Source organism: Pseudophryne corroboree, chromosome 6 (genome assembly GCF_028390025.1).
Source record: "Pseudophryne corroboree isolate aPseCor3 chromosome 6, aPseCor3.hap2, whole genome shotgun sequence".
NCBI lineage: Eukaryota > Metazoa > Chordata > Amphibia > Anura > Myobatrachidae > Pseudophryne > Pseudophryne corroboree.
This window is the reverse complement of record NC_086449.1, coordinates 65,501,165-65,645,343: the sequence shown is the minus strand read 5'-3', so window position 1 is coordinate 65,645,343 and position 144,179 is coordinate 65,501,165. Positions and strand designations below refer to the sequence as shown.

The 144,179-nt window shown below is 41.9% G+C and overlaps 2 protein-coding genes and 3 pseudogenes across 2 annotated transcripts; 2 read left to right on the top strand and 3 right to left on the bottom strand.

The window, feature by feature from the left end:
- Positions 1-2,337: 2,337 nt before the first annotated feature.
- Positions 2,338-2,456, top strand: LOC134937117 (5S ribosomal RNA; annotated as a pseudogene).
- Positions 2,457-11,899: 9,443 nt separating this feature from the next.
- On the bottom strand, positions 11,900-12,301 carry LOC134934282 (gastrula zinc finger protein XlCGF71.1-like). The gene has a single exon (XM_063929749.1). It carries the CDS (start codon positions 12,299-12,301, stop codon positions 11,900-11,902), a length of 402 nt encoding a protein of 133 aa, XP_063785819.1.
- A 36,082-nt stretch (positions 12,302-48,383) lies between these two features.
- On the top strand, positions 48,384-49,313 carry LOC134934281 (zinc finger protein 300-like). The gene is made up of 2 exons (XM_063929748.1): positions 48,384-48,781; positions 48,833-49,313. The coding sequence occupies exons 1-2, from the start codon at positions 48,384-48,386 to the stop codon at positions 49,311-49,313; spliced, it is 879 nt and encodes a 292-aa protein (XP_063785818.1).
- Positions 49,314-59,754: 10,441 nt separating this feature from the next.
- Positions 59,755-132,237, bottom strand: LOC134934280 (zinc finger protein 567-like; annotated as a pseudogene).
- Positions 101,534-101,652, bottom strand: LOC134937103 (5S ribosomal RNA; annotated as a pseudogene).
- Positions 132,238-144,179: the final 11,942 nt, after the last annotated feature.

The window sequence follows — 144,179 nt, the reverse complement described above, 5'->3', positions numbered from 1 at the left end:
TTTCTTTCCTTTTTTGGGGGGCTGCCATTTGTGCCTCTTGGCTTGTGCCATGGCTTTTCTGCCACATTCCTCTGCATAATGCTGGTCTCTGGATTTTGTATATTCTCATCTTCCTCTGTAGTTGGCACAGGAGGAACATTGTTACCATGTCATGCATCTGCAGCAACCTGGAAACCAGCAGTTATTATTTCAAATCCTTTTGCTACTTGGTCCATTCTGCAATGGATGTGGAATCTCAGGCCCTTCATACCTCATAGCATGTCTAGATGACATTGTAGTTTTTAGCTCTGACTGGAAGTTGCACCTGCCAATGGTGGAGGCAGTGTTACAGTCTCTATGGGCACATGGATTCACTGCTAACCTGGAGAAGTGTTCCATTGGAATGGTAAAGGTAAAGTATCTGGGGTATATTGTAGCCTGAGGAAGTTCAAATCTCAGCCCAGCAAAGTGGAAGCAATCCTCACATGGCCTAAGCCAAAATGTCACAACTCAGAACGTTCCTGGGTTTGGTGGGCTATTATCATAGGCTCATAGGCGATTTTGCCACCAGATCAGCAGCCTTAACTGAATGTCTGTGGAAACAGTTTCCAGACAAGAAAGTGTGGACAAGGCCAGCAGAAACTGCTTGGCAGGATTTAAAGCAAGCATTATGTGTAGAGCCTGTACTACAAGCCCCTGATTTAAGAAAAAAATGTGTGCTGCAGACTGATGCCTCTTGAACAGGGTTAGGGGCAGTCCTTTCCCAAGAGGTAGCAGGGAAGAGAACCCTATTCTCTACCTTAGCCAGAAACTGCTGCCCAGAGAACACAAGTACTTAACTGCAAAGCAGTGGTACTTGGCAATACAATGGACAGTGCAGTAACTTAGATACTATTTGTTGTGAAGAGAATTCCTGCTTATCACTGACCATGCACTCTTACGATGGATGCACAGAAACAAGGAGGTGAATGCTTGTGGTATTCACTGGTTTCTGATCTTACAACAATTCAAATTTGAGGTGCAGCATCATCCATGGAATGAGCACCTTTATGCTGTCTAGAAAGTTTATGAGTCCTGAGCCTCCTAGCAACCCTGTGGTGAAGCTAGGGGAGGCGGAGGACAGTGAAGAAGGGGATCAGTGGAAGCTAGTGGAGTGGTGTGTTCACAGACATATGGCACAAATAGGTATGGGCGAGGCAGAGAACTCACCAGGGGAATTCATAGCTTAACCAGAGTGGTTGACACTAAATGGGAGCAGTGTGTCAGGGACAGCACAATTCCACATGAGGTTAATGTGCAACTGCAGGATTGGAACAGCAGCAATAGGTTTGATGGAATCCGGTCCGGGTTTAAGCTGAGTCTCTTGTAAACCACAGCTGGGCTAATCATTTGATCTTGTCTGATGTCTTTAAAAATGTGTTTTCTTTAATAGGTCATTTCTTCTGATGCCAGCAAGTGGCCAGGCGATACATGGGAGTCTGGGGTTATGTTAGGAGCCATTTGAAATATGTACTGTTTGTGATTACCTGAACTTGGAATGTTACACTGCTGTTGAAAGAACTGCCTGTAAACCTGACCTGCAAAACCTGCATGTAAAGCTGTATCCTACCCAAGGTAGAAATAAAGTGTATTGGATTATACTTATTCTATGTGATTCCTGTCACATATGTCACCCGAAAAGGGACACAAGTGGTGGACAGTATCCACAGCAAACCCTAAACAGATCCACACATAGCGGCAGTGAGACACATTGCACAATTCTACCTGATGCACAGCAAATTGGTGAGTGTGAATCTTTAAGCAACAGTGGATACATGTATATGTGTGGTTTTTTTTTGCAAGCTGTGCTCATTGTAAAGCAGTTATTAATTCCTGTGTATGTATGGGCCAGGAACACAGGGAATGATTTGCAGTGTTAAGAGTAACCTGCTGCAATAGTGTGTAGGAAACTGGCTTACCCTGGCCATTTAAATAAGTCTACTAAATTTATATATGAGAAGCAGGGATATGCCTAAGTATTGATTTTCTGCTACAGCACTCTGAGGTGTCCACGCACAAAAAGAATGTACATTTGACTATATTTTGTCTTATAGTTTTGATTTGCTCTCGTTATCTTCCCCCCTAATACCAACCATTAGCCATATCCAATTAGGTCTAATCCTTTCTTATTTCTTTCTGTGCTTCCTATTCCTCTGTGGACTCTCATCCACGATCCAAGGTGTACAGCGCCATAGTGTGGCTCTTGTTTTACCTTGCCTAACGTGGAAAGCAGATCCACACATTTTATGGTCTTATCTTTCTTTAAATCTCCCAATTCTATCATTCGTATATAGGTGTACTCTCATTGGTAGATAGCCTCTCTACTATCATACCACGCTGCTAATGCCCTATCTCGTCCGATCTTGGAAGCCAAACATCGTCGGGCTGGGTCAGTACCTTGAGAGGAGACTCCCTGGGAATACCCGGTGTTGTAGAGTAGGAACTATTCCCCTTCTTTTGAAGGGTGGACACCAATAGCAGTATCACCACTAATTGCTTTTTTCCTCTTCTTATCTTTTTCTTTACATCTCTATAAGCATCAGGTGACGAAAAAGTAAACAATTCTAATATGTACTATACGGAGTAACGGGTGACTAGCAAAGTGCACAGTATTGACCCAATTTAAGTGGTCCTTCTAAGACTCAACACTGACCTCCTCTCTGGGTCCCATTAATACAGAACATCTGTTCTGGTCAGGAGAAACAGGTGTCAGACTATCAGGTGTCTGCAGCCTTTCTAATATCTCTCTTGTGATTTACAGACCAAAATATTTTAATATTTTCTCACACTCTCATCATTTTACACTCCTTTTCTTTTGGATCGCAGATGGGTAATTATTTTAATCTTGATTAATAAATATATGTTTTGATTAGCTTCATTATTGAAGAATTCTTCTTCTTTTCATAAGAGTGCGCCCACACAAGAGCTTTCTTTCCTCTTTCCTCGTCAGTACATGTACTTTCTAGCTCTTGGCGCACCACCAACAGGGACTATAATTGAAGGGTCTTATTTTCCTTTCTAGCAATTGTAATTGTCCATTTTTGTTTTTTTACTATCTGTTGTTTACCAACCACACACCAGTGCCCAGTCGCTCTTCCTTGTTGATTGCTGTAATGTTGCCAGACTTTGCTAGCTAAGATTCTGTTCATGTTGCCAGACCTTGCTGGCTAAGTTATGTTTTGGTGTGCTGGTGTTTAAATCTCACCACACCTGTTGTTGTTATGTTCCTTCTCTCAAGTATGTAATTCTCTTTTGGGCACTGGTTTACCTATAACTGAGCTGTAGGAGGAGGCATAGAGGGGAGGAACCAGCACACCCAGTGGAAGAAATTTAAAGTGCACTTGCTCCATTGGACCCTTCTATACCCCATCATACTAATTCTGTACCCAATATCCCTTATGGACTACGCTAGATATATAAATGTCTTATTTATTATTTGTACAGGGAGTAAGAAACAGTTTATATGATATTTTGCTTTGCACAATATATGCGGTCATCCCATCATGTTTATGTATACCATTGATGAGCAGCAAGTGCACTTTTTAGCCATACGTTTCTCTGGATATGGGGATTATTAATACGACCTTATATAATAAGCCTACGAATAGGAATACAGTATTACACGCTCAAAGTTTCCATACTAATTCATAAAAATTTAGTTTACCATGCTCCCAGTTTATATGAGCTAGAAGAATTTGTAAGGAGGTTTCTGAGGCTGAGGCACATATTGATTTGATGCAAAAAAAAATCTTATAATATTTAGTGTATACATAATTATTTGCCCCTGTGGTCAAGTAGACTAGTGTTGTGTTGTCTACATTACTATGGTGTCAATGGTAAATGGGATTGGGCAATGGCGTTGCCGCTCTGTTTGTGGTTTGTCTCACTGTGTATGTCTATGTAATGGTAAGTTTTGTTTGTACACTTTTCTTTTTCTGATAAAACATTAAAATGTCCAAAAGCTCATCTTAGGAGTGGATCCAGACAAATGTATGTCAAAGTAATACTCAAATGAAAATAAATGAAAGGATAGATCAAAGGCGATAACACAATCTTTACAATAAAATATACGTCACATGTTCTGTTGTCCCATGGGGTAATTGCTGTGCCAAAAGTTTCTTATTGTTCAGACGTCAAGCATGAAAAAGAGGAGATAATACAATATATGTGTAGTATTGCTTTAAGACACTGGAAATAAACAGCCTGTGAGTGTCCAGAAAAAGAGGCCTAATGTGCCAGAGCCCAATTTGATAGTAGGTAGGGATAGTATCTCGCCACCACTCCGCAGATAATTTTGGACGTACCAAAACTCACATCAAGAAGAGTAAGGACAGATATGTAAAGGTATCTTTCAATACTATATCCACTGTGTCATAAGGCAAGGAAGGAGTTTTGAACAATAAACGTACCCCACTCACTTTTGGAGGGGGATTGTTCCCACGTATAAAGGTATCTTTCAAATCAGTATGCAGCCAAATTTGTCTAATACCACAAATAGAAGGTTCCTCCAACCTCCACCACGATGTGCACCAGAAAAATATTGGGTATGTCTAGATAGTATCCAGTATTACTTGTCCTAGACTGTTTCTCGCTTAAGTAGATTTTGTTCCAGGTGACCCAAAAAGTGAAGAAGAGAAAAGCTCCAGAGATAGAGAAATCCCGTCCCAGCGGAGAAACAACAAAGATTCAGCAGCCTTTCTGTATGTCAAAGTAAATTCACCCTGGGTTCTGAAATTATGTTTTTTCTATGTCATAAATAGAACATTGATAATGCTAGAACCAATGATAAAGAACGCTTGATATTTAAAAAAAATATATATTTTAATAGACAATACTAAAAAAACATGAAAATGTATTGACCTCTAATAATAGATGGTAATTGGCTGATATTATAGAACTCGCATGTGTGCACAATGCTAAAACCAGAAAATTCAAATAATAAATGTCAGTACATTTAGACAAAAAGCCAGTTTTTCAGATAGTTCAGCCCTGATATTAGAAATGAAAGTTTCTCACTGACAGCAACATATCAGGGAAAGTGTCCAGATTCCTCTCATAGAGCTCAAAAGCTCAATTATCCACCGTTAGAATGTAACAAAAATTGATAGGCGTGCTAGCAGCCTCAGTGAAAACTTAGCAGCTTTTTCTGTATGCTGACGAACCTGATTAGGTATCCATAGCAGGACATTCAGAAAAGGGTGGAATTACCGCTGCAAGCAATCACAGCACTTGGTCCACAAAACTGATGTCTAGCTTGGAGCATCCACTGCGGGAATGGTGGGCATGGCTGTACTTCAGCTTTGGTGGCCAGGACTAATGTCAAAGTGGATGATTCACCAGAGCTGGCAGTTACAGCATGAGATCCACATGGCTGACAGTCACGGCAAGGCAACCACCGCAATGAGTGGTTATCATGGCTATAATTCGCTTGATTAGCTGGAGCACATGGTGCACACAATGGAGCTTCCTCTATGTGTTTCTCCGCTATAATTATTAGAAGCTCCATTGTGTGCACCATATGCTCCAGCTAATCAAGCAGAATTATAGCCGTGATAACCTCTCATTGCGGTGGTCAACCATATGGATCTAATACCATCTATTATTAGAGGTCAATACATTTTCATATTGTCAGTGTGCAGTATATATAGTTGGAGGACAGTGCAGAATTTTGCTGACCACCAGTATATAATATATAGCAGTATGGTACAGTAAGCCACTGCTCTACCTACCTCTGTGTCGTCAAGTATACTATCAATCCATACCTGTGGTGCATTTTAGTTGTGTGCAGTATACATAGTAGGAGGACAATGCAGAATTTTGCTGACCACCAGTATATAATATATAGCAGTACGGTACAGTAGGCCATTGCTATTGATATATTACTGGCATATAATTCCACACATTAAAAAATGGAGAACAAAAATGTGGAGGGTAAAATAGGGAAAGATCAAGATCCACTTCCACCTTGTGCTGAAGCTGCTGCCAGTAGTCATGGCCGAGACGATAAAATGCCATCAACGTCATCTGCCAAGGCTGATGCCCGATGTCATAGCAAAGAACATGTAAAATACAAAAAACAAAAGTTCAGTAAAATTACCCAAAATTCTAAATTAAAAGCGTCTGATGAGAAGCGTAAACTTGCCAATATGCCATTTACAACACGGAGTGGCAAGGAACGGCTGAGGCCCTGGCCTCTGTTCATGGCTAGTGGTTCAGATTCACATGAGGATGGAAGCACTCATCCACTTGCTAGAAAACTGCAGTGCCACTCCTAAATGGGCCAGGTGTTTGTGTCGGCCACTTGGGTAACTTAGCTTAGCCATCCAGCAACCTTGGTGTACCTCTTTTTTTCTTTTCATCATGTACTGTTTGGGGACTATTTTTTTAAAATCTGCCACCCTGTCTGACACTGCAGTGCCACTCCTAGATGGGCCAGGTGTTTGTGTCAGCCACTTGGTTCGCTTAGCTTAGCCACACAGCTACCTCATTGCACCTCTTTTTTTCTTTGTATCATGTGCTGTTTGGGGACTATTTTTTAAATCTGCCATTTTGTCTGACACTGCAGTGCCACTCCTAGATGGGCCAGGTGTTTGTGTCGGACACTTGGGTCGCTTAGCTTAGCCATCCAGCGACCTTGGTGCACCTCTTTTTTTCTTTGCATCATGTGCTGTTTGCGGACTATTTTTTAAATCAGCCATCCTGTCTGATTGTGTCGGGCCACTTGGGTCGCTTAGCTTAGTCACACAGCTACCTCATTGCACCTCTTTTTTTCTTTGTATCATGTGCTGTTTGGGGACTATTTTTTAAATCAGCCATCCTGTCTGATTGTGTCGGGCCACTTGGGTCGCTTAGCTTAGTCACACAGCTACCTCATTGCACCTCTTTTTTTCTTTGTATCATGTGCTGTTTGGGGACTATTTTTTAAATCTGCCATCCTGTCTGACACTGCAGTGCCACTCCTAGATGGGCCAGGTGTTTGTGTCGGCCACTTGGGTCACTTAGCTTAGCCATCCAGCGACCTTGATGCACCTCTTTTTTTTCTTTGCATCATGTACTGTTTGGGGACTATTTTTTAAATCGGCCATCCTGTCTGACACTGCAGTGCCACTCCTAGATGGGCCAGGTGTTTGTGTCGGCCACTTGGGTCACTTAGCTTAGCCATCCAGCGACCTTGGTGCACCTCTTTTTTTCTTTGCATCATGTGCTGTTTGGGGACTATTTTTTAAATCGGCCATCCTGTCTGATTGTGTCGGCCACTTGGGTCGCTTAGCTTAGTCACACAGCTACCTCATTGCACCTCTTTTTTTCTTTGTATCATGTGCTGTTTGGGGACTATTTTTTAAATCTGCCATCCTGTCTGACACTGCAGTGCCACTCCTAGATGGGCCAGGTGTTTGTGTCGGCCACTTGGGTCACTTAGCTTAGCCATCCAGCGACCTTGGTGCACCTCTTTTTTTTCTTTGCATCATGTGCTGTTTGGGGACTATTTTTAAAATCGGACATCCTGTCTGACACTGCAGTGCCACTCCTAGATGGGCCAGGTATTTGTGTCGGCCACTTGGGTCGCTTAGCTTAGTCACACAGCTACCTCATTGCACCTCTTTTTTTCTTTGTATCATGTGCTGTTTGGGGACTATTTTTTAAATCTGCCATCCTGTCTGACACTGCAGTGCCACTCCTAGATGGGCCAGGTGTTTGTGTCGGACACTTGTGTTGCTTAGCATAGCCATCCAGCTACCTTGGTGCACCTCTTTTTTTTCTTTGCATTATGTGCTGTTTGGGGACTAGTTTTTAAAACTGCCATCCTGTCTGCCACTGCAGTGCCACTCCTAGAAGGGCCACGTGTTTGTGCCACACATTTGTGTTGCTTAGCTTAGTCATCCAATGACCTCAGTGCATCCTTTAAATCTAAAATCAATGTTGTGAGGTGTTCAGAATAAACTGGAAATGAGTGGAAATTAATGTTATTGAGGTTAATAATACTGTAGGATTAAAATTACCCCCAAATTCTGGTATTTTTGTTATTTTTACTTGTTTTTCGGAAAATCATCCAGATCCAAAACCAAAACCTGAAAGGGTGATTTTGGCAAAACCAATCCAGATCCAAAACACGATCAGGGATCCAGATCCAAAACCAAAACACAATACATGAAAAGTGCCCGCCGCACATCTCTACTAAATAATGGACACATATGGCATGAGTAAAAGAGATATCCTGCCATACTGGTCCGACAGGAGAACGGGAGGTCGAGCCGCTAAAAAGAGTGGCGCCCGGTTCATGGTCAGTACCGCTGGGACATCTGTTGAAGCGGTAAGCAATCCAGCTCCGGATAATAGTCACAGTGAGAGAGTGACAGACGGAGCTCATGCACTTAATTCCAGTATGATATCTTTACCAAACCGGTTTATCCAATAGTAAGAACATTACTACTATATAGAATAAAGGAAAACACTCATTTTGGAACTGTCTCTAAAGTGCTATATATTTCTATAACAAAAAGTCTACACACCAAAGTGTCAGCTGTTATTAATCACACCAGACTGACGGAACATTGGTACTAACAAAGAACATATACTGAATATTGCATCATTTACTAGTGCACTAGTACTGTGGGACTATTATATATATATTTTATGCCGAGTGTGGATTCTTTGTTGAATTGAATATAATAATAGTTTTTATTAATGTAAATTTTTTAACTGATTGTGATTTAATTTACAATATGAATAAATTTGTTCAAATGCACATGTAGTCTGCTTGCGCTCTCTTTTTTTCCTTTAATCTACTTTTAGTTTGAAGAAAGGTTCTATAAATTTAGGTTTAGTGTTTTGATGTAGCTAAGGACAAAGTGTGTAGTGCAAAAATCAGGACTACTTGCCACAATTTGACAATATAAATGTGAAATATTAACTGTCAAAGCCACAGGTTCCCAAACACGGTCCTCAAGTGGACACTTACTGCTAGTCTATGCCTACTTTTTCCCATTCACTTCCTGGCTCTGTGACAGCAGACATACTCTGCTATTTTGGCTACTGATAAAGATATCTGGGAACTTGCACAGACCTCTGTATGCTCTGGCAGCAGGGTGCAAAGAACATGGACCACTGTAGACCTTAGCAAGCTGCTGCCACATACCATTGGCTGTTTTTCCAGGCAATATTTAGCACCTTTGACCTCTGACCATGGGTGCATAATATACCATCTTCTGATAACTTTCCAGGGTATGTGACTTCTGACCTCTGAGTGCATATTTTCTGTGCAGTATTTTTTTGTGGGTTTCCTGAAAGGTGGCACTTGCAGGTTGGGACTGGCCTGTCTTTGCAGCAGGTATCAATATGAAGTAACATTGCTCTTTTACAACAACATTGTTTATTTAGTAACATATTTTCAACTGACCATCTGTACAATCTTTGTAATTATTGTGTTCTGCAAAGTGTAACAGAATTAACTTGGGTGAAGCTGCCCTGCATGATCACTGTGTGCAATTGTCTGTTATCTGTAAATGCATTAAAAATCTACAAAGTCTCATTTATACACATTGAGGAAGTTATACAAATTGGTGCTGTGGTAAAGGGTAGGAAAAACTGTCATGTTGGAGAGAAGTTAAATGGCATTGACCAGGCTTACCCATTTACACTGCACTGTGACCTGGGTCCTTCCCAGGACCAACCCTGCGAGCTAACCAGGTTGGATTCCCGAGTCACATGACCCGTGTTAACCCTTTCTTACCGAGCCACTCCCGTGTTATCACAGCAATAACACAAGTTTTTAATGCCAGTGGAATAGGGGTATTATAGTGCATATCCAGCTTAACTGGCTAAGAATTATTGGGTATACAATGCAAATTATTGCACTACTTGCCCCAGCTCCCTTCATTTATTTGTATAACTTTTTCATACCTATTTGTCAGTTTCCTTACTACATTTTACCGTATTTTCTTATAGTTTACTGATATCATTTAACATGGATGAATTTCCTTTTATGAAAATGAGAAAATATTTTTTAAACCAATGCACTACACCAAGATAACTGCTATTCTCTCTCCTGTGTGTTGTATACCAGTGTATTAGGTGTCAGTAGTACCACCCCTTATACCATGATAGTGACAAATTATATTCACAAATAAATAATCATCTCAGGCAATTTAGGGAGTTTCATTATACACATTGTTTATTACATTGCACTGGTACATATGATCAGCTACAGATGTTTCTCCTCCCCGGTCTGTAACAAGACTGGTTTATATAAAACACTTCTCACATTCAAAAAGAGAAACATTTCCTTACATGTAACCATATTGCAGTGATACAAGGTGACTTACTTATGAAACACAGGCTACATTCAGGCCCCCAGAGTTACTACTCATGTGATTAATACACGTTATATTTCTAGTAAAACACTTGCTGCATTCAGTGGCTGATTCAGATGTATAAGGAATTACACAGCCGCAGGGAAGTAGATGTGCAATTCTGTACAAATACTATTGAAACACAGCAGGAGGCATCTGTAAGAGATAGACACCTCCTGCATGCATCTGCAAGATCCCAGTGCTGTATCTGAGGTGATGGTTCAATATAGAAAAATGTAAAGTTATGCACCTTGGGACTGAGAACAATCGGGCAGCCTATAAATTAAATGGGGAAATTGCAGGGGAGACAGTAGTGGAAAGAGATTTGGGGTGCTCATTGATAATAGACTTAGTAGCAGATCCCAATGTCAAAGTGCAGCAACAAAAGCAAATAAGGTATTAGGATGCATAAAACAGGGAATGGAGACAAGGGATGTGAGTATAATCCTGCCACTGTACAAATCATTGGTACGGCCACACCATGAATATTGTGTACAGTTCTGGGAACCACACTATAAAAAAGATATCTTGGAACTACAAAGGCTTCAGAGGCAAGCCACCAAACTGATCAAGGGGTTAGAGGCACTGGACTATGAGGAAAGGCTTACTAGGTTAGATATGTTTATACTCGAAAAGAGGCCTCTAAGAGGAGACGTTATTAATATTTACAAGTATATAAAGGGACAATACCAGGATCTATCAGGTGATTTGTTTATAGAAAAGGCTCTACACAGTACACGTGGGCACTCTCTGAGGTTGGAGGAGAGAAAGTTTCAAACCAAACGTAGAAAATGGTTCTTCACAGTAATGGCAGTAAACATTTTGAAATCTCTGCCAGAGAAGGTAGTAATGGCGGATTCAGTTAATATGTTTAAAAATTGATTAGATAAATTTCTAGATGAACGAAATATCCAAGGATATAGCATTTAAAGGAAGAGAATGTTAGAAAAAGCATGAATTATAGCTGTTATTTAGATCTATAAATATAACTTAATCTGGGTCATTATAGTTAACAAGTCATATACTGAGTAATGTAAGAATTATAATACAGGTTGAACTCAAGGGACATTTTGTCTTTTTTTCAACCTTATCTACTATGTCATTATGTTACTATGACAATTGCAATCACTGGTCAAGACTCACAATGTTTGCAGACTATGGTCAGTCTGCATAATCTGAAGCTTCCTCAGACTGGCCGTAGGATACGGAAACCCAAGTCCATAAAGTCTGCATCCAAAGAAGCCGACCCTAAACCACCACCATTGTAAAAACATTGCCAGTTGCTGCCCCCTTAAATTCCACAGCATGTCATTCTGCTGTGGTGCCAAGGGGCTGTGAGCTATATCACAAGACCCAGTCTGCACATACACAGAACATGTCTTGTGCCTGTGCAGACCCCTAAACATCAGATTTGTCTATAAACCATATGGTTTATGTACAAAGCTAAATTATGTCCTTAGAGCATTTATATGTTTCCTAATCTGATGTCTAACAAGACTTGACTTACACTGAAAACATTTGCTGCATTCAGATCATTTAAATGTATTCTCTCTTGTGTGAATCATCTGATGTTTCACAAGATGTGACTTGCAGAGAAAACATTTGCTGCATTCTGAACATGTAAATGGTTTCTCTCCTGTGTGAATCCTTTGATGTATAAGAAGAGATGACTTTCGGGGAAAACATTTGTTGCATTCAGAACATGTAAATGGTTTCTCTCCTGTGTGACTCATCTGATGTTTCACAAGATGTGACTTGCAGAGAAAACATTGGCTGCATTCTGAACATGTAAATGGTTTCTCTCCTGTGTGAATCCTCTGATGTATAAGAAGAGATGACTTTCGGGAAAAACATTTGTTGCATTCAGAACATGTAAATGGTTTCTCTCCTGATGTTTCACAAGATGTGACTTGCAGAGAAAACATTTGCTGCATTCTGAACATGTAAATGGTTTCTCTCCTGTGTGAATCCTTTGATGTATAAGAAGAGATGACTTTCGGGGAAAACATTTGTTGCATTCAGAACATGTAAATGGTTTCTCTCCTGTGTGACTCCTATGATGTATAACAAGAGATGACTTTTGGGAAAAACATTTGTTGCATTCAGAACATGTAAATGGTCTCTTTCCTGTGTGACTCATCTGATGTTCCACAAGATGTGACTTGCAGAGAAAACATTGGCTGCATTCAGAACATGTAAATGGTTTTTCTCCTGTGTGAATCCTCTGATGTATAACAAGAGATGACTTTTGGGAAAAACATTTGCTGCACTCAGAACATGTAAATGGTTTCTCTCCTGTGTGAATCCTCTGATGTATAACAAGAGGTGACTTTTGGGAAAAGCATTTGCTGCACTCAGAACATGTAAATGGTTTCTCTCCTGTGTGAATCCTCTGATGTATAACAAGAGATGACTTTAGGGAAAAACACTTGCTGCACTCAGAACATGTAAATGGTTTCTCTTCTGTATGACTACTCTGATGTGTGAGAAGATGTGATTTATATGTAAAGCTTCTGTCACACTCAGAGCACAGATGTGGTTTCTCTCCTGTGAGACTCATCATGTATTAGATGATAAACAAATTAGCTGCAGAAGTTTTTTGCTTATCAGAAAATTAAAATGTTTTTTGTAAATTCTCCAAAGGTATAAGAAGAAATTATATCTGTATTTGCCTTGATTAGCGATCAATGTCCCTTTCCACAATGTATTGTAATATTCTCAATAGAAATTGTGCACATTTGTCCTGTAACAAAAAAAGATTATATTAAAAAGAATAAAGGTTACAGGGGTAATTCTACTTTTACAGTAATAGATTTTTTTTTTAATTTGGACCATGATATATATTTATATAGACTAACAAACATAGGATCTGATTCAGCTTCAGTTGCAGATATGCTAAATTAGCAATAATGCAACTGCTTGTGATCACATGCTGGGGGCTGCCTAGAACAGGGCAAGAACACCCAGTGTGCAAATGGCCACCAGCGATGTGATCGCATATCAGAAATGATCCATACTGAATAGGGCCCATGATCCAGTCATTTACTAATGTTTTTTTTTTTTTTACCAAATTGCTCAAATGTCCTAATTTCCAGACAGATGAGGCACAGAGTAATGTGGAGGAGTTTATGGTGGAGCTGTCACATAGATTCTTCCTTATAGATACCAGATATAAAGAAGTATATGTATCTTTAAAGGAGCTGCCACATAGATCCCTTTATATACCTGATGCAGAGTAATTTATAAGACACTATGAAGGCGTGGCACCTAAATACCACTTTATATTTACTAACCTGATGCACAGAGTAATATGTAATGTACTACACATGCAGACAACAAGCCAGACACAGAACAGCAGAAACAAAACCCAGCTTATGTCTGAAAGAGGATGACTCGGGAATTTCCCTTGTCTATATTGTAGTGTAAGAGGGTTAAAAATCCCAGGTTTGACAAGACAAAATCTTGGGTCATGTCATAAAGGTGCAAAAATTAATAGTTAATACAAAATATAAAATATAAAGATAACAGTAATATATCCTTTTACATATAATTCAATGATTAAACTATTTCACCATATTTACGTTTAAACATTTTAATTTTAGAAAACAAGACAATACTGTATCTACAAATGTATTTCATGTATCAGTATTTATTTTTTATAATATATTTAACTTACTCTGGACATTCTTCCTCTGTGTCTCTCTTACAGATCCATCCTCCCAGCTCTCCAACCAGTAACTCATCCAGCAGCTCCTCCATCAGCTATCAGTGGCCTGATACAGCCTATTTATAGTCACTCCTCCCCATCTCTCCTCATTTGTTCCCAGGATGACCAGAAGGAATTCTTACACTGAGAGGTGACATGTAAATTAGGTTCTCATAACATTAGTATATAGTCATTCAGCACATCAGCTTCTCGTGCCCAGCTCCCTGTCTTGTAAATGAGGTGTAAATATTCCTATGGTTACTGACTACAATGGTAAATGTTAATTACACCCTGGCAGGGTAACGCCTTGCATTCTAATTAGATCACAGCAGCCTCTGGCCTCCTGTTGTGTCACCAAAGGAACCTTTTGTTTAGGAGTCACCTATTGTCCAGGCAGAGTATCAGCAGAAAGAGCTGTTCTACATATCAGCAGGAATGTAACAATTATTCAGTACAAAACTCTTTCATAAAGAAGCAAACAATTATATTTGTACAGACTAATGTTTGTACAGCTATGATATAATTTTGTGTCTCATGATCTTAAAGACATTCTGATATAAATGATGATGAAAAGATAGAGGATATGGGAACCTCAAGGTACATCCTGCAACTGTATACACTGGATCCAACCCAGTAACTGTTATGTTAACAAATAGGGTGTGGATATGTCACATGGTGCTCCTTTGTATATATATATAGCAAAGACGATCTAGGTGGCACTCAGAATATACTGCACGGCACAAGCAGGTTAGATAGTGATGTTTCGAAGTTTAATCACCTCTTCTTCAGATTACAAACAAGAAGCATAAAACACATACCTTTATAGTATCTCCCCACAACGTGCACTGAGCTCAGTCACAGGTCCGGCCGGAAACGCCCACTGATGACGTCACCGTACTGAGCCGCAACACCTGAGCACTCAATATACCCACACCCACAATAAAACAGGAATGAATAACAAAAACTTTAAAAAATATACAGATAAAGACATCAGTATATAGTATAAGTGACACTGGCATAGCATAAACTTATACAACAATTGTGAACATAAAAATGGCACACTGAATAAATCCTCTATATCAATCTCTTCATAAATAGACTGAAAAACGGAGAAGTGAAAATAAATTCTTCATAATAGCAAATCTACTACTATTAAATTGAGGCACACTACCCATACCCCCATTACTTATAAAAAGCAACAAAGTCCTAGCGTCTCGTTGAGGCCTTTTCGGGTCAAAGTTTGAAGTTCAAAAATTCAAAGGGATTCTTTCCTAAGTAATCAAGCAGACCTGTTACCTCCTTGAAGTTTCTCTGGTTCATGATCTATAGTCGTATACTTAAGCGTAGCTACGTTATGATGCACCTGAGCAAAATGCCGGGCAACAGGTTAATCGCTATTCCCGGACAATAGTGCAATCCTAATGGCTAATTTATGGTTGGCCATACGTTCCCTCAAAGTGCGGTCAGTTTTGCCAACATAGCAAAGCACGCATGGACACGTGATAAGGTAAATAATGAATCTAGTGGTATAAGTAACCCGATGATCAATCGAGTATTTACGTCCACTATGAGGGTGAGAAAAACATGAGCCTGTGGTCAGAGAATGACATGTGTTGCAGCCCTTTCTTAGTGACATAAAATTTTATTCGCTATTAGCCGAATGTTGTCCGGTAATATCAGTTCTCATAACCCAGTCCCTAATGTTTTTTCATCTAGTGTATGTTGGCATAATGGACACAGTACTCAGATTTAAATCCTTATCCGTGCCTACAATAGGCCACAGTGTTTTGGCTGTTTTAGAAATGGACAGGCTGTATGTATTAAAATGATTTACCAAAGGCAACCGATCACTCTCACGTTTCTTACGTTTACATGTTAGCAATATGTCTCTATCCATATTTAAAGCTCTAGATTTAGCCAACAACAATGTCTCCATAGGGTATCCCCTTTGACTGAATCTGATCATCATTTCATCTATATGCCTGCATGCTACTGTCTTATCACTGCAACTACATTCTGCCCGTACAAACTGAGAATACGGAAGTCTGTACTTAAGTGGTTTAGGATGAAAGTTTTCTGCATGTAGTAATGTGTTCCGATCTGTGGGTTTATGGTACAATTCAGTATGTAATGCTCTATCACCAACAGAAACAGATACATTAAGATAGTTAACACATTCCTTACTCGTGCTACAAGTAAACTTAATGGGATGATCAGACTTATTGTGGTTATCAATGAAAGAAACAAATTCATCCTCAGTTTTAAGCCAGATGATAAAGAGATCATCTATATACCATTTGTAAACTAGAATCGATTCAGCCACACAACTATCAAAAAAGATCTCTTTTTCAGCACAAAACATGTATGCATTAGCATACGATGGGGCCACAGGGGACCCCATCGCACACCCAGCTGTCTGCATGTAAAACCTGCCATCAAATATAAAATAGTTGTTTGTCAAAATCAATTTGAGTAAATTCACCACAAAATTGACATCTGGTCCAGAGTATGCGCTATTATCGGTCAATAGCTCATGAACGGCTGCCAAACCCATATTATTAGGCATGACAGTATAAAGGCTGGAAATATCCACACTGCACAAAACACTATTCGGAGGGACATTCCCCAACAACCTAATGCAATTAATAAACAAAGTAGTATCAAGTAAATATTGTTCATTATTAACGATGCAAGGTTGCAATAATGTGTCAATGTAAGTCGCTGCCTTTTGAAATGAAACATCACGGGCAGCGATGATAGGCCGACCCGGAGGGTTAACTAAACTCTTGCTGATTTTAGGTAGGGAATAAAGAACAGGTACCACCAGATGATCAGTAATGAGAGCCTTCATTAACACACTAGAAATTATGTTGTTATCCACTGCCAGCTGCAATTTCTCAATAAGTAGTTGAGAAAATGTCCTAGTAGGTTCACCTGGTAATAATCTATATACCTTACTATCACTGAGCTGTCTCTGCAATTCACTTCTATACACATGTAAATCCTGTATCACAATGCCCCTGCCTTTGTCGGCGGGGCGTATTGTGATATCAGAATAGCTAGCAAGATCTTTAAGAGCCTGAAACTCCGATTTATTCAAGTTATTATTATTAAGTTATTATTATCAAGTTGTTTCTCAAGCATTTCAAATAGGACAGTAATCTGTCACGGTTGCAGCAGGCAGTGACTGTCTATATGAAAATAAATAAATACATGTTATAAGCAATTACTATAGCCAAAATTCTATTCGGTATACTTCTCATTAGTCTCCTATGTATGCTTGATGCGATTAATAAATTGAAATGGTCTTCGTATTGTTTCCTTCCATGATCATAAATACCTCCTCATAAAACTCACCTCACCATTGATAAAATGAAGAATCATGTATCCACATGTATATACTCTTTATAGATCATATAGAATAAATATCATCAGAGAAAAGTAATTGTGAGAAACATATCCAGTTATGATGGATTGATCTCGCCCAATATTTTTGCCACAAGGATGAATACCACGTCTAATATTTAATTAAAAGGGAAATATTGACACTTGTATTTAAATAATATACCCCAACAAATTTGTATTTTTTGAATTTGACTAAATAAAAGCTAAGTTTTAATTGAAAATAAATATACCATTTTACATATATACACAATAGAGTGCTCTAAACAAAGGAATTTTCTCTCTCCCAGAGTGCTGTGGGTCACCACACACATCGGATAGTCATGTTGCAGGAACTGCTCTGCTGCTTCCTGCACTGCCGCAGTATAGAGAAGAGATGAGGGGCTGAGTGGGAGGTACCAGGGCCGACCCTACCATTAAAGTGGATATGCGGCTGATAAGGTGCCACAGTAAGAAGGGCATTGGGCATCCTGGACCATGCCCCCAGTCTACCCAAAACCCCATGTGCATCCATGAAAGTGTTCCTTTTCCAGCAGCAGCTCTCTCTAGATGCTGGGTGGGCCGCCATGGCTGTGTGGTTATTGTCGACCGCAGAAAGCCGGGTCTTCAGTGTTACTATAACTGTGTCTGGTGCTAGTAGGTCAGGTCACCCCTCCTCCCCAGTCACCCACTATCTCCAATACTGCTGTCTCCCCAGTCTCCTACTATTTCCCTGTCGCAGATGATCTCCCTGTACTCTTGGCCATGCCCCTTCCTCGTGAGGACAAACTGTCACTTTAAAGAGTTTTTAATCATTAAGGAGTGCAAATATATATATTTGCTTACCAAAAACATAAAGCTTGGGCCGGCCCTTAAGGGGACAGAGGGAGGACAGGATATAGAGAGGGAGGGATGGTTTCTTAGAGGAACACGGATTAGTTGTGTCTGGTCTCGAGTGAGAGGCCAGCCATTGGAAAGCAGTGCGATGACTGATATAAATTCCAGAATAGCCAATAGAAGGGCCCCTTGCAGCAACTAATCCAGGGCATAAATTAAAGAGTAGTGCACATGCTTGGCCTTTTGATGCATGTGCAACTCAGGAGGATACTCGGCTTCCACAATACAGGGCTGTGAAATTAGATGCAAAATGTAAGTTTAATAACAGATCTATCTAGCAATCTATATTTGACACACACATAACTATTCTCTGGAACTCACTATTATTCTGGGTATGTGTGTATATAATATGTATTTTGTACTTTTTTCATTCCCTTTCCTCCCATCTCATCCTGTTTCTGAGGGATTCACAAAAAAACTATTTTCATTTTCTTGGTAGGAGAAACCTTCTACTGCTAATTTGTTCTCATCTAATTAACAGAATGAGTATCACGGGCGAGAAACCACATCTCTGCTCTGAGTGTGACAAAAGCTTTACACGTAAATTACATCTTCTCACACATCAGAGGAGTCAGACAGGAGAGAAACCATTTACATGTTCAGAATGCAAATCATGAAAATGACTACAAGGAAGACAAAAAAACCCTGGTAGGAAGCACTCTTATCTGAGGTATTGAAACAGATTAATATATATTGATGAAGAAATAATGAAAACATAATAATAATCTTAAAATTACAGTTTTATTAGGTATGCCTTAAAAATGATCTATACAACATCCATATGAATTAACTAATAAATGTGTGATCTTCTTGCAAAAATATGTAAAAAGAATATGGTCTTATCAAGATGACCTCAGTCAAAACAATTGATTATGTATGAGTCCGTCTGTATGATAATTCCCTTCTCATAAGTGTAAGAAAAATGTATCAAAAATTTGATAATGGGACCATCATCTTAATCATTTATGTGCCCATGTGTAAATTCTCAGGGCAGTAATTTTGAATCATTGGTCACTTGAGGGATTGTTTAGAGTTGGGTCACTAATGTATCAGTGTGTGGCCCAGTTAACGAGGAGAGATGTCTGTATAGCTGTTTCTTTCGAGATATAACAGACAAGGGCGTGCCATCAATAGGACAAAAAAAATGGTGCCACCTGTGTAAAGAGATAAGGAATTAAAGTTTGTGTTGATTCACATACATATATAATGGGAGAGTACAAGGTACCCGTATCATAAACAAATTACCCCGTATGATCTATCCCAATTATTTTAGGTTAATCACCCACAAAAGTAGTAGTGTGGCAGCTGGGAACGGAGGAAGTGTCTGTTTGCCGCTGGCCAGAGCGGCCGCAGGAGGACGGGACACCGCGCGATTGATAGACGGCGGGGATTGTCCCCGAGTATAGACGTCTAATGTGGAACCCTGGGGTGGCATTTCCCCCTTCTCACCGCGTCCTGTCCCGGGAGTGGTAATTATATAGACACAGTGGTGGCCAGTGAATATATTTACAACCTTATACGTGACATTTGAATACCTTGTCTCCATCTTAAAGGATCAGGATAATTACTATGAGGATACAAATTGGCTAATATTCATACAGTACCACTTTCAGAGGTGTTATTTCAAAAACAGCTACATGTCCTATGATAATGTATCATCTCTCTTCTTTGATACATATAACATTTTCTGGCAAGTATCAATAGTAGCTACAATACTGGCAGTAGCAGCAATATTACATCTGAGAAAACAGCTCATTCTGATATGCTAATGAGCCTTTTGGGAGTTACCCATTGTTACAAATTAACAAGTGGTATCAGTGGCTACCAATACTGGCAGTAGCAGCAATACTGCATTAGAGAGAACAGCTGATTCTCACATGTCAAATGATTTTTGTCAGTTATTATGAAGATTTCTACTCATGTGTTGGGGTATATATAGGAAGACAATAGGGTAAAGGGAGAATAAGTAGTAATATCATCATGCAATTTGGCTCACACTGATAATAACTAACAGTGATTATAATCAACCTTTCAGGAGTGTACCGCATTAGAGGCAAATGTGCAGGTTCAAAATCTCTGCACTACCTGTTACAAGGCACCAGGGAATACCTGCCTGAGTCTCCTTGCTTGATACCTCCTCTTTCTCTTTTTTCTGGCCAATTTGGATGCACCTACCCTCTCTCATTCCTCGTCCTATACCTGCTGGCAAGACGGGAGAACAGCAGAAGGGAGGTCTGTCTATATCTTGGCCACTTTCCTATACCGCTATGTGTTCAAAATACATTATTTTTCGGTAAATGCAATAGTGACTGCTGGTAATAAATCACTTTTGATATTGACACAAATTGAGGTACTGGTATCTTATACCTCTGACAGTAAATGATATCAACATATATAACTACTTGGTAATTGTCAAAAAGAACTAAAGCTCATTATGCTGTACACCTCCGTCATGCATTTGAAATCATCTGACAGCCCTTAAAGAGAAATTGAGGGATTGGTGCCTCACACCTCCGTTTGGACATGGTTGTAAATAATAACCTTTTTTTTACTTCAGCAACTGAAATTATAGATTGTTGCTGAACTAACTGTTTGATAGCCATCGATAAAAACTGAGGTCGTTGTGCCTCATACCTCTATCAGGACTCTTGCTCAAACTAATGGGATATATGTGAAAAAAGAACGGTAAAGAGATTTGGAGTGATACGGCCTGGGTTCTTCACAGAAAAGATTTGCTTTTGAGATATAGGAATACTCAGTTGTGGATAATCAAGGTACATTACTTTTTGAGTACTACTATATAATTGTTGACACAAAGCAATTTATCAATTAGACAATTGCCTTGAGTGCTTTTACCCCAACACTTTCTCCCTTAAACCCAGCTAGCGGAACGCTTGACAAACTGCTGGAGATGGAGGCACATGTACCTCATACCTCTGCATATCGACCTTTGTGATCCATATCTGAGGTAAATTGATTTCCCCTTTTGTGGGTGATTAACCTAAAATAATTGGGATAGATCATACGGGGTAATTTGTTTATGATACGGGTACCTTGTACTCTCCCATTATATATGTATGTGAATCAACACAAACTTTAATTCCTTATCTCTTTACACAGGTGGCACCATTTTTTTTGTCCTATTGATGGCACGCCCTTGTCTGTTATATCTCGAAAGAAACAGCTATACAGACATCTCTCCTCGTTAACTGGGCCACACACTGATACATTAGTGACCCAACTCTAAACAATCCCTCAAGTGACCAATGATTCAAAATTACTGCCCTGAGAATTTACACATGGGCACATAAATGATTAAGATGATGGTCCCATTATCAAATTTTTGATACATTTTTCTTACACTTATGAGAAGGGAATTATCATACAGACGGACTCATACATAATCAATTGTTTTGACTGAGGTCATCTTGATAAGACCATATTCTTTTTACATATTTTTGCAAGAAGATCACACATTTATTAGTTAATTCATATGGATGTTGTATAGATAATTTTTAAGGCATACCTAATAAAACTGTAATTTTAAGATTATTATTATTTTTTCATTATTTCTTCATCAATATATATTAATCTGTTTCGTTACCTCAGATAAGAGTTCTTCCTACCAGGGTTTTTTTGTCTTCCTTGTAGTCATTTTCATGATTTGTGTCTTTATACCCTTGGGAGCACCACTGACCATCACAATTTATTGTTACCATTATACCATTGGGTAATAGGTATACAATTGATCAACAAAAGGGAAAAACATCCCAAAAGTGTCAGTTTCTCTGAGGTAATTACAATTTGTTCAATTATTTATCCTGTGCAGCCTCTCCCAGCCCCTTTTCCCCCTTTTTTTATGTTCAGAATGCAGCAAGTACTTTACCCAAAACTCACTACTTGTTATACATCAGAGGAGTCACACAGGAGAGAAACCATTTCAATGCTCAGAATGCAGCAAAGGTTTTACCAGCAGGCAACAACTTTTTAGACATCAAAGGATTCATACAGGAGAGAGATCCTTTAAATGTTCAGAATGTGGCAAGTGTTTTGTCAACAAGCAACAACTTGTTATACATCAAAGGATTCATACAGGAGAGAACCCATTTAAATGTTCAGAATGTGGTGTTTTGTCAACAAGCAACATCTTGTTATATATCAGAGGAGTCACACAGGAGAGAAACCATTTCAATGCTCTGAATGCAGCAAGTGCTTTACCCACAGGAATAAACTTGTTATACATCAAAGGATTCACACAGGGGAGAAACCATTTAAATGTTCTGAATGCAGTAAGTGTTTTACCCACAAGGACCAACTTGTGATACATCAAAGGGTTCACACAGGAGAGAAACTATTTCAATGCTTTGAATGCAGAAAATGTTTTACCCACTGGAACCAACTTGTTAGACATCAGGCGGGAGAGAAACCATATCAATTATCTGAATACAGCAAGTGTTTTATTTGTAAGATTTGTAAGATAACACTTAGTAATGACATAAGGAGTTCCACTGATATACTGGACGTGGCCTGTGTTAAGTAAGTTGCCATGTATTACTTCAATAAAACTTCAAATTAGGATTTTTTTTTTCTGAATTTGACTTTTTTATATAAACCAATTTTGTTAAAGACTGGAGAATAGAAACATCTATAGTTGAATCTCTGTTCCAGTGTAATGTAATATACAATGTGTATGGTAAAACTCCCTAAAAATGACCTGAGTAGTATTAGCACACTTTTCTGTCAAACAAAAAGTGACAGATGCCACACCTCAAAATCTTAACATAAATGCCCAGTTTCCACCTACAACCCACCTCCAAATACACCCCGAAATGCCCACAAAACCTCCCATAACACCCCCTGACACTCCCTGATTTACACCCATTTTTTATATAATTTTATCAAAATATCATCATTTGATATCATTTGATATAAAAAAAAATATTAGTCTTAGGGCGATCACAAAAGTGTCTTACAAGACGTGTTTTGTCAGATAAGAATCATAGGGTTCAAAAAAGCCACAGTATGTAACGCAGCACAGCTAATCAAAACAATTGCTAAAAAAAGGTATTTCACAGTGTTAAACCCAGGCACTTATTGTGGCTTTGATAAATATTATAAGTCTAATAAAGGAGTGTTTAAAAGATCGGAAACTAAGAAATGGCTTCAAGATAAAGATGCCTATAGGTTGCATAAGATGGACTTCAGAATTTTTAAAACACAAAACTTTTCTCATAGAAAAAGGGTTGCACAATCTAACCATAATTTCAAAATAATTACATTATTCATGCTGGACATGCTCAGACATGTATATATCTCTATTATTTAAAAAAAAATATTGTTGTTATTTTTTGCAAACATATGTAGAAACATAGCGTATTTGTGTTTATGTAGTAGATTTTTTTAAATATTTTAATTTTTGTTACATCAATAATGCAAGTTGATTTAATGTTTATAATATATTAAACAAGCTTCCTTGTTATTCATCACCAGAAGCAAATACAAAGAAAATCCACTGATTCTGTGATTTTTACCAATTTAAATAAAAGTTATATTTTATTTTAACTCAGTGCTTAAAATACCTTATTTTTCACCAAGTCACGGGGGGGGGGGGGGCCTTACAAAAGACTCTAATAAGACATGAGCTGTGCCAGATAAGACTTTACTTACAATTCTATTACAGGACATCTCTAATCTACAAAATGCTAACAATTGTTTATTATCACATTCATGTCTTACCTTAAAATGTAAGTATACATTGTACTTATTGTAATCTCTTTTCATTTTCTGAACATGCTTTTCAAAATGGTCTTTCACAAATTTCTGCAAGTGCTGCTCACTAATTGTATACTGCAACTCTAGTAGTAGTATAAGAACTTGTTCACTGCTGGTTAATAAAGTGAATTTTTGTAATTAAAAACTATATTTGCATTTTTGTTACACCAATAATACAAGTGTGTTAAATGTTTATGATATAGTAAAGAAGCCTCCTTGTTACCCATCACAAGAAGCAAATCAAATAAGTTATTTACACATATATTATATTACATTGTTCTTATGTCAGCACAGCTATTATATATTTGGTGCCACAGTAACTAAACAGGAAGGGAGAACAGTGTTATTGTGAGGCTGGACATGACAGGGCAGAAAGCAGCCAGTGGTGATACAGTATGTATCAGAGATGGGTCAATCTGCTGAAAAGCTCTTAGAAGTATGAATTTCAGTAGACTGTATTTGGATTCATGTTTTTCTGTAAAATGTATGGTGTGATTGAGTGTAGCTGGTGTTAGAAAGTGTTCAGTGAATGTAAATAAACATATTAATGTGTCCACAGCAAGAAATACAGTTTCTAAAATGTTGTTGCTTTGATGTAGCATATATATAATCATCTCCTATATATTAGCCCTGTGACTCTGTGTCTGCATTTCTAACGCTGGGCGGAGTCACAGGCACAGATCTGGGTGGCTGGAGGCAGGCCAGGAACAGTCCCCTCCCTCGGTCTCCCATCCCCGCCTAGTCCCCTCCCCATCTACGCCCACTATCCTCTCTCCCCCCTCCCCTGGTGACACTGCAGCAAGTGACTGCTCAGCTGCCGCACGCACAGTCCAGACTCCGGAGGAGAATGCAGTGGACGAACTCTGACTGAGGCACCCACAACATCCGCCCCCCAACCGCCCCTCCCCCACCCGCGGCACTCCCGCCTTTCCCCCACCCATAGCTGCCACATCTGCTGCACCCCCCCGCCCCTCCCCCACCCGCTGCACTCCCGCCCCTCCCCCACCCATAGCAGCCACATCTGCTGCACCCCCCTGCCCCTCCCCCACCCATAGCAACCACATCTGCTGCACCCCCCCTCCCCTCCCCCACCAGCGGCACTACTGCCCCCTCCCCCACCCATAGCAGCCACATCTGCTTCACCCCCCACCCGCGGCACTCCCGCCCCTCCCCCACCCATAGCAGCCACATCTTCTGCTGCACCCCCGCCCCTCCCCCACCCGCGGCACTCCCGCCCCTCCCCCACCCATAGCAGCCACATCTGCAGCACCCCCCTGCCCCTTGCTCACCTGCAGCACTACTGCCCCCTCCCCCACCCATAGCAGCCACATCTGCTCCAACCCCCGCCCCTCCCCCACCTCGGCACTCCCGCCCCTCCCCCACCCATAGCAGCCACATCTGCAGCACCGCCATGCCCCTCCCCCACCCACGGCACTCCCTCCCCTCCCCCACCTAATGCAGCCACATCTGCAGCACCCCCCCGCCCCTCCCCCCACCCGCAGCACTACCGCCCCCTCCCCCACCCATAGCAGCCACATCTGCAGCACCCCCCGCCCCTCCCCCCTCCCGTAGCACTACCGTCCCCTCCCCCACCCATAGCAGCCACATCTGCAGCACCCCCCCACCCCTCCCCCCACCCGCAGCACTACCGCCCCCTCCCCTACCCATAGCAGCCACATCTGCAGCACCCCCCCGCCCCTCCCCCCCTCCCGCAGCACTACCGTCCCCTCCCCCACCCATAGCAGCCACATCTGCAGCACCCCCGCCCCTCCCCCACCGGCGGCACTACTGCCCCCTCCCCCACCCATAGCACCCACACCAGCAGCACCCCCTCCCCTGCCCGCAGCACATACAGACCCAACCACACCCCCGCAGCCGCACCTCCCCCACCCCCATACCCACCTCTCCCTCCATCCCACTCGCACCTCTCTCACCCATGGCACCCACAGCATCCGACCTCCTCCCGCGCGCTGCACTCCTGCCCTCTCCCTCACTCGCAGCACCCCTGCACCCCCCTCACCCCCATACCTACCTCTCCACCCCACTACACCCCTGCACCCTCCGCCCCACCCGTGGCACCTACCTCATCCATCCCCCACCCACAGCACATGCCGCTCCCCCATCCGTAGCACCCGCAACCCGCGGCACCCCCTACTCCTCCCCAATACCCACTACTCCCCCACGCTACACCCACATGCCATAAACCCCCCACCCACCTCCCCCACTCACAGCACCCACAGTATCCACCACATCCGCCCCCCACCCGTGGCATCCACCACATACGCCTCGCACCCCTACCCCAACCGTAGCACCCACACCCGCATGCACCCCCCACCCTTCCCACACACCCACGGCACTCCTGCCCCCACCCGCAGCACCCCAGACCCCTCCTCCACCCACGGCACCCATAACATCCGTCCCCCGCACATGCCTCCACCACCTGCAGCACTCCCTTCCCCACCCGTAGCTCCCACACTCGCAGCACCCACCACCTCTCCCCCACCCGCGGCACAACCGCTGCACATGCCCCCCCTCCTACCCACAGCATCCACCACATCCCCCTCCCACCCGCAGCACTACCAGGTCCTCTCCCACCGTAGCACCCACACCCGCATCACCCCCCACCCCCTCCCGTGCCCACAGACCCCCACCACACTACACCCCCGCAACCACCACTCCCCCAACCGCAGCACCTCAGGCCTCCTCCCCCACCCACATCATCTATAGACACCTTCCCCCATTGGTGGACCTACCACACCTTCCCCACCCGCAGCACCTCTGGACCACCTCCCATAGCACCTCCGAACCCCATCCACGGCTCCCCTGCAGCCACCCCTCCACCCGCAGCACTTCTAGAACCTATCACGCAACCTCACTCCCACCGCAACCCCACCACCCCAAACACCCCCCCCACTACATCGCCCATCTACTCCACCTCCAGACCCCGTCCTTCATCCACAGCCCCCCGCACCCACCAACAGCATCTACACTCCCCTTCCGCGCCCCCTACACACCTACCCCTCCCCCACCCACAGCACCTCTGCATCCTTTCCACCATCCGTGCCACTGCACCCACCCGCAACACCTCTGGACCCCCTCCCGCACACCCACCGCTCCACCACACGTAGCACCTCGGACACAATCCGCAGCCGCTACAAGTGATTCCCTGAATCGGGGTGATCAGCGGCACGGATAGGCACCTCCAGCTCAATCAACCCACCCTCTTTCCAAACCCCCCCCCCACACACACACACACACACTAAACTTCTGTGAGTATAGTTGCTACCAATGGACATTGGATTAATAAAAAAAAGTAATACTGTGGCCATTATGTGTCTAAGCGACACTGCTACCTGTTGCTATTGTGTATAAGTGGCACAGCTACCTGTGGCCACTGTGTGTATACGCGGCTCTGGTACCAGTGGCCATTGTGCGTATAAGTGACACTGCTACCTGTGGCCATTGTGTGTATAAGCGCCACTTCTACCTGTGGCCATTGTGTGTATAAGTGGTGCTGTTACCTGTGGCCATTGTATGTATAAGTGACACTGCTACCAGTGGCCATTGTGTGTATAAGCGGTGCTGCTAAAAGTGGCCATTGTGTGTATAAGTCATGCTGCTACCTGTGGCCACTGTGTGTATAAGTGCTATTGTTACCTATGGGAATTGTGTGTAGAAGTGGCACTGCTATTGGGGTCCATTGTGTGTATAAGCAACACTGCTACCTGTAGTCATTGTGTGTATAAACTGCTTTGCTACCTGTGGGCACGTTGTGTATCAATGTCTCTGCTACCTGTGGGCACTGTGTGTATCAGCGGCTCTGCTACCTGTGGGCACTGTGTGTATCAGCGGCTCTGCTACCTGTGGGTATTGTGTGTATAAGCTGTGCTGCTACCTGTGGGTATTGTGTGTATAAGCGGCTCTGCTACCTGTGGGTATTGTGTGTATAAGCGGCTCTGCTACCTGTGGGTATTGTGTGTATAAGGTGCCCTGCTACCTCTGGCCACTGTGTGGATACGTGGCTCTGTTACCTGTAGCCAGTGTGTGTATAAGCAGCTCAGCTACCTGTGTCCATTGTGTGTATACGGGTCTCTGATACCTGTGGCCACTGTGTGTTTAAGCTGCGCTGCATACACTAGCAGTATATACTACACTATGTTATTCATTGTGCCCTGCGACCACTCTTTATGCCCTCGCAAAGGGCTATGCCCCCTTGACAATCCCACGCCCTTCCCCCTTGCAATATTTACTGTATGCCCTCTATACTGCCCTGCCTTTCTGGATCTGTTATCTACCGGCCTGCATATGTTCAAAGGCGTGCAGGGATTAACGGGGCGTAGCCCCTAACGACGGTGTGAAGATCGCCCGTAGGGCGCGATGAATCACCTAGTTTATAAGATATTATTCTGTTAATGTACATGTGATAGAAAAAAAATATAAAGTAAAAAATGAGGGTCCATTCAGAAATAGTAAAATGTAGAAATATAAGTAGGTTTGGTGCTTCCATTTTTTTAGATGTTGGATTGCCAGAAATAGGCAAACTTTCCTCAGTTTTCTGTTCATTATACAGTCAGTAACATGTTTATATTTTTTGTGTGCAGTCTACTTTATAAATACAGTACAATAGTCTTGTATTAGAAAATAGCAGAACAGTGAAAAAGTTGCAGCCAAGCTGTAAAAACAAAGATGCTAAGTTTTTAAATGCTGCAAAAAGAGGTAGATGTAAGTGAATCAGCCCTGGCACACCTACTGATTATATGTATTCATGACAAAATATACAGTAAGAGGGGGAAAACCACATACCATAGCCAGTCACAGTCCAAACACTCTCACGGGCAGAGTAATAATTATGGAGAAGTGATACTATAATACGGGATGTGTTCAGCATCTCCTTACACTAAATACTGTTTACTATCTGCACATCAATAAATCCACTTGAAGGAACAATTCATATTTTCCAGTTTTTTTTAAGGATACATAAAAAAATGCAAACGCACATGCAACATGACAGCACTGTGTGACCAAGTATACAGACACCTACTCACATGTACTAAAGCCATTTAATACATAATATAATAAGCCACCTTACAGCATGTTACCCCTTTTTGTGTAGGATTCCTACAGGATGTAAAGATGGTAATAAGCACTTCAAAGCCACAATGCCCCAATCACATTAGACACAGCTGGAAAATCCTACAGTCAGCAAAAATTACAGATATTGCTGATCCAGGGGAGCTGGTCCCGGTAGTACACTTGATGTGTATGTCCTGTCTAATGAGTCTGTGGCACACTATACATATAGTCCTTTATATACAGTACAAAATACAGCTTCAAATAGTTACTTAACAACCCTGCTAATTGTCTAAAATCTCTGTGAAATTTTCAGAAAACCAGAAGTAACATGGCCGCCAACAAGTATTCCAGTCAGCGTTCCAAGTGCTCCGAACAGAAAGTAATGTTGTTCCCATTCTCACACTGCATTCTAAATACTTAGGGGGTAATTCAGACCTGATCGCTCAATAGCGTTTTTTGCAGTGCTGGGTTTCGGTCAGAACTTTGCATGCATAGGCACTGTAATTTGCAGGCGTGTTACATGGGTACAAAGCGGATCATTGCTGTGTGATGGGTTTTATGAAGAATCCATTCGCACAGCCAATCGCAAGCAGATTGACAGGAAGAGGGCGTTTCTGGGTGGCAACTGAACATTTTCAGGGAGTGTTTGGAAAAATGCAGGCGTGTCCATACATTTGCAGGGAGGGTTCCTGATGTCAATTCCGGCCCTGAACAGTCTGAAGTGATAACAGCGGATGAGTAAGTCCTGGACAACTCAGAGACTGCACAAAGTTTTTTTTTTGTACCGCTCGGCTGCACATGTGTTTGCACACTTGCACAGCAAAAATACACTCCCCTATGGGCGGCGACTATCTACTCGCAGCAGCGCAGAAAACCCTAGTTAGCGATCAGGTCTGAATTAGGCCCTTAAACAGGAAGTATATGCGGCCAATCATGCGTTCCTCACTATTCCTAGTACAGGAGGATGCAGGGTACAGTATGTTAAAATGAACATAATACAGAAATACAGTGTTTTTTTTCTCCAAGTCATAGGGAAATCACAAACGTCTCTTACAAGACAAGTTGTTTTATATAAGAGCTTGGTTACACCACCACACCTTTGTGCAAAATTAACCCTTAGATGGTGCAAATTAGAGGAAGAATGATAAAGTCCCCATTTACATAATCCCAATATGGTACATTACTACTCTACGCCAATATTGTTTACAAGCCAGCATACAACTGCTATGGAATGGATCATGTTGTGCAGTAACTAACATTTGCAATTTAGAGGAATAATTATGTATTTTTTATCCAGAGAGGCACTGGCCACTGATACACAGAAGAATGGCACATTAGGTTTAAATGAAATATTTGTGTTCTACACAGGGCTGTGGTATCGGCAGCTCCCACACACCACTGTGGTTTAGCCTTATGGGATCAACCATTTGAATTTGCTTCCAGTATTAGCATTGGAAGCCCTAAAAAATTAACAATTGTCGCAGTAAGGAGTTTACCTATAAATCTGGCATTGGAAATGTACAGCGGATGAAATGTAGTACATAGGGGTTGTATTCTAATCCTACTTTTTCAGATTTCAGATGGCATTAGTGGTTTATCTGTATGGGCATAAAACAAGTTCTTCTTGTTGTACAAGGCAGTGGGACTGTATAATGATAGAATTCCCCAACCTGGTATGGTTGCTGGGAAAGAGGAAGAGATTAGCAGGGACAAGCTTTCAATAGATATCACTTGCCTCCTTAATACACATAGGGCAAGATGTGTGAAAGTGCGCTGTGGTTCCCGCTGACCTTCAGCGCACCTTAAGGCAGCATTTATCGCTGCATCCATATGTATGACTGGCGTGTTAATGCCGTATGCCCTGGCCAACGCGCGCCCCCGCCACTTACCCCTTCCCTGCAGTACTGGACGGGAGACGAAGAGCAGAGGCAATGTATGATTGCCTCTGCTGTCACTTTTTGTCTCTTGTAGCCGCCGGGCGTAACGCCTCCCCCAGGCAGGCGATGAGTGCAATATGTGCACTCACTGAGTTTTTTTTTCCAACAAGCTTTACTGTTCGTGGCCAGTAATCTGCTGGTCCACAAACATCATCATGTATGCGCCGGGGGCCTCCTGCGGCACAGAGAGGAAGCAGGATAGAGGTGTGCATGCGCACAGAATGCGGTGCTGAACCCGGCAGAGCTGATGTGGCAGGTGCGCTACCGCGGGACAGGTAGGATAGTGCACTCACACATCGGCAGGGGCCTTAATCATACATTGTGGTGGCTGCGGGCATATCACCACAATAATGTGGTGATACACCCCTGGACACATAATGCCCGTTAGGACGTTTTTTCATACATCACCCCCATTGCCTCATGAAAATGTTATAGTGGATGCTGAAAGTTCCATTATAACTTTCTAAGGTGTGTAAATGTTTTCCCTTTCTTTTGTTTCAGGCGTTCAGTTATACAGGTGGTTTACATTTATCTCATCTTTGCTCCAGATTTTATTTCCAAATGCTTTTAATGAAATGGTGTGATCTGTCAGCCTTGTCAGTATGTCATTAAGTTATTATACAATGTTCCTTTCTGAGAATATAGTTAAACATATAAAGACAAATAGATCCCTTTTACCACTATTATAATACACAAGTCAAGTTAACCTATAAACTCCTGTGAATTATACAGAATCTGCATGTTATCCATTGTAATTGTTGAAGTCTGGTAGATATAACGGCCACCATCATACATAGTTATGGATGTTAGAAGTCACTTTGGATCTCCTTCCTGCCTTCTCATTGACTTTTATACTGTGCTCAGAGAAAATAACTCAGTACTCTGATAACCTAAGGTTGCAAGTTGGTGCAAGATTTACAGCTGGTTCCACTCTAAAAGAATTAAAATGACTCCAAGAAAAAAAGGGGTTTATTCTGTGTCCAACTGAGTGCCATCAGAAACAGCATTGCTGTAACTATTCCTGTGATTTCCAATAGTGGTTACATAGACCTTAATCTGTGTTACCCCATGTATAGTCACATATGCATGCTTTATATTATTTATAGCACATTAATTGCCAGTTATTGATTTATGATTATGTGTATATGTACATCTACTGTCATTTATATATGATAAATCCATGTTCTCCACTTGGAAATAGTAACCATTTCTTACAATTGTTATCAAAGGATATAGAATGTAGAGAGCCTATTAAATCTTCACTTAATATTTGCATTTAGTAATAATACTGGACTATGAAAGTGATGGTAAAACGTTTAGAAAAATAGATTACTTACATTTAAAAAGAAATCATTTGCGAATTAATCATCTCATTCATGAACGTATTGTGTTTAATTTTTGCATAATGTTATTTTACAGATTTTTCCAGTAAAAATTAATGTTAGATTGTAAACGTGTGCTGTCCAATAGGCACACAGACATTTATCCTCAGCGTTTATCTTCCCTGAGGGTCTCAACAGAGGGTTGTATGACTTTCTTTCATTATACTGTGTGTATTTAGAACTTATATTGACAGTGCTTGTATAGACTGTTATTATATTAATGTGTGTTAATGTCAGGTTCTACTTAATCACAGTCCCAGCATGGGCAAAGTTGATGACTATTTCCCTTTTTTAAATGGAACTGAAGAGCCCGGTGCATACAGACACTTCTGGAGCTTAAATCAGGAGGAATGGCTGTAGCTGTTTATGGTAGAGAGAGAAGAAAGCCCACTACCACACTACCACCTAGAAAATCATTTTACTATAGGACCTCTCCCTACACCAGAGCATTGAGGGCAACATGTAGCAGTATTCCCTGATGATGGCTCCTCTTGTAGGCTTAGGTGAAACCCATGGGGACTGTCAATGGAAGGAACAACCAAATCGCAGCCTGTGCTTATTATTCCTGCTCACTTATCACCTTTTTCCCTCCGATGCCATATAAAGTTGGTCAATTAACTAGATTTGATGGAATTATGGTAATAACTCCATTCAAAATGTAAATCTGAATGAAAAAAGTTTCTGTTTACATTGCAAGTACCAGATACACACCATCAGTCCCTCTAATGGTTTTGAAGGGGCTGCCCAGGGGATATAGTTATGTAACTGGTGGTCAGGAGACCGCCAGTCACAATATCTCCTTCTACATCCTGCCCCCTCACAATCCAAGACACCACACATAGTCCACGACACCTATAGAGTGGAAATAGAACCTGCCCACAGCGTGACGAGAGCACCAAGCCCGCAAGGGTCATGTTGCACTCTACCCCCGCCAGCTTTCAGCTGCTGGAATACCAGCATTGGTATGCTTACCGGCCATCTCTTGACTGCAGGTCACACATACCACACCTCTTCCCAGACCCAGATTGGTATATGAAAACATTATTTACAGAATATGGTACTACCAATGACATTAAAGGTAAACATCTTACTACATACGTTGTTAATTGCTTCATTAAAACAGTGATATTAAATATAATTTTATTGTAATGCAAACGTCCCCAGCAAGGCAGAAACTGTGATGTTTATTTCACATTGGTGGTCATTCCGAGTCATTCGCTCGGTAAATTTCATTGCAGCGATTTTCCGCTTAGTGCGCATGCGCAATGTCCGCACTGCGACTGCGCCAAGTAATTTTGCTATGAAGCTAGTATTTTTACTCACGGCTTTTTCATCGCTCAGGCGATTGTAGTGTGATTGACAGGAAATGGGTGGTACTGAGTGGAAACTGGCCGTTTTATGGGCGTGTGGGAAAAACGCTACCGTTTCCGGAAAAAAAGCAGGAGTGGCTGGAGAAACGGGGGAGTGTCTGGGCGAACGCTGGGTGTGTTTGTGACGTCAAACCAGGAATGACAAGCACTGAACTGATCGCAGATGCTGAGTAAGTCTGAAGCTACTCTGAAACTGCTAAGAAGTTTGTAATTGCAATATTGCGAATACATCGTTCGCAATTTTAAGATGCTAAGATTCACTCCCAGTAGGCGGCGGCTTAGCGTGAGCAACTCTGCTAAAATCGCCTTGCGAGCGAACAACTCGGAATGACCCCCATAGTGCTACATAGTGCTCAGTGCACCGCTGTAACCAAACCATGGTAGCACAATAGGTGAGAAAGCAGCTGTAAGCCTGACACACTTAGTCTACAAGTACACAAACCTGGTAACAGAAAATGTTCACACAGAAACTCCTACCAGACATTTATACTATTACCTGTGAACCACACGGCTTCCAGCTTCCATTAGAATGATCATGAAACTGTGACAGGAGACTCTGTATTACAGAACTGGCAGAGCCCTGGAAATGATGGCTGCATCACTATTTCATTGCTCTATAGTCAGTTTTGTCTGATTCCTATTCACTAGTGAAGTGGTCCCCAAACCCAGTCCTCAAGACACCCTACAGGACAGGTTTTAGGGATTTCCATATGTGGATTTCTTTTATTTATTTATTTAGTCATATATTGTGCCTGAGGAGGAGGGAAGCTATATGTTTCTGCATGCAACGGCATAGTTTAACATGTGGAATAGGATGGCCTCCCAGCTCTTGTAGAACTACAAGGCACAGCAAGCATCACAGCTCCTTCTCTTCTCACAATTGACACTTGATAATTTACATCCCTAGTCCCATGTGGCCCCTAATCTGACCCTGTCATTAGATGTCATAGAAAGTGACCACAATCCACATTCAAGTAATCAAATAGTTGCAGTGTCAGGATCTATCATTGTACCAATCTCTGCTCTTCTATTGTGATTATTCTCACCTGTGATGTGCACTATGTCAGGTTCTGTCATTAAATGTGAACTATTATTAATATTTCTACATTGAAGGATCCATATGAGATGAACACGTCACTGATGTTTATAGTCTAATGTAATCCACATGAATAGAGTATTCATAATAAGCAATGCAGACCACACATGTGGGAAATGTTATTGATATATGTATGTAATGTAGAATCTCAATAAAAACTCAAAAAATATAAGAATTTGTATAAAACATCATCCACGGAACTGAGTCACCCAAATATAGATTCTCTAAGTATATCACATTTTTATGTTCCTTTAGCTAGAATATTCAGCAGAGCAACAAAGAACTGTGAGATACTATAACCAGAGTTTCCTATTTTTAAATGAAAATACTCCAACCCCACCACCAGTTTTATAACTAGGGTAGGGCAACTAGGGCACATGTACTGGGACCGAAGATTCAGACTAGGGTTGGCATTCGGGCACTGTAGCATTTACCCACCTGAGGAACCATTAAATCACCCACATGTTGCTCCCCTGCTGGTGGATTCTGCCCTCATACACTGATCACTGCTCCCAAGAGGCTACAGGGTCCAGATTGATGGTGTGCTGCAAGGTGGGTGGGTAGGTAGATGGGACATCATATGTGTGGGCAGGGATCCTCCATAGGAGTATACAGCCCTCAGTGTCTACTGCTTGTTTCAGTATCTGTCAGACCAATATATTTACAGCATTAGTGCATCAGATGGATGGGTGGAAGAGGGTGCCTGGGTGTGGCTGATGGCTGGTAATGTAATGGTCATGGCTAAGCATGGCAACCAGATATATCAGCCACATAGCAGAATGCACTGTGACATTATTATGTGATATATTGAGCTGGGGGCGCTACAGTTTTCCCCTTGTTTATTAAGTCCTTATATCGGCTATTTACAAAGTTATATAAACTGATAAATTAATCTAATAATTTGCTTTTGCATTTTTTTTGTATGAGGTTATTATCACATTTTTTATATTAAGCTGCTAAAACTGGTAGAACTTCTGCGGATGTTCGACTGCACCCCAAAAAGAGAAATGCTTTCCCAGCTAAAACTCCAACAATTTTATATTATCTGTGCTAATTGTATATCTATAGGTAAGGGGCAGTGTGTGAGGCCCAGTAGCTCACTATTAGTAGTATTGGCAGAAGTACAGGGAGCTGTGAGTGACTGTACAGGAACCCTCCGAAAACAAAACATTTTGTTTAAAGATTAACCAATCGTATAATTTTGATTTTACATGACATTGAGAGCCAATACCTGAATTGCAGGATAGCAATCTTTCCATTGCCTGTGTCACTTTCAATCACCTGTTATAATATCAAGTACATTTACTTATGTTGTCAATCATGGATCAGTATATGGAACAGTAGAATCCCAGTTCCCAGTACTATCACTTGAAGTAGCAGGGCCGGTTCTGGGGCTTTGCGCGCCCCGGACGGCAATGGGTGGCGTGGCTTTGTACAGGGGGCATGGTCATTTACGCCCCCTGTACAGACTACTGTAGCACTCTGAAATGTGCCCCCCGCTGCCCACTGCCCCCCACTGCCGCTGGCCGCTGTGAAGCCCTTCGTGGAGAGGTCCTTTAATGTGCGGTGTACGATGAAGTCATCGCGCACCGCACAGCAAAGGTCATCTCCACGAAGGGAAACTAAACACGTAGCATCTAGTTCCCTTTGTGGAGAGGACCTTTGCTGTGTGGTGCGCAATGATGTCATCGCGCACAGCACAGTAAAGGACCTCTCCACGAAAGGAAACTCTAGTTTCCCTTCACAGCGGCCAGCGGCAGCGGGGGGCAGCTGGCAGTGGGGGGCACAGCAGCAGCGGATCTAGCCCTGGTGCGGCACCCTCCGGATGGCGCCGGCGCCCTCCAGAAGGCGGCGCCCTGGGTAAAAGTCCTGCTTGCCCGTGGCAAGATCCACTACTGTGAACTAGTAGCACTTTTTGACCTGTACTAGATATTGTAATAAAGGATCTTCCAAATCCAAACAGTGTTTGATAATCTCAAAGAATATGACTTTACTTAAATAGTCAGGTAGAAAGTTACTGGTTAATGTGTTGCTTTGTTACTAAATGGAAAATAGCTAACATCCCTTACACCCCCGGCTGTGGCAGGAAATGGCATTTGGGATCCAAAATATAAAATGTGGAACTGGTATGATGTCCACAACATGCGTTCCTTGTCACTTCTTATTTCTCTCCTATAGTAGTGTTTTCTTAGCAACAATTCTACAATGAAGACCTGATCAATGTATCGCCCAAACAGTGGATGGTGAGACGTGACTACTTACTCTCAGTTTAGCATTTTATTGGTTGTAAGATGCTATTACAATCTCTGTGGTTGCTAAGTCTGGTTCCATCATAGGGTCTAATTCAGACCTGATTGCTGCTGTTGGATTCTGCACACCGGGAGGTCAGGTCTGAACTGCGCATGTACAGGTGCCGCAGGGCACCGGCGCATGCCAGAGATGCGAACAGCATCTCAGCCCAGCGATTACCTCTGCCTGTCAATCATTTGCTGGGCTGGGCGGGGGGGGACAGGCCAGCACCGTGCAATGCTTTTGTACCTGTGCGGGGGTGGTTATGGGGTGGAGCCAGACATTCGGGGCGGATTAGCCCTGTGCTGGACGTCCCCCCGCATGTCTGTGAAAGTGATCATAGATTTGCTAAATTTAGCACATCTACGATCAAGTCTGAATTACCCCCATAGATCTGTCTGGTTTTCACTGCTGAGCTTAATGAAACTTTCAAAGTTGTTGGATTGTTCCACCTTCCTTTCTTAAAATAGCGATAAGCTGTCATTTATATTTGCCTACTTGATCTGTTATTGACATACTATGGACATCTACATCATAAAACGATGGTCTTACACATATTTAATACTCCTCATATCCTTGATTGACATTAGACATTAACAAGCAAAACTCATGATTAACTCATTGTGACTCAACATTTTATACCTATAAAAATGTACCCAAGTTATAAATGAAAAATACTTATTGGGAGTGCATCTAATAAAAAAATCATTACAAATCATTGTTTTGAAAAGATTCATTCATAGGCATTAAATTCACTATGCACATGTGTCTAAGAAACTAATATTAAGTTTTTGTATCACAATGTTTTTATGATCATGAGAAATATAATTTCATTTTCTCTCTATTTTCCCTCTCTCTTCCTCTCTCTCTCTGTCTCCTCCTCTCTCTCTCTCTCTCTCTTCCTCTCTCTCTCTCTCTTTCTCTCTCTCTCGCTCTCTCTATATATATACTGTATATATCAGTGACGTGCGGTGGGGTGAGGCAGGTGAGGCAGAGCGATGCCCAGCACCTGAGACATCAGAAAGGAAATCCCGGTCAGCAGCCCCTGTGACGTGATCGGGATTTCCTCATCGGCGCTGCGTATCTCGGACCTGCTGTAACGCAATGACAAGCGGCTCAGATACTGCGTTGCATATGAATAGTAATCATCCCTGTGCACTGAAATTAGGACTTCCATATTCTCAGATTGTGAGGATTCGTAGAATGAACTCAGATGTTCAGATGGCATGCCAACAGATTGATATGGCAAGTGACAAATTTTGTGATAGAGGCTATGATTGTAAATGTCTCCAAAATATGAAAGATAAGGTTATGTCTGCTGATAGGAAATCTTTGTTGGAAAAGAAAAATCGTAATCAGTTATCTAATAGATTTCCTGTAATCAGCAGATATAATAGTTTATCACCTGCAGTGAACAGAACTACTAAATGTCTTTGGCCTATTATCCAAATGGACACTACGCTTCATTTATATCAACACTCTATCATACGTTGTTATACTAGAGACAGGAATCTTAGGGATCTTCTGGTACGTACAGATATTACTGGTTCCAATAGTGAGCGTTCAATGCATTTCCTAGCAAATAAAAAATGTGGATGCTTTAAATGTCCCTGCACTACATGCAGATTTTTCTTTGCAGGTGAAAAAGTTTGTCACCCCCATTCTGGCAAGGAATATTGCATTCGACAGCACTTGGACTGTAACAGCACATTAGTTGTCTACCAAATTTTGTGTCCATGTGGACTTTTATATGTATCGGAAATCCCAGTGTAAAATCAAATAAAGAATGTCGTCCCACCGGTCTGCCACCCGTGCGATTGCGATACAAGTGAGCAGCCGTTGGCGCATCATTTTGCCGAAATGGGACATAATTTGTCTAGCATCAAATATAGGATGATTGACCATATACCACCTCCAATGAGAGTATATCTCATGGTCTGTCTTTTTATAAATTAATATTAATATCATTATTATAGCCCTTTTATTGATTAAGTTATTTACCTGTTAATTGTGATACAATTTGTTATGTGACACAATTTGTATACTGGCATAGTACTGTTTATTAGTGTATCTATGGGGCTATGATGTTGTATATTTGCAATTTACTGTGCTTTTGCTGTATTATTTCAGTTTGATTTAAGGCTACTTACACTGTATAATGGTTAATGTACTCTGACGCCCTGCACAGCTGATGCGGTGATGTCATCGGGTTCAGATGGTGCGGGGAAGCCGCGTCCCACTTCCGGAAGGACGGTTGATGCTGGTGCCATCTTCACACTGCTCTCACTCTCACTTGTTGGTAGATGTAATTTAAGGTAAGCTGTTTGCTGTGTGTTTTATATCCTGAAGATGGTAAATACATACCGAAACTTTGATATTACATGGCTGTGTTTCCTTTTCTTCATCCCATGAGTGCCACACATGCGAATGCTATATATATATATACTGCTCAAAAAAATAAAGGGAACACTAAAATAACACATCCTAGATCTGAATGAATGAAATGAAATATTCTTATTAAATACTTTGTTATTTACATAGTTGAATGTACTGACAACAAAATCACACAAAAATTATCAATTGAAATCAAATGTATTAACCCATGGCGGTCTGGATTTGGAGTCACACTCAAAATTAAAATGGAAAAACACACTACAGGCTGATCCAACTTTGATGTAATGTCCTTAAAACAAGTCAAAATGAGGCTCAGTAGTGTGTGTGGCCTCCACGTGCCTGTATGACCTCCCTACAATGCCTGGGCATGCTCCTGTTGAGGGATCTCCTCCCAGACCTGGATTAAAGCATCTCTCAAGTCCTGGACAGTCTGTGGTGGATGGAGCGAGACATGATGTTCCAGATGTGCTCAATTGGATTCAGGTTTGGGGAACAGGCGGGCCAGTCCATAGCATCAATGCCTTTGTCTTGCAGGAACTGCTGACACACTCCAGCCACATGAGGTCTAGCATTGTCTTGCATTAGGAGGATCCCAGGGCCAACCGCACCAGCATACGGTCTCACAAGGGGTCTGAAGATCTCATCTTGATACTTAATGGCAGTCAGGCTACCTCTGGCGAGCACATGGAGGGCTGTGCGGCCCCCCAAAGAAATGCCACCCCACTCCATTACTGACCCATAGCCAAACTGGTCATGCTGGAGGAAGTTGCAGGCAGCCGAACATTCTCCTTGGCGTCTCCAGACTCTGTCACGTCTGTCACATTTGCTCAGTGAGAACCTGCTTTCATCTATGAAGAGCACAGGGCGCCAGTTGCAAATTTGCCAATCTTGGTGTTCTCTGGCAAATGTCAAACGTCCTGCACGGTGTTGGGCTGTAAGCACAAACCACACCTGTGGACGTCGGACCCTCTTACCACCCACATGGAGTCTGTTTCTGATCGTTTGAGTAGACACATGCACATTTGTGGCTTACTGGAGGTCATTTTGCTGGGCTATGGCAATGCTCCTCCTGTTCCTCCTTGCACAAAGGCAGGGGTAGTGGTCCTGCTGCTGGGTTGTTGCCCTCCTATGGCCTCCTCCACATCTCCTGATGTACTGGCCTGTCTCCTGGAAGCGCCTCCATGCTCTGGACACTACGCTGACAGACATAGCAAACCTTCTTTCCACAGCTCGCATTGATGTGCCATCCTGGATGAGCTGCACTTCCTGAGCCACTTGTGTGGGTTGTAGGTAGGTCATAAAGGCATGTGGAGGCCACACACACTACTGAGCCTCATTTTGACTTGTTTTAAGGACATTATATCAAAGTTGGATCAGCATGTAGTGTGCTTTTCCCCTTTCATTTTGAGGGTGACTCCAAATCCAGACCTCCATGGGTTAATAAATTTGATTTCCTTCGATATTTTTTGTTTGATTTTGTTGTCAGCACATTCAGCTATGTAAAGAACAAAGTATTTAATAAGAATATTTCATTCATTCAGATCTAGAATGTGTTATTTTAGTGTTCACTTTATTTTTTTGAGCAATGTATATATATATATATATATATATATATATACATACTAGGTGCTTCATCGCGCCCTACAGGCGCTCTTCACACCATCGCAAGGGGCTACGCTCCCTTAACCCTTGCATGCCTATCTGGGATTCAATATTTGTATTATATGGAGTATTACCTGCATTCCTTTGTTATTGGTTAAATATTGCACAATGAAAGGACATGCAATGGTAAAGGAGGTGCAGCCCCTTGCGACGGCGTGAAAAGCACCTGCAGGGCACGATGTACAGAATGTAGCGGGTGCGGGGAGGACTGCGGATGGAGGAGGGTGTCTGTAGATGCTGCGGGTGGAGGGTGGGTGGATGTGGGGGGGCCCGGATGGGGAAGGGTTGGGAGGTTCTGCAGATGGGGGAGGGACAGAAGAGTGGGGGCTGCAGATGGGGGAGGGGTCCGGAGGCACTGCAGGTGGGGGAGGGCAGGGGCGCCACGGGTGGGGGTGGGGAAGGTGTGGGGATGTTGTGTTGCGGATGGGTGAAGGGTTCTGGAGGTGCTGTGGGATGCGAAGGGGCAGGGGTGCCAGGGGTGGTGTAGGGGTCCAGAGGTGCTGCGGGTGGGGGAGGGGAAGGTGCGGGTGGTGTGGCGGATAGGGAAGGGGTTCCGGAGGCACTGCAGGTGGTAGAGGGGCAGGTGGGGAGGTACCGTGGGTGAGGGGCCGGACCGCGGATGGAGGAGGGTGTCTGCAGATGCTGCGGGTGGAGTGAGGCAGGTGTGGGGGGAGACATATATGGGGGATACATGGTGGAGGGGGTCTGGAGGTGCTGTGGAGGGGCGGGGGAGTGGGAGCCGCGGGTTGTGCAGGGGTCTGGAGGCACAGCGTGTGTGAGAGGGGTGGAGTGCCGCATATGGTGGAGGGGAAGGTGTGGAGGTGTGGTGCATTGGGGAGGGGTCTGGAGGCGCTGCGAGTACTGTACCTGCCAAAAAGGTAGTTGGAGGGTATGCAGTAACAAGGCCAGTACAGGGGTGACAGAGTCAGAACAGGGGTGACGGGGCCAGGACAGGGGTGATGGGGCCAGGACAGGGGTGACGGAGTCAGAACAGGGGTGACGGGGGAAGGACAGGGGTGACAGGGCCAGGATAGGGGTGATGGGGCCAAGACAGAAATGACAGGGACATGATAAGGGTGACAGGGCCAGGGTAGGGGCGGCAGGACCAGGACAGGGGTGACAGGGCCAGGATAGGGTTGACAGGGCAAGCACAGTGGTGACAGGGCCAGGATAGGGGTAACAGGCCAGGATAAGGGTGACAGGGCAAGGCCAGGGGTGACAGGGCCAGGATAGGGGTGACAGGGCCAGGATATGGGTGACAGGGCCAGGATAGGGGTGACAGGGCAAGGCCAGGGATGACAGGGCCAGGATAAGGGTGACAGGGCAATGCCAGGGGTGACAGAACACAGGGCACGGGAGAGATTGGTATTAGGGACAGAACAGTGGTGACAGACAGATCTGTCTTACCGGAGTCACTGCTGCTGGCTGCTGCTGTTCCACTCCAACCTGTTGGGAACTGCTGCTGGTGAAGACTTGGCATGGCTGACTCTCTCAAGCTGGAGTCCTGCTTCCTCTGCCCATCCGCATCCCTCCCCCCACTCCTCAGTCACACACCGCGGACCTCGCGCGGCTGCTGGGCACTGTGTTAAGGGGAGACTGGGAGTGACTGGTTAGCCCCCAGGAGATGCTGTGGCTAGAGGGAGGAGGGGGTCATTACATGCACGCGGTGCGGACCTTGCGGCTGCTGGGCACTGTGGTAAGGGGAGACTGGGAGTGACTGGTTAGCCCCCAGGAAGTGCTGCGGTTGGAGGGAAGAGGGGGGCGGAGCCTGCAAGTAGCGCAGACTTCTGCAGCGCTGCCCACCAGCTAAAGTGTGTGAACGAGCTGGGCGCACCTCACTGCGGGCGGCAGCACTGAAGCTAGCAGTGGGGTTGCTGGGGCTGGAGATAACATAGGCAGTATGGAACCTGCACAGTGGCAGATGCCCCACACAACTGCAGCTAAGAAGCGTGGAGTGTGCCAGAAAGTGACACTCCTCCATGCCAGAGAGACCCTGCTGAGTTTGCTGATGTGGGAGGTCAAGCACACAGTGAGCCGGTGCCCGTCTGTCTGTACGGCATACCCCCTCACACACCTCCATTCCTCCAAACTGTCCCAATTTTCGTGGGACAGTCCCATTTTTTTGGGTCTGTCCTACTGTCTGACTGGCGGGCCGCAGTGTCCTGCGGTGGGGGGGTTGGAGGTCAGTTGGGAAGCTCCTGTACTCGATGTTCTGCTTAGCAGAGCAGCGGTGAATAGATGCTGTGCGCATGTGCACAGCATCTATTTAGTGGAGACAGAGGGAGAGGGGGCATCAGGGGGTATGGGCCCCACAGTTTTAAGGGCCCCCCAGCTGGAGTAACTCTGTCCCAGCTCTGAAGCCCCCCCTGTCCTGCCAGCAACAGCAGCAGCATTGTGCTACAGTTAGCACATGCTGCTGCGTGTTGGCAGGTCTGTGGTGTTGCAGGGAGGCAGCAGCCACCCTGCTTTCTTCTGCCTGTGCGGGTGTGTAGGGGGGAGCGACCACCCCCTCTGGATTTACTCCTAGCTGAGGGGCCAAAATTCCATAAAACCCCCCCACAATTCACAGAATTTGCATAAGGGGGCGTGGCCATGTGTCCCGCAATTAGGCCATGCATCCAAACCCACAGCAGGCACAGCAATGAGATAGGGTCCCCTGTATCAAGTGCCCTGGGCCCCCTGGACTCATAATCCGCCCCTGAGGGCATGCCAGCAGCTGACAGAACGCTGGGCATGCCCCCTCACTGACGAAAACGGGGCGTGGCTCGCGATTGCGGGTCCCCCTGCAAATCCACGCCCCTTTTCATTGGCCACGCACCCTTTTCGCCACATGTGTGTCCCTCCTTCTGCCTGAAGAAAGCTGGGAGGTGTGCACCCCTGCTTGTGCCATGCCCATACCATCTGCTTCTGCTCCTGGTCTCCTATAGATTTGCCTAGATCTGTGACTCATTTGATTAACTCTGCCCAGTGTTGTGACTCCGCCCAGCGAAATGAGGCACAAAGTCACAGATCTGGGCTATTATATAGAAGATATATATATATATATATATATATATATAGTCAAACCTGGTTAACTGTGATATCTAGGGATGGCACATTGGGTTTCACTTAAAGAGGCATTGCACTTATTTGGTTTCTCACTTATCAATGTTCAAGAAGTGTTTGTCTCACTTATAGAGGTTCTCACTTATGCAGGTTTAAAGGGGTGTAGTACGGGTGACCGGCGGTCTCCTGACCGCCGGTCACCTTACCGATGCCGGGATCCCGGCGGGGAGGGGCGAGTGCAGCAAGCCCCTTGCGGGCTCGCTGCGCTCACGACACTGCAGGCTCGGTGGCGACCTGCGGTCGCCACAGGTTCTATTCCCACTCTATGGGTGTCGTGGACACCCACGAGTGGAAATAATCCCTGTTGGTCGGCATGCCGACCATCGGGATAGTGAGCCTTCGGGCTCACCGAGGAGGTCATGTGATTGTCGGTCAGCTGACCGGCGGTCACATGAAGACCACCCGTTCAAAGAGTACTTGTTTAACTTATGCTGCATTCAGACTGCAAATGCCGGATCAAACGTGTACTTACCGGGTGGGATCCGGCATTTGCACTCTGCTGCTGGCTTTCCGACCCGGCAATATACCGGGTCGGTTGCCATAGCAGCGGAGGGAGCAGCAGCAGCAGGGACGGGGGTGGAGGCGGCACCGGGGGATGAGCTCATCTCCAGCGCCGCCTCTCCATATGCTGTGAATGGGAACCGTGTCACATCGACACGGCTCCCATTCACACCGCACCTGACCCGGTAATCAACCCGGGTAAAACCCTCCTTTTTTACCGGGTTGATTTACCAGGTCAGGCGACCCGCTAAATCGGCCAGTATGCTTTCACATTGCACACTGACCCGGTTCGACACGGCAATATGCCGTGTCGATACCGGGTTATTTGTGAGATGTGAAAGGGGTATTATGGAAGTGCCTAAATGCTAAGTAAATATATGTACATTATGTACACGCTTGATTTCTGTGTGGTTTCTGACATCATTGATTGGAAATAGAAACTTGTCTAACTGTGTACTAATCCCAGTTACAGAGGTTCTATAGGCAGTTGTCACATTTATATATATATATATATTTATTTACATTTACCAGTGTATCATTGTGAAGTTCCTGCTGATATGTAGAACAGATCTTTCTGCAGATACTCTGCCTGGACAATAGGTGACTCCGAAACAAAAGGTCCCTTTGGTGACATAAAAGGAGGCCAGAGGCTGTTGTGATCTTATTAGAATGCAAGGTGTTACCCTGCCAGGGAGTAATTAGCATTTCCCATTGTAGTAAGTGACTTTAGGAATATTTACACCTCATTTACAAGACAAGGAGCTGGGCACGAGAAGCTGATGTGCTGAATGACTATATACTAATGTTATGAGACCCTAATTTTTTCCTTCTGCCCATCCTGGGAACTACTGGGGAGAGATGGGGAGGAGTAACTATAAATCGGCTGTATCAGGCCACTGATAGCTGATGGAGGAGCTGCTGGATGAGTTACTGGTTGGAGAGCTGGGAGGATGGAGCAGTAAGAGAGACAGAGGAAGAATCTCCAGAGTAAGGTGATTAAATTATAGATTAGGATATATTTATATACAACATTTGCAGATATTATATTGTAGATATTGTTTTGTTGTCAATACTTAAAAAGGTTTACCTTAGCAATGGTTATATAGTTAGTAAATCAATATAAATTGTTTATATTTAAAAAGGATATACAGGTTGAGTATCCTATATCCAAAATGATTGGGGCCAGAAGTATTTTGGATATCTGATTTTTCCGTATTTTGGAATAATTGCACACCATAATGAGTTATCATAGAGATGGGGCCCAAGTCTAAGCACAGAATGCATGTATGTTACATATACACCTTATACACACAGCCTGAAGGTCATTTAATACAATATTTTTAATAACTGTGTATTAAACAAAGCTTGTGTACATTGAGCCATCAGAAAACAAAGGTTTCACTATCTCAGTCTCACTAAAAGAATTCTGTATTTGGGAATATTCCATATTTCGGAATATTTGTATATGGGATGCTCAATCTGTACTACTATAAGCTTTAGATTTTATATTATGCATTATTTATTAATATTGTTTTGCAAAAACAACCCCACAAAAATAATGAAATATAAGATTTATATTACATAATCTACATGTTTCTATGAGTCACAGTGTAGTTAGATATTCATGAAGCATAATACAAATGAATGTAAGCTCATACTAAATGTGTAAATATATTGATGGACATTTATAGTTTTTTCTCCTAGAACCTGCAGAAACAATCTAGTTGTCACATAATCTTACAAACAAACAATCTGCTGAGCAATTAGTACAATTAAGGCCCAAATCAATGGATCATTTGTGTGACAGCTATACATTGTTTATCAGTCATGTATCATGTGTGTATAATATAGCTGTATATACTCTGTAAGTGACCCAGTGTGTTACACAGAAATTCCCTTTTTACCCTTTAAAAATCAGGTATTTCATGCAACAATGATCACTGTCTCATATGCAGACATCACACTGAGCAGAATGACTGGGTAGGTACATAACTTTTCAGGAGGTGCCTGGAGGTGAAATATTGGTTGTTGCCAGCACTTACACATACACACACATAAGTACACACAGATTATTACCAACAACCCAGAGACACTCAGATCTTCCCCTCATTCAACAGTGACTCCCCACTTAATTTATTCCCCCAAAATCCCCCCAGCACCACCTGTTGCTGTACAGGGATCTGCCCTTCTAGCTGCAGTGTGTTGCCCCATGCTCACTGTTCTCACCCCCAGATGAGAGAAAGCAGGGCCTACCTTGTGAGTAAGCGCCATGGAGGGATGATGAGCAGGTAGAGGAGGTAGGGTGGGACATGCACTGTAGTATGTGCCTCTTACTCTTAGTAGCCTGCTGCACTGCAGATCCTCTCCAGACTGCAGAGGGGGCTCTGTAACTACTATGGCAGAAACAGGAAGGGCAATAGAGGAGGTTGCCCTATTCAGGGTAGGCATCTGGAGGTAACCTTCTCTATTGTCTTCAGTAGTTCCACCACTTTTACTGTCATATGTTCACATTTCCCCCATTACAATGGTGAGTATAAAGAAAATGGCGGCATCCTGGTGCATCAGCTGACAGTAGGTGTGACAGGATCAGTATCGTGTGCTACCCACCTATGGTCAGTGCAGGAGGTCAGTAATGTATAATCTGCACATTCTGAGGTGAGAGTAGGAGGATTATACAATCATTATGGAAACATTTAGAGATCATGTCTTAAGGTGCATACACACTGGGAGTTTTTGCCCAGTGGGTAGGCACAATGATGATGTGAACATCGCTGGCAGGAAAATCGCTCTGTGCATACACACTGAGTGATTTTCACCTGGCCCAGCAATGTTCATGGGGGTGAACCACTTACCACAGTAGGAGACTGTGGAAAGTGGTTCACTTGGTCGGTAAAACAGGCAGATGGACGGCGTCTGCCAGTGAAGATGTGGAAGCACGCATCAGCGCTCACTGCTCATCACCCGGCCATACACACTAGGAGCTCAAAATCTCAAAATCACCCAGTGTATATGGGCCTTAAGTATTGGCATCTGCTGCAGGAATGTAGATGTCTCTGTGTGACACATGTAACTGGAATTGGGGACAAAGCAATTTGACAACTTACAAATATTTTAAAAGAATGGTATAAGATTGGATCAAATTTCTCAGTGTACATAAATATAATGTGATATAATGTCATGTTCCTTACACAATATAACATTATTACTGTACAAACAGATTTATAACAGTAACCTTTATGCTTTAAAATGTGATCTATCTCTTGCAGGACAAATAAGGAGCAAGAATCCCTCTAAGAATATAAGAAGATATAATAGAAAGGGACATTGTTCTCTGATCAAGCCAACCACAGACATCACTCCTTTAGAAACCTCTTAAGGATTCTCAAAAACATTATTTTTTTCTGTAAAGGAGAAACCTTATAAAGCTAATTTGTATCTCATCTAATACATGATGAGTCTCACTAGAGAGAAACCACATCTGTGCTTTGAGTGTGACAAAAGCTTTACATGTAAATCAGCACTTCTCACACATCAGAGGAGTCACACAGGAGAGAGACCATTTACATGTTCAGAATGCAGCAAGTGTTTTTCCCTGAAGTCAAATCTTGTTATACATCAGAGGAGTCACACAGGAGAGAAACCATATAAATGCTCTGAATGCAGCAAGTGTTTTTCCCTGAATTCAGATCTTATTAAACATCAAAGGAGTCACACAGGAGAGAAACCATACAAATGCTCTGAATGCGGAAAGTGTTTTTCCATTAAGTCAAATTTTGTTACACACCAAAGGAGTCACACAGGAGAGAAACCATATAAATGCTCTGAATGCAGCAAGTGTTTTGCTCAAAGGTCACATCTTGTTAGAGAGAAACCACATCTGTGCTTTGAGTGTGACAAAAGCTTTACATGTAAATCAGCACTTCTCACACATCAGAGGAGTCACACAGGAGAGAGACCATTTACATGTTCAGAATGCAGCAAGTGTTTTTCCCTGAAGTCAAATCTTGTTATACATCAGAGGAGTCACACAGGAGAGAAACCATATAAATGCTCTGAATGCAGCAAGTGTTTTTCCCTGAATTCAGATCTTATTAAACATCAAAGGAGTCACACAGGAGAGAAACCACACAAATGCTCTGAATGCGGAAAGTGTTTTTCCATTAAGTCAAATTTTGTTACACACCAAAGGAGTCACACAGGAGAGAAACCATATAAATGCTCTGAATGCAGCAAGTGTTTTGCTCAAAGGTCACATCTTGTTATGCATCAGAGGAGTCACACAGGAGAGAGACCATATAAATGTTCTGAATGCAGCAAATTGTTTACCCAAAGGTCACATCTTGTTAGCCATCAGGGGTATCACATTAGAGGAACCATATAAATGATGTGAATGCAGCAAGTTTGTAACTAGAAAGAGAACACTTCCCAGTATTAATCACATGGGGAGTCACTCTGATTGCCTGACTGTAGGGTGTTTGATAAATATGTTATCTTGTATCACTTCAATATAGTTACAAGTGAGGACATTTTTATTTTCTGAATGTCACAAGTGTTTTATATATAAATCAATGTTATTAAAGACCAGAGAAGAGAATGATCTATAGTTGTACCTCTGCACCAGTATAATGTAATAAACAATTTTCATGGTAAAACTCTCCAAAATTACTGAAATGATTATTTATGTATTTGTAATTATAATTTGTACACTCTCATCACATAAGGGGCGCTACTACTGACACCTAATACATTAGTATATACATAGAGCTGAGAGGAGATTCTCGGTGCAGTGCACTGGCTTAAATTAGATTTTTGTTATTTTCACAAAAGTAAGATTATCCATATTAAACAATATCATCAAACAATTAGAACAATTAGAACATAAAATGAAGTAACTAAAGTAATAAATAGGGTATAAAAACATAAAAAAGAACAATGTATCTGGTGTAAGTGTTGATGGTGCATCTGATAGTGCCACTGATCTCAGTAATATATAAATGTTCTGCTCATGTAGGTGCTGGGACTAGTAGAGGAAAGAGATCTCTATCCAGTAGAGAGCTCCAGCTGCTACTCTCAGTTTCTCTCTATAGAATCACTTCAATTACCTGCAAATTTCTCATGTCCACAAGTAAGTGTGACTGTATGCACCAGTTACAGTAGAGCTGGACTCATGGATGTGTCCATATACACAGGGGCATATAGCCAGAACTTTGTGAACCCAATAGCAACATTTTGAAGGGGACACTGTCCCAATGCTTGTATAGAGACACCTCTCCATAGCAGGTGTTAATTTTATGCCCCATAGAAGATCGCTACTTCATTTCCTGAGTCATAGTAGTGCCCCAGTACATGTCATGTCACATTGTAGTGCTGCCAGTATATATTATTCATCACAGGATCCCCAATCCACATTATGGGGTTGATCATATTACCCATGAAGTGTGTGATGTGACATTGTCGCAGTGTTTAAATTCCAGCAACGGCACTTGATCTCGTCACCCTTCATGGGCTGAATTTGCATAATAGTGCTTGGAGCCCTATGGGACAGCGAGCACTTTTGTGCAAATTCAGGTTGCCATAAAGTGCAGCCATTGCCACAATGATTCTCACCCACAATATCATCACAGCTAATAGGATTGAGCCCTATGACTACAGTGTTTTCAGTTCATACTATGTTACATTACAGTGCCTTATGCCACACTATAGTGCCTCCAATTCCTTTTGTGACACATTACAGTGTCCCAGTTCATATTATTTAACATTATAATTTTATCAGTTTATGTTATACAATAAGGTCGAGTGACATAATTACATATATAATTGGATATATTGCAGATCCCAAGGCAAAAGTTGTAAGGCTCTTATATACCACTCAATGGGCAACAATGTATGTATCTCATGTAAATATGACAGGGAAAGTGAGCTCCTCTAAGCTCTTGGCCCCATAGCAGCTGTACTCCCTACACCTATGGTAACTACACCCTTGCACATACACCTATAATAAAATTGCATCAAATAGCACCATTTATTGTTCCACAGACTTTGCTACTTGGTAGAACACTAATCCTAACATCCTAGTACAATATTTACCAATTTTGTTGTATGAGTGTAGTTTAGGAGTAAATTTATTAACAATCCTGTTTGGACCATGTTTGCACAAATTCAAAGCACTGGGATTCGCTGGAACATGTGTTTTCCTGCAATCATGTGTGATGATGGCAAATGGATTCATGTTTTTGAAGCAGTGTTTTCTGTTTCTCTGGCCAAACACTCCAGTGCATTGATGACTGCTCTCTAGCCCATGTTTGCAAATTACAACTGAACATGGAAGCTGCTTCCTATCGTGTTTTCATTGGATAAAACTGTCACATGTGGTAGTGTGATGCCTAAGACATATAAATGCGCCCCAAACTTAAAGGAACTTGGTGGTTTATTCTGAGGAGTATAGAAAGGAAAAGGGGAGGGGGGACTGGCCTCTTTTTCTAAGCATATTAAGAGATGCTACCATGCTAAGGGGTATATGCAATTGCGGTCGAATTCGCGGCAATTATCGCCGTTTTTTAATTCGACTCAATTCGACAGGTGAATCCTGGCAGGTGCCTGCCGGGATTCACCATATTCAATGAAAAACGGATTCGCCAGAATCGCGGGCAAAAATCGGCCGATTTGCCGGATTTTGCCGCAATTTTAAAAAACGGGAAAAAACGTGAAAAACCCGGAAAAAAAAATGGCGTGGGGTCCCCCCTCCAAAGCATAACCAGCCTCGGGCTCTTCGAGCTGGTCCTGGTTCTAAAAATGCGGGGAAAAATTGGCCAGGGATCCCCCGTATTTTTAAAACCAGCACCGGGCTCTGCGCCTGGTGCTGGTGCCAAAAATACGGGGGACAAAAAGAGTAGGGGTCCCCCGTATTTTTAACACCAGCATCAGGCTCCACTAGCTGGACAGATAATGCCACAGCCGGGGGTCACTTTTATGCCGTGCCCTGCGGCCATGGCATCAAATATCCAACTAGTCACCCCTGGCCGGGGTACCCTGGGGGAGTGGGGACCCCTTCAATCAAGGGGTTCCCCCCCCAGCCACCCAAGGGCCAGGGGTGAAGCCCGAGGCTGTCCCCCCCCATCCAATGGGCTGCGGATGGGGGGGCTGATAGCCTTTTGTGATAATAAAAAGATATTGTTTTTTCCAGCAGTACTACAAGTCCCAGCAAGCCTCCCCCGCAAGCTGGTACTTGGAGAACCACAAGTACCAGCATGCGGGAGAAAAACGGGCCCGCTGGTACCTTTAGTACTACTGGAAAAAAAATACCCAAATAAAAACAGGACACAGACACCTTGACAGTAAAACTTTATTTCACACTGCCGACACACACATACTTAACTATGTTGACATGCCGACTGCCACGGTCGCCGACGATCCGAGGTACCTGTGAAAAAATTATACTCACCTTCCAGCGTCCAGAGGTACATCCACGTCCAGAGGTAAATCCACGTACTTGGCAAAAAAACAAACCGAACACCGATCCATACCGGACTAGAAAGGGGTCCAATGCTTTCACATCAGAACCCTTTCTCCCGAATGCCGGGACATCACGTGACTCCTGTCACTGACGTCCCTTCAGCCAATCAGGAAGCGCTACTTCCGTGGCGCTCACCTGATTGGCTGTGCATTGTCTGTACTGTGACAGCGCATTGCAAAGCCGCTCCATTACTTTCAATGGTGGGAACTTTGCGGGTAGCGGTGGGGTCACCCGCCGGTCAGCCGCTGACCGGCGGGTGACCTCACCGCTAGCCGCTAAGTTCCCACCATTGAATATAATGGAGGGAGCTGTGCGATGCGCTGTCTGAGTTCAGACAGCACTCAGCCAATCAGGTGAGCGCAACGAAGTTGCGCTTCCTGATTGGCTTAGAGACCTGTCTGTGACAGCTGTCACTGACAGGTCTCATTCGTGGAAAGGTGTTCCATGTGTCAGCATGGGACCCCTTTCAGTCCGTTATGGTGCGGCTATTTGCGTTTTCTTATTTTGCCAAGTCCGTGGATTTATCTCTGGACCATGGTTGAGGTGAGTATTTTGAACTTTTCTTTTCAGGTATCTGTGGATTCTACAGGGAGAAGAGGACCGATGTCGGCGTGTGAACATAGGTAAGTATGTGTGTGTCGACGTATGAAATAAAGTTTTACTGTCGACGGTGTGTGTGTCCTGTTTTTATTTGGGTATTTTTTTCCCAGTAGCACTACAGATACCAGCGGGCCCGCTTTTCTCCCGCATGCTGGTACTTGTGGTTCTCCAAGTACCAGCTTGCGGGGGAGGCTTGCTGGGACTTGTAGTACTACTGGAAAAAACAATATCTTTTTATTATCACAAAAGGCTATCAGCCCCCCCATCCGCAGCCCATTGGATGGGGGGGACAGCCTCGGGCTTCACCCCTGGCCCTTGGGTGGCTGGGGGGGGGACCCCTTGATTGAAGGGGTCCCCACTCCCCCAGGGTACCCCGGCCAGGGGTGACTAGTTGGATATTTGATGCCACGGCCGCAGGGCACGGCATAAAAGTGACCCCCGGCTGTGGCATTATCTGTCCAGCTAGTGGAGCCCGATGCTGGTGTTAAAAATACGGGGGACCCCTACTCTTTTTGTCCCCCGTATATTTGGCACCAGCACCAGGCGCAGAGCCCGGTGCTGGTTTTAAAAATACGGGGGATCCCCTGTCAATTTTTTCCCCGCATTTTTAGAACCAGGACCAGCTCGAAGAGCCCGAGGCTGGTTATGCTTTGGAGGGGGGACCCCACGCCATTTTTTTTTATGATTTTACCGTTCCAGCATTAAAAAAAATATAAAAAAAAATAATATTTTTAAAAATATATAAATAATATTTGTGCCTCCAAAAAAAAAAAAAAAGTACCTAATCCCTTCTAATATAAATAGATCTGCTATTCCCCCCCAAAAAAACACAAAAAAAAACATGTTTAAATTTTTTTTATTTGTTTTCACCCTCCAAAGTGTGGCGGATTGAAAATGACGAATTTGCTGTCAAAAAGCCCTGCTGTCGAATTTCCAAACTTGAATTGAATATGCTTTGGTCGAATTGCAGCACTTGTATCATTGCAGAAAAGTCGAATTTGCAAAAAGTCGAATTTCAAAAAGTCGAATTTTGAAAGTCCGTTTTTTGGTCGGAAAGCACTGAATTGCATAGGCAATTTTTTTTTGGGTCGAAAATGACCCGAAATTCGACAATTTCGGGAATTCGACCGCAATTGCATATACCCCTAAGGCTTCTAGTACTATGCTGGAGAAATAAAGATGCTGATTGCAAACTACATGGAGTATAAGGGAAGTTTTTAGCACATATTTTTGCACATATGTGGGCCCATGCACCGCAACCAGGTGACTTCATTAGATGGGTCCCTAACATGTCTAACACTATCACATAACAATTAATTCTTACCTTCAAATAGAGCCCTTATTAATGTGTGATCAGCAATGTAGGAACCTGTGCTAATTAAAACACTTCATGATAAATGGAAGGGGTGCCAATATCAGAGGGAAGGAACTTAATTTCAACAGTATGAAGCAGCGGTACATAACTGTTCCAAACCCTCTGGTGTTCTATAATGTCTGTGTACACGTACAAACTATATTGACCCCTGTTGATTTCAGCGCATGGTTTTAAAACTTGGTTTTAGGCTGTAAATCCAGTATCCCTGTCAGTTTATTGCCTGCCGTGAGCTAGCATAATGGCTTGCTGTTGAATGATACAACGCGCTCAAGTGGATCATGTCGTAGTCTTAATCCTCCCTCCAGTTTATGTTGTGCGATTTTTGCATTGATTACGTCCAGTAGCGTATTGATTGATTCATAAAAAATGGGTTCAGTGCACACGTTCATGACAATCACTGTCGGGCCATCCCACTTTGTTATTTGCATCATACAATTGTGTATATCCAAAGTATTCCACCTGTGCGGTACTGTATTTCTGTAAGAGCAACTTCCATTCACCGGTTAGGTCTATTGCCTTCGACAGCATTGTTTAGAGAACGTTGTGCTTTATATATCTTTTATCTTTGTTGCTGCAATCCAACTGTAATATTTTGTGGGGTACTCGCGCCACTTGACTAACGCATATTTCTGACATCTGACCAACTAATTTTTTTATACTTCGTATATTCTATTATTGAGTTTTGTGATGATTTAAAGCTCTTCAGGGTTAAAATCGATGGTAATATCTTTGCTGTAGAGATCCACCAACGTATAAAGCGGCTTAAGACCTTCAGTGTACACGCTGCGTATTACAAATATTTCCTCAGAAAAATTCTGTTCATATCCTTTCTGAAATATATCCTTATATTTGGAAATGCATACATGTTCACCAATGGCTAAACCTGACGGAGGTTTTCTTACTTCTATAGTAATCACCGTACATTGTCTTGAAAATTCTCAAAGCATTAGATGGGCACACTTCGCACGGCATACACATAATCGCTTTATGTTAAGTGTTATTATAACTGTATATGAAATTCTATATATCTGTACATATTCTGAGCTGTGAAATAGCGCCACATATGAGTTTTTAATGTCCTATTGAATCATTCTACAATGACTGCTTTTACATCATTATTGCTCATGAAATGTTGTATTGATGAAGTTATTGTGTGCCCGATACAAAATCCCATCTAGACTCCACTCCACTCGGCAGACGATAGCAAGACTTTACCAATTAATATCAGTGATTTATAATTATTAATTACAGTAATCTTGCCAAATAATTCCAGTGATTTTATCATTTTCTTCAAGTGATTTGGACCAATAATACCATTGATTAGAACGATTAATTCCAGTGATTTTGTCATTTTCTTCCGGTGATTTGGACCAATAATACCATTGATTAGAACTAATAATTCCAGTGATATTGCAGTGTTTGTGTCGCTTAGCTCTGCCATCCAGTGATCACAGTGCACCTCTTTTTCTCTTTTCTTTGCATCATGTGCTGTTTGGGGCCAATGTTTTTAAGTGCCATCCTGTCTGACACTGCAATGCCACTCCTAAATGGGCCAGGTGTTTGTGCCGGCCACTTAGGTCGCTTAGTTTAGTCATCCAGCGACCTTGGTGCAAATTTTAGGACTAAAAATAATATTGTGAGGTGTTCAGAATAGACTAGAAATGAGTGGAAATTATGGTTATTGAGGTTAATAATACTATGGGATCAAAATTACCCCAAAATTATATGATTTAAGCAGTTTTTGAGGGTTTTTTGAAAAAAAACACCCAAATCCAAAACACACCCGAATCCGACAAAAATATTTCAGGGAGGTTTTGTCAAAATGTGTCCGAATCCAAAACACGGCCGCGGAACCGAATCCAAAACCAAAACACAAAACCCGAAAAATTTCCTGTGCACATCTGTAGTTTTTTTGCAGTCCTGTGTTCACATAGTCGCCGCCCACAGGGGAGTGTATTTTAGATGTGCAAGTGTGCGATCCCATGTGTAGCAGATCTGCACAAACAGATTTTGTGCAGTCTCTGAGTAGTCCAGAACTTACTCACCTGCTGCGATCGCTTCTGCCTGTTTGTGACCAGAATTGATGTCAGACACCCGCCCTGCAACACTTGGGAACACCTGCGTTTTTCAAGACACTCCCCAAAAATGGCCAGTTGCTACCCACAAATGCCTTCATCCTGTCCATCACCTTGCGATTGCCCGCGCGATCACATTTTTTGCACCAACCCACTGCTGTGCCCCACATCCCTGTGCAGTCATCCGTCGCGCCTGCGCATTGCGGTGCATACACATGTGCAGTTTAGACCTGATCGCAAGCTGTGAGAAATCGCAGCCTAGAAATCAACTCTGAATTACCCCCTAAGTTAGGTGCTTGAAGCGATAACATGTAAGCATCAAATTTGCCATAGCGCCTTGTTTCTTATGAGTGCTATACAGAGTCTGTTGAATGTTGAAAAGCTGCAGCACAAGTGAATACAATAAATGCTGCAGTGTCTATTCATTCACTGTTAACTAGCGCTGCCACTTCCAGCGGGACTTATCTGATGTGGCTTCCCCGTCCGGTATACATTCATGTTAGGCAGCACCTATACTCATGATCATGATCACGGTGGTTGCGTGTACGTGCGCTGTCCATCCGATGTGCACGTTTCAACTGGGCGGCTTTGTCAGGAACTGTGATTCCATCCACTTAAAGAGACATGCACCAATTTCCATCCAGCGGTGCTGCCTGACTCCATCAATGTTCCAACATTATTCCTGATACCATCGGTGACCCATCATCGATTCTGGTTACTTTCAGTGTGCCATCATCGATTCCTGCTACCATTGTTGTGCTATCATTGATTCCTGTAACCATTGGTGTGCCATCATCGATTCCTTCCACTATTGGTGTTCAATCATTGATCCCTCATCATCTGTGTTTCACCATCGAATCAGCATCATGGGTAATTCACCATCAACCCTGCACCACTAGTAGCACCTCTCTCTGGTCAGTATCAGCTCATTACATCTGTAGAAGTTGTTTGCTGACTGCATCTATGGACTTCCGTTACCAGCATTGCATCTTCCATGATTGCAGCCATATTGTTGACTAATATTACCAAAAGCATTTATCTGACTTCTGTGCGTTGAGGACTATTACTGACTTTGTGATAGCTACTCTGTGTGCTTCCATTGGGTTATCCGATTGCTGATATTTAAGTCTATTACCATCTGCCGCTGTGATTGCTTTACCTGCGTGCTTCATAAAAGACTTACCTTTTACAAATCCTGTGTTGTTCTGGTCACATTTTCGGGCGTATACTCCAAGGGTATCTTACATGTCTAGGAACCCTATCCAGCCATCCAGGTTTAATTACACATATGCTCCTACACCTGAGGCTTCACCAGGTCAGCCTCTGACCTCCGGCGTGACGACCTTGATGAAACGTTTAAACTTGTTTACATTTCCTGTATTGTTCTACCTAAATTTCTTAAAGTAGTGATGGACTTTCATTTGTCTGTGATAACTTGTGTATGGCATATAATGGACTTCTACATAAAAAAGATGGCTTTACACTAATAAAAGACCCACTGCACTCAAAGCAATACAGCACAAACAACAAATATGTATAAATGGAGGCTCTACAGTAACATAGCGAACTACATTAAATAAGAAATACACGTGAGTGAAATGGTGGAACTTGTGAGTGGTGGGCACAGGTGCAAAAATAAAATTTGGGCTCCCCTCCTCCAACCGAACCCAAGTTCACAATATGCAACATGGCAGTTAGTGACCGAGGCAGAGGGTGACAATGGAAGACAAGAGGAGGCAGGTGGAGGCAGCTGTCTACAAGGAGAGTCAGTAGGTGATGCAGAGAGAGAGAGTGGGTGACAGGGGCACAAGCACAATGTCCTGTGTAATGTGGAGAACAGGGGGCATGGGACACAGTAGCCTCTGCTCTGTCCATGACCACCCTTTGCGCTTCTCTTAGTTTGGCACTCGGTCAGGCAGACTCTGTTAGTGCCAGTTACACCAGTTATGAGCTGCCTTTAATTCACAGACACCAGTGAATCAGAAAAATTGTACATGTGGCTGGGATCAACAGCACTGATAGGTGGCAGGACTCTATCAGTCCGTCCAGCACCCACAAGTTCAGCTCTGCCTACCTAAGGTAAGGGGCAAGTCCCTCAGGTAGTGGGTCCCACCCTGCTCCATGCATTGGATCATAAATAAAAAATTGCTCAAAACATTGTGTATGGGGGAGTCGCTTCCAAGGGATGACTCATTGCTGGTCTGGCCAGCAGTGGGACCCTTAGATCTCAGGGGCCAGGTTAAATTCACCTGCTTCAACAATTGCAGTTCCACGTCTGCATGGGTGAGGCTCCAGCTAGAGGCCATTACTTTAGAAACTGGGACTTTTAGTTACAATTGTTGCAACATTTGCTAAGCTGAAATTGTGTTAAAGACTTTATATTTATCCAATCCAAATTATTTAGGACTCTTGCACCAGCTCCATTGATATTTTATTTTAAAAATATGTTTTATTGACTTTAAGTAGGCTTACAGCAAATATAAACAATAATGTAACGTTAAACATACAATAGCAGAAGTACAAACAGCCCCAAAATGAGAAAAACTAAACCTCATGTCACTATAACAATTAGGCAAATGTGCGTTGGTGTACTAGTCACTGTAGGGCAAGAAAAAAGGGAAGACCAGAACAATTTTAATATAGGAAATAAATATATAATAAAAAAGGATAAATGATGTACCCCAGTGATATTTTTTTATCACTTTATCATGTATTTCTGTTCTAATATTTCACTGATATATTTTAATATGAATTATCTACTTTTTATAAAAATACAATTAAAGTTATGTTTTTATCCAGAGCACTACACCAAGAAACTGCTGTTCTCTCTCTCGTGTATTGTATACTTTTGTATTAGATGTCAGTAGTAGCGCCTCTTATGCCATGGTAGTGAAAACATATATTTACAAATAACGAATCAAATCATGCAAGTTTGGTGGGTTTCACCCTACACTTTGTTTATTACACACATTGGTGCAGAGGATCAACTATTGATGTTTCTCCTCTCTATTCTTTAACAAGATTAATTTCTATAAAACACAAGTTTCATTCAGAAAGTAAAAATGACCTTACTTGTAACCATATAGAATTGATACAAGCTAACTTACTTAAGAATCACAGGATACAATCAGGCCCTCGGTGTGACTCCTCACATGATTAATAAGTGATATATTTCTAGTAAAACACTTGTTACATTCAAAGCAATTAAAAGCCTTCTCTCCTGTATGAATCATCTGATGTATAACAAGATATTGCTTATCTATAAAACTCTTGCTGCATTGAGAACATTTACAGTATATGATTTCTCTCCTGTGTGTGCTCTCTGATGTAAAACAAGATGTGACTTCTGGGAAAAATGCTTGCTGCATTCAAAACATGTAAATGGTTTTTCTCCTGTGTGAGTCCTCTGATGACTAACAAGGTCTCGCTTGTGGGTAAAACACTTGCTACATTCAGAGCACTGAAATGGTTTCTCTCCTGTGTGACTCCTCTGATGTGTAACAAGATTTGAGTTTTGGGTAAAACATTTGCTACATTCAGAGCATTGAAATGGTTTCTCTCCTGTGTGACTCCTCCGATGTAAAACAAGATGTGAGTTTTGGGTAAAACATTTGCTGCATTCAGAACATGTAAATGGTTTCTCTCCTGTGTGAGTCCTCTGATGACTAACAAGCTTTCGCTTGTGGGTAAAACATTTGCTACATTTAGAGCATTGAAATTATTTCTCTCCTGTGTGAGTCCTCTGATGACTAACAAGGTCTTGCTTGCGGGTAAAACACTTGCTACATTCAGAGCATTGAAATGGTTTCTCTCCTGTGTGACTCCTCTGATGTCTAACAAGATTTGAGTTTTGGGTAAAACATTTGCTACATTCAGAGCATTGAAATGGTTTCTCTCCTGTGTGACTCCTCCGATGTAAAACAAGATGTGAGTTTTGGTAAAACATTTGCTGCATTCAGAACATGTAAATGGTTTCTCTCCTGTGTGAGTCATCTGATGACTAACAAGGTTTCGCTTCTTGGTAAAACACTTGCTACATTCAGAGCATTGAAATGGTTTCTCTCCTGTGTGAGTCCTCTGATGACTAACAAGGTCTTGCTTCTGGGTAAAACACTTGCTACATTCAGAGCATTGAAATGGTTTCTCTCCTGTGTGAGTCCTCTGATGACTAACAAGGTCTCGCTTCAGGGTAAAACACTTGCTACATTCAGAGCATTGAAATGGTTTCTCTCCTGTGTGACTCCTTTGATGTCTAAAAAGATGTGACTTTTGGGTAAAACATTTGCTGCACTCAGAACATGGAAATGATCTCTCTCCTGTGTGACTCCTCTGATGTGTGAGAAGATGTGATTTATATGTAAAGCTTTTGTCACACTCAGAGCACAGATGTGGTTTCTCTCCTGTGTGTAGCCTCTGATGTATGAGAAGCTGTGATATATATCTAAAGCTTTTGAAACACTCAGAGCACAGATGTGGTTTCTCTCCTGTGATACTCATCCTGTATTAGATGAGAAACAAATTAGCTGTAGAATGTTTCTCCTATCCAGAAAATGAGAACAGCTTGTGTGATTCCTCCAGAGGTGTAAGGAGAAATGATGCCTGTAGTTGGTTTGATCAGAGAAAAATGTCCCTTTCTACAATACCTTCTTAGTTAAAATCCTGTAAATTTGTTGTCCTGCAAGAAAAAATATATATTTAATAGCATAAAGTTTACTGGGGTAATTCTACTTTTACAGTATCAGTGTGACTATATATAATGAACTTTATATATTTTTATATACACTAACAAATATAACCCAGTTATTTACCATTGTTTTTATATTTGTGTAGCAGCTACTGATACTTAATATAATACACAGGTGTAGATGTATGAAACAGCATTATGGGGAAGTGGTATCAGAGCAGACTCTGCACTCTTTACTGAATGAGATCCATATTGCACATATTATACCACTGTACTGATATACAAAAAATAGTAGTTCACATGAGACCAATATACTGAGAGAGTATATATATTTATTTAATACAAATAATCCCACAGTAATAAGTAGTCTATTCATCACTTATTTTCAACAAAAGAAGGTGATAATTAACATTTTCAGAATGAGCATTGATGCACAGGCAGCTATGTGCCCGGGGTTGTGGGAGAAGTGGGGGTGCCCATCTGTTGACTATGTGTCTAGCTTGGGTGCAGGCACAGGGAGCATATGGCAGCAGCAAGAAGGAAGATAGCTGTGTACCCAGGTGCCCATCTGTTGGCTGTGTGTCCAGCTTGGGGTGCAGGCACAGGGAGCATATGGCAGCAGAGAGAGGGCTGTGTGCCCAAGGTTGCAGTGTAAGTGGGGGTGCCTGGCTGTTTGCTGTATGCCCAGCTCGGGGTGCAGGCACAAGGAGAACATGGCAGCCGAGAGCAGGGAGAGAGCTGTGTGCCCAGGTTGTAGGGGAAGAAGGGGTGCATGCCTGTTGGCTGTGTGCCCAGCTCGGGGTGCAGGCACAAGGAGAACATGGCAGCCGAGAGCAGGGAGAGAGCTGTGTGCCCAGGGTTGTAGGGGCACAACTGTTGGCTGTGTGGGTAGGGAGAAGGGGCAATGAAGTCACTGTGACCGGATCCACTGATGTGGGTATAAATATGACAAGAACCATGGAAGCAGGAGAAAAGTCTCTCACCTCTGAAAGCTGTCTCAGCAGAAAGAGCAGTTTTCCATTAGTGATACATTTGTTAGAGACAAGATGATAGTCCCTGAAAGCTTTTTTAAACTTGCATCGAGTTTAAAACATAATTATAACAAGTGATAATTATGTAGCACCTAATAGAGACTATTTAGATTATATTATATACATGATACTATAATATTACTACAAAATATACATACAAAGAATAAATACCTGATGGCGCAATCAATACTATATGATTGATATTATCTAAAATCTGTCACCTTGTGATCATAAATAAATGGTTCTATTTCATCAGACCTCAGAAGCCTGTCTATAATGGCTTCAATATAGCATATACGATTGAATAAGAAAGAGGTCGCGCTATAGAGCCAATTAATTGTTCCACACCATTCTTAATTGTAAATATTTATTTCAAACATATAACCATATAAAAATATTATTCTTGTGATATTTAAGATCTGGTGTGGTCACAACACCCTCAACTACATAGCAATTAAAAAGAGACAATTCTCATCATAAAAATAAGTGTGCTGAATAGTATAGTGTCCAGACTGGCAAGAATTATGTCACAAGTTCAGTCAGTAATAGGATCCTCTGTGTTAAATTGCACCCAATAATAGAGTCCAGAGGACACTGGTATTTTTATCCAAAGGTTATGCACCACAGATGTAAAGGGTCACAGGTACCTTTGCTCGCTCTGTCCCTTATGCTTATAACACGGGACCTGTTTGCCAGTTCGAGGAGCTTTAAGTGCAGCCCGAGCGTCCCCGGGATTGCACGACTGTTACCTGTGAATCGTAGCGGTGTAGTGCAAATTAGTTGGTGTCTTCTATCCATATGGCAGGATGAATCACGCTGATGGGAGGTTTCCGTACGGGCAACGAGCAGGCTATCACTGTTGCTAAACCCGCTCGAGCGGTTAGCCGCACAGCCGCTCCGGCTTCCAGAAGACACTGTTTTCTCCGGCACTGAATGAAGGTAGCTTACACGGTTTGCTGGTAACAGGTGCCAAGTGTTCTGGAAATGCCGGACGAAGGTCTGAACTATTCAGCAATCACTTAATTGGGGAGTCCTAGACGCGTTTCTTAACATCCAGTTACTTCTTCCATAGGCGGTACTCCCGTTGTTCACAGAGGGTCCTTTTATATGCTAATTTTCTTCATGTGAAGATAGCACACCTGTTTCAATTCAGGGAAGGTTCTCCTAATTATCTATCAGCCACTGCAAATATTCCCTAACAGGCTCTTTCTATCTAGCACATTTCACAGTAAATTAAACCTGATCACAAGAGCGACATTTAACAAAATGAATCAATAAAGATATTTACACCTATATTTTATCAGAAATACATCTGTGTTAGAATGTTAGTTTTAGAAAAAAGGCTGAGTCCATGTGTTAAATCTAATAGATACCTCATGCAATTAATCAATATACATATATATATATAAATAATACGTTTATTCATACACACATATGCATATACCCACATGTATACAAATATATAGTTTGCATACATATACGTACAACACGAGTGCCCAAAAACAGGCACAAAAAGACATATTAAGTGGTCCCAGTTGGTACTATAATAACTTAGATTGTATGAACCACAAACAAATTATATACGTATTTATTTTCCTAATAAATCCAATCTCTAAAGTATAAACATAGAACACAAAAAATCTTCATATTTATTTTTTATTGAGGACAAAATACCTTAGCTAATTAATTGTATCTTTCCCTGAAAATATATAGATACTCACAATAAATTTAATATAGCCTGTTTTAGGTTGTGATTGATATCACTATCCAACCATCCCTACTTTAAAACTAGAAATGTAATATATCAGAACAACCAAATATGAGATTATCTAATATTACTCAGATGGTATCCTATCTACTGATCGAACAAGATAATAGTAAGCTCACTTTAGATGGATTGCTTCAGAAGAAGACACAAGAGGCAAGAAATTAAGATGATAGAGGGATTACTTCAGATTAATAAACACAAAAGGCCAGAAATGATACAGGGTTAAGACAGATTCTAAGAACATTAGGAACAATTCTATAGGGTCCTCCCCAATGTTCTTATAAGGCTATGGGTCTATTTCAATATACTCATTGAGTCCCTCTGGTACAAGGGTCCCTAGTGTATGAATCCAGTAATTTTCACGTGTACATCGTTTTCTATATCGGTGCATAGCCTTTGGATAAAAATACCAGTGTCCTCTGGACTCTATTATGGGGTGCAACTTAACACGGAGGATCCTATTACTGAATGAAATTTTGGCATAATTCTTGCCAGTCTGGACACTATACTATTCAGCACACTTATTTTTATGATGAGAATTGTCTCTTTTTAATTGCTATGTAGTTGAGGGTGCTGTGACCACACCAGATCTTAAATATCACAAGAATAATATTTTTATATGGTTATATGCTTGAAATAAATATTTACAATTGAGAATGGTGTGGAACAATTAATTGGCTCTATAGCGCTACAAAATATACAGTTTAAAGTTTGAGATTGCTGAGTATTAAACAATTTTGGACTAAATTTAAGCAAATGTCCAACCAAAAGTTGGTCGTCACAATTAAGGGACAACTAAATTATTCCTGCTGCTACGTATCTGGCCCATACACATAAGTGCCAGACTGTAAGTGCCCATAAATATACTTACACATTTATTATGGACTTACATTCAGTTACATAGTGATTCATGAATATCTACCTACACTACAACTTATATGATAATTCTGTGTCATATACAGCGTGTTATCTTCTTATTTTTCTTTTAAAATACGTAAATTCAGTTTTTATTAAATACAATATTTATTTGCTAATGCCAAATATAGGATATAAAGTTCATAATAGTTTGCCCTATGAAATATAATTCTATTATATTGTAATACTAACTATATAACAAGTGTTTAAATAAAACTTTTAAAGTATTGACAACAGGACAATATCTACAAAATAACATCTACAAATATTTATGTATATATCAATATATCCATATGTATAATATAATCACCTTACTCTAGAGATCCTTTCTTTCTCTTACTGTACCATCTGCCCAGCTCTCCAACCAGTAACTCATCCAGCAGCTCCTCCATCAGCTATCAGTGGCCTGATACAGCCTATTTATAGTCACTCCTCCCCCATCTCTCCCCAGTAGTTCCCAGGATGGCCAGAAGGAATTCTTACACTGAGAGGTGACATGTAAATTAGGGTGTCATAACATTAGTATATAGTCATTCAGCACATCAGCTTCTCGTGCCCAGCTCCTTGTCTTGTAAATGAAGTGTAAATATTCCTAAAGTCACTTACTACAATGGGAAATGCTAATTACACCCTGGCAGGGGTAACACCTTGCATTCTAATTAGATCACAGCATCCTCTGTTATGTCACTAAAGGGTCCATTGTTTAGGAGTCACCTATTGTTCAGGCAGAGTTTAGGCAGACATATATTTTCTACATACAGTATCAGCAGCAGGAACATCACAATGATCCACTGTAAATATAATCAAAATGACACTTATAAAGCACCAAGAAAAAGTTTGCACAAATCTTGAAAAAAATTAAAAATATTATATGTATATATAAATGATATATATAAATGGGAAAGCCCTCACTCACTCACTTACTCACTCACTCTCTCACTCACTCACTCATCACTAATTCTCTTTCTTCCTGATATGTTAGGAAGCTGAAATGTAACATAGGTATTCTTCAGGTGGGAAATAGGAAACTACATAATTAGAATTTAATAAACCTCCCCTAAGGGGATGAAAAGGGGGTTGGAAGAATTATATAATGCGTGGCTTGCATTGCGTGAATGATAATGTCCAAACGGACAAACACATTTAAATTTGAATTGCATTGGACTCCAGTGTGTAGAATTTTAATAAACCTCCCCTAAGGGCATGAAAAGGGGGTTGGAATATTCATATCATACGTGGCTTGCATTGCGTGAATGATAATGTCCAAACCGACAATCACATTTACATTTGAATTGCATTGGACTCCAGTGTGTACAATTTAATAAACTACAAAAATGGTCCTGTCACTCTTTACTGTGTCTGCTACGCGTGTTCCTAGGGCACTGCCAAGAACCATGTATTAATATTTACTGACATTAAGACGTCTCAAATTAACATCTCTAATAATTTACCAAATTTGTATCACTCATTTAAATGCAAAGAGCAGGTAGAACAGCTAGTGAGACATAAATATTCCGAAGGTCACTTACTAAAGCATAGAAACATAGATTTTAATGGCAGATAAAAACCACTTGGGCCATCTAGTGTACTATCTAGTACAAAGTATAGTCATAATTAGCACTTAGTCAAAATCACACATAGACAAAATCTCTAGCACAGATAGTAAAAATCTGTACAATCTGTGTTATCTGGGCTCTGGGGGAGTTCAAGGGAAATTGCATAGTCAAAATCAGACATAGCAAGGATCTCACCGTGTGTAAAGACCTTAAGTTGCCCAGGTACAGATACAAGCACACACCCTATGGTTAATATTTTGTGCAGGAAGCCAATTAACCTATCAGTATATTTGTGGAGTATGGCAAGAAACAAGCGCAGTCCGAGGAAATCCACACAAGTATGGGGAGAATGTGCAAAGATATAGATAGATTAAAAATAGTGAGATACACATATTAAGCTGCAGGGACAGATTGGCCTTGAAAGCTGCTGGGAAAGTTCCTGGGAGGCTGACCGCAGTGTGGGGCCACATGTAGCTCTGCATCCAGTACCGCATCAGCGCCACTCACATTATATCTGGCAGCTGCCAGCACCTATAAGAGGCCACAGCTTGGGGAGCTCTGGCATTGTGAGGATAAGCTGTCATCTCACGTGACAGAGCTCCTCCAGTCACCAGTTCCTGGCAGCCGCACAGCACACACACAGAGTGACGGTGAGTGATATCTATCCCTTTGTCACCTCTGCTTTCCCCTACTCTCCTGCTCTCTCTGCCCTCCCACTTTCTGCTACACCACTGACCCATTTTCACAGACACCTCCAACCCCCCATCTACTCTCACCCCCTGCGGCACCCCCCTTTCCACCCACGGCACTCCCCTCCCCCACTTGTGGAACTACCCCCCCCCCCAACCCATGGTACTCCCCTCCCCATGTGCCCCCCCACTTGCAGTACCTCCGCTCATTTTGAAATCAGTGAAAATAAAGTACACTATCTGCATGTCGAGCTCTCCCAGGAAAATGCTCACTTATATATGGACTTACACAAGAAACCAACTGACAGGAATAAAATAAAATTTTGAAAGCAGACAGTCAACATCCAAGTTCCTTTAGGAATAGTCTCCCCTGTTCACAATTTTTCCGAGCAGTAAGAATTTCTGACAACACTGCTAAGGCAGAGGCTAGAATTGATGAGATGTCAATGCAATTTATAAGCAGGGGTTACGATGCAATGCACCTGAGAACTGTCAAGCAAAAAGTTCTGTCTATTCCGAGAATGGATTATTATTATTATGCTTTATTTATATGGTGCCACAAGGGTTCCTCAGTGCTCAATTGCAGAGTACATATGCACATAATCAAAACAAGAAAACAGTGACTTACAGTTGAAGACAATATAGGACAAGTACAGGGTAACTAAGCATAACTACACCAGTAAAGGACATAGAGATAAGTTTCAAGGCGGACAAAAAACTGCAGTATTTGGGCAGCTGAGGATTTTCAATGTAAGAAAAGGTTAAGCACATGAGGGAAAAAGGCCCTACTCATGAGAGCTTACATTCTAAAGATGCACTTAAGGTGTCCTCACGGGATGCCATTTGTACAACAATGTCATCCATACTGTCATAGCAACATGCGGACTGGTAAAGAACTGGGGCCTATTATTACAGGTGGCCCTGGAGTTGAAGCAGTAAATGATTCCAAACTGGTGCCTAGCTACAGGAGGACTAAAAATCTATGTTACATCCTGGTCCATATTAACATCTCGGGCTTGGGTAAAACACTTTCCTCAACCGGGAAGTTACAAGTGTCTCGATTGTACTTCTTACCGGTACATGGAATGTGGGCCCACATTCTCGCACCTGCATTCGGGTATTCAAGTGAAGATTAAACACGTGATATCTTGTCTCAGTTCATAGAAACATAGAAACATGGAATTTGATGGCAGATAACCACTTGGCTTATTTAGTCTGCCCCTTTTTTACCATATTTTTATCTCAAACCTTATTTGATCCATTTTTCTTTGTAAGGATATCCTTATGTCTATCCCAGGCATATTTAAATTGCTCTACTGTCTTAACCTCTACCACTTCTGATGGGAGGCTATTCCACTTGTCCACTACAATTTCTGTGATGTCATTTTTTCTCAAATTACCCCTGAACCTCCCCGTCCTCCAGTATCAGTGCATGTCCTTGTGTACTATTGCTTCTCTTCATTTGGAGAATGTTTTCCTCCTGGACTTTTTTAAAACACTAGATATATTTGCACGTTTAGATCATGTCCCCCTTTCCCTTCTCTGCTCCAAACTATGCATATTGAGATTTTTTAGTCTTTCTGGGTATGGTTTGTGATGTAGGCCATACACCATTTTGGTATCTACTACCTACGTTGCCCATGTGGACTTTTATATGTCGGAAAGACTATCAGGCAATTCTGTGAGAGAAAGGCTCTGCATCAGCAGGCAATTAAAGCAGCATAGGAAGGAGAATGTCAAGACCAACCGGTGGCTCACCACTTTAGGGACTTTAAACACCCCTTAGCCACAATGAGGCATAAGATTATAAACCATATCCCCATTAACATCAGGGGAGGTGATCGGAGTACATAATTATTACAGATGGATCCATTATCTCCGGACAGTGGCACCCCTGGATCTCAATGAGACCAACAAGTTGGGATGTATTCTTTGAAGATCCATTCTCTTTTACAGATTAACATTTTACATTCTGGCCAATTAACCATTTGTCTTTTTATGTTTAAAGTAAGGTGGTTGGCTGGGGCATTATAGCCTTTAGAACAGTTAGCCATACATAATGTACTGCATTTGGACTAATAGAGAGTTTTATAGATGTTTTCTAACATTATGAACATGGCAGCGTTTTGTCTCTTTATACTTAGCACCAGTCTACTTTTAAGATTGCTTACTGGATATGTTTTTTTGTAATAGGCCCTACACACCTAGCGATAATTTGAAAGATATGAACGATCTCGTTCATAAATGAACGAGAACTCGTTCATATCTTTCAGTGTGGAGAGTACAGCGATGAACGATGCGCGTCCCCGCGCTCGTTCATCGCTGATCTCCCGTCGGCTGTGCATGCAGGCCAATATGGACGATCTCGTCCATATTAGCCTGCACTTCAATGCAGCCGGGTGACGGGGGGAGTGAAGAAACTTCACTCCCCCCGTCACTGCCCCCCCGCCGCCGGGTTGCTCGTCGGCCGTATCGGCCGTCGGGCACCTCGGCGGCGAATCGCCGAGTGAGTAGGGCCTATAACACTATTCTTATACTCTGCTGCCATCTTGTGGTTCTAAATAAGTATGCACCTTTTCTGTAGGGTGTTTTCTTTCTGTGCAGGAGCGCACGCTGTAAGGGATCCCATGGTAACGACACTGGTAGGTGCACATTGTGGGATCGTGATGTCATTGGTTCCCTACGGCATGGGCACAGCACTGGGTGATAGTTCTGGTGGAGGCTTCTATCTCTTCTCTTGTTATATAATGTAAGATTTTTATGTTATTGTGTATGTCCTGGCAAAATTTTGTTGATTAAAATGAGACATTGACCAGCATTTTGTACATCACGCTGATGTTTTGAGCCAGTCTTCTGGAGACATGAAGCCCTAGGAAAGCTGTAGGGCTAACTTTTCCTGCCAGGCATTCACTAACCAGGCATTCACTAACATTTTCAAATGGGAGTGCCAGTCACCTACCGTGTTTATCTATCTCTATATATATAGTCCCACAAACCGGCACTCCAATAATCAACCAGCTACTTGTGTGCCTTTGTTAAGTTTAAATAAAGCCAAGATAGGAAGACTGATGTCTGTCTAAAAAACACGGCACTCCAGAAATTTAGAATAAATATACTGGATTTAACACAGTGGTCCAAAGTATACAGGGCTGTATTTACCGTGATGGTAGTTTCCAGTTCTATCTGAATCTTCTTTAGCTCCTGTCCAACCTCCTCGACAACAAGGGCAATGAGATCTAATGAACATTTATTCAGAACCCCGCACCAGCGGCTACAGAACACAGGATTATTTCTACCCAAAGTAGGTACATTGGCAATACAGAAACCACGTGGTATTTGTTTCCATCTCAGATATTCAGATAGAAATTGACCATACAATGTAAGGTCAATTTCTCTTTGTCTGTGTTTTAGTACCTTATAGAAGACATCGGCCGGTATTTCGGCCGAAAGTAATTCAAAGTCAAAATTGTCAAATAATAGTTTTTCTATTTCATCATCTGTAAAAGATACTATTCCTATTTCTGTCACAAAAGAAATTAACCAGTCGTCATGCACTCATTGTGTTCACCATATAAAATGGAAAAATTATTTCTAAATAGTTACGCTGATCTCTGTGAAGATGTCAGGTCTCTGTTAAATGGCTCCTAGAAAATGTCATATGTCTCGTCCAATCCTCCAGTTGTTTGAGTTTTGTTAAAAAACAATATGAACAAATCATGGTATAGTATGTTCAACAATAGAACAGAAATGCAAGGTTCTTCATATCCCGCTTGTAATCAAATGCGTACCCGACTTAGACATCACACATGTGAATTCCACTCATAAAGGTATCTTTAAATCACCAATATGTCGTCTGTGTTAAGATTCTATAAAGCCACCACCAATCTCAATTGATGCGTACCATACTCACTGATAAACAGGATGGTACACCTCCTATAACGGTTTCTTTGATAAGTTTAGTGTGACTCCGTCACTGCATCTATCCCAATATCAGGCTTTAGCAAGGGGGATAGTCAAAACAATTTATTAAAAAGGTTTTAAAAACACACTAATGACAGACAGGTTTTTATAAGTATTTACAACAGTGGTAAGAACCAAGAGATCATGTAGTGTTCACCAATTGGAAGCTATGCATGTGTGTGCATGACCCGGCGGCCAAAATCGGGACTGCCCACATAGATGGAAACTGCAACACTTACCAACTGGAAACACTACACCGGTTTGATACACTCGCTTCCGATGTGTTTCGACCTGTTGTAGGTCTTTATCGAGGAAACGAAGTGTATCACATAACCCCAGTATTTATTGTACAGATCCAGAAGCGTTTGTGACGTCAAGGGCTTGGTTGATTGGTCGCCGCATTGCTAAGCGACCATACATCACCACCCGCGCCATCATGAAAAATCAACGAACGGCAGCGGCATCAGTACATCATTACACTGTCCAGCACCAACAAATCACAACATTTGGTTCATGGATGACGGCACCAAAACCCTACACAACAAATGTATGCACAGAGAATGAACCAAAACAATGTGGTTACGTCACCTAATAACTAGATTTAGTTGCTAGGTTACAAGGAACACACAATCCTGATCAAAGGGACTCCACGTAACCCCCGCACTGCATGTATCCATTTGTATAATATAAACTTCATTACTAGGGGATGTTTTGATATTTAACCTCACAATATATATATATATATATATATATATATATATATATATTAATACTGAGATACTAAATTATAATATTGTAAAAACTTATTTAAAACTGGTTCCGTCATCCATCTACTATACATTACATCAGGGGTTAAAGTGAGCCGGAACGGGCCGGAACTGCGTTCCGTCAGTTCCACCAGGAGACGGAACGCAGTTCCGCCTCCCCCGGCTCACCTAACCCGATGTCCCGGGCCGCGCTGCAGGGAGATGCCGGGCGCCCGCTGAGATCGCGTTACCAGCGGGCACCCATCTCCCTCTCCGCAGCGGCAGCCGGAGGCAGGAGCTCAGTACTGAGCTCCGGCTTCCGGCTCTGTCAGTGCGCGCTATGGGAGAGACGTCACGACGTCTCTCTCATAGTGCAGAGGAGCAGACGGCGAGAGAGGACTGCGGCGGGAGCGGGGCTTGGTAAGTATAGTGCTTCCCCCCCCCTCCTGTATGTGTACCACTGTCGTTTCTACTGGGGGCCTTTACTACTGGGGCAAACAACAGAGGGGCAAACTACTGGGGGGCTCTAGTACTGGGGGCAAACTACTGGGGGGCTTTACTGCTAAGGCAAACTACAAGGGGCAAACTACTGGGATTCATTACTACAAGGGGGCAAGCTACTGGGGGGCTCTAGTACTGGGGGCAAACTACTGGGGGCCTTTACTGCTGGGGCAAACTACAAGGGGCAAACTACTGGGGGCATTACTACAAGGGGGCAAGCTACAAAGGGGCAAGCTACTGGCAGCATTACTACTGGGGGCTAAACTACAAGGGGGCATAATTACAGGAGCTAAACTACTGGGGGTATAACTACAAGGGGGCAAACTACTGGGGATAATTACTAACTTTGGAAAACTACATGGGGGCTAAACTACAGGGGCTAAACAACTGGGGGCACAACTGCAGGGGGCATTACCACTGGGGGCTAAACTACATGGGGCAAACTACATGAGGGCAAAACTACTGGGGGCATTACCACTCAGAGGCTAAACTAAAGGGGGGGGAGTAAATTGCTGGGGTCATAACTGCAGGGGCATTACCAGTATGGGCATGACTACTGGGGCTAAACGACTAGGGGCAATACTACACAGGGGCATTACCATTAAGGGCATTACTGATGGGGTGCACAGCTAATGAGGGCATTGTAAAGGGGGCACTTCATAAGGGGCACTACTGTTGGGGGCATTGCATAAGGGGCACTACTACTGTGGGCATTGTATAAGGGGTGCTACTGCTGGGGGCATTACTGTATGGGCCGACAAAGAAGCTGCGTTCCCGGTCCGCCCTCCATCGCTCCGCCCCTACCATCGCCGCCGCACTGGAAGCCCAGGTTCCAGACTCCCAGCTGCAGCGGATCTGGGACCAGGCCGGCTTTATTATCCCTGCCGCTGCATCGAGCTCCTGTGACCGCCGTGCTACTAGTTCAAATCTGTGGCTGATTGGCTGCCGGTCCGCAGCAGTTTTGAAATATTAGCGCGTGGTCACAGGAGCTCGATGCGGCAGCAGGGATAATAAAGCCAGTCTGGTTCCAGATCCACTGCAGCCTCCCTCAGCCTCTTCTGCCACCCCGCCCACGGACCTCTGCGCACCCACAGCCTCCTCCTCCGCACTATCTCTGAGGCCCACAGCCTCCTCCACGTCACGCCTACCACAGCCTACTCATCCACAGCACCGCAGACCACCGCCGCTGCTAAACAGGTAATCTAACCTGCTGTCTTTCTCTCTCCCTACTCCCTACTGTATTCCCCTGCTGTCACTTTCCATATCCCTGCTGTCACTTTCCATGTCCCTGCTGTCACTCTCCCTGTCACTCTATAATGTTAATTTCGGCTCATTCTCTGTGCTATAATGTGAATTTTGGCTCATTCTGTGTGCTATAATGTGAATTTCGGCTCATACCGTGTGGTGTAATGTGAATTTCGGCTCATACTGTGTGGTGTAATGTGAATTTCGGCTCATACTGTGTGGTATAATGTGAATTTCGGCTCATACTGTGTGGTGTAATGTGAATTTCGGCTCATACTGTGTGGTGTAATGTGAATTTCGGCTCATACTGTGTGGTGTAATGTGAATTTTGGCTCATACTGTGTGGTGTAATGTGAATTTTGGCTCATACTGTGTGCTATAATGTGATTTTTGGCTCATACTGTGTGGTGTAATGTGAATTTCGGCTCATACTGTGTGGTGTAATGTGAATTTGGCTCATACCGTGTGGTGTAATGTGAATTTCGGCTCATACCGTGTGGTGTAATGTGAATTTGGCTCATACTGTGTGGTGTAATATGAATTTCGGCTCATACTGTGAGCTATAATGTGAAAGGGGTCCTACTATTGTGGTGCATAATGTGTATAAGGGGTATATGGTGTGGTAAACTACACTGAAGGGCATGCCCCCTTTTGCGTGGCCACGCCCCCTTGTCAGGAGTGAGCACGCCTTCGGCGCGCACATAATTGCACCCTTCACTTTTCCATACCCCTACTTCAAAATTTTCACTTGGGTACTACTACTGTGGGCATTATTACTATTGTGTGACCACGCCCCTTTCTTTTTGAGACCACACCCCCTTTTTGCTGCGCACGCCTTACATGGGTGCCGTGGGGATGGGGGGTGAGTTCCACCACCTCTCTAGGACCACTTTAAGCACTGCATTACATCTCTATTGTTCGTGCACCATTGTATTATTGATTTGTTTCAAGTTCATAAAAAGCGCACAAACAATAGAGATAAAAGATTGGCAAAAGCAGAGATGAGGTGGATTTTTAATTTAGGTACTTTAGCGCCTAATGGTCTAATTCATAAGTTTAAATTAAGTTGGTTTTTATAATAACTTATTTAGTATGTTATATATTACTATTTAATGTATGGTAGATGGATGACGGAACCAGTTTTAAATAAGTTTTAAGTCCGCATGTTGGTATGACAGTATGGATGACAATGTTGTACAAATGGCATCCCGTGAGGACACCTTAAGTGCATCTTTAGAATGTAAGCTCTCAAGAGTAGGGCCTTTTTCCCTCGTGTGCTTAACCTTTTCTTACATTTAAAATCCTCAACTGCCCAAATACTGCAGTTTTTTGTCCACCTTGAAACTTATCTCTATGTCCTTTACTGGTGTAGTTATGCTTAGTTACCCTGTACTTGTCCTATATTGTCTTCAACTGTAAGTCACTGTTTTCTTGTTTTGATTATGTTCATATGTACTCTGCAATTGGGCACTGCGGAACCCTTGTGGCACCATATAAATAAAGGGTAATAATAATAATACATTCTCGGAATAGACAGAACTTTTTGCTTGACAGTTCTCAGGTGCATTGCATTGCTTATAAATTGCATTGACATCTCATCAATTCTAGCCTCTGCCTTAGCAGTGTTGTCAGAAATTCTAACTGCTCGGAAAAATTGTGAACAGGGGAGACTATTCCTAATGGAACTTGGATGTTTACTGTTCGCTTTCAAAATTTTATTTTATTCCTGTTGGTTAGTTTCTTGTGTAAGTTCATATATAAGTGAGCATTTTCCTGGGAGAGCTCGACATACAGATAGTTTACTTTATTTTAACTGATTTCAAAATGAGCGGGGTACTGCAAGTGGGGGGGCACAGGGGGAGGGGAGTACCATGGGTTGGGGAGGGTAGTTCCACAAGTGGGGGAGGGGAGTGCTGTGGGTGGAAAGGGGGATGCCGCAGGGGGGTAGAGCAGATGGGCTGTTGGAGGTGTGTGTGAAAAGGGGTCAGTGGTGTAGCAGAAAGTGGGAGGGCAGAGAGAGCAGGAGAGTAGGGGAAAGCAGAGGGGCCAAAGGGATAGATATCACTCACCGTCACTCTGTGTGTGCGCTGTGTGGCTGCCAGGAACTGGTGACAGGAGGAGCTCTGTCACGTGAGATGACAGCTTATCCTCACAATGCCAGAGCTCCCCAAGCTGTGGCCTCTTATAGGTGCTGGCAGCTGCCAGATATTATGTGAGTGGTGCTGATGCAGTACTGGATGCAGAGCTACATGTGGCCCCACACTGCGGTCAGCCTCCCAGGAACCTTCCCAGCAGCTTTCAAGGCCAATCCGTCCCTGCAGCTTTATATGTGTCTCACACTATTTTAGATTTATCTATATCTTTACACATTCTCCCCATACTTGTGTGGATTTCCTCGGACTGCTCTTATTTCTTTCCATACTCCAAAAATATACTGATAGGTTAATTGGCTTCCTGCACAAAAAAATAACCATAGGGTGTGTGCTTGTATCTGTACCTGGGCAACTTAAGGTGTTTACACACGGTGAGATCCTTGCTATGTCTGGTTTTGACTATGCGATTTCCCTTGAACTCCCCCAGAGCCCAGATAACACAGATAGGACAGATTTTTACTATCTGTGCTTGAGATTTTGTCTATGTGTGATTTTGACTAAGTGCTAATTATGACTATACTTTGTACTAGATAGTACATTAGATGGCCCAAGTGGTTTTTATCTGCCATTAAAATCTATGTTTCTATGCTTTAGTAAGTGACCTTCGGAATATTAATGTCTCACTCGCTGTTCTACCTGCTCTTTGCATTTAAATGAGTGATACAAATTTGGTAAATTATTAGAGATGTAAATTTGAGATGTCTTAATGTCAGTAAATATTAATACGTGGTTCTTGGCAGTGCCCTAGGAACACGCGTAGCAGACACAGTAAAAAGTGACAGGACCATTTTTGTAGTTTATTAAATTCTACACACTGGAGTCCAATGCAATTCAAATGTAAATGTGTTTGTCGGTTTGGGCATTATCATTCACACAATGCAAGCCACGCATGATATGAATATTCCAACCCCGTTTCATCCCCTTAGGGGAGGTTTATTAAAATTCTAATTATGTAGTTTCCAGTGGCGTGCGGTGAGGTCAGTGGCTGGTGAGGCACTACAGCCATAATGTCCGCCAAATCTGCCGATGACCCCTACCACTACCGAGCCAATGCCCGCTACTGCCCCTGAGTCGATGTCCGCTGCCACCGCCACCGGCTTACAAACTCGCCCACCATAAACTGACCCAGCCCTCCGCCACTAATTTTTATCTCACTCCGATGCCGCCAATGCCCACTGCCTGCCTGCTCATCATACTTGTTATATATTGTACATTTTTATAGAAAAAAAAAATAGTGTTTGGGACAGGGAAGGGAGTGGGAGGAGGACATGAATGCAATTCTGATGTCCAGGACTTTTATTAACTTAATGGAGAAGGGTCTGAATGGGTTAAAAAATAAAAAATAAAATGCGTGAGGTCCCCCCTCCTTAGTATAACCAGCCTCGGGCTCTTTGAGCCGGTCTTGGTTTTTTAAATACAGGGGAAAAATTGGACAGGGGTTCCTCGTATTTAGACAACCACAACCGGGCTCTTTGACCAGTCCTGGTTCCAAAAATACGGGGGACAAAAGATGTAGGGGGCCCCATACTTTTAAAACCAGCATCGGGCTCCACTAGCCAGGGACATAATGACACAGCCGGGGGACACATTTATGTAGGTACCTGCGGCCGTGGCATTACCCCCCCCCAACTAGTCACCCCTGGCCGGGGTTCCCTGGAGGAGTGGGGACCCCGTAAATCAAAGGGTCCCCCACCCTCCAGGCACCCAAGGGCCAGGGGTGAAGCCCGAGGCTGTCACCCACCGTGCCAGGCTGATAGTCATGAGTGTTAAAAAAATAATATAATTTTTTTGTTGTGGAACTACAAGGCCCAGCAAGCATCCCCCACTTGCTGGTACTTGGAGGACCTCAAGTATCAGCATGCGGGGAAATACAACAAAAACAATACCCAAATAAAAACACAACACACACTGTGAAAGTTAAATTTTATTATAACACACTTACACACTCACACATACTTACCTACATCCCACCCCGAAAATCACGTCCACTTGTCCAGTAGAATCCAATAGTGGCACCTGTAAAAGTGAATGAAAATAAATAGTTACCGAGGGGGGAACAAAAAGAGAGAGAGTGAGAGATAGAGAGAAAGAGAGGGGAACACGCTCACTTGTCACTCCGGCCCATTGCTTAGTAATGGGGCGGGACGCCTGGCAACAACAAGCAGTCTGAGTGGAGGCTGTAGAGACGGGATCTGGAGGCAGACAGCTTCAGAGACAGATGGGATGGCCCAGTGTAGAGGTGAGCACTGCTGGGACATTTTAGACAAAACAAATAGAATACTAACTCACCCCTCACTCCTGCTTCAGCCCCGACACTCCAACGCCGGTTACAGCCGCCGGGTCCCACCGCCTCTTCCGCCTCCAGCATCATGTGGGTGATTGGACAGCGGATCCAGCACTAGATCCGCTGCCCAATCACAGGTGCCTCGCTGACATGGGGGTGATGTCCCTGTCAGCGATGCACTTCTTTCAGTGCCGCTTTCCCTATCTATTTGAATGGGCTTATACAGCCCAGTGCTTGGCCCCGTCGCCAGCTCTGCCCCAGTTCCCATTATCTATGGGAGGCACCACTATCTGTGCCTCCCAAATGCATTTAAATGCATCAAATTATTACAATTAAATAAAGAAGATACTTATGACACAGACTATGTGTCATAAGTATCTTCTTTGTCTGATTGTAATAATTAATCACAGGGGAGGCACTGTCTCCACTGCCTCCCCTGACTGCATGTCACTGGTAGTCTCCTATTTCTCACCTGAAGAATACCTATGTTACATGTCAGCTTCCTAACATATCAGGAAGGAAGAGAATTAGTGATGAGTGAGTGAGTGAGGGCTTTCACATTTATATATAGCATTTATATATACATATAGTATTTTTAATTTCTTTCAAAATTTGTGCAAACTATTTCTTGGTGCTTTATATGTGTCATTTTGATTATATTTACAGTGAATTATTGTGATGTTCCAGCTGCTGATACTGTATGTAGAAAAGATCTCTCTTCCTAAACTCTGCCTTAACAATAGGTGACTCCTAAACAATGGACCCTTTAGTGACATAACAGAGGCTGCTGTGATCTAATTAGAATGCAAGGTGTTACCCCTGCCAGGGTGTAATTAGCATTTCCCATTGTAGTAAGTGACTTTAGTAATATTTACACCTCATTTACAAGACAAGGGGCTGGGCACGAGAAGTTGATGTGCTGAATGACTATATACTAATGTTATGTGACACTACTTCACATGTCACCTCTCAGTGTAAGAATTCCTTCTGGTCATCCTGGGAACCATAGAGTGGGTGCTTGTTTCAGTACCTGGGCAACTTAAGGTGTTTCCACACGGTGAGATCCTTGCTATGTATGATTTTGACTATGTGATTTCCCTTGAACTCCCCCAGAGCCCAGATAACACAGATTGTACAGATTTTTACTATCTGTGCTTGAGATTTTATCTATGTGTGATTTTGTCTAAGTGCTAATTTTGACTATACTTTGTACTAGATAGTACACTAGATGGCCCAAGTGGTTTTTATCTGCCATTAAAATCTATGTTTCTATGCTATAGTAAGTGACCTTAGGAATATTTATGTCTCACTCGTTGTTCTACCTGCTCTTTGCATTTAAATGAGTGATAAAATGTGGAAAATTTTTAGAGATGTAAATTTGAGACGTCTTAATGTCAGTAAATATTAATACATGGTTCTTGGCAGTGCCCTAGGAACACGCGTAGCGGACACATTAAAAAGTGACAGGACCATTTTTGTAGTTTATTAAATTCTACACACTGGAGTCCAATGCAATTCAAATTTAAATGTGATTGTCCGTTTGGGCATTATCATTCACGCAATGCAAGCCACACATGATATCAATATCCCAACCCCCTTTTCATCCCCTTAGGGGAGGTTTATTAAATTCTAATTATGTAGGTTCCTATTTCCCACCTGTAGAATACCTATGTTACATTTCAGCTTCCTAACATATCAGGAAGAAAGAGAATTAGTGATGAGTGAGTGAGTGAGTGAGTGAGTGAGGGCTTTTGCATTTATATATAGCATTTTAATATACATATAATATTTTTTATTTTTTCAACATTTGTGCAAACTTTTTCTTGGTGCTTTATATGTGTAATTTTGATTATATTTACAGTGAATCATTGTGATGTTTCTGCTGCTGATACTGTACGTAGAAAAGGTCTGTCTGCATAAACTCTGCCTGAACAATAGGTGACTCCTAAACAATGTACCCTTTAGTAACATAACAGAGGATGCTGTGATCTAATTAGAATACAAGGTGTTACCCCTGCCAGGGTGTAATTAGCATTTCCCATTGTAGTAAGTGACTTTAGGAATATTTACACCTCATTTACAAGACAAGGAGCTGGGCACGAGAAGCTAATGTGCTGAATGACTATATACTAATGTTATGTAACACTAATTCACATGTCACCTCTCGGTGTAAGAATTCCTTCTGCCCATTCTGGGAACTACTGGGGAGAGATGGGGAGGAGTGACTATAAATAGGCTGTATCAGGCCAGTGATAGCTGATGGAGGAGCTGCTGGATGAGTTACTGGTTGGAGAGCTGGGAGGATGGATCAGTAAGAGAAAGAAAGGATCTCTAGAGTAAGGTGATTATATTATACATATGAATATATTGATATATACATAAATATTTGTAGATGTTATTTTGTAAATATTGTCATGTTATCAATACTTAAAAAGTTTTATTTAAACAATTGTTATATATTTAGTATTAAATATAATAGAATTATATTTCATAGGGCAAACTACTGTGAACTTTATATTCTATATTTGGCATTATCAAATAAATATTGTATTTAATAAAAACTGAATTTACATATTTTAAAAGAAAAATATGAAGATAACACACTGTATATGACACAGAATTATATAAGTCGTAATGTAGGTAGATATTCATGAATCACTATGTAACTGAATGTAAGTCCATAATAAATGTGTAAGTATATTTATGGGCACTTACAGTCTGTCTGGTATGGGCCAGATACGTAGCAGTAGGAAAAATTTAGTTGTCCCTTCATTGTGACAACCAACTTTTGGTTGAACATTTGCTTAATTTTAGTCCAAAATTGTTTAATACTCAGTAATCTCAAACTTTAAACTGTATATTTTGTAGTAATATTATTGTATCATGTATATAATATAATCTAAATAGTCTCTATTAGGTGCTACATAATTATCACTTGTCATAATTATGTTTTAAACTCGATGCAAGTTTAAAAAAGCTTTCAGGGACTATCATCATGTCTCTAACAAATGTATAATTTATGGAAAACTGCTCTTTCTGCTGAGACAGCTTTCAGAGGTGAGAGACTTTTCTCCTGCTTACATGGCTCTTGTCATATTTATACCCACATCAGTGGATCTGGTCACAGTGACTTCATTGCCCCTTCTCCCCACACAGCCAACAGTTGTGACCCTACAACCCTGGGCACACAGCTCTCTCCCTGCTCTTGGATGCCATGTTCTAATTGTGCCGGCACCCCGAGCTGGGCACACAGCCAACAGCCAAGCACCACTACTTCCCCTACAACCTGGGCACACAGCCCTCTCTCTGCTGCCATATGCTCCCTTTGCTTGCACCCCAAGCTGGACACACAGCCAACAGATGGGCACTTGGGCACACAGCTATCTTCATGCTTGCTGCTGCCATATGCTCCCTGTGCCTGCACCTAAGCTTGACACATGGCCAATAGATGGGCACCCCCACTTCTCCCACACCTTGGGCGCATAGCTGCCTGTGCATTAATGCTCATTCTGAAAATGTTAATTATCACCTGATTTTGTTGAAAATAAGTGATGAATAGACTACGTATTACTGTGGGATTATGTGTGTATTAAATAAATATATATACTCTCTCAGTATATTGGTCTCATGTGAACTACTATTTTTTGTATATCAGTAGTGTGGTATAATATGTGCAATATGGACCTCATTCAGTAAAGAGTGCAGAGTCTGCTCTGATACCACTTCCCCCATAATGCTGTTTCATACATCTACCCCTGTGAACTATATTAAGTATCAGCAGCTGCTACAGGATAATAGAGTTATCCATGCTGCAAAATACACAAATATAAAAACATTGGTAAATGACTGGGTTATATTTGTTAGTGTATATAAAAATATATAAAGTTCATTATATATAGTCACACTGATACTGTAAAAGTAGAATTACCCCAGTAACCTTTATGCTGTTAAATATATATTTTTTTTCTTGCAGGACAACAAATTTACAGGATTTTAACCAATAAGTTATTGTAGAAAGGGACATTTTTCTCTGATAAAACCCACTACAGGCATCATTTCTCCTTACACCTCTGGAGGAATCGCACAAGCTATTCTCATTTTCTGGATAGGAGAAACATTCTACAGCTAATTTGTTTCTCATCTAATACAGGATGAGTCTCCCAGGAAAGAAACCACATCTGTGCTCTGAGTGTGACAAAAGCTTTACATATATATCACAGCTTCTCATACATCAGAGGAGTCACACAGGAGAGAGACCCTTTCCATGTTCTGAGTGCAGCAAATGTTTTACCCAAAACTCAAAGCTTGTTAGACATCAGAGGAGTCACACAGGAGAGAAACCATTTCAATGCTCTGAATGTAGCAAGTGTTTTAGCCACAAGCGAGACCTTGTTAGTCATCAAAGGACTCACACAGGAGAGAAACCATTTCAATGCTCTGAATGTAGCAAGTGTTTTACCAAGAAGCGAAACCTTGTTATTCATCAGATGAGTCACACAGGAGAGAAACCATTTACATGTTCTGAGTGCAGCAAATGTTTTACCCTAAACTCACAGCTTGTGATACATCAGATGAGTCACACAGGAGAGAAACCATTTACATGTTCTGAGTGCAGCAAATGTTTTACCCTAAACTCACAGCTTGTTAGACATCAGAGGACTCACACAGGAGAGAAGCCATTTCAATGCTCTGAATGTGGCAAGTGTTTTACCTACAAGCGAGACCTTGTTAGTCATCAAAGGACTCACACAGGAGAGAAACCATTTACATGTTTTGAATGCAGCAAGCATTTTTCCCAGAAGTCACATCTTGTTTTACATCAGAGAGCTCACACAGGAGAGAAATCATATACTGTAAATGTTCTCAATGCAGAAATAGTTTTATAGATAAGCAATATCTTGTTATACATCACATGATTCATACAGGAGAGAAGCCTTTTAATTGCTTTGAATGTAACAAATGTTTTACTAGAAATATATCACTTATTATTCACGTGAGGAGTCACACTGAGGGACTGACTGTATCCTGTGTTTCTTAAGTAAGTTAGCTTGTATAAATTCAATATGGTTACAATTGAGGTCATTTTTTTCTTTCTGAATGTAACTTGTGTTTTATAGAAGTTAATCTTGTTAAATAATAGAGAGGAGAAACATCAATAGTTGATCCTCTGCACCAATGTGTGTAATAAACAATGTGTAGGGTGAAACCCCCCAAAATTGCCTGATTTGATTAGTTATTTGTAAATATATGTTTTCACTACCATGGCATAAGAGGCGCTACTACTGACACCTAATACAAAAGTATACAACACACAAGAGAGAGAACAGCAGTTTCTTGGTGTAGGGCACTGGATCAAAACATAACATTAATTGTATTTGTATAAAAAGTAGATAATTCATATTAAAATATATCAGTGAAATATTAGAAAAGAAATACATGATAAAGTGATAAAAAATATCACTGGGGTACATAATTTATCCTTTTTTATTATATATTCATTTCCTATATTAAAATTGTTCTGGTCTTCCCTTTTTTTCTTGCTCTACAGTGATTAGTACACCAACGCACATATGCCTAATTGTTATAGTGACACGAGATTCAGTTTTTCTCATATTGGGGCAGTTTATACTCCTGCTATTGTATGTTTAACTTTACCTTATTGTTTATATTTGCTGTAAGCCTACTTAAAGTCAATAAAACAGATATTTAAAAATAAAATATTAATGGGGCTGGTGCAAGTGTCCTATATAATTTGGATTGGATACATATAAAGTCATTAACACAGTTTCAGCTTAGCAAATGTTGCAACAATTGTAACTAAAAGTCCTAGTTTCCAAAGTAATGACATCTAGCTGGAGCCTTACCCATGCAGAGGTGGAACTGAAATTGTTGAAGCAGGTGAATTTAACCTGGCCCCTGAGATCTATGGGGGCCACTGCTGGCCAGATTAGCAATGAGTCATCCCCTGGATGCAACTCCCCCATACACAAGGTTTTGAGCATTTTTTTTTCATTTATGGTCCAATGCAGGGAGCAGGGTGGGCCCCACTACCAGAGGGACTTGCCCCTTACCTTAGGTAGGCAGAGCCGACCTTGTGTGTGCTGTACAGACTAATAGAGGAGCCCTGCCACCTATCAGTGCTGTTGATCCCAGCCACATGTACAATTTTTCTGATTCTCTGATGTCTGTGAATTAAAGGCAGCTCACAACCAGTGTATCTGGCACTGTCAGAGTCTCACATATATACATATATAAGAGAGCGCATTAAGTTTCCACTTACATACTTTAGATGAGAGGAATAAGAGCTCTCTCCAGAGGAAACACCCATGCTCACATCTATTGGGAGTTTGGCCTCCGTCCCAAACATGTATACAAATATCCCATAGCTTCACATTGAGTGCAATTGTAAGCATACACTAGTTTGTTAACATGCCTCTTCCAGTGGATCTTACTCAAAGGATTTAAAGTTCCTAGCATATTCAGCAGCGTTCTATTAAACCGCTCAGGCTGCGGGTCACCCTGAGGATGGTAGGGCATAGTTCTTGACTTTGAAATCCCACAGCTTACACAGAGTTCTTTAATCAATTTAACCTCAAACTCTCTACCCTGGTCTGAATACAACCTTTTTGGGAGTCCATAATGGACGAAGAATTTGTCCCACAGAGTGTTTGCAACTGTGGCTGCCTTCTGGTTAGGTGTTATATACGCCTGCGCATATCTGGTAAAGTAATCTGCCACTACTAAAATATGGCACTTCTTCCCTGCGTCTACCTCCAATGTTAAGAAGTCCATGCACACTAAGTCCATGGGTCCATTACTCTTGAAATTCACCAATGGGGCTACTTTTGCAGGCAATGTTTTCCTTACAACACAATTTCCACAGTTATTGCAGTACTTCTCTATCTCGTTCTTCATCCTCGGCCAGTAGAACCAATCAGTCACAAGTTTTAAGGTTTTTTCAAACCCTAAATGCCCATGCTTATCATGCAGGGATTGCACAAATCTCAGGCAATGTTTCTTTGGTAGTAATAATTGATATATTATTTGGTACATCTGTGTAAAAATCCTCTCATAATTAGATTTTTTTTTTCTGTCAATTCAGAAGTCCAATGTCTTCTATCAGCTCAGGCTCAGTTGGGGTATTTTTCCATCTTACCGTTCCCGGTATCACTTGTCCAATACCTGGATCTCTAAGTTGATCCTGTCTGATTTGATGTTCCTTTAACTTGGGTAAGTCTTCCATCTCCATCAAACTGACCCAGCAATAAGAGAGTGGTAGCGCTTCAGTTGTTACTCCCAGCACACTTACTAGTGCACCATTCGTAGTGGCATTCACCTGCAGGGTTCGACACATTCCCTGAATCTCTCCGGTCGGTACCTCCACTTCCTGTCCTGGAATCCTAGAGAGAGAATTTGCATCGATTTTGCTCACTCCTGGTCGGTACTTCAAAGTGAATTCATACAGGACCAGTGCTGCAAAGCAGCGGTGCCTGGTCGCATATAGTTTCGCAGTAGTGTGCACATAAAGTGAGTGGGTTGTTGTCTGTATGCACTTCGAATTTAACCCCGTATATATAATCCTGGAATTTGTCCACTATGCACCACTTCAAGGATAAGAATTTTATTTTGTGCGTAAGATATCGCCTTTCACTATCACTACCTGCTAGAAAACAACACCAGTTTCAGCCCATTTTGGTGTTTTTGATATAACACACCTCCAAGCACTTCTATGGATGCATCGATGTGTAGGACGTATGGTAGGATTGGATCGGCATATGCCAAAACCGGGGCATTGCTTAAACTTTCTTTCAGAGATATGAAGGCCTCCTCACATTCGGGTGTCCACCTTTCTCCAAATGGTTCAGTGGGCTTATAGAGTTTCTCTGTCAGTTATACTCATTATTTATTCCTCCCATGTATAGCAGGGTATCCATTTGTGAGATCAGTTAATGGGTTGGTGAGGGCAGAATAGTTTGGGACGAATCTGCAATAATATCCACAGAAGCCCAGGAACAATCTAAATTCTTTCAACTTGGTGGGACGTGGCCATTTCGTCATTGCCTTCACCTTGTCAGGGTCTGTGTCCACTCCATCCTTGCTAACAATGTGTCCCAAATACTTGACACATAATTGACACAAGTGACATTTATCCAGTGATAGCTTCAGGCCACCTTCAATCATCCTCTCTAAAACTTTTATGAGGCAATAGTTATGTTCCTCCACAGTAGCTCCGAAGACAATTATATCGTCCAAGTAAACTATCACCTCATAGTGTTCATATCGTTGATGATCTTCTCCACTGGAAAGTTGCAGGAGCCCCTTTCACCCCTGTGGCATTTGAAGAAACTCATAAAATACCAATGGACATATAAAAGTAGTCTTCTCTCTGTCCTCGGGCACATTGGTATCTGGTAGTACCCGTTTCTTAAATCCAAAACTGAGAACAGAATGCTCCCATGTAGGCAATCTCTAAGGCCTCATCTATCTGAGGCACAGTATATTGGTCAGTTACTTCCTTTGGTTCAAGGTTCTACAGTTTATGCACATCCTGATATTCCCATTATTCTTCCGTGCGATGACAATTGGGGAGGCATAGGGGCTCTTAGACTCTATTAGTACCTGATTTTCTAATAGTCCCTTCAAATGCTTCTTCACATCTTCAAACTCGTCTGGGGCTATCCTTCGTGAATGCTCCCAGAAAGGTGTGTCATCTGTGAGTCTTATATGATGCTCTACTCCTTTGGCCGTTCCTAGATCCAACTTTCCAGTGGAAAACACTTCCTCTCTACATTCCAACTCCTTGATTAAACTAGCTCTCGCCTCAGAGGTGAGCTTGTATCCCAGTAAGCAAACATCAAACTTATTGTTGGTCTCCATTAGGGTTCCTCCAGGTTGCACACAGTATGAATAGGAAGGCATGTCAGCTGGTTCATTTTAATTTTTTAACTACTCAATGAGGATGGGGTATATTCTGGTATTAGTCCTGATGATTAAAGGGGGCTCCTCTTCCTTGAGGGACCTCTGGGCAGACGAATGCAATCAAGGGCACTTGTAACCTCTCCATATCTTCCCTTTCTTCCAGACACAGTTCCATTGTTATCTCAGTGTATCCCAGGTAAGGGTGTTTCTCTATGCTAAGCCCCCATATTACTAATCCTGGCAGTGGCTGTATGGGGACTTCAGGGATGTTTCTTCTGTACCAGTCCTCAAACACTTTCGAAACTTGAGAACCACTGTCAATCAGAATCTTGCAGCAATGCCCATTTATCTTGGCAGTCATTATTGGGGCAGGTCCCATCACTCTTTTGGGCAACACTCCATTCCACCAAGTGCTCCCCATTGTGCAGCGCTCAACTTTTAGGAGACCTGTGTGGTGTCCACAGGCCTTCCACGTCCATTTCCCTGACTTGTATCTTCTCTGCTAGAATTACTATTGGAGTTCTGGGAACATTGAGGTTAAAATTATACTCAAAGGCCCTATGACCCATAATCCCACACTTAAAACAGCCTTGATTCATGAAGTTATTTACCCTTCCCATGCCCCTTCCACTTGCGTTGGGTGTAGGATTTTGAAGGGAGTTGTTGGCACTTTGGTTACCTATAAATTGTTATTTTTTTGTTTTGCTCCTCCATAAGTTTTAAAATCTTGTCTTCTAGTACATTGGTCTCAACAGTAGATTGCACCACCTTGACATTTTTAGTCATCCGATCCCTCATCTCTATTAGCACCACCTCCTGTTTAACCTCTTTTAGCAACTAATTGAATGCTGGAGGGATATCCCTTGTACCAGAACACCTCAGTTACTGCGCCACCGTATCCGTTGTCAGAGCTCCTCATAGTAGCTGCTTCATATGGCTCTTATATACCTCTTCCTTACCAATCCCTCCTTTGTTGACAATTTTATATAGCAGCTTATCAACTCATATCACATACGAACTCAGTTTCTTCCCTGGTTCATGGAAGGTGTGATCTAATTTAGACATGAGGTCACCTACATCTTCGAGGGTGCCATACACATAGTCCAGAGCATCAAAGTATGTCTCTAGTGTAGCATTGGAATTACTTTGCCTAGCTGCCTGCACTATCCCCATGGCCAGCCCCCGTAAACTCTCCATCGCTCTCTGGCATTTTATTTGGTCAAGACACTGCCATTCTTCTGCCTATTGTATTGCAGCCTCCTTCCAGGCTTCGAAAGTTTCCTCTCCAGTAGGTACAGGCACAATGCCAGAGAATATCCTTAATCTTTTGATAGCTTCCCTCGTAATGCCATATTTCTAATTCAGAGACAACTCTATCCACTATTGTTTCAAATTGCCCACCAGTTACATTTGTGTCTCCATTCCTCTTATCCAAAGTAGTTGAGGGAGTTCCTGAGATGCGAGCATTGGTTACTTCTTCCTCCCTCCTACTAGGCCAAATGATACACCACTTCCTCCCCATTTCTTCATCCACCATCAGCATAGATGGGATCAAATTTGCATCTGGCTCCCTCTCCATTTCTACCAATAGGGCAACTGGTTCTACAACTTCTCCTCCCCATTTATCAACTATCCTGGGTCTGGTTATGCAATACAGTGTGCAAATTTTGCTACTCACTTCCTCATATGAGAAACCTGCAATACCCCCACTACTCCCATACACCTCTTGCGATTCACCTTTTTCCTCTGACACCATGTATAAATCTCTTCCCCAATGGGCACTTCCATGGTTCTTAACTATAAAAGAAAACATCAATTGTTAATTCCCAAAACCTTATAAGCGCTGGATCCCAGATCTCAGCAGTGCCTCCACTTTGTAAACCCCCTTTCTGTGTGATAGATACCTAGTGATGGGGAAATTACAGTTATAGGTAACGTGCCTCCACCCAAGCTGAATATAACTTCTTGGCTTGCTTGGGAAAGCCTGTAAGGTTCACAAACTGCATATAAAGATGTACAGCCTGTAATGTTTGGTAACTGCATATAAAGATGTACAGTGTTGCCCTTATGAGTTATATACCTGCTCTTCTTTCAGACTCCTTGGATCGATTTCCAGACAAACCAAATGAATGGTAAGTAGAACAGATTTAATGTATCAAGGTCATATAACTATCATGTACAATATAAATATATCATATATATATATATATATATATATATATATATATATATCCCCTTGCTAACCCTTGGATAATATACCTATACATAAAAATGCATGCAATACAAAAATACCTCTGTAACCACATCAGTTTCAAAAATTAGAGTGACCCGGGTACTCTTTAGCTTTGTAGTGCACTATTGGGGTCCATAGGTTTTTTTCCGTCAACTGTAATGTAATGTAATGAAAATACACCTTAGATAAATGTAGTTATATCCCCTTTCCGGAGAATTCCTATTAGAATTGTATATTAGTGTCTGCCTCTGTGTAATCTTGTCATGTATTGTAGACCTTTCCTGTTGTAACTGGGGTTTAGGCAAATCTCTCACACTCCCTTTGCGGCTCTGTGTTGGGAATCCAATACTGCATCGCTTTTAGTTCCTTCTAAACTGATCACTAGACACTCCTTTAGTCAACGAGTAGATATTCAGCCACTCCAGTAATGGCTGACAGTCAGATAAGTCTATTAGTCCCGTTAACGCTGTATAACTGGCTACCAATGCTGAGCATTTGCTATAAATAAATATAAGGCTTATGCAATCTGCACCCCAGGTGTCTCTTCCTGTGTATATAGTGTCTTTAATCATGTTGAATTAACATATTCTCTCTATCCACAGCTTCAAGCTCTTACTGCTCCTCTTGTACTTATAAGTTCACGACAACAGTTAGTACAGTAAGTATAAATACCTCTAACCCTAGTCCGCTACAATCCCTTTTCTGTACTTCTGAGCTGTGTCTTGTCCTTTCATACGCACATATATAAATATTTCACTTTTTGCAGCTTCAGTACATATGTGGCAGGTTGAATAGATGAAGGCATGAAACAGTTTCACACCAAGAACATACAAGGGGTTACACTACATGCAGTAAAGAAGCATTGTTTCCCTGCCGGTATACAATGTTGCAGCCTGCTTGAATAATCACTTACTCCACCTGCTGCTGTTTTAGGTTTAGAATAAATTATCTCCCTTTAGTCTGCAGAGTATTATAACATGCCTGGTGTGGGGTATGCGAGTATTAGGGATTGCAGCAACGCAGACAGCACGGGATACTACCCCAATTGATGAGCTGTAAGACACAAGCAACTGTGGGTGTGTGATGTGGGGTCAAATTAATTCACTTTCACCTCCTGTGAATTCTTCCTAGCCTTAGGATACTCCCCCGACTCTTCCTGCACCTCTCCTACTGGCTGAGTGGTCCGGTTCTGCCCCCTACACACCTCACATACAGCTCTGTCACAGCTGCATAGGAATCAGTACAGAGCCTTTCTAACTGCTGCTATCATGGATCCAGAGGCGCCTCTCTCCTCACACCCGGGAGCAAGGGCAAGTCTATATGCATCGCTACAGCACCTGTCACTTTCCTCCGCTGTGCTCCACCTCTCCCACTCCTGTCTTATGCTAGCTACATCCCTGAGTCTCTGTCATCACTGCAGGGATTTCTGCCAGCTCTCTACCTCAGTGACTTTGGGAACCAAGGTCTGCACTCTGACCAGGGAACCGGTAACAACTGTCACTCCCTGCCGGTGGAGTGCGCTTTTTATAGACTCTCCTCCAGTGGTATGTGGTAACAACTGTCACTCCCTTGCTTCACCTGCTGCACACAGCACCTTTCTTAACCCCTTATATGCTGCAACAACATGAATATTTAACTATAACTTCTGGTTATAGGGTTACACCCCTCTATTGTGACACATATTGTCTTTCTCATAACTCTAAGCATGAATTATATAATACCTCTTTATGTATATATATATATATATATATACACAGCAAACAAAAGAAGCGGCACTCAGAGGCAGAAGAAAGCAAATTCTATTTCACTCAAAGTGATCGCAGCTGATGATTTGGGGTTTTGGATGAGACAGCTTTCGTTATACCTGTTAATATTCTCCTGATGATGGTCTGTGTCGGACCGAAAACGTTTGAGATACCTTTATTATGCTGCAAGGTGCAGTTGAATTACGCTGTCAGTAAAATAAATTTGGTGCATACTTAAGGACTAAGACTGGTGAGTGCTCCATTTTCTGGTTTCTATAATTGGATGCTCAAGAGAGCCTCTGTGGATGACACCCCAGCGGATGGACTTTGGTCTAAACGTTATTTACCGTTTAGATCAAATTTACCATTAAACAGAAAAAAGTTTTTTCCAAGGTCATCCGAAGAAGGTCCATAAATAGTGGAATATCCAATGCCTCCATTCCTGCTTTCTTCAGAAAAATCTCCATAGCACTCAAACCTGCCTCGTGCGGTATATTCGTGTAGAGAATCACAACGTCTACTACACAGACTAAGGTATCAGTCGGTACACATTGAACCTTACTCAAATGGTTAAGGAAGCTGGTAGTGTCCTTAATAAAGTGCTTGTGCTTCAAAATCATTGGCTGCAAAATGCTGTCTAAAAAAATTGACACTGGTTGAAAAATGGATTCCCTTGCGGTAATGATGGGCCTGCCTGGTGGGGAATGTAAACTCTTATGTAATTTTGGAACTGTAAAAAATAAAGTTACCAAAAGGTGTTCCTGTATAAGTACTTATGCAATTTTGGTGTCAACTTGCCACTCTCTCTGGCTGCATCTAGAGTGCTTTTTAGTGCTTTTTGAAATTCCAGAGACGGGTCTCGAGGTAATTCCTCATAAACAGCTGTGTCAGCCAATTGGTTCTGTATCTCATTGATGTAATACTTCAAATCAAGGATCACCACCCCTCCCCCTTGTCCGCAGGGTGAATAACTATGTCCTTATAGTTTCCTAGCTGCTTTAGAGCCGTCCATTCTGCCTTGGACATATTGCTGTGCACAGAAGCTGTAGCCATAGCATTATTGTACCTGTGGACAGAGTCATACAACAGCCTGGAAAAGGACTTAATGGAGGCATTGGTGGAGACAGGATCAAAGGTGGACTTAAGATGCTGGTTTAAGAAGCCTTGATGTAAAGTGTCCAGACTAGAAGGGGGAGGATACAAGAACAAAAAGATGAAAATGGCTGTATTGTCAGTGCACATGGGGGAGACTAGATAAGGTTATCCCATCTGCCCATATTTCAATAAAATGTAACTTTTATTAATGTTTGTTTAAAATTGGTGTACAATAATTACACATGACCAAGAGTATAAGCGAAACATAAAGGTTAAAAATCTGACATAGACAAAACATACAAAGTGCAATGAAATTAAAGGTGTTTTTAAGATTAAAATGTGTGTCCACGTGTTTTTATTCTAATGTACAGGTATATGTGATTTTGTTATTCCACAATTGAGTCAATATTCATTTATATGTTTAGTCGTCATAAAATTTCTGAAGGTGGCATTAAATAATATAGATATTAGTCTTGGTAGTACCCTAAACATGAATTCAGTATGAGCTGTTTGGATTCCACTCAAATGTGACAAGCTAATTATCGCAATATCTGATTAAGGTAAATATATATGTAGAGCTGTAACCCCAATTTTAATGTACAATACACTCAGAGGGGATAGGTGTCTCCTTAATTTATTCATATTTGATCAGATGTATGGCACTTTAGTGTAGTGTTCAGATATTCACACAATTGTTGTTCCTTTAAGGAGTATTCGTCGCAATATCTGATTAGGTCGAATATATAGGTGATACTATAAATTAAATTTTAATACACATTATACCCTGAGGGGATAACGTATCTCCCTCAGTTATTGATGTCTGATCAGGTATATAAAACTTTATTATAATGCTCAGGTGTTCACACTATTGTTGTCCCTTTAAGGAAAGCACCTTTATTCATAAGGACTGGTGATACCCTCCCAAATGTCCAATTTACTCCCTTTTCATATTAGACATATGGTAATCATTAGTGGTAATGAGGTGTTCACAATGTTATTTTCCCTAGAGGAAAAAGTATCCTCATTATTAAGGATTAGTAACACCTCTCTGAATATCAGTGTATGGTCAAACCGTTAGATTATATCTCAACATCAAACGTCCAAACTGATCATTGAAAAGGGAGATCCGTTGTTATATTTCTTTTAGTAAAATGTACAATAAATTGTGGGGGGACATATATCTCCCTCAGTTGTTTGTATGTAATCAAATATATAACAGTCAGGTATTCACACTATTATGTCATTAAAAGGAAACCACCTTAATTATTAAGGACTGGTGACACCATCGCAATTAGTTCTAATTATTTATCTAGATATGTGAAATATAATCGCAGATATTCCTGGTCATATTTAGATATTTAATATCAATAATAATTAAGTATGTAACACTCAATTATAATGTTTTAGGTGTTAAAAATATTATTATCCCTAGGAGGAAGACGCCTCCATTTTTAAGGATTAGTAACACCTACTTAAATATCAATAATAATAACCAATGAAATACGTATCACCATTAAACATCTGATATAATTATTCAAAAGAAAAATCCTTTATTTAATATATATAGAAATTGCGGTGATTTTAATAAAGATTTTAGTGCCGTGGTTCATGTATATCACACAGTCATGGTATATTTCTCAAATAATTTTCAATATTAAAGTTGAAGTATTTATTGTGTTCGTGTCTACCACATAATCACAGATACCTCTGTGTATTCAGTAGCTGATGAGAAGTTCATTTTGAAACATTTGTTGCAGTTGCATCTGTTCAATTGTATCACAGATGCTCTATAATACTACCAAGCTTATCACAGAGACACAGTGTGTCCTAATCAACTTAAAATAATGCCTTTTACTTCCTATATGATTTCAGAGATTCTGACATCTAAAGCTACATTATTTGTTAATTTATTGTGCTGCTATCTAATGAGCAGGGATATAACTTTCTGTAATTCAATATTAGTATTCATCTATCCACTGCCTCATACTAATGATAGTAACTTTTACTACACATGTAGCTGATGAACTGACTAAACATTTATCATAACAAAGACATTGAAACACGTGGAGACGCGCTGCCCACACGCGTGTTCCGCCGTTACTCTGACAGCTTCGTCAGGGCTGAACGAGATATAATCAAACGGTTTGAACATACACTGATATTCAGAGAGGTGTTACTAATCCTTAATAATGAGGATACTTTTTCCTCTAAGGATAATAACATTGTGAACACCTCATTACCACAAATGATTACCATATATCTAATATGAAAAGGGAGTAAATTGGACATTTGGGAGGGTATCACCAGTCCTTATGAATAAAGGTGCTTTCCTTAAAGGGACAACAATAGTATCAACACCTGAGCATTATAATACAGTTTTATATACCTGATCAGACATCAATAACTGAGGGAGATATGTTATCCCCTCAAGGTGTAATGTGTATTAAAATTTAATTTATAGTAACACCTATATATTCAACCTAATCAGATATTGCGATGAATACTCCTTAAAGGAACAACAATTGTGTGAATATCTGAACACTACACTAAAGTGCTGTACATCTGATCAAATATGAATAAATGAGGATGAAACCTATCCCCTCTGAGTGTATTGTACATTAAAATTGGGTTTACAGCTCTAAATATATATTTACCATAATTAGATATTGCAATAATTAGCTTGTCACATTTGAGTTGAATCCAAACAGCTCATACTGAATTCATGTTTAGGGTACTACCAAGACTAATATTTATATTATTTAATGACGCCTTCAGAAATTTTATGACGACTAAACATATAAATGAATATTGACTCAATTGTGGAATAACAAAATCACATATACCTGGACATTAGAATAAAAACACGTGGACACACATTTTAATCTTAAAATCACCTTTAATTTCATTGCACTTTGTATGTTTTGTCTATAAAAAAAAGGGAGGTTTTTTGATCCTGCACCGACCTGGATTCAAAGTACGAATTAATATGGATGCCAAAGAATTGTTATGCACACCAGTGCCTTCATGAATGTACTGGTGTCTGAACGGATAGGTATGCAAAACAAATGGACTCACAGACAGACTGGGGAATATGACATTACGTACACAGAAGGTGATAGGGTAACAAAATACACACAAAGTGAACAGAGAAGCCCAGAGGCTAAGGAACTGGGTGTCTCCCTTGTATTAGTAATGCTCAGATGAGAAAAGCAAAATGTTGTGTTTTAATACGTAGAGAACCCGAAATGCTGTTGCTAAGGGCAACAGCAAAACCCTAAAGGGTTACCAACGGGTGTGGCAGTAAACTCCTTGGTCAGAGATGGAATGATAGACACAAGGAGAGTCTCCACAATCCTAATTCTCACTTGCAGTGCACAGGTTCATCTTACTGCCACTAAACTGACCCTTGACACCTAGCACAGTGAGACAGGATTAGACAGGCAAGTCTTAGAATACAGCCGCAAACTTGCTAAGTTCACAGAGTAGTAACAGAACCCCAGCAAGCTAAACGACTGATTCCAGTCTTACTGCTAGGTCTGGATTGGCAGAGTGTAATACCAAATCCCCAGGCCTATTTGCAGTAAGCAACAAACAAATACAAAGCTACACAGTACTGGCTAACTTTCAGGAACTGACTAACCAACAAAGATTCAGCAGCATCTGCTTAACCTGAGCAGAGGCCTTATAAAGCAGGTGCTGTCCACGCCCCACTCAGACCTCACAGACTGTGAGCACAAAAACCAGCACCGGATCCCCTGCCGTGCACAGAGCCTATAACCACTGCACAGCAAAAGACCCGAACCGGAGTATCAGCTGCGCTCAGGTTACTCCGCTAGCACTTGTCTCCCGGTTGCCATGACGACGTGGCAGCGCAGGGCAGGAGACCCTAACAGTACCCCCCCTCTGACGAGGGGTCAAAGAACCCCTACCACCGGGTTTATCGGGGAACTGCGAGAAGAAAGAGCGTATCAGTCTGGGGGCATGAAGATCACAACTGCGCACCCACGACCGCTCCTCTGGGCCATACCCCTTCCAGTGCACCAAAAATGACAGCCGACCCCGAACCACCTTGGAGTCAAGAATCCTTTCAACAACAAACTCCCTCTGGCCACGTATCAGAAGAGGGGAAGGTCTTCCACTGGAAGAAGGATTACTAATCGCCCGTTTTAAAAGAGAACAATGAAATGTTTTATTGATACCCAAAGAACGGGGCAGATCTAACTGAAATTCCACCGGATTGATAACCCTGGTGATCTTATAAGGGCCGATGAACCGGGGGCCTAACTTATGAGATGGCTGTCTCAACTTCAAATTCTTGGTAGACAACCAGACGAAGTCTCCTAATTTGAAGCTGCAGGGTCTTTTCCGCTTATCAAAACCCTCGTGGTATCTAATGACACAGACACAAAGGCTTTCTTCACTTTCCACCAAATACCTCTAAGGACCGAAACCACAGAGGAACCACCAGGCGTGGAGTCCAGGGGGTCAAACGAATTGGCCTTAGGATGATGCCCATACACACAAAGGAAGGGAGAGATCCCTGTAGCAGAGTGATCCGCGTTGTTATAGGCAAACTCCGCCATGGACAGATGAGCAACCCAGTCTGACACTTGGAGACATAACACCTGAGGAACTGCTCCAAGGACTGGTTCACCCTTTCAGTCTGCCCATTAGACTGCGGATGGTAGCCTGACGACAAGCTGAGAGAAATCTGGAGATCGGAACAAAATGCCCTCCAGAATTTGGCCACAAACTGGGATCCGCGGTCAGAGACCACATCAAGTGGCAACCCGTGGAGACGCACAACATGCAGCATAAATAATTCAGACAGGCGTCTGGCCGATGGCAGCCCAACCAGTGGAACGAAGTGCGCCATCTTCGAAAACCTGTCAACGACAACCCAGATGGCTGTCATCCCCAAGGATTTGGGCAAGTCCACCACAAAATCCATTGAAATGTGGGTCCATGGCTTAGATGGGATAGAGAGTGGATGTAATGGGCCAACAGGAACCCCTCTAGGAGTCTTATTTCGGGCACAGATGTCACATGCCCGAACCCACTGATCCACATCCTTAGCCACCGAGGGTCACCACACCGCCCTAGATAGCAACTCCCGAGTTCTGGCAATACCCGGGTGACCTGCCGACTTCTTGGCATGGAATTCCAGGAACACTCGCTGTCTTAACCTAGGAGGCACAAACAAAAGACCTACCGGAAGGTCTGGAGGAGCCAGCTCCTGTGCTCTAAGGACTAATGATAAGAGGTCCTGGGTAATGCCCACTTTAATACATGATGGGGACACAATGGGCAACGGCTCCTCGGTGGTCTCCTGGATTGGAGCAAAACTCAGCGAGAGCGCATCAGCCTTGATGTTTTTTGACCCAGGGCGATATGTTATCAAAAAATTAAAGCGAGCAAAAAACAAAGCCCATCGTGCCTGCCTGGCATTGAGATGCTTCGCTGACTCTAAATATGCCAGATTCTTATGGTCAGTGAGAATTGAGACAACAAACTTAGCCCCCTCAAGCCAGTGTCTCCACTCCTCGAGTGCATCCTTAATAGCCAGCAATTCCCGGTTACCCACGTCATAATTCATCTCGGCAGGCGAAAATTTACGGGAAAAGTAAGCACAGGGATGAAGGCGATTATCAGACACTCCCATCTGAGAAAGCACTGCCCCAATACCCATCTCAGAGGCATCCACCTCCACCACAAAAGGACGCTCTGGATCTGGGTGTCGCAGCACCTTGGCCGAAACAAATGCCCTTTTGAGACGGGCAAAAGCCGCTTTAGCCTCACAAGACCAGTGAGCAACATCCGCCCCTTTCTTAGTGAGTGCCACCAAGGGCGCCACTATAGACGAAAATCCAGCGATAAATCGTCTATAAAAATTCGCAAAGCCCAGGAAACGCTGAAGCGCCTTCAAACTAGTGGGCTGCACCCAATCCAGGACTGCCTGTACCTTGGAACCCTCCATTTGGAAACCTTCTGGGGAGATAATATATCCTAGAAATGCGATTTGCTGAACTTCAAATTCGCACTTCTCCAGCTTCGCCCCAAGCCGGTGGTCTCTGAGTTTCTGGAGGACTAAGCGTACATGCTTCCGATGTTCCTCCAGGGAATGGGAGAAGATTAGGATGTCATCTAAGTATACAACTAAGAATCTATCCAAATATTCCCTGAGCACATCATTCATGAAATCCTGGAAGACTGCCGGGGCATTACAGAGCCCAAAAGGCATCACCAAATATTCATAATGCCCTGAGTGGGTATTTAAGGCAGTCTTCCATTCATCCCCCTCTCTTATTCGGATTAGATTGCACGCACCGCGTAGGTCAATCTTAGAAAAAATGGTGGCAGTACGAAGCTGGTCAAACAAGACCGAAATGAGAGGCAGTGGGTATGAGTTTTTAATCGTGATACGGTTCAATTCCCTGAAGTCGATGCAGGGTCGCAACGAACCGTCCTTTTTACCCACGAAGAAGAACCGCGACCCAACTGGAGACTGTGAAGGTTTGATAAATCCCTTAGCCAAGTTCTCCTGAATGTACTCTGCCATAGCCTGAGTCTCAGGACGTGACAGGGAGTACAACCTGCTCTTGGGAAGCGTAGCATTTGGCAACAAATCAATGGCACAGTCATAGGGGCGATGGGGAGGTAGTACCTCTGCAACTTTTTTGGAGAACACGTCCGCAAAATCTGCATAACACCCTGGCAATCCTGGCAAACTTAGCTGCGAGACCCTGACTGGAAGGCTCAAGCAACTCCTGAAACAATCAATACCCCAACTAAGAATATCCCCAGAGACTTAGTCAAATTGAGGATTGTGGGCCCTTAACCAAGGTAACCCCAACACCAATGGGGCAAAAGTACAGACAGTCACATAAAAGGACAATTTTTCAGAGTGTGTGGCTCCAATAAACAAAGAAATCTGGCTAGTGCAAGAGGTAATTTTACCTTGGGATAATGGTTCCCCGTTTAACCCACAAATCTCAATTTCCGATGCCAAGGGTACTAAGGGAACAGAGTGTTTCAGGGCGAATTGGCGGTCCATAAAAACCCCGTCGGCCCCACTGTCCACAAAGGGCTCAGTCTTGACAGTTTGACCGTGGATCTTCAAGGTCACCGGAATGATAAAAGTCTTCTTGGGAAATTCTGACTTCTGGCCTGACAGTATATTTCCTATCACCCTCAGGCCCTGAAGTTTTCCGGCTTTTCTGGTCATGATACTACCACATGACCTTTATTCCCACAGTACAAACACAACCCCTGCTGTCTCCTCCGCGTCTTCTCACGCGAGGAGAGGCGGGTAGCCCCAATCTGCATAGGCTCCTCGGAAAATTCCTCATAGTCTGAGGTTCCCTTGGGAAAGAAGGAAATCTCAGTCTCCCTTTCAAGCCTACGCTCTCTCAGCCGTCTATCCACCCGGATGGATAACTGCATGAGCTGATCCAAGCTATCAGGCAAGGGATATTGTACCAGTTGGTCCTTTATCTGGTTAGAAAGACCTCTTCGGTACTGGTGTCTCAGGGCTGGGTCATTCCACTGGGTATCATGGGCCAACCTCCGAAACTCCGTACAGTAAACCTCAACTGGCCTTCGCCCTTGCTTAAGGATCGAAATCTGAGCCTCGGCTGAGGCCGTCTTGTCAGGGTCATCATACAACATGCCCAGTGCCGTAAAAAAAGCATCAACACTTTTAAGCGACGGACAGTCAGGCTGCAACCCATATGCCCAGACCTGTGGGTCTCCTTGTAGCAAGAAAATCACTATGCCCACCCGCTGAATCTCCGACCCAGAAGACTGAGGCCTAAGCTGGAAGTATAGCTTGCAGCTCTCCTTGAAACAAAAGAACTGCGAGCGATCTCCAGAAAAACTATCCGGGAGATTTACTTTCGGCTCCTTAACCCCTGCAGGTGCTGCTGCTGCGGGAGCTCCGCCAGCAGCCTGGGAGCTGTGCATTTTAATGGACAAATCATTAAATTGTCGAGTCAGGACCTGCATCTGATCGACCACCTGTTGCAACGTATTTTGAGGGGTATGCTCCATATTCCCAAAAAATTTCAACAGGAGTATTAGGCTGCTGAATATGTTATGCACACCAGTGCCTGCATGAATGTACTGGTGTCTGAACGGATAGGTATGCAAAACAAATGGACTCACAGACAGACTGGGGAATATGACATTACGTACACAGAAGGTGATAGGGTAACAAAATACACACAAAGTGAACAGAGAAACCCAGAGGCTAAGGAACTGTGTGTCTCCCTTGTATTAGTAATGCTCAGATGAGAAAAGTAAAATGTTGTGTTTTAATACGTAGAGAACCCGAAATGCTGTTGTTAAGGGCAACAGCAAAACCCTAAAGGGTTACAAACGGGTGTGGCAGTAAACTCCTTGGTCAGAGATGGAATGATGGACACAAGGAGAGTCTCCACAATCCTAATTCTCACTTGCAGTGCACAGGTTCAGCTTACTGCCACTAAACTGACCACTGACACCTAGCACAGTGAGACAGGATTAGACAGGCAAGTCTTAGAATACAGCCGCAAACTTGCTAAGTTCACAGAGTAGTAACAGAACCCCAGCAAGCTAAACGACTGACTCCAGTCTTACTGCTAGGTCTGGATTGGCAGAGTGTAATACCAAATCCCCAGGCTTATTTGCAGTAAGCAACAAACAAATACAAAGCTACACAGTACTGGCTAACTTTCAGGAAGTGACTAACCAACAAAGATTCAGCAGCATCTGCTTAACCTGAGAAGAGGCCTTATAAAGCAGGTGTTGTCCACGCCCCACTCAGACCTCACAGACTGTGAGCACAAAAACCAGCACCGGATCCCCTGCCGTGCACAGAGCCTATAATCACTGCACAGCAAAAGACCCGAACCGGAGTATCAGCTGCGCTCAGGTTACTCCGCTAGCACGTGTCTCCCGGTTGCCATGACGACGTGGCAGCACAGGGCAGGAGACCCTAACAAGAATGGACAATAGTGCTGAGTAATAGCAATCAGTATCTGTCCGTGTGGCGGTGCGCCCGAAGTCAAAGAGAGGGGGAACTGTACATATATGGAAGAAAAAGTATGACTCTTGTTTGGGCGCACTCTTATGTAAACTATCTGTTGGTTGATAAATCAACAATACAATCTTTATTTCTACTCTTTAAAATACATGGGGGCTAAACACGACAGATTGGAGATGGAGTAAGTGTGGATAGGTCAGCTGGAGACAGCGGTCTCCCAATAAGTGTTCAGATCTTAATTATTCCTGGATAATTGCATGTCGGAAGTTAGCTACATGTTAGGCTACTTCCCTCTGCCCAAGATCTGTACAAACAATGTTTGTATTAATGCAGCCCTAATTGGGTTACAATCGTGAAGTGGGAGAGCCCATGCACTTGGTAAAACTTCTAAAAAATAACCTCAGTAATGTGTGAAAAGAATGTGGAAGGAGTGGGAAAATATAGTATAAGTGGTGATACTGCTGTTGGTTTTTTTTCTACAGGAAAGGGAGTTTCCTACTTCACTGGGTATTCCCTAATGGTCGCCCATCTAGGTACTGACTCAGCCCACCTGCGTTTAGCTTCCAAGATCGGACGAGATTGGGCGCAAGCGTAGGGGTATGGTCGTAGGAAAGTTCGAACCTATAGTACCAATGAGAGTGCACCGAAATTGGGAGGAATGATTCCTCCTTGAAAAGGAAATGCGTACGGAGAAAGGAGAGAAGTGACGGAAAGTATGTTTTGTCTATGTCAGATTTTTAACCTTTATGTTTCGCTTATACTCTTGGTCATGTGTAATTATTGTACACCAATTTTAAACAAACATTAATAAAAGTTACATTTTATTGAAATATGGGCAGATGGGATAACCATATCTAGTCTCCCCCATGTGCACTGACAATACAGCCATTTTCATCTTTCTGTTCTTGTATCTGTCATAGCTGTAGTTGGTAGCACCCCCACAGTAGATGGTATTTACCACAAATCCAATAGGGGTCTGAGATGGAACTTATGTTCCAAATTTAGATTTAATAATGAGGTGTGTGCAGATATAACTTTTGTCTTAGAAGGGGGAGGATCCTTCCCTGATGAGTGTTGAAAAAATTCTTGGTGTCTAAGTTTATGTGAATACTGGTGAAGTTCAATGTGCCATCTAAAGTCATTAATGGAACTGGTGGGGACAAACGTAAGACCGTTTTCGAGTACACTTTGCTCGGCTTCAGATAGACTTCTCTTAGAGAGATTATAAATTAAAGTTTTCTGTTTGTTGAGGTACCTCTCGTTCCGCGTGCACTGGCCTCCCATGCGGGTGGTCGACCTCTTCTTCCTTTTTATTTTGGGGTTGCTGGCAGGGTCCCTAAAGGGACACTTTTGCCTTAGGAGGGCCCTTCTGAATCAACTGGGCTATATTCACAATCGCTGTTAGAGGTGCCTGCTGTACTCTGTTGCATTTCTCGTCTCTTATGCAAGCTATGCTTTGGGGAGCAATGTCTCCCCATCATTTGCCAATGTGTTCATGTTTAAGGAGGAGGATATTGTGTTCTTCACGGATGAGTCAATTTCTCGCCATATTTTACTGTTTACCCGTTTTATAGATGACTTGTTCATCCTGTGGACGGGAGGCAGTGAACGGTTTGATCTACTTATGCGATCAATTAATTCAAGACAGATGGGTATTAAATATACTTACCAAACCAGCACTTGCTCATTGAGTTATTTGGATGTTGAAGGACCATCAGAGAGGGTATACTCCACACGAGTTTGTACAGCAAGCAGACTGATAGGAACACGCTATTGAGGGCCAATAGCCATCATCCTAAGGCCCTCAAGGATGGACTCCCCCGATCCCAAATGATCAGGATCTCACAAATTATTAGTGATCGCACCACTTTAGAAGTGGAATTGGACAATGTAGAATCCAAATTCCTAGAGAGAGTATATAGTCAACAATTACTCATGAAACACAAACAAGATGTCATGCAGTTATCTAGAGAATACCTTCTTTCCTCAAATATTCGACAACAGAAGTCTGTTATTCCTTTTATTTCCAGGTTCAACACGGCGAGTCCAGTGGTACAGAGAGCATCGAGAGCTTTATGGCCCATAGTGGCCCCAGATCAATCACTTCCCATATTCAGAGGAACGCGCCCTACGATGTGTTTCTCACGTGGGAGAAACATTAGAGATCAAGTAGTACATTCGGACATCACTGGGTTTCAGTCAGCAATACAACAACAGACACTAACCTCCACATCTCTCTTGGGTAGGCCACATGGATGCTACAAGTGCATTAAATGTACGACCTGTGAAAATATGACAGAATGTTCAAGCTTCAGGAACCCCCATTGTGATAAGATCTACAGGATCAAATTTGTCCTGACTTGCACAACCATGCATATCACCTATCTTATAAGGTGTCCATGTGGACTGCATTATGGGGGTCATTCCGAGTTGTTCGCTCGGAAATTTTCTTCGCATCGCAGCGATTTTCCGCTTACTGCGCATGCGCAATGTTCGCACTGCGACTGCGCCAAGTAAATTTGCTATGCAGTTAGGAATTTTACTCACGGCATTACAAGGTTTTTTCTTCGTTCTGGTGATCGTAATGTGATTGACAGGAAGTGGGTGTTTCTGGGTGGAAACTGGTCATTTTATGGGCGTGTGGGAAAAAACGCTACCGTTTCTGGGAAAAACACGGGAGTGGCTGGAGAAATGGAGGAGTGTCTGGGCGAATGCTGGGTGTGTTTGTGACGTCAAACCAGGAACGAAACTGACTGAACTGATCGCACTGGCAGAGTAAGTCTCGAGCTACTCAGAAACTGCACAGAGATGTCTTTTCGCAATATTGCGAACCTTTTGGTCGCAATTTTACTATGCTAAGATTCACTCCCAGTAGGCGGTGGCTTAGCGTGTGCAAAGCTGCTAAAAGCAGCTTGCGAGCGAACAACTTGGAATGAGGGCCTATGTGGGCAAATCAGTGAGAACACTGAAGGAGAGAATGGCTCTTCACCGTTCTGCCATTAAACAGGCATTGGCAGGTAAAGAATCAGAGCAGCCGGTTGCATGGCATTTTGCCATGGCAAAGCACACTATGAACGATCTCCGACAAGTGGTTATAGATCACGTTCCCAAACACATCAGGGGAGGTGATAGGGATGGCAAGCTCTTACAGCTTGAAGCTGAGTGGATTTTCAAAACTAAATACTACAAATCCAAATGGTCTTAATGAGAAGCTGAGTTGGAACATTTTTCATCAATAGCCTCACATTGTAGAACTAGCGATCTTATTGACAGTTGGTTATCTATTAGTCACTTTTCTTGTATGCAAATGTTTGAATACCAGGCAGTTTTATTGTTTATGAAGGTGCCAGTTGAGGTGTAGGTCTTGTCAGATATGGTTGCCTCTTATAGTGTCCAACATTAGGGTCTTAATACTATAGGATAACGGCATTTACTTAGTGATATATGCTATAGACTAGTACCCCTGCATATCAGCCCTGTTTCAAATGCACTTATACGCTTACATGTTCAGCTGTCACCTTAAATATATGCCTATTGGTGACTGGGATCTGTTGAATTTTTTTCTGCACACTGTTAATATGTCTTATGCAGCGCCGCAGCCCGGCCGGTCAGAGCGACGGGGTTACCATGACACATATACACGCACAGGGTGCGCAGTGGATGATGTCAAAGTCGGGAGATGGAAGTGATGACTGGACGCGGACGGCCGGGCGGGCAAGAGATGCACACTGGCGGGTTTCTTCTGTATATAAGGTATGTGATTGATTTTGTTTGTTTATTGTACACCTTGACAAAGGGGGCGTTTAGACCCTCAAAACGTTGGGATCACTTTGAGTGAAATAGAATTTGCTTTCTTCAGCATCTGAGTGCCGCTTCTTTTGTTTGCTGTATCCATTTTTACCAAGAGTGCACCGGAGCATTTTAACTCATTGGGGGAGTGACGGTCCAAAAAGACTAGTATATATATATATATATATATATATATATATACATACAGTTGTGCTCCTAAGTTTACATACCCTAGTAGAATTTGTGATTTTCTGGCCATTTGTCAGAGAATATGAATGATAACTCACAAACTTTTCTTTCACTCATGGTTAGTGGTTAGGTGAAGCCATTTATTGTCAAATAACTGTGTTTACTCTTTTTAAATCATAATAACAACAGAAATTACCCAAATGACCCTGATCAAAAGTTTACATACCCCAGTTCTTAATACTGTGTATTGCCTTTAACATCAATGACAGCTTACAAAGAAACAGAAACATAGAATTTGTCAGCAGATAAGAACCACTTGGCCCATCTAGTCTGCCCCTTTTTTTATCCTTTAGGCAAGCTCAACCCTTTTTGAACCTTAATTCTTTGTAAGGATATTCATATGCCTATCCCAAGCATGTTTAACTTGCTCTACAGTCTTAGACTCTACCACCTCTGATGGGAGGCCATTCCACTTATCCATTACCCTTTCTGTGAAGTCATTTTTCCTTAAATTTCCCCTGAACATCCCCCCTCCTGTCTCTCTGTATGTCCTCGAGTTCTAATACTTCTCTTCCTTTGAATAATGTTTCCCTCCTGAACTTTGTTAAGACCCTTGATATATTTGAAAGTTTCTATCATGTCCCCCCTTTCCCTTCTCTCCTCCAAACTATACATGTTAAGATCTTTTAGCCTTTCTGGGTAGGTTTTGTGATGTAGACCATGCACCATTTTAGTTGCCCTTCTTTGTACACTCTCTAATGTATTTATATCATTCTGGAGATATGGTCTCCAGAACTGGACACAGTATTCCAGATGGGGCCGTACCAATGACCTATACAGTGGCATTATCACTTCTTTTTTCCTGCTGCTGATTCCTCTCACTATGCAACCAAGCATCTGACTTTCCTTTCTCATTGCTTTGTTACATTGCTTTCCTGCCTTCAAGTCACTTGAAATAGTGACTCCTAAATCCCTTTCCTCCTCAGTAGTTTCAATTATAGTACCCTTGATACTATATTTAGCCTTTGGGTTTTTGAGACCCAAGTGCATGATTTTGCATTTTTTAGCATAAAACTGTAGTTGCCACATTCTTGACCATTTCTCAAGCCTACCTAGGTCATCAATCATTTGTGTTACCCCTACCGGTGTGTCTACCCTGTTGCATATCTTTGTATCATCTGCAAAAAGGCATACCTTCCCTTCAATACCATTTGCAATGTCACCAACAAAGATATTAAAGAGAACTGGAGCAAGGACCGATCCCTGGTGTACTCCACTGGTAACATTGTCCTCCATAGATTGCACTCCATTAACTACAACTGTCTGTTTCCAATCCTGCAACCAGTTTCTTATCCATTTAACTGTTTTATAATCCACCCCCATGCTTTCAAATTAATTTAGCAGTCTGTAATATGGGATAGCTTGAAGTCTTTTGTGGTAGTTGTGGATGAGGCTATTTATTTTTTCTGATGATAAAGATGACCATTATTCTTGGCAAAAAGCTTCCAGTTCCTTTAAATTCTTGGGCTGTCTTGCATGAACTGCACATTTGAGATCTCCCCAGAGTGGCTCAATGATATTGAGGCCAGAAGACTGAGATGGCCACTCCAGAACCTTCACTTTATTCTGCTGTAGCCAATGACAGGTCGACTTGGCCTTGTGTTTTGAATCATTGTCATGTTAAAACGTCCAAGTATGTCCCATGCGCAGCTTCCGGGCTGATGAGTGCAAATTTTCCTCCAGTATTTTCTGATAACATGCTGCATTCATCTTGCCATCAATTTTGACCAAGTTTCCAGTGCCTTTGTAGCTCACACATCCCCAAAACATCAGTGATCCACCTCTGTGTTTCACAGTAGTAATGGTGTACCTTTCATCATAGGCCGTGTTGACTCCTCTGCAATTTCAACGTTTATGGTTGTGGCCAAAAAGTTCAATTTTGGTCTCATCACTCCAAATGACTATGTTTTGAGGCTTGTCTCTGTGCTGTTTGGAGTATTGTAAGTGGGATACTTTGTGGCACATGCGTAGTAATGGCTTTCTTCTAGCAACTCGACCATGCAGTCCATTTTTCTTCAAATGCCTCCATATTGTGCATCTTGAAACAACCACACCACTTTTTTCAGAGTCCTGTATTTAAGCTGAAGTTATTTGTGGATTTTTCTTTGCATCCTGAACAATTTTCCTGGCAGTTGTGGCTGAAATTTTTGTTGGTCTTCGTGACCGTGATTTGGTTTCAACAGAATCCCTCATTTTCCACTTCTTAATTAGAGTTTGAACACTGCTGATTAGCATTCTCAATTGCTTGGATATCTTTTTATATCCCTTTCCTGTTTTATACATTTCAATTACCTTTTCCTGCAGATTCTTTGATTCTTTTGCTTTCCCCATGACTCAGAATCCAGCCACATCAGTGCAGCACTGGATGAAAGATGCAAGGGTCTTTCAGGAGTCCAAAAACTCACTGACCTTTTATACACACACACTGATTACAAGCAAACAGATCAAAGGTGAGGATGGTTACCTTTAGTAGCCATTCCAACCCATTTGTGTCAACTTTTGTGCATGTTATCAGGCCAAAATCTCCAGGGTATGTAAACATTTGATCAGGGTAATTTGGGTAGTTTCTGTTGTCATTATTATTTAAAAAGAGTAAACATAGTTGTTTGACAATAAATGGCTTCACCCAACCACTAACCATGAGTGAAAGAAAAGTGTATGAGTTATCATTCATATTCTCTGACAAATGGCCAGAAAATTACAAATTCTGTTAGGGTATGTATACTTATGAGCACAAGTGTATGTATATGTATATATATATATATATATATATATATACATTAGATTATTAAGCCAGGCTACAAACTATGTGTACTGTACAATAAAGAGTGCCTGTTCCAGGAGGGTAGACGTTTCTGGAATGTACATATGACTGGAAGTGATTATTTAGAAATTTGATAACATAAACAATTATATAAACAATGTTTAAGGACTGGGTCATGTTTATAGTGTATATAAATTTAAATCATCATCTGCATAAAAAAAAGATTTACCCTTTTAATCTTTATGCCTATATATATATATATATATATATATATATATATAATTTGTTTTCTTATAGGACTTATAAGGAGCAATATTCCATATAAGAATATTGTCGAAAGGGATATTATTTTCTGATCAACTTATTATACCTCTGGAGGAAACACAAAAGCATATTTATTTTCTGTAAAGGAAAAGCCTTATAAAGCTAATTTGTATCTCATCTAATACATGATGAGTCTCACAGGAGAGAAACCACAACTGTTCTCTGAGTGTGACAAAAGCTTTACATATAAATCAGCACTTCTCACACATCAGAGGATTCACACAGGAGAGAGACCATTTACATGTTCTGAATGCAGCAAATATTTTGCCCAGAAGGCACATCCTGATACACATCAGAGGAGACACACAGTAGAGAAACCATTTACATGTACTGAGTGTAGCAAGTGTTTTAACCTTGTTCTACATCAGAGGATTCACACAGGAGAGAAGCCATTCAAATGTTCTGAATGTAGCAAGTGTTTTTCCCAAAAGTCATCTCTTGTTACACATCACAGGAGTCACACAGGAGAGAAGCCATTTCAATGTTCTGAATGCAGCAAGTGTTTTACCCATAAGACACAGCTTGTTAGTCATTTAAGGATTCACACAGGAGAGAAACAAAATGCTCAGAATGTAGCAAGTGTTTTATTGAGAAGCAACAACTTGTTATACATCAGAGAAAGACAACATTTATTAATCACATGATAAGCCACTTTGAGGGCCTAAATGTAGCAAGTGTTTCAGTAAGTTAATGTGTATCACTTCAATATGGTTACAAGTGAGGATATTTTAATTTTTTGAATGTGACAAAACTTTTATTGAAATTAATTTTGTTAGAGACTGAAAAGGAGAAACATCTATATTTGATCCTCTGCACCAGTGTAATATAATAAACTATGTGTATCCACAAACACTGCCTGAAATGATTATTTATTTGTTAATATAATTTGTCGTTATCCTGGAATAATGGGTGCTACTACTTACATCCAACACACTAGTATAAAACAAACAAGAGACAGAATAGAAGTTTTCTTGGTGTAGTGCACTGGTTTAAAACATTACTCTTATTGAGCTTTTATATAAGGAAGATGAAAATATAATGGCAAATTATTAGAACATACAGTAAAGAAAATAACAACCAGGTATGAGAAAGTGATAATATACTGTAGAACTTGTACAAGTGTTTATGGTGCATCATTGGTGTGACTCTAATATAGAGCTGTTCTACCAATGCTGGTACTTGGAATAGTAGAATAAATATTTTTTTGTATGGGGTTGATTCAATTACATGTGATTTTCTCATGTACACTGGAAATTGCAGCTACATGTCACACTTGCTGTATCATCTGACTTATGGATTTGTATTTGCAGTAAGATAAGACTGCATACCTCAAATGAGAGTGACATCGTCTAATGTTTTCCCCTCCCGGGCCAGCCGGCCAGCGGGAGCGATGTGACTGCTCATATCGCTTAGTGATGTCACGCCCCCGCCAGCCCTGCATGAAGGTCGTGGACGACAGTCCACATCCTTCATGCATGCCCTACCAACAGCGATGATCGTTGCCGACCCGCGGGTCTGCGCATCTGTCATCGCTGGCGGCATACACACTTGACGATAAAATGAGCGACGTCACTCAAGGAGGGGGAAAATGAGCGACGTCGCTCATTTTATCGTTAAGTGTGTACGGACCTTAAGGTGAGATCAGGTCATGAAGGAGGAAATATACAGCAGCCATTGGTGGCTGATACAATGGCAATTTCTCCCTCTAACATGTAATGGACAGATATACAGGAACCCTGCAGGCTGGCAGGTTTCACTCTACAAGTTTCCTCTCTGATCACTCTTATACCTCATTATTCATTACCTCATACATTTCTATTGTATTCTTACCTGCCTCAGTATTAAATATCAACAATCAAGATCCCGACGGTCAAAATCCTGACAACAATTGACGGACGGTCAAAATACAGTCATTTAAAATACAGACAAGGTCAAAATACCAACATTTAAAATGTTGACAGGTTTAAAAGTCAACAAAAGTTTTTAATTGTTTTTTGGTGTGTAAGTCGATATAGGTTTACATGGACACTGTATAAGTGTACCACGTTCCCTCGCTTGGCACGCTGCACTTGCCATGCTTTGGGCAAAATGCCTCGCTGCACTCGGCACATTATTATATTCCCCCTCTGGGTCCACTGAGATGGTAAAGTATGAACAAGTCGGTTTCAATAAAAAAAAATCATGAAAAACTCATGTTGACTTTTTGACCTGTCAACATTTTAAATGTTGGTATTTTGACCTTGTCTGTATTTTGTTAGTCGCTGAATGGTTGTCGGGATTTTGACAGTAAGGATTTTGATTGTAGGTAAATTGACCGCATCCCCAATAATGAGTACTCTGCACTATATTGTATAATGTTGCATATAAGACTCTGGTCTCCTGTATCCCATAGCAACCAATCAGATGATAATATTTGTTTTCTTGCTGCCACTAGACAGGAAATAGCTGATATTTGGTTGCTATGGATTACAGCACATCATTGATTTCTACATCATGTTAAATAAGTCCCAAAGAGAGCATATTGTGTACCAGGCTAATAATAAAAATTAGAACTAGAATCATAGTAAGAGTATACATGTTACCAACCATGACATTGAACATAATGATCCTTCTCAGAGAGGAAAATATTATTAATTGACAAAACTTGATGCTGAGTAAAAACTGTTCTTGATAAATCTGTTTTTAGAAGATGGATTTATTAGTGATATTTAACCACTTGCCTGGAATGGTCACATTAGATGCCACCCTACCAGGCTGGTCCTTCCTTGACATGGTTCAATCTGAGGAATCCAGTCAGAAATTCCCACTGTGCAGCTTATGGAAGATAATCTAAAAGCAGCTGCCACTCTCAGGGGGACCATTTTGCTCTTTTGTTTCCTTGTACCCTCATCCAGTGCCTTCTGTTCTGAAAATCACTGCTGATCGGGCAGCCTGGCGGCAACCCCCATTTATGGCTGCAGAGATTAGCAGCTGCTGGGGAAATATATAGTATCCAGACCTCACCTTCTCTCCTTCTCACTGGTTACCACATGACTGCTTCTGTATACAAAATGCAAAGTTGCAATAATCATGATTGATCCACAGAAGACTGATTTATATCAGTAACCGATGTTCTGAAAAATCTATATTATTGAAAGTATAATTAATTTTAAAATAAAATTGTGGGATATGTTTTAGATAGATGTTCTTAACCTAATTCAATAATAAAAAATTACAATTACTGAGCAGTTTTTGGAAAATAATATTTGCCAGTTAAGTGGTTAAGGGGTCAATTGGTGCTGATAATCTGACTCCAAATAATAAAACCCCAAAAGATCATTTACCATTATTATTACTCTGCAAAGGGATTTTCTATGTTTTTTACAGGTGGTGAAATATAAACACAGGGTCTTCCTGCCAATCAGGGATTGCTCCGTAGAAGGAGAGATACATAGTATTCCCTGATCACTGCTGTCTATACTTGTCTCCTGTCCTCCAGAGAAATAACCAAAAGTAAAACAATCACCCTGCCCTAAACTGCTTGGATAACTTATGTCATTGCTCCTAATCCAATGTCCCCATGACAGATGTGTGTATTACTCCTTTTGAACAGTAGAGATGATGGGGATAAATTTATATTTTTTCTATCCTCTTCCCCATTTTCTAACAAGATGCATTGATAACTTGAAAACTGCTTATATGTATAAGTCTTTTATTTCCTTACACAAGACATTGTTCCCAGTAATAAAATACTCTTCCAGTTACCCATTGTTGTCATATTTTTTTATTCATTCCATATTTAGCATTTTGTGAAATAAAAAGCATTAAAAGAAGTAAACAGGTCAGGAACTGTTCAGATGGAACAATGCATAAAAATATTACAGTAGCGTGATAACAATAAAGCATTGACAATACAGTCATTTTAGAAGAAATAACAATTACTAGGTCTGTACTGCCACTAGGGTAAAGGAGAGGGAAGAAAGAAGAGGTGGAATAGTGGAAGGAGAGAGGTCCTAAATAAGAGTTACAGGTATCCAATTCCTTAATTATGAGCCAATCAAACTAGGTAGAAGTGAACTCCGCCAGTATATCTTGTGAAGACAGAATCTGGTCATCCATTTGCATTTAAAAGTCTATCCTACCAAATCATTCAGATATGGGTGATGGGTGATATATTTCCAATGTATTGGGTATTAGTGCCTTCTCAGTATTGGTAAAATGCTTTAGGGGTGATGTTGGTATGCAGTAGTAGTTAGAAACCATGACTGAAAGAAACTGCAGAACCTAGGATTTGATCAGATATTTGGAAGATGAATATCTGAAGCCTGTCTGCCCTTACACAGGGACAATTTTACCAAATGTGAGTTGGAGATCCTATAGCTAAAGCATAATGATAGCAGGTGGTAGGAAAGAGCGGTGACATTTGATTAAGGACACTAAAACACCTTAACCACCATGTTAAAATTTGAATTGTGTTTGAACAATATTGAAGCTGAGAAAGCAAACCCCAGCCATGGAGAAAATATTCAACCATTGATGGTCATCTTTTAGCAGGAATGGCCTCTGGCTAGACCAAACAGGTAGTGTATGATTTTAAGGTAGGGACATTCTTCTCTAGCAGGCTGAAACAGGCTTCTGCAGGGCCAAAAAAATGGTGCACCCCACCATAATTCACCAGCTGACTGATCTGTAGTGCACCTGCAGTACATGACCCTAATAGTGCCTGAGGATGCAAACCTGGAAGGAACCTCATGTTATATGTGATAGACATCATTGGTGATACAATTATCAAAATAAGTTTGTGTGTGTTGTCTCTCTGCGAGCATTGCTGTGAGTGCTATCTCTGTGAGCACTGTCTCTGTGAGGACTGTCTCTGTCAGAGCTATATCATTGAGTGCTGTCTTTGTGAGTGCTGTCTATGTAGATGTTTTCTTTCTTATTGATGTATCACTGATGCTTCTTTATCTAAACTGTTTCCATCACACCTACTAAATTCACATCCAGAAGGTGACTCTTGGCTTGAGACATGGCGTCAATCTGTATTTTTTTTGCACTATAATTAAAAAAAATGTAAATGTTATTTTTTGACAGCCTGTTGTGTCCTTACAATCTAACATTAATTTATGATTATTTTTACTTTTTCACAACTAAAGTTCTGTAATATGTATTAGATCTAACAGTTACACAATTGTAGGGTTACCAATTTGTATAAGACAGAACAAAGGGCCTGATTCCAATTTGTTAGCAAAGCAAAGAAGCACACAATTGGGAAAAACCATGTTGCAGTGCTGGTGGGGCACATGTAACATGTGCAGAGAGATTAGATATGTGTGGGGTGTGTCCAGACAGAGATCTAAATTACAGTGTAAAAATAAAGCTGTCTAGCATCTGTGGGCTACATGCAGCTGGTATTTACCCTGCACAGAAATAATATAACCCATCCAAATCTATATCTCTCTGTACATTTACATTTGACCTGTATGAAGGTTTAGAATCTTCTTGTTTTTAATTAATCCAATCACAGAACAGAAATTGATATGCTATTATAACATCTGTTCCACTTTTAGGTTAAAGTATTGAGTTTTAGGAATATTCAGACCAGATACCTTGTTACATTCTTACAGTACAGTTTCCCTTGGTAGGAGAGGTAATTCATGCAGTTTGGAGACAGTAAGAGGCCAGGATACTGTAATAGTGGATCTGTCTCCCCAGTAGTTTAGTGACTGTACTATAAACTTTTCTTATCTTAAGAACTAATCATTAATTATGGAAAGGATCTTAAGGGACAGGCAGGAACTACCATGGTTCTCCTGTATTTTATCAAAGGGCCCATAGGTGTGCACCATTATTTTTATTCAGCGTACTAGAATAAATGGGTATAGCTGACTGACTATATTTTTATTGGAGATTTTTTTTGTATTGCATGCATGGAAATGTTGTATAGGTAATTTATATTGGTTTAGACTATAGCATAATTACTTATAATATAAACATCTTTGTGCTTTATTTGGCATTAAAATACACTTATTTATCGATTATCGATACTGTATTGCAATATGTTTGGTTCTTTGAAGGCGAGAGGAACAACAATTACAGGTATAACATAAGTATTAGTATAACCGAAGGTATAGTGTATGCAGTCTATCACCTCACATAAACATGTAGGTCACTACCCAATAACCTACTATTGCAGGCTTACCCAAGCAAGCCATATATAATATAACTTGGGTGGAGCCACATATATTAGATACCCCTGGGGAAATTAGAAGGGGTTTTTGTGTTTTGTGTTCTCTTCTAGGGATGGACTATTCCATAGTGGGTAATCCTACGCAGTGCGCCTAAGATGGCTGCCGCACCTGGTGCCTTGTGATGGTGGAATACACAACCCCTGGAGGTTATTACTCAAAATGCCTACACCAATCATGCATTATTCTTTCTGTGTCTTTGTCTGTGTGGTTTATCTTTTGATGTAATGCTTAAATCTTCTGTATTATGTGCATTGTGTGAATTCTAGTTGGCGCCGCGGATGGCTGCCTCGGTGCTGCTCTGCCAAGCAGCCTTAGTCTTTAGTCTTAAATGTATAATATGTCTACTGTACAGTTGCATATGTGCAGTATGAACTCATATGTGTAATGTCTGTAATGTATGCTACGTTTTTTTCATCCATGTTGCTGCTTGGCGATGCATTGTACCACAAAGAATTCCTAGTGTACGTGAGTACACCTGGCCAATAAAGCTGATTCTGATTCTGATTACATTCACGTATCTAATATATATTCCATCATAGTAACACTATTACAAAGTTATTATAAAATCTAAAACTGGTATACCAAACCTTGACTAAAGCATTAATAACATTTAATATGGATAAACTTCCTTGCATGAAAAGTACGTTTCAAACCAGTGCACTACACCAAGAAAACTGCTATAGTATCTCTTGTGGGTTGTATATTAGTGTATTAGGAGTCAGTAGTAGCTACTTTTATACCATGATAGTGACAAATTATATTTACAAAAGAATAATCATATCAGGTAACTTTAGGGAGTTTCATCATACATATTATGCCTAATTCAGACCTGATCACTCACTAGCTATTTTTTGCAGCGCTGTAATCAGATAGTCGCCGCCTATAGGGGAGTGCATTTTTGCTTTGCAAGTGTGAGAACGCATGTGCAGCCGAGCGGTAAAAGAAAGTTTTTTGCAGTTTCTGAGTTGCCCAGAACTTACTCAGCCGCTGCGATCACTTCAGTCTGTCTGGGTCTGGAATTAATGTCAGACACCCGCCCAGCAAACTCTTGGACACGCCTGCATTTTTCCTACCACTCCCAGAAAACGGTCAGTTGCCACCCAAAAATGTCTTCTTCCTGTCAATCTCCTTGCAATCGGCTGTGCGATTAGATTCTTCGTTAAATCCATCGCTCAGCAACGATCCGCTTTGTACCCGTGCTAAGCGCCTGTGCATTACGGTGCATACGCATGCGCAGTTATGACCTGATCGCAGTACAGCGAGAAAACCTAGCGTACGATCAGGTCTGAATGACCCCCATTGTTTATTACGTTACACTGGTGCAGATGATCAACTACAAATGTTTCTCCTCTCCGGTCTGTAACAAGACTGATTTATATAACCAGAGGGGGTTGTTTGGTTCTGCACAAGGGCTATCATGTGGACAGGACTCTAACAGGAGTATATGTTCACTTACCGAATATTAAACAAATTTAACAGCAATATGCTGTGAATTGTGCGGTCGGTGGGGCACCCAAAGTCAGTTAATCATGATTATATGCAAAATAGGAAAAGAAAGACTCTTTGATGGGGCACTCTTCTAGAAAAAAACCTAGCTTTTAATAGTCTATTATAAAATGTATAAATTCATAGGCAGAAAGTAAATGGTTGTGTGTGAGAAAAAGTATGTGATTTAAATAAATATAAAACCTTTTGTTGCCTTTGTCATCAGTAATCACTCTCTGCTCAGAGGTAACAGAAGTGTCACCATTTAGACTTTTTATTCATAATGGCATTTAGCAGAATGCTCGGAACATGCAGTATGTTACCCTATAGTAATTTAACCATTCAATGATAAATCAGTGTAATGATCCCTGAATTTTGTACAGGCATTGAGACAAATTAATACAAAGAGAAGACCTTTCTTTCATATCCAGAGCAATATCATTAAAGATGCTATCAAATATAGATAGCACAGTTAGGTGTAAACTAAGTGATTATTGCTCGTTCAGGTAAAAAAAAAAGAACGAAAGAAGAAAAGAGATCTAGAATTCTCTCAAATAAGATGTGGAATTTCTTACTTCTGCTTTTAAACATATTTAAGTTACTGCACCTGGTATTCTTAGGGGGTCTCCCATCCAGGTTATGACCAGGCCTATCACTGATTTGCTTCTAAAATGAGATGAAGATTCTGATAAATGCCATTCTGAATAAAAAGCTTAAATGGTGACACTTCTGTTATCTTTTGAGCAGAGAGTGATTACTGATGACAAAGGCAACAAAAGTTGTTTTTTTTATCTCAGGTATATTCCAAGGAATTGTGAATGAGACACTTCAAAAAGCTTTTTGTAAACACACTTTGCCTTACCCGATTGGTGACCAATAGTCTGTGAATTAAGAATTTAGAAACATCAGGTTAACACAGACTGCACCATTTGATATAATATTTAAAAAAAATTCGCCTTGGCTTATTCAAGTCATCTTTCTTAAATTCTATACACACCCTATTTGAAGGGTGTAAGTGTAATATTTAAATCACATACTTTTTCTCACACATGACCATTTACTTTCTACCTATGAATTGATACATTTTATAATAGTCTATTAAAAGCTAAGTTTTATTTATTATATAAGAGTACCTCGTCAAAGAGTTTTTCTTTTCCTCTTTAGCATATAATTATGATTAAATGACTTAGGGTGCACCACCGACCGCACAACACACAGCATATTGCTGCTAAATTTGTTTAATTGTCGGTGAGTGGACATATAACCCTGTTAAGGCCCCCATCCACGAGTGCGATATGGGCTCTTTTTATGCAATTGAGAAAAATTGCTGAGACGGATTGCATGAAAAGTGTCACATCGCATGTCCTTTTTGTGTGATTACGATGTGAGGAGCGTTCCTGTGTGCCTCGCTTCACAGTAACAGATCACATGGGCTGACCGTTATATTTATCTCAATCGCACGGAAATAGGTACACATCACAGTGCATATGTTAGATCACATGAGATTAAAATCACATGTAAAAAATACACTCAAGAAGCAAATCGCAATTACAGGGTTCCCGGGAAACTGACGGCCAGATTGCAGGAAAAAAGGATCCAACTCTTTGCAGAGATAAAAATCGCTAGTGGATGGGGGCGTTTAGAGTCCTGTTCACATAATAGGCCTTGTGTGGAATAAAAAAAAAACCTCTGGTTATATAAATCAGTCTTGTTAAAGACCGGAGAGGAGACACATTTGTAGTTGATCCTCTGTACCAGTGTAATGAAATAAACAACATGTATGATGAAACTCCCTAATGTTACCTGATATGATTATTCTTTTGTAAATATAAATTGTCACTATCATGGTATAAAAGTATCTACTACTAACTCCTAATATACTAGTATACAACACACAAGAGAGAGTTTAGCAGATTTCTTGGTGTAGTGCACTGGTTTGAAACATATATTTTTTTTAAAGATATTTTCTTACAAGACAGTTTATCCATATTAAATGGTATCAATACTTTAGTCAAGGTTTGGTATACCAGTTTGAGATTTTATAATAACTTTATTATATTGTCAGTACTATGGAATATATATATATATATATATATTCCATAGGTAGGGTTCAGAAAGTCTCAGCCTCGAGTAAGGTCAATAGTGACCAGGTCCTAGCAAAGCACTCTAGTCAGTCAGATGGGAAGGAAGCAGATCCTGACTCTGTTGATATCTCAACAGCTATAATCTTTGATGGGGACTTAGTCCAATTTCTGGCGCTTTACAAACACTATTACATCATTAAGTTGTCTAGACCATTTCTGGGCATCACTTCAGAGAACCTTGTGCTCTATCTGATATATTCCTTTAGAGGGTAGCCTTTTGAGTGGGCATCCAATTTAATGAAAACTGAAGATCCCATTCTTCAGGATCCCCCGGCATTCAGGGATGCAGTTATTAAGAGATATGGTTCCAAAGAAATTGGTTCAGGTTTCTCTAGTTCACCCGTCTTATCAGCTGAGAGTACACCAAATACTGTAAACTCGGCACAAGAGTCTCAGCCCGTTGTTTTGACTGCAGGATGTGCTTTTCTGTCTTCTTCTAATAGTAGTACTTTGCCTGAAAGTTAAGCTCCCAAGGTTAAGAAACCAATCTCTGATTTGAACCCAGCCTTGCTGGGAGGTACCATCAGTTCAGACAATGTTTGGGGAATTACCTTGGTCAGACCTCAAGAACTTTGTAAAAATAATAATAAGAAAATAAATAATTATTGACTCTTGCCTTGTTATAAAAAAAAATATTTTTTTTGTCTTGTGTCCAGTGGCCACCATCAAGGGGGGGGGGGGGGCACTGTTACAAGCTGTTTCCACAGCTTGTTTCTGTTTTTTTGCCTGTTAGACCAGTGTGTCAGGTTTTTTTTTGTATCCCTTGTTTTTGAAAGTCTGAATTTTGGGTTCCAATGACCCCTCCTCAAGGGGGGGTACTGTTATGAGCCACGGCTGTGGCTCATTCCTGTTTTGCATTTTGATTATCTATTTTATGTTATACTTCTGTTTCTGTTCCCCGTGGGTGTCATGGGGTGTTCGGAGCCCACCCTTAAGGAGAGTGTACTGTTATGAACCACAGGTAGTGGTTCATTCCTATTTTATGTTTATAGTTCTCTTGCTGGCCAGGATTTCCCTTTGTTCTGGTTTAGAAGATTCTTGTTTGCTGCCGTTGGTGAGTCTGTGTAATTGCAGCCTGTTTCCATGTGTTTGGCCTCACCTGTCTGCTAATTACATCTTGTCAGTTTGGAGTCGTGCAACAGGGCAGCTGCACGACATAATTAATTAGGGCTCTCTGTTATTTTCTGGCTCAGTGCAATACACAGACGCCGGTGATAGTTCTTGAGTTCTGAGCTAGTTCCTGCCAGTTCCTGAGCTCCTGTCTAGCAGTGTCTGTCTAGCTGCTTCCAGTGTAGGTTCCAGTGTCAGTTCCAGTGTCGGTTCCAGTGTCGGTTCCAGTGTCTGATCCAGTGTCTGATCCCGTGTCCTGCCGTGAAGCGTTTGTGTCCAGAAGTCCTGTGGCTTTGTCTGTGCCTGTGTCTGGCTTCTTGGTGTCCACCGTTCTGTCGTTCGGGATTCTGCCTGTCCTCCGGTTCTGAGAGCCTGTGTCGGCTACATTGGGGGTTCCTGTCCGTTTGCCAGTATTTGTACCGGTTTCGTGAGTAGCGGCTTTGCCGCGTCCGTCGGCCTAGGCCGCTGTATTCTTTGGTTTTATTTGTTACTGGTGTTTTGCAGAGGGTTCTGCATATGCTGTCACTGCCGGTACACAACAGTATTGTGTCGGCGTGTGGACAGCATTTCCTTTGTTGTTCTTTTCCTTTGGCGCGTGCCACACATATACTTAGTTTTAGGGTTGTTAGTAGCCCCTAGCCTTCTGTTTGCTTTAGTTAGAGGTCCTCTTGTTATTATCCTGTCTCGGTTCACGCCTTGTTTCACTCTAAGACATGGGGGCATCGGAGTTGGGCAGACCTAATCCGCCCTTCAAAAGCAGCTGCCGTGGGCTATGCATAGTCATGCAGGCGTGAACTGACCACATGGGTGAAACAATGGAGGTAGGCTGCTAGGGGCTATTTCCATACCACACCTTATTTCAGTGTTATGTTCTGGTGCTCTGGACTCACTACGCAACATCTCCCTTCTTCTGAGCACCAGGAACCTAACACCTACAGCCTACTAAGTTTATTAGCAAAAATCAGCATGGGTTTGTAAGTAACATGTCAAACCAAATGAATTAGCTTCTACGAGGAAGTAAGCGAGAATCTTGACCAGGAAAAAGTAGTGGACATGGTGTATTTAGATTTTACAAAAGCCTTTGATACAGTGCCTCATAGGAGACTGATCAACAAATTCATGGAACTTGGCCTAAGATATACTATTTGTACATGGATAAGTAATTAGCTGGATAACAGAGTACAATGAGTAGTGGTCAATGGGATGTTTTCCAGCTGGGCACCAGTAGTCAGCGGATTACCACAAGGTCCGTTCTTGGCCCACTGCTATTCATTATATTTATCAATCATCTAGGAATAGGCTTGGAAAGCACAGTGTTAATCTTTGCAGACGATACTAAACTGTGTAAGGTAATGAATTCAGAAGACGATGTGGAGTCTCTACAGAATAACTTAGTTAAACTGGAAACCTGGGCATCTAAATGGAATATGAGGTTCAATATAGAAAAATGCAGTTATGCATTTTGTGACAAAAAACACACTTGCATCCTACACTCTAGATGGGGAAAATATAGGGGTAACTATGGTGGAAAACGATTTGGGGGTGCTCATAGATAATAGGCTTAATAACAGTACACAATGTCAAATTGCAGCAACTATGGCAAGTTAAGTGCTTGCGTGCATTAAACACAGCATTGAGACAAGGGACAAGGATGTAATCCTGCCGCTGAACAAATCATTGGTACATCCTCACCTGGAATATTGTGTTCAGCTCTGTGCACCGTATTATAAAAAAGATATTGGGGAACTAGAAAGAGTTCAAAGAAGAGATACTAAATTAAATAAAAGGTTAGAGTCGCTGGAGTATGAGGAAAGGCTTACTAGGTTAGATATGTATACACTAGAAAAGAGGCAACTAAGAGGAGACATTATTAATATCTTCAAATATGCAAAGGATCATTACAAAGAGCTAGCAGTGGATTTGTTTATTAAAAGAACTCTGTATAGGATGCGTGGGCACTTGCTAAGGCTAGAGGAGAGAAAATTCCATAAACAATGTAGGAAAGGATTCTTCACGCTAAGGGCAATAAAGATTTGGAACTCCCTGCCAGAGAAGGTAATAAAGGCAGACTCTGTACATGCATTTAAAAATGGATTGAACACATTTCTAACTGGAAAATGTATCCAGGGCTATAGCATTTAACATATTGACATTACATTATCTGGGAGTGGTAAGAATCATAGCTGTCAATTGGTACTAAACCATTACTTTAGCAGGATCATTATAATATGAACAGATTAATGCAGAATACAGGTTGAACCTGATGGGCAATTTGCCTCTTTTCAACCTCACTGAATATATACTGTAGTAACAATATGTTTACAAGTTGAGGAAATGTGTATTCTGTGATTGTAACTTGTATTTTATATAAACTAACCTTGCTAATCTGTAGTTGATCTTTGCACCAATGAAATGTAATAACCAATGTGTATGGGGAACCCCCCCCCCGAAAACTGCTTGAAATGATTATGTATTTATAAATCTAATTTGTCAGTCTCTTGGAATAAGAGTTACTACTACTGACACCTAATACACTAGTATACACCAAAAAAGAGAGAGTATTGAATTTTCTTAGTATAGGGCACTGGTTTAAAACATACCTTTATTTGTATTTTTATAAAAGGAAATGTATTCTTATAAAAAATATAGGTTAAATAGAACATATAATATAGTCAAGCAAATGACAAAAAGGTTTGAAAAAATGATAAAATGGGGCTGGAGCTAGTGTTGATGGTGGCACTGATCTCAGAAATACAAAGCTGCTCTGCTCATGCAGGTGCTGGAACTAGTAGAGGAAATAAATGGTTATCCAGTAGAGAGTTCTAGCAGCTCCTCTTGGTACTGGGTTTCTTTTTACAGGGCTGATTAAATTTTATGTGACTTTCTCATGCCAGCGAGTAATTGAATCTACATGCCACACTTGCTGTATTATCTGACTTTGCTATGCACATTAATTCATGAGAAAATCCACAAGACTGGGGTGATATCAGATCATAAGGGTGGAGAGTTATTGGGTTATTGTGGTGTTTCCATGCTGTTAAAATGGCAACTTGTTCCCCTCAGTAGGGCCTTAAATTGGGACAAAACAACCAAATAATTACATTGGATTCCTATAACTAAAGAACAGGGTCAGCAGGTAGAAGGAATTAGAGGGGACATTTTATTAAGGATATTGGGGGTCATTCCGAGTTGATCGCTCGCTAGCTAGTTTTAGCAGCCGTGCAAACACTATGCCGCCGCCCACTGGGGAGTGTATTTTAGCTTAGCAGAAGTGCGATCGCATGTGGAGCCAAGCTCTACAAAAACAGTTTGTGCAGTTTCTGAGTAGCTCGGAACCTACTCAGCGCTTGTGATCACTTCAGCCTATTCATGTCCGGATTTGACGTCATACACCGGCCCAATGAACACCCAGCCACGCCTGCATTTTTTCCGACACACCTGTGTTTCTGCAAACACTCCCTGAAAACGGTAGGTTGACACCCAGTAACGCCTGCTTCCTTTCAATCTTATTGCAGCCGCCAGTGCAAAGGTAAACTTCACTAGAACATGAGCACAACCACAAAGAGCTTTGTACCTGTACATCACGCGTGCACATTGCGGAGTATACACATGCACATAAACGCCGTTTTTTCACCTGAATGCTGCGAAGCGAAAATCGGCAGCGAGCGATCAACTCAGAATGATTCCCATTACCTTTACCATTAAGGATATTTACAGTTAAGGATATTACCTTTACCATCATTTCAAAACCTTCAATTATGTTTGCGCAACATCAAGGCTGAGAGAGCAAACCCCAGCTGTGGATAATAATAATAATAATAATAATTATTATTATTATTATTATTTTATTCATATAGCGCTCTTTCTCCAACTGTACTCAAGGTGCTTAACAGAATGAACATAATAAAGTACAGAGACAATGAAATACAGCAAAGCTCATGGAGACACTAAAGGGTCATTAAATAAACAGGAGAGTCTTGAGTCTGTTTTTGAAGGATTTTAGAGTGGGGATAAAGAGAGTTCCATAGAGTCTGAGCCACATGGCTAAAAGCTCAACCCCAAGACGAATTCCAGAAGGTTCTAGTACTGCCAATAGTTCTTCCTCTGCAAATTGCAGTAATCTAGTGGGGCAGTATGGAATCAGAAGGTGCATCAGGTACCTTGGGACCTGGTCAAGAAGGGCTTTGAAAGTCAGTAAGCCAATCTTGAAACTGATTTACCATCTTACAGTCAGCCAGTGAAGGGTGTAGAGAATGGCTGTTATGTAGCTGGAATGGAGCTGGTTGGTTAACAGCCTGACAGCTGCATTTTGTATCAGCTGTAGCAGTGCAATTAATTTGCTAGAAAACTAAGGTATAGAGAATTGCAGTAGCTTAATCGAGATGATACAGATGCATGTATGACTTTTGGCAGATCTTCAGAAGGAATTAAGTGTTTGATTCTGATTATGTTCCCCAGATGATAAAATAAGGGTTTGATTGTGGCTAATATCTGATGTTTACGTGTTAAGGCACGACAATGCAAAGCTTCTGCAAATGACCTGGTTTTGTAATTCTGATCCCCAAGTCTAAGTCCATGTGTTTGGCTATGGTGCAATCTTGTCCTTTGATGTTGATGTCATATCATAAGGACCTCGGTTTTATCAGGATTCAGTCACAGCCAATGGCACTCATCCACTCCTGGAGCTCAGATAGACAGCCATTTACGGTTGTTATTGGGTTTTCAGTACTAAGAGCAAAGGACAGTTAGAGTTGTGAATCATCTGCATAGCAGTTGTAGACCAGGCCTTAAAGTCTGATTATTTCACCCGTTGGTAGCATCTATACTGAAAAAAGCATGTGGGATAGAGTAGAACCTTGTGCAACACCACATGGCAGTGGCACTTGTGACAATGGGCCTGATTCAGCGACTAATCTACACAAATAGAGCAATGTTTTCTTACAGTGCATTCTGCAGCCGCAGTTGAATTGAGATGGTGGTCACAATGAGGAATTTATTGCAACGTGAGTGAGAGGAAGACAGAATTTGGAGGTGGTAATGGGAAATGGTTGGGCAAATGCAGACATGCCATGTCCATTTAGATGGCATTTTCTGGGCATGCATAAATTAGCAGCTGTGATCATACTAGCTACTGGAGAGCCCAGTGCATACCAGGAGAGCTGCTCAGCCTGCACATCTTCAGTGGCAATCAGAATCGGCGACATGACCTGATTTGCATTGATGGTGTTGATGTATCAGCAAAGGATAGCTTCAACCCATATTAGCATTTAGTCATAATTACAGTATGTAATGCAAAAGATAGCAACAACAATAACAAGAACAACCACATCTGAAACATTCCCAATGTGCATTCTCCAGATGAAACACTCTGTGTCCTGCCGGCTAGAAATTATTTGAACCAGCTAAAGACTGTGCCATCCAGTCCACAGAAATGTTTCAGGCCCTCAATCAGAATTCCATGGTCCATGGTTTCAAATGCTGCTGAGTGAAACAGAAGAATTAAGACTGAACAGTCACCTCTGTCTCTTGCCATCAGAAGAGCATCAAGCACACATACCAAGGCTGTTTCATTGCTATGTCTGCTCCTAAATCCTGATTAGATTGTATTAGAAATATAATGTGTTTTCATGGAGGAAATCAGTTAAGTTGCAACCACTTTCTCAATAGCTTTTCTAGTAAAGGAAGGTTTGATACCAGTCTGTAGTTGGTCTTGCAGATAGGATCTAACCAGGGATTTTATACCATTTGTGCTTATCTAAAGTGATGCACAGCTCTGTTTGACAAACCTGATTAAGTTTGGCAGTAAGGGAAAGTTGTCATCCAACAGAATTTGATAAAGACAAGAGACAGCATGTCTCAAGACCCATGTAGAGAAACAGAAGTCTTCAAAAGGCATCTATTGCCTTCAGAAGGAATGATCTTTGGCTAGATCAAAAAGATTATGATGATTTGAAGGTTGGACCATTTTTCTATAGCAGTTAGAAAAAGAGGCTCCCACAGGTCCACAAGTTGGTGCATCCCACCAGAAACCACCAGTTGACTGATCTATAGAGCACCTCCATTTTACCAACATTTAAAAAAAATTATCTTTAGTGCATGTAAATTTAGTATACAACATAGTATTTCAAGATTTCAAAAGATATTCACGTATCTTATATATATATATATATATATATATATATAAGATACGTGAATATCTTTTGAAATCTTAAAACACTATGTTGTATACTACCCCACCTGGGGCAGTGGCCCTCGGAACCCCACCCGGGGTAGTGACTTTCTGAACCCCACCTGGGGCAGTGGCCCTCGGAACCCCAGCTGGGGCAGTGGCCCTCGGAACCCCCACTGGGGCAGTGGCCTTCAGGAACCCCGCTAGGGCAGTGGCCTTCAGGAACCCCGCTGGGGGCAGCACCTCGGATTCTTTTACTGGGACCGGGCCATCAGCCTCCCTCTCTGGGACCGGGCCATCAGCCTCCCTCTCTGGGACCGGACCGTCAGCCTCCCTCTCTGGGACCGGGCCGTCAGCCTCCCTCTCTGGGACCGGGTCGTCAGCCTCCCTCTCTGGGACCGGGCCGTCAGCCTCCCTCTCTGGGACCGGGCCGTCAGCCTCCCTCTCTGGGACGGGGCCTTCAGCCTCCCTCTCTGGGACCGGGCCTTCAGCCTCCCTCTCTGGGTCGATAATTATCGAAACTTCTCCCGAGACTATGACTTCCTGGACTTTTGCTGAAGCTATAACCTTCAGAACCTCCACTAACACTATGCCTCTTGAGTCCTTTCCTGGGGAAGAAACTTCTAGACCCTTCTCTGGGGCTGTGTCTCTCAAGACCCCACTTGGGGATATTACTTCAAAGATCCCTTCTGGGGTTTTGCTTTTCGAGTTCCCTTCTAGAACTATGGTTTTAGACACCTTCTCTGGAGTTGCGCTTTTAAAGTCCCTCCTTGGGGTAACAGCTTCTGAGACCCCTTCTGGTATTGACACCTGAGCTATAATATTCGATGTCCCTCTATGACCCAGAGCATCGGGTACCGCTCCAGGACTCTGGACATCGGGTACCGCTCCAGTACTCTGGGCATCGGGCACCGCTCCAGGAGTCTAGGCATTGGGCACCGCTCCAGGAGTCTGGGCATCGGGCACCACTCCAAGACTCTGGACATCGGGCACCGCTCTAAGACTCTGAAGACTCTGGGCATCGGGCACCGCACCAAGACTCTGGGCATCGGGCACCGCACCAAGACTCTGGGCATCGGGCACCGCTCCAGGACCCTGGGCATCGGGCACCGCTCCCGGACCCTGGGCATCAGGCACCGCTCCAGGACCCTGGGCATCAGGCACCGCTCCAGGACCCTGGGCATCGGGCACTGCTCCCGGACCCTGGGCATCGGGCACCGCTCCAGGACCCTGGGCATCGGGCACCGCTCCAGGACCCTGGGCATCGGCACCACTCCAGGACCCTGGGCATCGGGCACCGCTCCAGGACCCCGGGCATCGGGCCCCGCTCCAGGACCCCGGGCATCGGGCCCCGCTCCAGGACCCCCCGGGCATCGGGCACCGCTCCAGGGGTTTGCAACTCTGCTTCAACAGGAAAATCAAGAGAGGAGAGAAACATTCTCCTTTGGTTACTGAATCTATAATGGGGCTCCCTAGCCCAAGGACCCCAATTTTAGGACAGAGTGCTTTTTAGTGTGGGTTGTGTGACAAGTACCTCTGCCACAGTAGAGACAGGAGTTGGTCTTGTATCCTGACTCAACTTGGCCAGAGGGCAGGACTTGTCACCACACTTTGGCTTGCGCAACTCACAGGTCTGCAGATAGTGGCCTAAATCCCCACAATATAGGCATAAATCTAAGTTTCTGCGATGCAGACGCTCCTCTTCTGAGAGCCTGGGCCACAGAAAACTTTAAAAAATGTTCTCTCCAACTGAACCTGAGGATTCTCTTGTCACCATATTGTGAGCAACAGTCTCTTTAGAGGTAGATGAACTCTCAATGACTTCCGGCAAGATAAGCAAAATTTTAGTCAGAAGGTTTTTAAGGATTGCTGCAAAATTTCCAGTCGCTCAGGTTTCAAAGCACTGAAATCAGAGTTCAGGGCTGAGAGAGACGCCTGCAGGGCTTGCATAGTTGGCATAGGAGGATTTTAAACTAGACAAGATAAGACTAAACTAGACTAGATTTGTTTTATTTATTTTTTTAAACTAGACAAGACAAAACTGGATTCTGCACATCGGACTGGATTCTGCACACCGGACTGGATTCTGCACACCGGACTGGATTCTGCACACTGAATTCTAGACAGGACTGGATTCTAAACACCGGGCTGGATTCTGCACACTGAATTCTAGACAGGACTGGATTCTAGACAAGACACTGGACCAAAAAAGAAAGAACAACCATTTAGCTTTGTTTCTTTTTTGTTGTATGGCCGGTGATAATGTTAGGTTCCTGGTGCTCAGAACAAGGGAGATGTTGCGTAGTGAGTCCAAAGCACCAGAACGTGACGCTGAAATAAGGTGTGGTATGGAAATAGCCCCTAGCAGCCTACCTGCATTGTTTCACCCGTGTGGTCAGTTCACGCCTGCGTGACTATGGTTTCTTGGGCCCACGGCAGCCGCGTTTTAAGGGTGGATTAGGTCTGCCCAACTCCGATGCCCCCAGGTCAAAGAGTGAGACAAGGTGTGAACCGAGACAGGATAATAACAGGGGGACCTGTAACTAAAGCAAACAGAAGGCTAGGGGCTACTAACAACCCTAAAACTAAGTATATGTGTGGCACGCCGCCAAAGGAAAAGAACAACAAAGGAAATGCTGTCCACACGCCGACACAATACTGTTGTGTACCGGCGGTGACAGCATATGCAGAACCCTCTGCAAAACACCAGTAACAAATACAACCAAAGAATACAGCGGCCTTGGCCGACGGATGCGGCAAAGCCGCTACTCACGGAACCGGTACAAATACTGGCAAACGGACAGGAACCCCCAATGTAGCCGACACAGGCTCTTAGAACCGGAGGACAGGCAGAATCCCGAATGACAGAACGGTGGACACCAAGAAGCCAGACACAGGCACAGACAAAGCCACAGGACTTCTGGACACGAACGCTTCACGGCAGGACACGGGATCAGACACTGGATCAGACACTGGAACCGACACTGGAACCGACACTGGAACCTACACTGGAAGCAGCTAGACAGACACTGCTAGACAGGAGCTCAGGAACTGGCAGGAACTAGCTCAGAACTCAAGAACTATCACCGGCGTCTGTATATTGCACTGAGCCAGAATATAACAGAGAGCCCTAATTAATTATGTTGTGCAGCTGCCCTGTTGCACGACTCCAAACTGACAAGATGTAATTAGCAGACAGGTGAGGTCAAACACATGGAAACAGGCTGCAATTACACAGACTCACCACCGGTAGCAAACAAGAATCTTCTAAACCAGAACAAAGGGAAATCCTGGCCTGCAAGAGAACTATAAACATAAAATAGAAATGAACCACTACCTGTGGTTGATAACAGTACCCTCTCCATAAGGGTGGGCTCCGAACACCCCATGACACCCATGGGAAACAGAAACAGAAGTATAACATAAAATACATAACCAAAATGCAAAACAGGAATGAGCCACAGCCGTGGCTCATAACAGTAGGTGATCCTCTATGCTATCCCTCAAAATGCCTTCCAATATTTTACCCACTATAGAGGTTAAACTAACTGGTCTATAGTTTCCAGGATTATTTTTAGTTCCCTTTTTAAATAAAGGCACTACCTCAGCTATGCGCCAATCCTTTGGTACCATGCCTGATCTAATTGAACTATGGAAAAATCAAGTATAGAGGTATTGCTAGCTGTGACCTAAGCTCCATAATAACCCTCAGATGAAAACCAGATGGGCCTGGTGATTTACTAATCTTTACATTGCTTAGTCTATCCAGGATTACTTCCTCAATTAAACAAGCATCAAGCCAAGAGTCATTACCTTCACTGTCATCATGCACTACTGTCATCGGCTCATACTCCCTGGTGAATACAGAGGAAAACAATGTGTTCAATATTTTTGCTTTTAATTTGTCATTGTTTATCAAAGCTCCCAATTCATCTTTAATGGTCCTATGTTCTCCTTCTTCAACCTTTTACTGTTTATATATTTATAAAACTTTTTAGGATTAGTTTTACTCTCTATAGCGAATTGCATTTTGTTGACAATTTTAGCTGCTCTTGTTACTTTTTCCATCTTTTATTGCATTCCTTGTAATACCGAATGACTCCTCCCCTCCATTAGTTTTAAAAGCACGCCTCTTATTAGCCATTGCTTCCTTGACCTCCTGATTAAGCCACATTGGTATGTGTTTAGTACTCGTGGTTTACTGCATACGGGAATGAATTTGTGAATATTGCTTTCAAGCAATCCCTTTAAAGCATCCCACATGTCCAATGTGTCTGTGCCATGAAACAAAACTTTCCAGTCAATGTCATATAGTGCCCATCTCAGCATATTGAAGTTGGCTTTTCTAAAGTTAAATGTTTTGGTTGCTCCCTTATAGCTATGTTTCTTGAAACTGATGTTGAATGTGATCATATAATGATCACTGTTTCTTTAGGTCTCCCCAACTTTAGTGTTTGATATAATTTGCACATTATTGGTAATAACTAGGTCCAGAAAAGTTTTACCTCTAGTTGTGTCCTCGACTATCTGAGTCAAGAATTGATCCTTCAATGTATTTAAGAACCTGTTGCTCCTAGTTTTTACACATGAATCGTTACTCCAATTTATATCAGGACAGTTAAAGTCCCCTAACACTAGGATGTTCCCCATTCCCTCTGCTTTTTCTATTTGCTGTGAGAGTTGTTCCTCATCATGTATGCTAATATCTGGTTGCTTGTAGCATGTGCCAGTGACTAGTTTCTTTGCTTCTGTGCCATTACTTGTGATCTCAACCCATAGCAACTTTACATTATCTCCAGTCCCCTTGTAAATAATATCTGTTAAGCATGATTTAAGAGATGGATTAGCAAAGAGACATACCCTCCTCCCCTTTTGGTAGTCATGTCCCTCCTAAAAAGAGAATATCCCTCAAAAAATGCAACCCAGTCATGAGAGTCATCCCACCATGTTTCCATAATACCTATAATATCGTACTGAGACTTTGATTCAAGTCATTCCAATTCCCCCATTTTACCTGATAGGCTTCTTGCATTCTCAAGCATACATTTTAGCTTAGTATTTTCCTTGATGGTTTGTTTTAATGGTATCTTATCTATATTTACAAGTGCCTTTCTAGAATTACTCTTACCCACTGTTTAACTCCTCCCTTTCCACCCCATCAAAATTAATACAGCCTTCCTCACTACTACTATTTGACCTAATAAGACTTTCTATACCCCTCCCCCTGATGTTAGTATCTTCCCTTATGCAGGGGGAACGAATGGAGCTCGAGCTCCAGCCACTGCTGGTGACAGAAGGCACCAGCTCTCTGTAACAGAGCTGAGAGCAGGGATCTCGCAGTAGGAGGAACTGACTGGAAGAGAGGGAAGGGGTGGCCACCAAACTGCTTGCATGTTCCATATAACTGATTGCAGTGCAGAGAGTCCAGAGCAGTGTAGTGTGGTGTGTTAAAAGGGGGGGGACCTAGATTGCACATCCTATTACTAAAGATATCAAGAGGTGCTATCATGCTGAGGCTTCTAATACTATGCTGGAGGAAGAGAAATGCAGATGCACACTCTAAGAACTAAGAACACTGATAGTAAAAATAATTAAATAAACTCTCACAATTAACATGGGGTATATTCGAATTTCTTAGCACACATTTGCACAAATATGAAGGCCTATGTACCATGGCCAGGTGACTTCATCACATGGGTCCCTAACATTCCTAATACTATCACATTCTATAAATGTATTCAAGACTTACCTCTAAATAGTACCCTTATCAATGTGTGATCTGAAATGCAGGAACCAAGCTAATTAAAACACCTGAGGGTAAATGGGAGGAGTGTCAATGCCAGAGGAATTAAGCCTTGCCTTCCAGTGTACAATATATACACAAATATAGTGGAAAAGGTAGATAACAAGTTCATTTTTTTGTTATGAAATCAGCTACAATGCGGTTGTCAATTTTGTTGATGGTTTTTAAGACTACATATTAATAAAACAAGTTCACTCTTTATTCTCAATTACTTTTTATTGTATCAAGTTACCTCATTTAATAGTGCACCATTCCAAATATACTAGTAATCTTACTAAATCTCAGTAATAAAATATACATCTCAACATCTGTGTAACAACTTTCTACCACAATGAGACCAGGATAACTGTTTCTCCTCTGTATGAATCCTCTGATGACTAAGATGAATAAATATAGTTTTTTTGGAGAAACACTTGCTGCATTCACAGCATTTAAATAGTTTCTATCCTGTGTGTATCCTGTGATGTCTAACAAGATGCGATTTACAGGAAAAACATTTGATGCATTCAGAGCATGCAAATGGTCTCTCTCCTGTGTGATTCCTCTGATGTATAAGAAGAGATGACTTATGGGAAAAACATTTGCTACATTCAGAGCATTTAAATGGTTTCTCTCCTGTGTGAATTCTCTGATGTTTAACAAGATCTTGATTCTCAGTAAAACACATGCGACACTCAGAACATGTAAATGGTTTCTCTCCTGTGTGAGTTCTCTGATGTGTAACAAAATGTGACTTACGGGAAAAACATTTGCTGCATTCAGAACATGTAAATGGTTTCTGTCCTGTATGAATCCTCAGGTGTCTTACAAGATGTTGTTTCTCAGTAAAACACAGGCTGCATTCAGAGCATTTAAATAGTTTCTCTCCTGTGTGACTCCTCTGATGTACAACCAGAGTTGACTTCTGGGAAAAACATTTGCTACATTCAGAACATGTAAATGGTTTCTCTCCTGTGTGAATCCTTTGATGTATGAGAAGTTCTGATTTCCATGTAAAGCTTTTATCACACTCAGAGCACATATGTGGTTTCTCTCCTGTGTGACTCCTCTGATGTGTGAGAAGCCCTGATTTATATCTAAAGCTTTTGTCACACTCAGAACACAAATGTGGTTTCTCTCCTGTGAGACTCATAATGTATTAGATGAGAAAGTTATTAATTGTTGAATATTTATTCTTTCCAGACAATTAAAAATGTTTAATATCCTTAGGAGTTATAAGAAAAAATATGTCTGTATTTGGCTTGATCAGAGAACAATGTCCCTTTCCACACTATCTTCATTTCTGAAATTCTGCTCCTTATGAGACCTATTAGAAATTAACTTATATTTAAAATAATTTATGTTATTTTAAATTACAGAACATGACAGATATTTATGTACACTAACAAATATGACCCTGTCATTACCATTATTTTATATTTGTGTATGTGGTCAAATTGCTATATCCTCATTTCCAGTCAGATGTGCAGCCCAGAAACTTCTATTATCCTGCAGCAGATACCAATACTTATATAGTACACATAGCCAAAGCCTAGTAATGTTTCTATGAAAATGTCCCATACTCTTACCTCAAAAAGTACATATAATACATTACTCACCTCCTGCACTGACCATAGATGGGTAACACATGCTACTGATCCTGTCATGTTTACTGTCAGAACCAGGATGCCACCTTTGTCTCTGCACACACCATGGGAATGGGGATAATGTGATCATCTCACAGTCACTCTGCTAAGTGTGATGTGTGCAGAGGGAAAAGTGATCATTGATGTAAAGTACTACGTTTTTAAAGGGTAAATTGGTAACTTCATTGTAAGTGATGCGGGCAGGTTTGGTGCTATTGAATAGGATAGATCAGAAGAACTGTGAAACACAACTTTAATTAAATTTGACAAAATAATTTGTATTACTGTATAAAATAATATGCATGTGCCTGGCAGTGTCTGTGTGTATCACAACTATTTATAAAGGGGAAACAATACCAAACTTATGCACAAAGTAATTTATACGATTCTATGAAGGAGCTTCCACCATATATATATAAAGTACATATATATATATATATATATATATATATATATAGATAACAGGCTGTGTAGCAGACAGCAGCATTCAGAGACTGACAAAGCCAAGATAAGGTGTTAGTGCTTTTAATTCATGGCTGGTGATTCCAACGTTTCGGGGCGTGCAAGCCCCTTTTTCAAGGTGAGCCAAATACCATTTGTCAGTCTCTGAGTGCCGCTGTCTGCTACACAGCCTGTTATCTGCATGAATTTCTCCAGAGGGCACCTGAGCAGCATACTCCGTCTTCAGGAGAGTGCCGATCCGACATTTGCAACTATATATATATAAATTATATATATATATATATATATATATATGAAATAGATAATGGGTACCTCAATATGCTAAAAAAAATGTTTACTTTTGTTTTAGAGTATATTGGTTATTAGACAGTTTATTGTCTTTCAATGGCAGCTACCCTAAAAATGCCCCCTTGACAGTATGGGCCTAAAGATTACAGAGATGAATGGTTATCTCCGGGGAGAGCTCTATTACTACCTTGTGATGCTAAGTTCTCACTAGTTGTTTTAAACCCAAGGTAATGCCTTTATGTAGGATTTGGATGTGATGCTCATTCCTTATAACCTGTTTTTGAGTTCACTCAAAAGATTCTTATACATATATGTACACTTAAAATTATTTAATATCAATAATATTAAATTTAAACAATTCACAAATTCTGTACATGTGACTCTTTCTTATAGACAGTGTAAAACACCCTTTGGTGTCAGCATTGGACAAGAAATGTCTGAAAGCTAATTATTTTGTTGAAATAGCATATTATAAAAGTGACCATCAATATATTTTATATGTTTATTAATGACTTACATTAATTTTCACAATTATTAAATTTACATCTATTTGCACTATGACCCATAAGATAATGTGTTGTTATATAATATAGAATGCAATATCTGGATATTTTTGTATTTTGTTTTTTACAATATATTATTTATTAATAGATATTGCAAATATAGCATATATATTTTATAGTAATGTACCTTTTAAAACATAATACTATTTTAATAATAACTATCTAACCATTGCTAAAGTAAAAATTTTAAGTATTGACAAGACAATATCTACAAAACAACAGCTACAAATTGTCTGTGTAGGTATCATTATACTTTTCTATAAAAATGTAATTACCTTACTCTGGAGATTATTCTCTCTGTCTCTCTTACTGCTCCATCCATCCATCTCTCCAACCAGTAACTCATCCAGCAGCTCCTCCATCAGCTATCAGTGGCCTGATACAGCCTATTTATAGTCACTCCTCCCCCATCTCTCCCCAGTAGTTCCCAGGATGGCCAGAAGGAATTCTTACACTGAGAGGTGACATGTAAATTAGAGTCTCATAACATTAGTATATAGTCATTCAGCACATCAGCTTCTCGTACCCAGCTCCTTGTCTTGTAAATGAGGTGTAAATATTCCTAAAGTCACTTACTACAATGGGAAATGCTAATTACACCTTGGCAGGGGTAACACCTTGCATTCTAATTAGATCACAGCAGCCTCAGGCCTCCTGTTATGTCACTAAAGGGTTCTTTTGTTTAGGAGTCACCCAACATTTAGGCAGAGTTTAAGCAGAAAGATCTGTTAAATTATTACATATATACTGTATTCTGTGTAAAGATACATATAGACAGAATACAGTATATATCTCAAGTAACATGATCACACTCGCCTTCTTAAGAAATCTCAAATTCTGGTCTGGAGTACTTCCTTAAGGTCGTTTGGTTTAAGAACTATAATATGTAGAAAACACAAGTGCACACTCCAATTCACTTATCCATACTTTTTTCAGTTTTTATTCTCCACCAAGTGGAATAATATCAATTAATCGGTCATCATTCAACGTGGACATCAAAAGGGTCAATATATAGTCCTCAGATATATGTTCATTGGTGTATTACATTGATTAATCCAAATATAAAAGGTATAATATCGGGGCACCATCTGTGCCTAATCCACTGATTATTCACCAGCATATATCCTCTGTGGCGTGACCTACAGCATAACACTGATGCTAAATCAACATGATCACAGTTTCTGATTTCCACGATTGTAAATCTATATTAGTGTAAAAAAATTAGGTAAATCTATAGAGATATAAATTTGAGATATCTTAATGTAAGTAAATATGAACCCATAGTTCTTGGTGTTATGTGAGGAGCTCGCATAGGTAACAAATGACAGGATCATTTTTGTAGTTTATTAAATTCTACACACTGGAGATGCAATCAAAATTATGATCTGATTATCCGTTTGGGAATTATTGTTCACGCAATGCAAGCCATCGATAATGATGTCATTATTTTAACAGCCTTTTAATACCCTTAGGAGAGGTTTAGTACAATTCTTATTATGTAGATTTCCTAGTTATCACCTGAAGAATACCTATGTTAAATTTCAGCTTCCTAACATATTAGGAAGTAAGAGAATTAGTGATGAGTGAGTGAGTGAGTGAGTGAGTGAGTGAGTGAGTGAGTGAGTGAGTGAGGGCTGTTCAACTCATTCTTTACATGGGAATTTCTGATTTAATAGTGACAAATTATATTTACAAAAGAATAATCATATCAGGTTACTTTAGGGAGTTTCATCATACATATTGTTTATTACATTACACTGGTGCAGAGGATCAATTACAAATGTTTCTCCTCTCTGGTCTTTAACAAGACTGATTTATATAGCAGATGGGGTTGTTTGGTTCTGCCCAAGGTGTGAAAAAGGTGTGAGCTCTAGGGTGGGTGCTCATACAGTCAGGAGGTGCATGAGAATTGATAACCCTATGCTTTTCATCCAAGGTAGATTTCTTCAGGGGTATCTATATAAAATAAATCTTTCTCTTGGACTTCTTCTATCAGGTAGAACCAGAATAGGTATAAAGGTTATTTTTACCAACATTTTGGACCAAAATATTTAAATAGCTTCTCGCATTTGGTATAACGTGAGAGTCCTCCAATGTAATAATGTTGACTGCATTAGTCACACAAATATTAAAAACAGGGGTAGGGAAAAGGACTAGTAATCCTTTCATGCTTCTTCACTTAGACAATAAGGAATACTCTGAGCTATCATGATGCAGTAATTAGTAGGATTAAGAATTGGCATGAGAGATCACTTCGTATGTCAAATCCGATTTAATTATACCTAAAAGCTCTTGTAGATAGTCAAACATGTTTGTGCAGCCCTTAGGGCACCCACCCTAGAGCTCACACCTTTTTGAAGGTGAGGGGGGAAATTTGTGAACATCTCTCTTACTTTGGCTCTTGTGCATGAGATTGCATTACAAATCTGTGATCTTTATGTACAAACATTGTAATGTCAATTTTTTGACATTTTAAAATACAATGTAAGGTATCTTTAACTGATGTATTGTTTCAATCTCTCTGGGTGATTTATTTGCTAAGAGGGATTATTACAGGACTCAAACCAAAGTATCACATTAAAGCTAAAGAGACAGAAGAGAACTATCTATATGAAAATTCAGACTGGGTCACATCTATTCGTGCATCAGCCCACTCTAGAAATTTAGTTTGTTTCTATGTTTTTTTGGTTCCCACTGTCAGGGTTTCCTCCTGTGGTGCTGCTACAATTCTAGCTAGAGATAAGGGTATTTATTTGTAATTATATATATATATATATATATATATCTCCAGTAAATTGAATCAGAGGGCGCTCTCAATCACTTTAACTGGTTACCAACTAAAAATTGACCAAATGATTATGGCTTTACACAATTTATTAAAAGCAAAGTATTGCCCAATCTAGACAGAGATAACCCTTTTTCACAATTACAGATCACAATATATGTCAAATGTACAATAGTGTAGGGTTTCTTTTCTCTCTGTCTGAAGACAGAGAGAAAAGAAACCCTACACTATTGTACATTTGACATATATTGTGATCTGTAATTGTGAAAAAGGGTTATCTCTGTCTAGATTGGGCAATACTTTGCTTTTAATAAATTGTGTAAAGCCATAATCATTTGGTCAATTTTTAGTTGGTAACCAGTTAAAGTGATTGAGAGCGCCCTCTGATTCAATTTGCTGGAGGTGTTGTTTTGTATGGTCCTCACTAACAGGAGGATCGAATTGGAGGGCTGCCGCACCAGCGCAGTAATTAGGTATAATTGCGTTTTGATATATATATATATATATATATATACACATACACACACACACACACACACACACACACACACACACACATACATACTAGACTATTGTTTGTACAGCAAGGAATTATATTATATTTCTCTTGATCATTCTGATATAATGGCTTTGAGACATATTTACTAAAGTAACAAAGCTGATCTGCAAATTTCATAGCACTGCTATTCATGGCAATAAACATTAGTGATGGCCCAAATGATAGTACAAATGTTCTACATCACATGCAGATACAGGGTCTTCCAAAGGGGCTCATCCTTGCAATGTGTAAGAAGTTAATCAATCACAAAAGTAATGATTTCACTTCTCCTTTGAGAGCTGGGTCTGTTCTGCACTATCACAGCCCACTGACCATACATGTGTATCAGACATTACCATGAAGAGTTCTGGAGTAACTCTCTCTGTAATTTCTGTGGAATATAGCCCATAGGCTACAGCGGCTAAACCCATCTTCCTATTATGGATTTAGCTGATACCCAAAATCCAGAAAACGTATTCAAAAGCTTCGTACATTTGAAAGCTTTGCAGCCCCATAGAAACCTATGGTAACTATGGCTCCTGTAAGAAATCTATGGACCATGACTGATATGGAGACATCTCTTGCAGTACCTCCTTCATACATTTGAGGGATCCCAAAAACTGCAGGTTCCACTGAAAATTGGTGTTGTCTCCCATTGAATTTGGCTAGTAATAATATCTTTTATTCCAACTTCCACACTATGCCACTACTGGTGGTGTAAAGGAGGCTATTTATTACAGCTTTGTAGCTGAGCAAAAAAATTAACCAGTAAATTCCCCACACTACTTCTTTGAGATTGTCATTGTTTGGGTTTGGGTTGTGCTTTATTACACTTTCCCAAATAAGTTATTGTTTAGTAGAGTTTCAATAAGTACTGCTACTGCCAGTGTTAGTACTAGGAGGCTCCTGTTTCATAGACTGATCTATGATTGAAAATACTGTAGGACTTGGTTTTTACAACAGATGATGAATGCATAATGATAAAGGATTATTACCTTGCAAATGAGACATTGGGCCCAATTCAGTAAGGATTGCAAATTCTGCTAAGTAGCAGAATTTGCAATCCTTGTGAAAGCATGCTGTGTGCCGCCAATTGCAGGGCAAGGCCACCAGCATGCTGACTAAGGCTCCCCCCCTTGATCACAGAAATTAGGGTTGCCTCCTGCTGGTGCAGCTTGGCTGCACCCACAGGATTAGCCACCACCATCTTTCTGATCATGTGATGTCACACAGCCAACATATCATGCCCCAGTTACATCGACCCCCCCCCCCATTTCCCTATCTCTGCCACCACAACACTCCATCTCTGCCTAGAAAATGGAGCATTGCCACCCAACCTCCTGCCCCACAAACACCTCTGCCTAATTGACAGGTAGAGACGTTCACATTTTCTGTGGGCATCAGCATCATTTTTGTAGTTTTTGCTGTTGGATCGTGATTAGCGATCCAACCTGAATCATGCCCATTGTGCCCTATAGCAAAAACGCATGCTAGTGTGATCATTTGCATACTATGTATACCCAGTCCCAAGAGAAGAACTGTGTACACATATGCAGAATGATGCCAGATCTTATGTATCTCATTGGGTTCACTAAAGAAATAGCAATAACCTATACCAAAGAAAGAGAAAAGTGGGAATACAGTATGTTGGTTGCAAATGAAATGTTTAAACGCCAAGGGGATTATTTACTGAAGGTAAATTTGTATTATTTTTTATAGATTTCAATGAAAATCATTTTCAATCAATGTTTGTGTTTTAGGGTTTTTACATAATAGTAAATGTGTATTTTAACTACAGATGTGCTGCGGGCACTTTTATTGTTTTGCGTTTTGGTTTTGGTTCTAATTCCCCGCTCGTGTTTTGGTTTTGTCTTGGTTTTGCCAAAACCACCCTGTTGTGTTTTGGTTTTGTCTTTGGTTTTGAATCTGGATGATTTTTGAAAAAAACATAAAAACAGCTAAAAAAAACACATGTTTTGGGGGTAATTTTGATCCTACAGTATTATTAACCTCAATAACATTAATTTCCACTCATTTCCAATCTATTCTGAACACCTCACACCTCACAATATTGTTTTTAGGCCAAAAGGTTGCACCAAGGTGGCTGTATGACTAAGCTAAACGACACAAGTGTGCGGAACAAACACCTGCCCCATCTAGGAGTGGCACTGCAGTGGCAGACAGGATGACAGATTTAAAAAATAAGCCCTAAACAGCACATGATGCAAAGAAGAAAAAGAGGTTGCAATGAGGTAGCTGGATGACTAAGCTAAGCAACACAAGTGTGCTGCAAAAACAGTTGGCCCATCTAGGAGTGATACTGCAGTTGCAGACAGGATGGTACTTAAAAAAACTTAGGCCCCAAACAGCACATCATACAAAGAAATAAAAGAGGTGCAATGAGGTAGCTGTGTGACTAAGCTAAGCGACACAAGTGTGCGGCATAAACAACATGGGACATGCTGGAATTTACCCAGATGTAATAAATGCACAATATTGGTGGCACAGGGTAACATACCCCTAAACTAAACACACACATGGCAAAGCCTGTAAAATTAATTTGGATAATAATAACCCTTTTATATGAAGATATTATATTAATATGCAGCACAGGTGAGCATACCCCTATACCACTCAGGGCAAACCCCGTAAAAATTATTTGGATATTAATATAAGTAATGTATATAACCCTTTTATCTGGAGTAAATAATGTACAGCACAGCACACCACCACTGGACTTATGGCAGCACAAGACACTACCACTGGACTGATGCAGCACAAGACAGAACCACTGGACTGGACTTATACGGCAGTACCCCTGGACTTGAACGGCAGTCTCAGACAGGATGGCACTTTAAAAAACTAGTCCCCAAACAGCACATGATGCAAAGAAGAAAAATAGGTGCAAGATGGAATTGTCCTTGAGCCCTCCCACCCACTTTTATGTTGTAGAAACAGGACATGCACACTTTAACAAACCAATAATTTCAGCGACAGGGTCTGCCACACAACTGTGGCTGAAATGACTGGTTTGTTTGGGCCCCCACCAAAAAAGAAGCAATCAATCTCTCCTTGCACAAACTGGCTCGACAGAAGCAATCCTCTCCTCTGATTCCTCTCATCCTAATTGTCAGGAATCGACTTACCAGGCTGGCGTCCGTCCGCCGCTGCGGACTCCGTCCTGGCTCCCTGCGGTCGCCTGTCGCCTGTGCCCCTGCCGTGAGACATCGTCGAGGGCCTGGGGGCACTCCTGGGACAGCGGGCGTGTAGCGCGCCGCGTCCCCGCTGGGCCGCGGCGTGGGCGCCGCCATGACAGTCTGCAAACAGCCAGTATACTGCGGCCAATCCGGTGCTTGGCCGCACCCACTTTCCTTCACTCACCCAATCCCTGTGCACCATGGGGTACATAAGAGACTGCAGGATCAGTCTGCAGGCATCCTGGACTTTGTGTCACTCCAGCGACCCATGTGAAAGGATCTGTTCCTGTTCCTCCTGTGTTCCTGGTTCTCTGGTTAAGAACTTGTACTCCTGGTTACTCTGCACAGCTCCGTGGAACTTCAAGGCCCAGCAATACCTGCAACCTGCAAACAAGGCTTCACACTCATCACCACCTTGTGTGCTTCAGCCTGCAGTTGAAGACTGACTCCAGGTGTGTTTCATTCCTCCACCTGTGATACAGCTTGCTGCTGCCAGTGCCTCATCACCTGCACTGTGAAGTCAGACTCCTGCCTCTGCTCAGGTTTGCCATTTCCACCTTGCTGCCTAAGTTTCCTGTTTTAAAACCTGCACTGGTTTCCAAACCAGAACCATTTCACAAACACTTGTTCTTCTGTTTATATATTACCGGATATTATTTTCTCAAGTCATCTGTCATCCATTGCCATAGACTTTCAGTTATCATACTGAGTGATTGACTTTATTCATCTGTTATTATTGTTTCTGCTACCATTCTGTATTATATCATCTGCCAAATAAAATACCATTGCGCTCATGCGCAGGAACGTTATCCAGCCTCCTCGTTTTCTCCCATCTACCTCCACTGACCCACTAGCGCCCCCCCCGGGGACACAGCCCAAACACAATCTGACAGTAAGTCCAGGATCGATGAACTCGGATGGTGGACGGAGTGTGGGGTCAGAGGCCTTGCAAAATCTGGTCTCCCGTCTGGATGGTCAAGAGGTTGCGCAGCAGCAGATGCTTCAATTCCTGCAAGGGATGTCCTCCCGATTAGATACACTACAGCAATCCCTGCCTAGTGTACTCTCTCCTACTGTTCCTGTTACTCCAGCACCTGCCAGTGCTGTGAGTTCTTCTATGCCGGCTGCATCAGCTCCAGTGCCGAGCAAGTATGATGGCAGTCCAAAGTTATGTCGCGGGTTTCTCAACCAATGTGAAATACAGTTTGAGTTATTGCCACATAATTTCCCCACACCAAGATCCAAGGTTGCCTACATCATCTCCTTACTCTCTGGATCTGCTCTGAGTTGGGTGTCTCCTCTGTGGGAACGTGCTGACCCTCTGATTAACAACTACACAGACTTCGTGTCAACCTTCAGACGGATCTTTGACGAGCCTGGTCGTGCAACATCAGCTTCGGCAGACCTGATCCAACTTCGTCAAGGTACCCGAAGCATGGGACAATATGTCATCCAGTTCCAGACGTTGGCTGCAGAGATTCAGTGGAACAACCAAGCTCTGGTAGCAGCTTTCTGGCACGGACTCTCGGATCGGATCAAGGATGAACTGGCGACCCGTGACATTCCTGTTCAACTGTCTGATTTGATCTCCCTGTGCATTAAATTGGACTCTCGCATCCGCGAACGCAATAATGAACGCGCTCGGAGTGAACCACGCAGATCAAGGTTCATACCTTCTGTACAGTTCCAGTCTCCCTCTTCTGACGAGCCTATGCAGATAAATAGGTCCCGCCTAACTCCTGAAGAGCGGGCAAGAAGAATACGTGAGAGACTCTGCCTATACTGTGCTGCTGCGGGCCATCAGATTAACTCCTGCACGGTGCGTTCGGGAAACGCCAGATCCTGACTTGTAAGGGAGGAGTCAAGTTAGGATCTTTCAGTCAAGCTCCTTCTCAACAAGACCTCATCCTTCAAGTGACGCTAGAGACTTCAGTTGGGCTCCAGTCTGCATCAGCATTAGTGGACTGCGGTGCTGCAGGAAACTTTATCACCCAAGCTGCGGTAAATAAATTTTGCCTATCTACCTGTGAACTTTCTTGTCCAGTTTACATTACTGCTGTGGATGGTAGTCGAATCTCCAAGGGGAACATTTCTCATCAAACTGCCCCAGTGGTTCTGGGAGTTGGATTTCTCCATTCTGAACTGATTAAGTTCCTGGTCATCCCTCAAGCCACCCAGGAGATTGTCTTGGGCATGCCATGGCTCCAGCTACATAATCCACAGTTTGACTGGTCAACGTTGCAGCTTACCTCATGGGGTTCACATTGTCATCAATCCTGTTTAGCCCAAGTGTGTCCCATAAAGTCTACCGAAGTAAAGACACAGTCAAGTCTCCCAGCAGCTTATCAAGACTTCTCAGACGTCTTCTGTGAAAAGGCTGCTGATATCCTGCCGCCCCATAGGGAATGGGATTGTCCCATCGATCTCCTTCCTGGCAAGAAGCCACCTAGGGGGCGCACCTACCCGTTGTCTGTTCCTGAAACTGAGGCGATGAGTGATTACATCAGAGAGAATCTTCAGAAGGGATTCATCCATCCGTCATCATCACCCGCTGGTGCAGGTTTCTTCTTTGTTAAAAGGAAGGATGGAGGACTGCGTCCATGCATTGACTATCGGGGTCTCAATGACATTACCATCAAGAATAGTTATCCATTACCACTCATTACCGAATTATTTGACAGAGTTAAAGGAGCCCGCATCTTCACCAAGTTAGATCTCCGCGGTGCCTATAATCTCATCAGAATCCGGAGTGGTGACGAGTGGAAGACAGCTTTCAACACTCGAGATGGCCATTATGAATACCTGGTAATGCCATTTGGGTTGAGTAATGCTCCAGCAGTGTTCCAACACTTTGTGAACGAAATCTTTCGTGATGTCCTGTATAAGTACCTCGTTGTTTACTTAGATGATATCCTTATCTTCTCCCAAGACCTTCCATCTCATCGTCTACAAGTCTGTGAAGTTCTCCGACGTCTTCGTGAGAACCGGCTCTACGGGAAACTATCTAAATGCACCTTTGAAGTTCCCTCTATACCCTTCCTGGGTTATATAATTTCCGGATCGGATCTTCAGATGGACCCGACAAAATTGGAAGCTATTGCCAATTGGTCCATTCCAAATTCTCTCAAGTCTATCCAGCGGTTCCTGGGTTTCGCCAACTACTATAGAAAATTTATTCGAGGATTCTCCACTCTCATCGCTCCTATTACCAACCTGACTCGGAAAGGGGCAGACCATTCCAACTGGTCAGAAGAAGCCTTGGCAGCCTTCCAGAAGATCAAGCTAGCCTTTATGTCTGCTCCAGTGCTGTCTCAGCCAGATGTCAACAGACCGTTCGAGTTGGAGGTAGATGCCTCTACAGTTGGGGTTGGAGCTGTTCTCTCCCAGAAGGGATCCGATGGGAAAGTCCACCCTTGTGGATTTTATTCTCGCAAGTTTCTACCTGCAGAAGCTAACTACTCCGTGGGAGATCAAGAACTACTGGCGATCAAGCTGGCTCTCGAGGAATGGAGATATCTCCTAGAAGGGGCCAAACATCCGTTTAACATCTACACGGACCATAAAAACCTGCTATATTTAAAGGCAGCTCAGTGCCTTAACCCTCGCCAGTCCAGGT

What these genes read in the sequence shown, in the direction of transcription:
- LOC134934282 (XM_063929749.1), bottom strand. Translation starts at nt 12,301, where the DNA reads ATGCAGCAAATGTTTTCTCTGCAAGTCACATCTTGTGAAACATCAGGA.
- LOC134934281 (XM_063929748.1), top strand. Translation starts at nt 48,384, where the DNA reads ATGAGTCTCACTAGAGAGAAACCACATCTGTGCTTTGAGTGTGACAAA. An exon ending in AGCAAGTGTTTTGCTCAAAG is followed by an intron (nt 48,782 to 48,832) that starts GTCACATCTTGT and finishes GTGTGACAAAAG; the next exon opens with CTTTACATGTAAATCAGCAC.